Genomic DNA, 142,842 nt, shown 5'->3' with positions numbered 1-142,842 from the left:
AGCACACAGAGCCTCCCGGGCCGCTGGGACCTGGCGGCCGCTTCTGGCAGCAACACAGAGTGAGGGCAGGCAGGAAGCTTGCCTTAGCCCCAGGCTCCTGCTGCACCGTCGAACAGACTTAATTAGGGTTACCATTTTTCTACAAGCAAAAAAGAGGACACGGGGGGGGGGGAGCCCCACTCTAGCCCCGCCCCTGCCCCACCCACTCCCTCCCACTTCCCACCCCCTGATTGCCCCCCTCAGAACCCCCAACCCCCCCGCTCCTTGTCCCCTGACTGCCCCCTCCTGAGAATGCCCTACGACCCTACCTGTCCCCTGACTGCCACGACCCTTATCCACACTCCCACCCCATATTCACACCCCTGCCCTCAGACAGACCCCCGGGGACTCCCATGCCCTATCCAACTGCTCCCTGCCCCCGACAGGACCCCCAGAACTCCTGACCCATCCAACTCCCTCTGCTACCTGCCTGCCTCGACCCCTCTCCACACCCCTGCCCCCTGACAGCCCCCCCAGAACCTCAGACCTATCTAACCCCCCCCTGCTCCCTGTTCCTGACTGTCCCAACCCCTCTCCACACCCTTGCCCCCCTGACAGCCCCCTCCCCCAAACTCCCAACCTATCCCACCCTCCCTCCCTGTCCCCTGACCAGGGCCAGCTTTAAAGAGCCCAGGAATCGGGCTGTGCTCCGGCCGGGGTTGCGGGGTTTGGTGCCGGGCCGGAGGTGCTCGGCCGGCACTGCTGGGGCCTGAGCCGGGCCGGCGCTGTTGGGGCCCGAGCCGGGCCGGGTCTGGGCTGGGGGTGCTGGGGCCCGAGCCGGGCCTGGTCCGGGCTGGGGATGCTGGGGCCCGAGCCGCTGGGGCAGCCGGGCGCCGCTTGGCCAGGGCCGCGCCACCCCGGAGCTCTCCTCCTCGCGCCCCCCCCCCCCCCCCCGTCCCAGCTTACCTGCTGCTGCCTCCCGCTTGCCCCTGCTTCTTTTCACACTTCCTGCGAAGCTCTGATTCTCGGGAAGCAGGGGAAGGGGAGAAGCAGGGGGGCGGAGTGTTCAGGGGTGGGGGGGAGGGGGAAGACAGCTACAGGGCCGGGGGTGCTAAGGCTGCAGGGGATGCGGGGAGCTGGGAAGGGGATTTGGCTGCCCAGCGGGGCTTGGCCGCTGCTTTTCTATCTATAAATAGCTGACCGGGGGGAAATCCCGGACATTTTTAGATTTTTAAAAATCCCCCCCGGGCGGCGATTTATAGACCGAAAATCCGGACATATGGTAGCCCTATTTTAATGGCCCGGTTGGCAGTGCCAACCGGAGCCATCAGGGCAGACACCTAGAACCCTATGCAGATTGTCTGTTCAGTGATTCCAAGAGCGCTGATCTATTGAGGCAGAAATTTATCCTTTACATGAGTGGCCCCATAAAGGCTTTAGCCCTGGCTCAGGCAAACACTGGTGCATTCGAACAGGGCTCCACACACATGCAGCTGCAGTGTCTGGGCGATGCACTGGGCCCTGCCCGGAGTCTGCCAAACCAACAATAACCCCAAACCTGCAATTGGAAACCACCAGGTGCGGCAGGCTGGAGACCGCAATTCCCAGGGTATACCCAGACTGGGCTGGTAGCCAGTGACCGGCTGTCCTCACGTCACTCCTTGCTCATGCTTTCACCGTGACATCAGCAACTCTCAGCGTCCATGCATGTCTCCCACTCCCCCGACATTTGCTGGCTAGCGACCCCGACCCTTCAGGGCTACCTCTGCTTCCCCACCCACTGTCTCTCGTCGTGCAGAACAGGGCCACGATCAAATGCTGCCTGACAGGGAACAGGGGAAGGAAGTTATTTCTACTTTCTGCAATCGGGTCCGAGGCACAGTGACCGGAAGTTAAATTGCCCTGGTACGTCCTCTATTAGAGTCCAACGAGGAACAGTGAACGGAAATTGTCTCGGTTGTATAACTGGGGGAATTGAGGAACTAGTGGAACGGGAGGGCAGTGGGTGGGCACGGACTGCGACCATTGAGAATGGGGGCGCCTGACAGGCATGGGGGGGTCAGGGATGTGAGGTTCCCTGCTGCAAAGCAACAACCTGGAGCCTGTACCTCCTGCAGTGCCCTGTGGATGGTGCAGAGTGGCATGGAGACAAGGCAGGGAGACGACAACATCTCCCACAAGGGCGGGGCCCCTTCACAGCAAGCTTGGCACCCCTGCAGTAGTGTGGACCCCACCTGATCCTTCACCTGATGACCGCACTACATCACGGCAACTTCCGCTTCTAGCCTCACACGCCTTCGCCCTATAAATGGAAGTCAGGGCGGGCCCTGGCAGTGGCTGACGGCAGATGGAGGCAGCGGACACTACATCTCCCATGCTGCCCCAGGTCCCAGAGTGGCTGATGGGAGATGAAGGCCGAGTGAGACACTACATCTCCCATCATGCATTGCTTCACTCCTATCTCCCTGCCCTCACCTAGGGTTACCATATTTTGTGCCTCCAAATGGAGGACACTCCACGGGCCCCGGCCCCGCCCCCAGCCCCGCCCACTCCCCAAAGTCTCCGCCCCCTCCCCTGCTTCCCGCGAACATTTGATTCGCGGGAAGCCTGAAGCAGGTAAGGGGGGGGTGTGTGTGGGGGGAGGAGGCGCGGCCCAGGCTGGCCCCCCCGGCGGCTCCAGCCTGGGTCGGCTCGGGCCCTGAGGCCCAGCGCACCCCCCCAGCTATCCCGGACTGGCTCCCGGCCCCGCGGCCCAGCGCACCCCCCGGCGGCCCGGACCCACAACCCCGGACCGGCTCCCGGCTCCGCGACCCCGCGCACCCCCCCGCTACCCCGGACCGGCCCGCGGCCCCGCGCACCCCCGGCTCCCCGCCCGGCCCCGCGGCCCGGCGCACCCCCCCGCTACCCCGGACTGGCTCCCCGCCCGGCCCCGCGGCCCCGCGCACCCTCCCGCTACCCCGGACCGGCTCCCCGCCCGGCCCCGCGGCCCCGCGCACCCCCCCGCTACCCCGGACCGGCTCCCCGCCCGGCCCCGCGGCCCCGCGCACCCCCCCCGCTACCCCGGACCGGCTCCCCGCCCGGCCCCGCGGCCCCGTGCACCCCCCCGCTACCCCAGACCGGCCCGCAGCCCCGCGCACCCCCGGCTCCCCGCCCGGCCCCGCGCACCCCCCCCCCCCGCTACCCCGGACCGGCTCCCCGGCGCACCCCCCCCGCTACCCCGGACCGGCTCCCCGCCCGGCCCCACGGCCCCGCGCACCCCCCCGCTACCCCGGACCGGCCCGCGGCCCCGCGCACCCCCGGCTCCCCGCCCGGCCCCGCGGCCCCGCGCACCCTCCCGCTACCCCGGACCGGCTCCCCGCCCGGCCCCGCGGCCCCGTGCACCCCCCCGCTACCCCGGACCGGCCCGCAGCCCCGCGCACCCCCGGCTCCCCGCCCGGCCCCGCCCGGCCCCGCGCACCCCCCCCCCCGCTACCCCGGACCGGCTCCCCGCCCGGCCCCACGGCCCCGCGCACCCCCCCGCTACCCCGGACCGGCCCGCGGCCCCGCGCACCCCCGGCTCCCCGCCCGGCCCCGCAGCCCGGCGCACACCCCCCCCCCGCTACCCCGGACCGGCTCCCCGCCCGGCCCCGCAGTCCGGCGCACCCCCCGCTACCCCGGCCCGGCACCGCGCCCGGCCCGGCACCATGCCCCCGGCCCCGCACCGGCCCCGGCCGAGCCCTCCATCCCTCCCTCCCGATTTTCCCGGACATGCCCGGCTTTTGGGGATTTCCCCCCGGATGGGGATTTGAACCCCCAAAAGCCGGACATGTCCGGGAAAATCCGGACGTATGGTAACCCTACCCTCACCGCTTCTCATTGCAGTGGCAGCTTCAACCCAGTTACTGAGCTTGTGGCCTTGGCATTGACCCTCCCCTGCCTGAAGCGGTTCTCCCCCCACTCCCAGGCTCCGTCGGGTTTGTAGTTGGGATCAGGGGCAAATGGGAGGGTTGGAGGATTGCACTATCTTAGCTTGCCACCAGCAGTCTCTGCCACAATGGTAGTGGTGGGGGGGGAGTGGTGGATACAAATATGGCATTGCCACACCTCTCCCATGGTGGGGGTGTCACTGCTTCAATTGGTGGAGATACACAGGGCAGTGCCACAACTGGCCACCAGAGGTCACTGTCCGAATGGTGTGTGGGGGGGTATACACACAGGTCATCCCCTGCCCCCAATCTGTCTACCTGGGGTCGCTGCTGCAAGGTGGTGGTGGGAGAATGACACACAGGCACTTCCCTACATGGCCACCAGGGGTCACTGATCATGTGGGGACAGTACATACAGTGTGCTGCCCTAAGTGGCCATAAGGGAGCACCACTGTAATAGTTGTGGTGGGGAATACATGTAGGGCACTGCCTTGCCCGGCCACCGGGGTCACTGATGCAATGGTGGGAAGATACAAATAGGGCATTGCCACACACACATGCCTGAGGGCTGGATGTGTGTGTCACTGCGCTAATTGGTAGAGATACACACAGGGCAGTGCCCCAACTGGCCAGCAGGGGTCACTGCCTCAATGTGGGTTGGGGTTGGGGATAACAAAGAGGGCACTGCCTCACATAGCCACCAGGAGTCACTGCCCAAATAGGGGACACACACACACACAGAGGGCACTGCACATATGCACACACAAGCTGGGTGGAGTGGGCTGTGTACTATTTTACACTTTAAGAAACAAATCAAATGCCATTGTTTGTCACAGAGTAATTTTATTTAACATAGAGCAGTCTTCACCAAAAATTTACAACCCCCACCTTGCCAAGCACCTGCCCAAAGCCAGAGCAGTCTTCCTACAGCAAAAACCCCAGAACATAGAGACCCAAAGGGAAACACTTTAATGTGAATTAGTGAACCACCGCCTAGAGATTCTGGTGAGGGACTGTGGGGAAGCAGATAAAATGCAACTAGCTGAAATGGGTAAAATCATAATCCATCAGGGAGAAGAAGTGACTCCACTGGAAAATCAAACCAGCTCCAGACAACCTGGGATTCCCACCAATTTGGGGTTGGAGCAGGAATTCGCCCCCTCCCTGACCTGTTCATTGTCTGCAAATTACCATGGAAGGGCAAGGTTAGAGAGCCCTGCACAAACACCCCAGCCAGATGTGACCAAATGCACCCCCCTATTTATACCCTACACACTATTGTAATAATCTTTGGACAAACTATGCCTTGTGTGGTAGCATTTGAAAAGTAGTAACTCACTGATTAATACTATCATGGTGAAATGTATGAAGCAACATTATATGTCAAGTTATGAAACTCCTCTTGTCAAATGTTAAAGGTGCACATTCCAGCTCATATAGCCTAAATAGGTAGAACTGGTCAAGCAGGCCTGTCTTAAACTAAGGGACCTGTGTTTGCCTCAATTTGCATATCAGCTGTAAACTGAGTCCATGGAGGACAAGAGGGGGACGAAAGAAGACAGAAAATCTGCGTTTCAGCATACATAGGTGAAAAGAAACAGAACAATGCCTCCTTCCTCTACCAGATGCCATGTCTCCTTGCTCTCAGCAAGAATGTACACCTCTACCTTGATATAACGCTGTCCTCGGGAGCCAAAAAATCTTAACGCGTTATAGGTGAAACCGCGTTATATCGAACTTGCTTTGATCCACCGGAGTGTGCAGCCCCGCCACCCCTGAGCACTGCTTTACCGCATTATATCCAAATTCGTGTTATATCGGGTCACGTTATATCGGGGTAGAGGTGTAGTTTAACTAAGGGAAAGTGCTTTTCAAAGGGTGACTGAACTATAAAACTGAAGGTCAAAAACACCCCAAATTCTATCTCCCTAGCCATCTCTCTCTTTCACCTAAGATGATACAAGACACAGCCATTGGACTGAGGAAGCAGGTCCTGATCTGAGAGTTTGAGCAGCAATATTACTGGAAACTATGGGAAGGGACTTCACAAGCCTAGTTTGTTAAGTTTAGAAAACATTTTATCTTTATTTTTCTTGTAACTGTTTCTTACTGTCTCATTATTTTTACTCACTTAAATCCTCTCTTTGTAGTACAATAAACTTGTTTTATTCTTGAATCAAAACTAATCCAGTGTTGTGAACTATGTAGATAATTCCATTTACAGTGGCAAAATTTTGTATATTGCCCTTTTAGAGGTGTGACAGACCTAATATATCTGGCCTGTCTAGGAGATGGCTGGAAAGGACAGAACTTGTTTTTGGAGTAAAATCCAGGACAGGGTGTGTGTTGGGGTCACCCCGCATGTGGTAGCTCAGGCTGATGGAAGCCAAAGCATGACTGCTGTGTGCTGCCAGGCTGCCAGGGTCAGAACTGCTGAGCCAGGGCCATAGCTCTACAGACACTCAGAGGGGGACCTGCACACTGGTACGTGAGCAACCCAAGGCAGAGGCTACAACAGTAAAATATGGAAAGGCACCCAAGCTTGCAGGGCAGAGCTGACAGCACTTCACTGGTCTGGATTACACCCTGAAATGTCATACCTGGCCGCTCACAAGAGCCTCCCCCATCTGTTATAGGGTTATAAAATGTTCCCCATCAGAATTTGTTACTTTGCTGTTGAGTGTGCTGAACATATGAAGTAACGGGCAAAAGGTAGGCATGAGCTGCGGGGGTGAAAGGAGGGGGTGAGGAAGAGGCAATGTCTAGACAAGGCTGCTCTTTCCTCCCTGAAATGATGCAATGAGCTCCCCCAGACTCTCATTACACCCCCATCCTTAAATACTCACAGTCTTCATTCAGGTGTTTACATACAAGTGACATCTTCAGACACCAATTGGTCTTCTCTGCTGTGATTGCCTGAACTGGCCACCCTTTCTCATTATCTCCTGGAAATAGAGTTTCACACCTTTTAATTCTTTACTTTTCAAAAACCTTAGTCTTTTTACTCTTGTAATACTTCCTAGGATTTTATTGTGACATTGTCATTTACCATATTTAATACATTATTAAAAACAAAACATCATGAAATTCCTTATGATCCAATAACTTCATTGGTGCCTGAATTGCTGGTTGTCGCACATGGCTATCTCTGGGCTGGGGAGGGGCAGACAGCTGTTCCTCCTGTCACAATTTGCTATTCCTGGGAAATCTCTTTTTAAAATTTGGACACAAGTAAAATAGGGTTTTGCTAATTTAGAGCAAATATGTATTAAATTAGAAAAATCTCATTGTATGAGTGTCCCAATTTAAAATAGAGATTTCACAGAAGTCAAAACTCTGACAAGGTCCAACCCATTTGTCACAACTCCTTACCCCTAGACCGAGGAATGGGAAATTGTGGGTGTAGCAAATGGTGGCAGGACAGCAAAATAAATAAATAAATAAATAATCTAGGTGTCGGAGGTGTCAGTAACTCCTAGTAGTGGAAAATTGGGATATCAAACAGTTTGTGATGCTGCAGCCCACCCCATTGAGACTGTTTTGTGCCCTGCACGTAGTCACTATAGTGTAACAGGGCCACGGTGATACACAGAAGATGGTGGCATATTTCCCCCTCATCAGACACCAGGATCCCCTCCTGTTTGGGTCAGTGGCTGCCCGGCTCAGCTGGGCCCTGGGCTGTGGCTCCAGCTGGAGGTTGGGTGAGGGCAGGTGGGGTTGCTGGGCTCAGTCTCTGTGCTGAGTAGGCTGCTCTGTGTGCAGGATGTGAGGAGGGATGAGGGACCCACCCTGGCCAGGGTCTTGCTGCCCAAGCAGGGTGAGACCTGCAGCAGGCTTTGGAGCAGGTGGTTCAGCAGCCAAGAGATCACATGCTTGCCCATCCCTGAGCAGCTAAGGAGCAGGTTGTGCACTGGATGTAGAGCTGTGGAGTCAGACTCTGCTGGCTGCTGGCTGCTGGCTGCAAGAGACAGGGCAGAGTCAGAGATGGGGCAGGAAATGGGGGCCCAGAGGTGACGGGACCAGCAGCCATGAGCTGAACCCACCAAACTGCTGGCTGTGATATCACCATCCATCCCTTCAGCCCTTGGTCCAACCCTTCACCCATCCATGCATCCCACTGTCTCTCTGATTGTCTATGCAGTGCCCAGCACAATGAGATCTAAGTAAGGCTTTCGGGTGCTGCAGTAATGGAGCTGTGGGATGATAGTGTGGGTCCGGGCACCTTTAGTCACAGCCTCACTTCTTCTGAGCCCAAAATCTCTACAAAGATGGGGGCGTGGGAGGAGCTGTAGGCCAAAAGCCTAATGGTCGAGAAATTGTCTCGAGTAAATTGTACTCCATTTTGCTTATTTTGTTAGCCTTGAATTAGTAAGAAGAAATTGTTTTGGTTTTATTCTTTGCTTTACGTGTTATTGATTCTTTTTAGAAGGATAGAAGTGTTATGGCTGCTATTCTTGCTTTTGAAATTATTTATTGTTTTGTGTGTGAGTGAAGAATGTATGGCATGCTGACAGAGACCAGTACTAATGGGCTGGATGGTCGGGAGAGGAATCACCCGGATGGCAGATTGGTGACCCTAAAGCAGGGGTCGGCAACGTTTGGCACGCGGCTCGCCAGGGTAAGCACCCTGGTGGGCCGGGCCAGTTTTATTTACCTGCTGACGTGGCAGGTTCGGCCGATCGCGGCCCCCACTGGCCGCGGTTCACCGTCCCGGGCCAATGGGGGTGGCGAGAAGCGGCGCGGGCGAGCGATGTGCTGGCTGCAGCTTCTCGCCACCCCCATTGGCCCGGGACGGCGAACTGCAGCCAGTGGGGGCCGCGATCGGCCGAACCTGCCATGTCAGCAGGTAAATAAAACTGGCCCGGCCCGCCAGGGTGCTTACCCTGGTGAGCCGCGTGCCAAACGTTGCTGACCCCTGCCCTAAAGCAAAGGCATATACCCCAAGGACAAGATAAAGAGTGGAGCCAGAGGGACAAGATAAGAAATAGTTGTGGATACTCCCAGAGTAACAACCCAAATAATGCTGATTGGGAGCAATCTTGACCTCCTCGTGATTAACAGTTCTGGTGTGACACAGCAAGATAGACTTGTATGGGAACTCATTACTATAAAAGAAGGGTGAATTGCCATGGGACTTTGGGTTCATTCTGCATCAACTTTGGAGCTTTGAACACATTCAACAGAGGCTCAGCTCCCTCTCCCTTGTATACAGTTTCAGCTGGCCACTGGAACTGACCGAGCAACACTATGAATTGGTAACTATAAGATCCAGCTGCAGAAGTGTGTGGTGTGTGTGTGAATGGAAGCATATGCTGATTTTAATGCTTAAATTGTACTCTTAATAAATGTGGCGTATCGCCTTATCCCCTTTAAAAAGATTCCGTGTGCTTCTTATAAGCATAATAGAACAGCCCCCTGAGCCTGGCAGGCAGTACGCATACTTCCCAGTATCACAGAGACTATGCCAATAGGCAGATAGATCCTGCTTGGCTCATGGGAGACTAAGGGGAGAGGGCGGGGGAAGAAGATCCATGCCACTGAGCATGACAAGTGACTTAGACTCTCCCCCGAGTAGATGGATCCTGCCTGGAGCATGTGAGACCGTGGGGTAATTACCCAGCATATGGCTCTGTTATAAGATCTCCACATGATCTCCAGCTCGTCAGCTTTCTCTACCCTGGGTTGCTATGAGGAGTGGGGCAGGCATCGTTAATGAGTGTAGTAGAAAAGTGGCTCAGGTCTAAACTTTGTCAGGCCTAAACTTTGTCAGGCCTGAACTTTAGTTAAGTTAACCGTAAAAGGGGGGGTTATTGGAGACAGGGTAAAGGAAAAATACAAAAGCAGAACTATCTATAATCACTAGGCTTGCGAAACATAACTGCCCATTGCTAGCATTAGAGGAAGCTTGTAACCGCAAAGGGCATACTGTGAATAACAGGAAAGCTGGCTGGTGCTGTCTTCCTTTTATAGAAAGTGTATTCCAATTATGGCAAAAATGTTAACAAGGAAGTATGTATTACTATTTGTGGTTTTAAGCTATATAAGCTGTTGAAAATTTGTATTCGGGGGGACTGCCAGTTCACTGGTACCCCCCTTGCATGCTCATAATAAAGGGGCCTCAGGTGATTCTGATCCAAACACAACGCGTGGTCATTTTTATGAGGTGTTGGGGACACAAGGGACTTTGGGGAAGGATGCAGACACCTACAACCGGGCTGTAGGGGGGAGTTCCAGAGGGATTAGACAATAAACACACTCATATTGGGTCAGACCAATGGTCCATCTAGTCCAGTATCCTCTGTCTATGACAGTGGCCAGTGCCAGATGCTTCTGGCAGTTGAAGGTTTAGGGACACTCCAAAGCATGAGGTTGCATCTCTGACCAGCTTGCCAGAGAGCTGTTGATGGGCCTCCAGGAATTTAGCTAATTCTTTTTTTAATCCACTTATACTTTTGGCCTTCACAACACCCCCTGGCAATGAGTTCCGCAGGTTGACTGTGTGTTGTGTGAAGAAGTACTTCCTTTAGCTTCTTTTAAACCTGCTACCTATTAATTTCATTGGGTGGCCCCCGGATCTTGTGTTACATGAGGGATAAAGAACACTTCCTTATTCACTTTCTCCACACCATTCCTGATTGTATGGACCTCTATCATAAACCCTCCCCCCACCCCCTTAATCGTCTCTTTTCTAAGCTGAACAGTCCCAGTCTTTTTAATCTTTCCTCCCATGGAAGTTGTTCCAATCATTGTGGTTGAGGCCCTTCTCTGCACCTTTTCCAATTCTAATATATTTTTTGTTAGATGGGGTGACTAGAACTGCACGCAGAATTCAAGGTGTGGGCGTATCAGGGATTTACATAGTGGCATTGTGGTATTTTCTGTTATATTACTTATCCCTTTCCTAACAGTTCCTAACATTCTGTTAGCTTTTTTGTGCTGATGCACACTGAACAGATGTTGGCAAAGAACTATCCATGATGACTCCAAGATTTCTTTCTTTCATGATAACAGCTCATCAAGACCCCCAGATTTTGTATATATTGTTGGGATTATGTTTTCCAGTGGGCACTACTTTGCACTTATCAACATTGACCTTATCTGTCATTTTGTTGCCCATTCACCCAGTTTTCTGAGGCCCCTTTGTAACTCTTCAATGTCAACTTTTTCAAGATAGTTAAGTCTCTTTCCAGAAGTTTGATAAGTTGTGACTGAGCAAGAACTGCTATGATGGGACATAGTGGGAGAGTCCCTCTCTGTGATAATCATAGAATCATAGAAGATTAGGGTTGAAAGAGACCTCAGGAGGTCATCTAGTCCAACCCCCTGCTCAAAGCAGGACCAACCCCAACTAAATCATCCCAGCTAGGGCTTTGTCAAGATGGGCCTTAAAAACCTCTAAGGATGGAGATTCCACCACCTCCCTAGGTAACCCATTCCAGTGCTTCACCACCCTCCTAGTGAAATAGTGTTTCCTAATATCCAACCCAGAACTCCCCCACTGCAACTTGAGACCATTGCTCCTTGTTCTGTCATCTGCAACCACTGAGAACAGCCGAGCTCCATCCTCTTTGGAACCCCCCTTCAGGTAGTTGAAGGCTGCTATCAAAATCTCCCTCACTCTTCTGCAGATTAAATAAAACCAGTTCCATCAGCTTCTCCTTGTAAGTCATGTGCCTCAGCCCCCTTATAATTTTCATTGCCCTCTGCTGGACTCTGTCCAATTCGTTCACATCCTTTCTGTAGAGGGGAGGCCCAAAACTGGATGCAATACTCCAGATGTGGCCTCACTAGTGCCAAATAGAGGGGAATAATCACTTCGCTCGATCTGCTGGCAACGCTCCTACTAATGCAATCCAATATGCCATTAGCCTACCTGGCAACAAGGGCACTTTGTTGATTTATATCCGACTTCTCGTCCACAGTAATTCCTAGGTCCTTTTCTGGCTATAGAAAAGTAGAGTTATCTATCCAAAAAAGAATTTGAAGAGCAACTTGCAAAAGACAGAAAAACTAACGGCAAAAATTATTTTAAGAATCTCAGAAGCAGGAAGCCTGCCAAACAATCAGTGGGGCCACTGGATGGTAAAAGTGCTAACAGAGCACTCCAGGAAGACAAGGCCATTGTAGAGAAGCTAATTGAATTATTTGCATTGGTCTTCACTGCAGAGGATGTGATTCCCTCATCTGTGACAAATCTGAGGAACTGTCCCAGACTGAGGTGTCAAGAGAGGAGGTTTTGGAACAAATTGATTAAATAGTAATAAGTCACAAGGATCTGATGGGATTCACCCAAGAATTCTGAAGGAACTCATACATGAAATTATAAACTGCTAACTGTGGTATGTAACCTATCACCTAAATCAGCCTCTGTACCAAATGACTGGAAGATAGCTACAGTAATGCCGTTTTTTTAAAAAAAGGCTCCAGAGGCAATCCCGGCAGTTACAGGCCAGTAAGCCTAACTTCAATACCAGGCAAAGAGGTTGAGACTATAGTAAAGAACAGACTTATCAGTAAGGTTACGATTTGGTCATGGAGGTCGTGGTAGTCACGGAATCTGTGACTTCCGCAGACCTCCATGACTTCAACCCACAGCGTCTGGGAGCTGCAGAGTACTCCCACCTCCATAGTGGCTGGGAGCTGCGGGGTACCCTTGCTATCCAGAGTGCCAGGGGTCCCCCACAGCTCCCCAGGGTGGGGGGGAAATCCCCTGGAGCTCTGCAGTCCCCATGGGTGGTGGGCAATCCCCAGTAACTCTCCAACCACTGTGGGTGAGGGGGGATCTCCAACAGTTCCTCAGCTGCCGCAGGCAGTGGTGGGGGATCTCCTGGAGCTCCTCAGTACCTGCAGATGCGGAGGAACCCCCGCATCTCCCCTGCCTGGGGAGGAATCCCTCAGAGCTCTCCAGTCCTCAGGCGGTGGTGGTCCCTCCCAGCCACAGGGCAGGGGCCACAGCTCCCAGCCACAGCAGGGCAGGTTGCTTGACCCTTCTCCCTCCCCGTTTTGTCATGGACATTTTTAATAAAAGTCAGGGACAGGTCACGGCTTTTGTGAATTTTTGTTAATTGTCTGTGACCTGTCCGTGACTTTTATTAAAAATGTCCATGATAAAATCATAGCCTTAATTATCAGACACTTAGAAGAACAAGATATGTTGGAGAAGAGTCAACATGGCTTTTGAAAGAGAAATCATGCCTCATCATTCTATTAGAATTCGTTAAGGGTATCAACAAATGTGTGGACAAGGATGATCCAGTGGATATAGTGTACTTGGACTTTCAGAAAGCCTTTGACAAGGTCCCTCACCAAAAGCTCTGAAGCAAAGTAAATAGTCATGGGCTAAGAGAGAAGGCCCTTTTTTGACTGCCACTGCACAGTGATCTAACAGAATGCTAGGAACCATTAGTAAAGGGATAGACGAGACAGAAAATATCATAATGCCACTCTATGAATTCATGGTACACCCACACATTGACTATTCTGTGCTGTTCTGGTTGCCCTATCTCAAAACAGATGTATTAGAATTGGAAAAGGTGCATAGAAGGGCAACAGCAATGATTAGGGGTATGGAAAAGCTTCCATAAGAGGAGAGATTAAAAATACTGGCACTGTTCAGCTTCAAAAAGAGATGACTAAGGGGGGATATGATAGAGGTCTATAAAATCATTAATAGTGTGGAGAAAGTGAATAAGGAATAAAGAGTGGCCAGATTCCATAGTCCACCAATGCAAACTTTTTTTGTTTGTGTGGTTTTGTTTTCAGTTGTTTAACATGGAGATACCTACATCATTACTCCTTGAAGAAAGACTGCAGCTGTGATGTTCGTTTGTTTCCCCATCTGTAAAATGATGAGGATTATAGCCTGCTTCCTTTCAATCTCTGCATGAAAAGCCCTCCAGAGCAGCTAATGTAGCTTGACTACGCACATATAATGACCCCCATTGGGCAGGGCCGGCTCCAGTGTTTCTGCTGCCCCAAGTGGCTGGGGGGGGGGGGAAAGCTGCGATCGGTGGCACTTTGGTGGCAGCTCCACCGCGCCACTTCGTTCTTCTGCCGAATTGCCCTGAAGAGCCGGATGTGCAGCCCCTTTCCGTTGGCCGCTCCAAGCACCTGCTTGCTGCGCTGGTGCCTGGAGCCGGCCCTGCCACTGGGGCAGTGAATGTCACTCCTCACACTTTCAAGCCTACTGCTCTTGGTGCTCTTAAAAGCCTCACATACTAATTTAACAACATTTCACTAGAAAACTAGTTTATACTGCAAACTTTATAAACTGGAGTTTTTAAAAATGAACTTGAAGACAAAGTCTAACTCTGGAGCAAAGGTCTGTCCTATATGTAACTGGGACTGGCCCTAATCCTGCAGACACTTATGCATGTACGTAACATTAGATGCATATCCTTTGAATGTTTGCAGGCACAGGACCATCCTCAGCAATTACAGTAGAACCTCAGCATTACAAACACCTCAGGAATGGAGGTTGTTCATAACTCTGAACAAAACGTTATGGTTGCTCTTTCAAAAGTTTATAACTGAACATAGATTTAATACAACTTTGAAACTTTACTATGAAGAAGAAAAATGCTGCTTTTAACCTTTTTAATTTAAATGAAGCTGTTCTGTCATCTGCCCAATGTCATTAAGAACTGAGAGAACCTAGGCCAACACTGGTGTGTGGAGGACAGACACAGTGCAGTCAGGTCACCTGGCTTCTGCTTCCTGGAACCCCCCTCCTTAGTCTCCTCCAACCTAGCCAGTGTTTGAAGTGATCAACTCTGATGAGGGACTACAGCCCCCAGGTCTCTCCCTACCCCCATCCTATCCCACAAATCCCATGGCTGGCCAGGATGCTCAGGTGCTCGGAAGGAAGAGAAGATGTTTTTCCTTGTCTGTACTCGATGTTGTGTCCAGTGACTCACACCCAGTGATGTGGAAGGACAGACTGGGAATAACAGATCATTCCTAGTTGCAGGCAGGTTTCCTTCCTTCACATTCAGTCTTGGGGAGCAGAGTGATGCTCCCAGCCAGGGCCGGTGCAAGGAAGTTTCGCGCCCTAGGCAAAACTTCCACCTTGCGCCCCTCCTCAGCCCTGCGGCAGCTCCCCGTCCCCCCTGCCCTGAGGCGCCCCTCCCGCGGCAGCTCCCCCCTCCCCCCCGGGGAGCCGTGCAGCAGCTCCCTACCCCAGCTCATCTCTGCTCCGCCTCCTCCCCTGAGCATGCCTCCCCCGCTCTAATTCCCCTCCCCTCCCAGGCTTGCGGCGCCAAACAGCTGATTGGCGCTGCAAGCCTGGGAGGCGGGAGAAGTGGAGTGGCGACCACACGCTCGGGGAGGGGGGCGTAGCCGCAGGGCTCCCCACCCCAGCTCACCTCTGCTTCGCCCCCTCCCCAAGCACACCACCCCTACTGGCAATGGCAATAATTGCATGGAGTGGCCGCTGCGCTAGGAGAGAGAGTCTGTGTCAGCGCGCTGCCGGCAGCCCAGCCCAGGAATGCTGTAAAAAAATAATTGGGGGCACCACTTTTTGGCGCCCCCAAATCTTGGCACCCTAGGCAACTGCCTAGTTTGCCTTAATGGTAGCACCGGCCCTGCTCCCAGCCCATTAACAGACAAAGGCTCCAGCCTCCCCAGGACCCATCCCATGCAAACAAGAAGCATCTCTCTGCTCTCAGGGAGGCACCTTGCTTCTCAGAATCTGATAGAGAGACATCATTTCAGCAAAATACACAGCTGCTCCTCCTCCATCACCAGACAGAACTCTTGGGCTCCTCAGCTCCTTCCCAGTGGGATGTCCAGGCTGCTCAGGTCCTCTTCTTCCAGCTCCTCATCTGGCTGGGCTCTTCCACTGGCCTGGACAAGTCCTCTGCAAGCATAGCATATAACCCAAGAGCCATAGCTGCCCAAACCTGTGCTGGGGCGTGAGCTTCTGTCCTCTCCATCTCATCTGTGCTAGAGCAGACCCACTAGATTAAAAGATGCCGTCAACAACGATTAAGGCTAAGATTATGCACGGAGGTCACAGAAGTCTCAGAATTCGTGACTTCCAGAGACCTCAGTGACATTTTCCGCCTCAGCCCTGGGGCAGCGGGACTGGAGCTGTCAGATGGTGGGGGCCCCGTAGCTATCACCCTGAGTGGCAGGGGAGTGCCTACAGGTCCATGCCACCACGGATGGATCCACACCACCCAGCTGCTGTGAGCTGTGGGGGTCCCCCAGATCTCCCAGCTGCTGTGGGTGGACCCCACAGTTCAGCCACCACATCTGGTTGTGGACCCTGGAGCTTCCAGCTCCCACAGGCAGACCCTGTGTTCCCAGCCACCATGGGTGGCGGGAAGAACCCACAGCCCCATGCCATTGCAGATGGACCCACAGGCAGACCCCAGAGCTCCCATTTGCAACATGTGGCTCTCAGCCACTGGGCGGCAAAGCCCTTTGGAGCTCCCAGACGCTGTGGGTGGACCCTGGAGTTGCAGATAGATCCCATTGCAGATAGACCCCATAGCTCCCAGCCACCACAGGCCCATTCCACTGCGGAGGGACCCTGCAGCTCCCAGCTGCTGCAAGCAGACCCCAGAGCTCTCAGCCCCATGGGTGAACTCCAGAGCTCGAAGCCATCACATGTGATAGGGGACCCTAGAGAAGGCGTTCTTGCAACAAATTTTTGGTGGCCTCAGAGTGCGGCCACCAATTCTTGCTGGTGGCTGCTTTGACAATTTTTCCTAAAATAATTAACTTTAGAAAAATAAATACATATGCACATATACATGTCCAATCATAGTAATTTATTTATGTAAGGGTGTTTTTGCAGACTCAGTAATAATAACATACAGTTGTCTCTATTCTTTACTGGACCTAAACAGAATAGAAACACAAATAAGGTGCTTTGCAAGTTCTAGTCTTTTTTTGTCGTTTCTTTGGCATTTTTGGTTGTGGGTGTCTTTTAGACTTGCTAGCTAGTTAGTCTGCTTCTGTGAAAAGTGATGTTTGTTTGTGATGTTGCACTCCATAATGTTTTATGGAAATATGCTTATGAGTGTGAATATGATGTCACTGGAATATGCTTCATGTGTAACCCTTCTGCCCATCTAAGTTGGCAGCAACAAGGGCCGGGTTCTGTATCTAGGGGTTCCGCTTCAATAACGCAATGCAAAACCAGCTCGAGCCCCCACCCAGTGACCTGAGACAATTACATACCACCCCCTGGGTGCCTCTAAGGGTATGTCTACACTACGGGATTAATCCGAATTTAGATCATTCGGATTTGAGAAACAGGTTGTATAAAGTCGAAATGAGTGCGGCCACACTAGCACAGTAATTCGGTGGTGTGCGTCCAAGTACCGGGGCTAGCGTCGATTTCTGCACCGTTGCACTGTGGGTAGCAATTCCATAGCTATCCCATAGTTCCCGCAGTCTCCCGCGCCCATTGGGATTGTGGGTTAAGATCCCAGTGCCTGATGGGACAAAAAACATCGTCGCAGGTGGTTCTGGGTACAGCCTCACTTCCTCCCTCCCTCCCTCCCTGCATGAAAGCAACGGACGGCAGACAACCATTTTCGCGCCTTTTTTCCTGGGTGGGTGAACACTGCAGACTCCATACCACGGCAAGCATGGAGCCCGCTGAGGTCAAGACAGCACTCATGAATATTGCAAACACCTCGCGCGTTCTCATGGAGTTTATGCTCAGCCAGGACCAGAAAAACGAGGCGAGGAGGCAGTGGCGGCGGCAGCGCAGCGACAAGCATGATGAGGACATGGACACGGACACGGACACAGAATTCAGTGAAACCACAGGCCCCGGTGCTTTGGAGATCATGTTGTTAATGGGGCAGATTCTATCCATGGAACGCCGATTCTGGGCAAGGGAAACAAGCACAGACTGGTGGGACCGCATAGTGTTGCAGGTCTGGGACGATTCCCAGTGGCTGCGGAACTTTCGCATGCGTAAGGGCACTTTCATGGAACTTTGTGACTTGCTGTCTCCTGCCCTGAAACGCCAGAATACCAAGATGAGAGCAGCCCTCACAGTTGAGAAGCGTGTGGCGATAGCCCTGTGGAAGCTTGCAACGCCAGACAGCTACCGGTCAGTCGGGAATCAATTTGGAGTGGGCAAATCTACTGTGGGGGCTGCTGTGATGTAAGTAGCCAAAGCAATCACTCAGGTGCTGCTACGAAAGTTAGTGACTCTGGGAAATGTGCAGGCTATAGTGGATGGTTTTGCTGCAATGGGATTCCCTAACTGTGGTGGGGCAATAGACGGAACCCATATCCCTATCTTGGCACCGGAGCACCAAGCCACCGAGTACATAAACCGCAAGGGGTACTTTTCAATGGTGCTGCAAGCACTTGTGGATCACAAGGGACGTTTCACCAACATCAACGCGGGCTGGGCGGGAAGGGTTCATGACGCTCGCGTCTTCAGGAACACTACTCTGTTTAAAGGGCTGCAGCAAGGGACTTACTTTCCGGACCAGAAAATAACCGTTGGGGATGTTGAAATGCCCATAGTTATTCTTGGGGACCCAGCCTACCCCTTAATGCCATGGCTTATGAAGCCATACACAGGCAGCCTGGACAGGAGTCAGGAGCTGTTTAACTACAGGCTAAGCAAGTGCAGAATGGTGGTAGAATGTGCATTTGGCCGTTTAAAAGGTCGCTGGCGTTCATTATTGACTCGCTCTGACCTCAGCCAAAGAAATCTCCCCATTGTTATTTCTGCTTGCTGTGTGCTCCACAATCTCTGTGAAAGTAAGGGGGAGACCTTTATGGCGGGGTGGTAGGCTGAGGCAAATCGCCTGGCTGCTGATTACGCGCAGCCAGACACCAGGGCGATTAGAAGATCACACCATGAAGCGCTGTGCATCAGAGAAGCTTTGAAAACCAGTTTCATGGCTGGCCAGGCTACCGTGTGAAATATCTGTTTGTTTCTCCTTCATGAAAACCCTCCCCCTTTACTGACTGATTTTCTGTAAGGAACCCACCCTGCCCCTTCCCCCATCTTTCTTTCAAACCAAATAAAGTCACTATCATTTAAAAATCATTTATTCTTTATTAATAGATTAGAAAAAGAGGGAGGGAACCCGGGTGGTATTTGGGAGGAGGATTGCTGGGAAGGAAAAAGCCACAAAGAAAAGGTTAAAAAAATGACAGCCTTTTGCTTGGGCTGTCTACTGGGGTGGAATGGGAAGGTGTACGGAGCCTCCCCCCCCGCGTTCTTACACGTCTGGGTGAGGAGGATACGGAACATGGGGAGGGGGGAGGGTGGAACAGGGGCTGAAGCGGCAGTCTGTTTTCCAGCAGCCATTCCTGAACCTCCACCAGACGCCGGAGCAGCCCCAGCGTTGCATCCTTCATCCTCTGGTCTTCCTGCCACCATCTCTCATCTCGATCGTCTCTCCTCTCCTCACGTTGGTCCCTCCTCTCCTCACGTTGGTCCCTCCTCTCCTCACGTTCACTGACTTCTTTCCTATTCTTTGAAACTGTTTCCTTCCACTCATTCAGATGAACTCTGTCACTCCTGCTGGATTGCATAATTTCAGAAAACATGTCCTCCCGCGTCTTCTTCTTACGACGCCTTATCTGTGATAACCTTCGGGATGGAGGAGGGAGGCTTGAGGAATTTGCAGCCGCTGTAGGGAGGGGAAAAAAGAGAGAATTGTTTTAAAAGCTACATTTTGCAGAACAATGCTTATACTCTTTCACGGTGACCAACACTGTTCACATTACATAGCACATGTGATTTCTGTGCAAGGTCGCATTTTGCCTCTTAATGCTGAGTGCTTGTGGCTTTGCTGCTAGAGATCACAGGTCTGGGCAACAGAATTCGGCTTGCATGCGGCCATGGTAAGCCATTGTTTTACAGCTTCTGCACCCTCCTTTCCCACATACCAAGCATAGCCTGTAGAGTGCTGCAGAAGCCTGGCCAATCTCAGCCAGTTGGGGGGGGGCAGTGTGGGGGGGCTTGTCTGGGCCCCTTCAGGCAAGTAGAGTGCTGCGGTTTTTCTGTTAACATTCAGCAGCACCAGAAAACAAACTAACTCCCCCCCCCGCCATGAATTCTCTGGGATGATCACGGTACCCCTCCCCCCACCGTGTGGCTGGTATCAGGGAAGATCCCTGCAGGCACCAAACTACCCCCCCCCCCGCCGCCGACCCCCCCCCTCGCCATGAATTCTCTGGGATGATCACGGTACCCTCCCCCCACCGCGTGGCTGGTAACAGGGAAGATCCCTGCTAGCCAAACGCGGAAAACTTCAGGGCCAATTTCCCATCTGCGCTTGGCTAACTGCAGGGAAGGATTTATTTTCCGCCACAGGCAAACAGCCCAGTAGGAACGGCCACCTCTGTCCCCTTAATTAAGTTCCCGTATTTCAACCAGGTTACCAGGAGTGATATCACTCTCCTGAGGATTACACAACAAGATAAAGAACGGATGTTGCTTGAATGCCAGCAAACACCGGGACCATACGCTGCCAGGCTTTGTCAGGCAATGATACCAGATTACTTGCTGCAAGCATGGCGTGGTCAAGTGTCCTACCATGGAGGAGGGAATAAGGATGCACTGCCCAGAAACCTTCTGGCAAGGCTTTCGGAGTACCTCCAGGAGAGCTTCATGGAGATGTCCCTGGAGGATTTCCGCTCCATCCCCATACACGTTAACAGACTTTTCCAGTAGCTACAGACTTTTCCAGTAGCTGAACTGACCGCGAATGCAAAGTCAGGCAAAGTAATCATTAAAAACCGTTTGCTTTTAAAACAAGTTTTATATTTTAAAAGGTAAACTCACCTGAGGTCCCTTCCATGGGGTCAGAGTCTTGGGTACTGGCTTGGGAGGCTTGGGAGGGTACTTCAGTCAGGGTGATAAAAAGATCCTGGCTGTTGGGGAGAATGGAGTGCTGTGTGCTCTCTGCAAGCTCATCCTCCTCCTCCTCCTCCTCCTCTACCCCATCGGCAGAATCCTCAGGCGTCGAGACTATCCCCGACCCAGAATCCACGAACAAAGGTGGGGTAGTGGTGGCAGCCCCCCCTAGAATTGCATGCAGCTCGGCGTAGTAGCGGCATGTCCGCGGCTCTGACCCGGAGCGACCGTTTGCCTCCTTTGTTTTTTGATAGGCTTGTCTGAGCTCCTTGACCTTCACGGGGCACTGCTCAGAGTCCCTATTGTGGCCTCTCTCCATCATGCCCTTGGAAATTTTTTCAAAAGTTTTTGCATTTCGTCTTTTAGAACGAAGTTCTGCAAGCACTGAATCCTCTCCCCATACAGCGATCAGATCCAGTACCTCCCTCACGGTCCATGCTGGTGCTCTTTTTCGATTATCAGCCTGCATGGTTACCTGTGCTGATGAGGTATCTGTGGTCACCTGTGCTCTCCACGCTGGGCAAACAGGAAATGAAGTTCAAATGTTCGCGGGGCTTTTCCTGTCTACCTGGCCAGTGCATCCAAGTTCGGATTGCTGTCCAGAGCGGTCACAATGATGCACTGTGGGATAGCTCCCGGAGGCCAATACCATCGAATTGCGGCCACACTAACCCTAATTCGAATTGCTAAAATCGATTTTGGCGCTACTCCGCTCGTTGGGGTGGAGTACAGAAATCGATTTAAAGGGCCCTTTACATCGAATTAAATGGCGTCGTTGTGTGGACGGTTACAGGGTTAATTCGAATTAAAGCTGATAAATCCGAATTAAAGTCGTAGTGTAGACCAGGCCTAAGAGGCAATACTTCCCCTCTCGCAAGCACGGAGTCTGAGTGTAACAGAAAATGTTTAATAACATGAGGTAAACGACATCAGCATTAAATTGGAAAAACACCACAAACAGGATTCATAACACAACCCATGAGCAAAAAAAAACCCACCCCAGCAAGTTGGGCTGTGTCCTTTCCCTTGGGTTCTTGAAACCAGCAACCCAAGGATCACCAAAGTCCCAAAAGTCCAACAACCCCCCCAAAGTCTCTGTCCCTGGTCAGTGCAGCCCCAGAGTTCGGGGGGGGGGCACACAGGGCGTTAAGGGGCACCTTACGTGATCCGAGGCTGACAGGGTTCCGCCGCAGCCTTCACCACGAGCTGCTCCACTCCACCAGCTGTCCCGTGAGCTGCTCCCGCCGTCCCACAAACTGCTCCGGCAGCTGCTCCACTCCGCTCACCGACCTGTGAGTCGCTCAGCTCCACTCAAACTGTCCCGCAAGGCTCCACTCTGCTAGCTGCTCCGCCAGCCGCTTAGCATTATAGCTTCAGGCTCCCCCACTAGTTAACACAGCCTCAGTGATCTCAGCTCTTTTGTGATTTCAGCTCTTAGCAATTTCAGCTCATAGTAGGGGAGCCCCAGTGCTAGTGCACCATTGGCCCAAAGTGAATTCAGTTCAGCAGTCTGTAACTAGACTTCTAATGGAATCAAAGTTAGCTCTGATATTCAACAGTGGAGAGAGGAGGTAGTGCAATTGGTGTTTCAACCCCTCAGAGAGGGCCCATACAATCAGGTACAAATACCTGTCCCCATCCTCTCTCCATTCACTGGGTTTTGTAACCCATGCCCCTTGTCAAGCAAGTGCTACTTAGGTAATGGTGAAGGACTCACTCAGTCCTTCTGTCATACAACAGGTTCACTGCCCTTGATTCACAGAATCAGGGTAACAAAACTTTATTCTTCCTGCCCCAATAACAAAGAAACTGGGGATCCCACACCAGCCAAAGTAACCACTTTGAGTTGCTGTTGTTTCATGCCAGGCGAGTGGGTGTGCCTATGCAAACAAGATCAGCCCCTGGAGTTCTTTTCCACACTTGCCATAATTCACCACCAGATGTCAGGGTAGAGCTCATCCTGACTCTGCTTACACATGCAAAAGGTCTCTTGTAAGGTATCATTACAGAGCTTATAATCTACTGAGTGTGTTCAATCTTTTTACATACATGTATCATTCTTGTAGCTGATGCTAGAAATATGAATTATAACTCTGAGGTCCTATTGTAATTATGCAAAGTGAGGGCCACTAATGGTGGTTTAGAATCTTGATGGCTCCCATTGACTAGGACAATTGGTTGTAAATGGCTCTCTTTCCTTGCAAACCTTTCTGTACATGTGTGGGCCAGCTCAGGAAGAATGGAGGCTGGGGTCTCACAGGACATGTGAGCTTGTCACCTGATACTGGAATCCATCTTAAACCTGGTGTTTTTCCATTTAGAAGGAGGGGAGGGGTCCCAGAGAGACAAAAGATTTCCACCTTGTGCCAAAGTTATAAAAGGGGGTGGAACAGAACAAAGGGGGCTGCCAGTTATGAGAAAACCCCTAGTTTCCACCTAAGATGTCTGGTGAAACTAACAAGGAGTGTACCCGGGAAAGGATTGGACCCAGACTAGGAAGGAGTCTAGTCTGTGAAAGAAGCTTATTGGAACATCTCTGAGGGTGAGATTTTACCGGTAATCAGTTTCTTAATGTATTAGGCTTAGACTTGCATGTTTTTGCTTTATTTTGCTTGGCAACTTACTTTGTTCTGTCTGTTATTACTTGAAACCACTTAAATCCTACTTTTAATACTTAATAAAATCACTTTTGTTTATTAGTAAACCCAGAGTAAGTGATTAATGCCTGGGGGAGCAAACAGCTGCGCATCTCTCTCTATCAGTGTTATATAGTGTGGACAATTTATGAGTTTACCCTGTATAAGCTTTATACAGAGTAAAACAGATTTATTTGGGGAACTGAGTGTCTGTGTGGTGCAGATAGGTGACCTGCTGAGCAGTTTTTGGTTAAAGTCTGCAGCTTTGGGGGTGTGGACCAGACCTGGGTCTGTGTTGCAGCAGGCTAGCGTGTCTGGCTCAACAAGGCAGGGTTCTGGAGTCCCAAGCTGGCAGGGAAAACAGCCTCAGAGGCAATTCCAACACGTCAGGTGACAGTCCCAAGGGGGTCTCCGTGATCGAACTGTCACATTGTTAATATCACTTTTCACAGCAGAGACTTGTTAGCTAGCTGGGAGGCAATGAAAAGTGATATTAACTAACATGCAAATATCACTTTTCACAGCAGACTTACTCAGCCCTGGCAAGCTGGGGGACAAATTAAGCCTTGGATGGGGATGTGGGTAGGGAGGCAGTGGGGGCCTAGGGTGATGTGGGATAACTCACATGACAGCAGTACTGTCATGGGATGGATATAAACTATTTAGGCAGGGCAGAAAAGGTGGGGGAGTTGCATTGTATGTAAGAGAGCAATATGACTGCTTAGAGCTCCAGTACGAAACTGCAGAAAAACCTGAGAGTCTCTGGATTAAGTTTAGAAGTGTGAGCAACAAGGGTGATGTCATGGTGGGAGTCTGCTATAGACCACCAGACCAGGGGGATGAGGTGGAGGAAGCTTTCTTCAGGCAACTAACAGAAGTTACTAGATCACAGGCCCTGATTCTCATGGGGGACTTTAATCACCCTGATATCTGCTGGGAGAGCAATACAGCAGTGCACACACAATCCAGGAAGTTTTTGGAAAGTGTAGGGGGACAATTTCCTGGTACAAGTACTGGAGGAACCAACTAGGGGCAGAGCGCTTCTTGACTTGCTGCTCACAAACAGGGAAGAATTAGTAGGGAAAGCAAAAGTGGATGGGAACCTGGGAGGCAGTGACCATGAGATGGTCGAGCTCAGGATCCTGACAAAAGGATGAAAGGAGAACAGCAGAATACAGACCCTGGACTTCAGAAAAGCAGACTTTGACTCCCTCAGGGAGCTGATGGGCAGGATCCCCTGGGAGAATAACATGAGGGGGAAAGGAGTCCACGAGAGCTGGCTATATTTTAAAGAATCTTTATTGAGGTTGCAGGAGCAAACCATCCTGATGTGTAGAAAGAATAGTAAATGTGGCAGGCGACCAGCTTGGCTTAACAGTGAAATCCTTGCTGATCACACAAAAAAAAGCTTACAAGAAGTGGAAGCTTGGACAAATGACGAGGGAGGAGTATAAATATATTGCTCAGGCATGCAGGAGTGAAATCAGGAAGGCCAAACCACAATTGGAGTTGCAGCTAGCAAGGGATGTTAAGAGTAAAAAGAAGGGTTTCTTCAGGTATGTTAGCAACAAGAAGAAAAGGGAAAGTGTGGGCCCTTTACTGAATGGGCGAGGCAACCTAGTGACAGAGGATGTGGTGGAAAAAGCTAATGTACTCATGCAAGGATTTTTTAGAGATGTGATTTTAAAATCTTCACCAACTCACTAATGAAATATTTTTAAAGCAAATTTTAAACTAAGGTCCTGTAAACATGTTCTGAGTAAATATTACAGTAATGCACAATTGTTTTTGTCAGTCAATTCAGAAACTGACAGTATATACCTGGGGGTTGTCCAGTTATCTCCTCATAGAAGGCAATTAGGTTAGTCAGGCACGACTTCCCCTTCATGAATCCATGCTGACTGTTCCTGATCACTTTCCTCTCCTCTAAATGTTTCATAATTGATTCCTTTGAGGACCTGCTCCATGATTTTTCCAGGGACTGAGGTGAGGCTGACTGGCCTGTAGTTCCCCGGATCCTCCTTCTTCCCTTTTTTAAAGATGGGCACTACATTAGCCTTTTTCCAGTCATCTGGGACCTCCCCCGATCGCCATGAGTTTTCAAAAATAATGGCTAATGGCTCTGCAATCTCACCCGCCAACTCCTTTAGCACCCTCGGATGCAGCGCATCCGGCCCCGTGGACTTGTGCACGTCCAGTTTTTCTAAATAGTCCCGAACCACTTCTTTCTCCACAGAGGGCTGGTCACCTTCTCCCCATGCTGTACTGCCCAGTGCAGCAATCTGGGAGCTGACCTTGTTCGTGAAGACAGAGGCAAAAAAATCATTGAGTACATTAGCTTTTTCCACATCCTCGGTCACTAGGTTGCCTCCCTCATTCAGTAAGGGGCCCACACTTTCCTTGATTTTCTTCTTGTTGCTAACATACCTGAAGAAACCCTTCTTGTTACTCTTAACATCTCTTGCTAACTGCAACTCCAAGTATCTGCCAGTATCTCTTGGTTAGGTCTAAGGTGGATAAGTACCTCGCTCCCCCGATCCACTCCAACAATTCGTCCACCCGCGGCATTGGATATGCGTCGAAGCAGGAGATGGCATTGACTTTTTGGAAGTCAATACAAAAATGGGTAGTCCTGTCAGCCTTTGGGACTAAGACGATGGGGCTGCGCCACTCGCTCTTTGATTCCTCCACCACCCCCATCTCTAGCATTGTCTCCAGCTCCTTTCGGACTGTGTCCCACATCTTCCAGAGTAACGGCCGGTCGTGGTCTCTTACCTTCTGACCTGAAGTGGTTGCTATATGATGACTCGTCAGGGCAGTTCGTCCAGGGTGGGTGGATAAAACGTTGGGGAACTCCCCTGTCAATTGCTGTATTTGCTCCACCCCTAATGTCACCGGCCTCGGGTCCAGGGGGTCCCCTACTAGGGGTCCGAGTTCTAAAGAGCTTCCTGACAGATTTGAGGGGGGGTTTTTTGGAGAATGGGAAAATAAATTCATATAGATAACAATAATTCAGCATAAAAAGGCTGCTCCTAGCTGTACTCAAAAATGGGTCTGAAGAGCATATTAACAGCGCTTATGTTTATCTTGAGCCTTTCATTTGGCTTTTTTGCAGGAAAGGGGTGACTATGCCTCCAATCTATTAACTCTAAATTCTGATGTCAGCTGTTAAAATGTGACTAGTTTATTTTATAAAAGACAAAGATCTTTTTATAAAGTTCATAGATTGTTTTAATTTTGCTGTTTATGGAGGGCGAACATCTTTCTATGCAAGTCAAAGAAAAAAGTCATTTAAATTGTGCTGTATTTTCTGGAGCAGGGGGTTTCTATTGAAACAAAACTCAATTCTGTTTCCAATTTATATGATAAATTCTAGAGATAAATTGCTAGAGCTAATGCTTCAATACAGGCACTGCTAGTGCTTTGTGAACTCAGAGCAGTGATGTGTGAGGCTGGAGACTTTACAAGAACCTAAGGGAGTTTGCTACACAACACCTATTGAAATGGAGTGTGGCACCATGCAAGGCAGGAAGCAGCAACTCCAGACTTCCCCAGGACATGAAATGCAAGGTGCCAAATGCCCCTCTTGCTCTTGTTCCCTGAGGCATTCAGCACATAACATAGTGCTATCACTGGAGTTTTGAAAGGCCTTCACTGCACAACATGAATGGATTTGAGTATGTTTAATGTTGTTAAATCTTGAGAACTGTATGGAATAACTGGTTTTGTTAAAAATTCAGTAGGATACTGTTAAATGTGGAAGATTGATAAACAATGGAACTTGCTTGAAATGTTTTTTTAAATCTAACAAAATGTGTTAAATCAAAATCGATCAGTACCTTAGTCATTTTTGTCAACATATTAGCTCATTGCTGTCCTGGGGCCCCATCCAGCTCTCATTTAAGTCAATGGAATATTTGCCATAGACTTCAGCTGACTAGGATCAGGCCCTTGACAATCTGTGAATGGGACTATGTTCATTTAAATCGAAGTGTTTAAAAACCTCCCTCCAACAGGGGGTTGGCATGTACAAGGAGGAGTGTTACGATAGGCGCAGTTGGCATGTTTTTGTTTTGTTCGCCATAGTTGTTTATGAACATTCCTTATTATTAAATAAAAATAATTTTGTAAAAAGCTCTCTTCTCCCACATTACTTGATTGAGATAGAGGCCAGAATCTGGGAGAAATCAGCAGGAAAGTGCCTAAAGGGATGGGTTGTCTCCTTTGGAAGCACATGGCAGAAAGTTGGGGGAGCAGCTCCAAAGGGTCCTGTGCACTTTAAGAGGATGAATGGGAGGGGCAGGACCATGGCTAAGGCAATGGCTGCTCATCTCACATTTTCAAAAGGCTCCCACCTCTCCCTGCAGGTGCAGCTTCTCTAAGGGCTTGTCTATGTTTACAGCACTGCAGTAGCGCTACTGTAGCACTTAGGGAATGTCTATACTTAAAATACTGTTAATGAAGACACTCTAAACTGATGGGAGAGAGCTCTCCCATCAGCATAGTTAATCCATCTCCCCAAGACACAGAGGTGTTGCGCTGCCTACACAGGGGATTATTTTAGTATAATTACATCACTCAGGGGTAGGGATTTTTCACACCCCTGAACGACATAGTTATACCGATATAGGTCTGTAGTGAAGACGCTATCAATGCCGACAGGAGTGCTTCTCACATCAGCATAGGTACTTCATCTCTCCGAGAGGAAGTAGCTAAGTTGAGGAGAGAAGCCCTCCCATCGACATAGCACTGTCTACACTGTGTGTTAGCATTTTCCATGCCCCTGAGCAACGTAGTTTTATCAATATAAGTTTGTAGTATAGACCAGGGCACCCATTGCCTCTCATAGCTGCAGCACACACACCCATATGCTGACTGCGATGATAGTATGTGCTGGAGACAGAAAGACAGACAGAGTGACAGATCTACTTGCCCTGGCCAAGGAAGGAGAGACAGGAGGGAAACTAGGCATACCTCTGGGGGAGGCCAGAGGGAGGGGCTAATGTATATTTTTTGGTGGGATGAACCTTGTCAGGCTGGGGGGATGTTGCACAGTGCTACACCTGTCATACTGCTTCCAGCCATGATTCTGTTCTATATAAAGAGGCAAGAGGAGGAGGGCCAGGCTGGCACTGGCCCAGAGCTGGAAGAAGAGGAAGACACAATTCTACTCTGCTAATAGGATGTCTGAGAGTGTCAGGGTCTTCCTTGACCTCCCAGAAGCACAGGCCATGCAGTGGTAGAAACCCACCTCTGAACTCACCATGCAACTGTAGAATGAGCTCAGTGAGAACTTAGAGAGAGCCACAAAAGGTACACATGCTCTTTGTGCCTCCAGCACAGTCATTACCACCTGGGGCCTTCCAAAAGACCAGAGGGGAGACCACAGACATAGTACAGCCTTATGGAGTCTCTTCAGGCCCTCGTCAGAAGGGCACCAGCTCACATCAGCTTTTCATGGAAAGAGCCACTCAACTGTTAACCATGCTGGGGTTCCACCCACCAGCCCACATCCCCTTAGTACTGGGTTGTAGTGCCACAGGCTGAACAGTGCAGGCTTTCGTAATGGGTCTGTGCAAGGATTCCCAGTGACTGTCACACTTGTGTTTTGTCCTTAATAATTCAGACCTCCCAGCGTTGGATGGAAGTCGGGAGGCAGATGATGGATTCCTAGTGGGTGAGTACCAGACACTGCAGTGCACATTGTCATGCTGTCTGGAGTGGCTCAGCCTGTCAGAAAACAGGCAGACACCCCAAGCTTGCGGTATGTTCTGTAATTAGATTTCACCAAGCCAGTAACAAAAAAAGTGAACTCCTGGATCACTGTACCAGTCTTACCCTGGAGTCACAGGCAGTCCCCTCAGACTCTCCAGTCTATCTTGCCATCCAGACAAATTGGACCTTGTGATAAAAGATCACTTATGCCAAAAATACACCACATCAGGTTACTCCCAGTCCCAAGAGACCAGCCACTTACCCCAGATCAATTGGTACTCTGGATCTTATGCCAAAGACAACCCTGGCATCCAATTCTATAGTAAACTAACTAAAGGTTTATTAGTAGGGCCCTACCAAATTCACAGTAATGTATAACAGACCGTGAAATCTGGTCTCGCCCCGTGAAATCTGGTCTTTTGTGTGCTTTTACCCTATACTATACAGATTTCACAGGGGAGACCAGTATTTCTCAATTTGGGGGTCCTGACCCAAACGGGAGTTGCAAGGTTATTTTAGGGTGGTCGTGGTATCGCCACATTTACAACTGCACTGCCTTCAGAGGTGGGTGGCCGGAGAGCAGCGGCTGTTGGCCGGGCGCCCAGCTCTGAAGGCAGCACCCTGCTGGCAGCAGCACAGAAGTAAGGGTGGCTGTGGCGGGGCCAGGCTACCCTGCCTTATCCCGGAAGGAGTTAAGCCCCAGGGACTGGCAGCGGAAGTCCCGCCTCCCTGGGCGAACTGGGCATGCTCCAAGTGCTATAGGAGTATAAAGGGAGGGAGACCAGCTCATTCTGGGCTGGAGCCTGTAGGAGAAAGACCTGCTGGGGAAGCTCCTGTGGTGGACCAGCCACAGCCGTTGGCTGCACCGGGAAGTGACGCCGTCCATGGCCCGCTGGCACCCCAGTGGTTGGAGGAGACCCAGGGGACGACTGAATCCGCCGAGTACCAAGGACCCGACGACTCCTGGGAGACCCCAACGGAGAGCCTGGTAGGAAGGGACCCTGGGAAGGTGACAGAGTGGTACCCCTCCTCCCCCGGGGAAACTCAGCGTGTTTCGGTCGGATCCCCCTGCTGAGTTGGTGGAAAAGCACTATGCTACTGTTAGGGTCCTGGGTCGGGGCCCCCCTACTGGGGCAGTCACACCCCAATGACATGGACTCTGGCCGCTAGGCCACGCCACCCTCCACCCGAGGGTTGCTTCCGGGACTCTGGCCGCTAGGCCACGCCACCCTCCACCCGAGGGTTGCTTCCGGGACTCTGGCCGCTAGGCCACGCCACCCTCCACCCGAGGGTTGCTTCCGGGACTCTGGCCGCTAGGCCACGCCACCCTCCACCCGAGGGTTGCTTCCGGGACTCTGGCCGCTAGGCCACGCCACCCTCCACCCGAGGGTTGCTTCCGGGACTCTGGCCGCTAGGCCACGCCACCCTCCACCCGAGGGTTGCTTCCGGGACTCTGGCCGCTAGGCCACGCCACCCTCCACCCGAGGGTTGCTTCCGGGACTCTGGCCGCTAGGCCACGCCACCCTCCACCCGAGGGTTGCTTCCGGGACTCTGGCCGCTAGGCCCTACTGCCCTGTAGCTGAGGGCTGTGCTACAGACTCCTGCCGTCAGGCCACATCTCCTTGAGGTAAAGGGGACGTCATAGACTCTGGCTGCTAGGCCATACTGCCCTGGACTGAAGGGCTATTTGACGGACGGTGGCGGATAGTCCATGCCGCTCACAACTGTAGGGGCGTGGACCGTCACAGTGGCAATACTATACCATGCCATCCTTACTTCTGCACTGCTGCCTTCAGAACTGGGCAGCTGAAGAGTCCACGGCCCGCTGGCACCCCGGCGGTTGGAGGAGACCCAGGGGACGACCGAATCCACTGAGTACCAAGGACCCGACGACTCCTGGGAGACCCCAATGGAGAGCCTGGTAGGAAGGAACCCTGGGAGGGTGACAGAGTGGTACCTCCCTCCCCCCCCCCCCGGGGAAACACAGCATGTTTTGGTCAGATCCCCCCGCTGAGTTGGTGGAAAAGCACTACGCTACTGTTAGGGCCCTTATGGACACAGCTATGCCCATGACTCTGGCCGCTAGGCCACGCTACCCTCCACCCGAGGGTTGCTTCCGGGCCTCTGGCCGCTAGGCCACGCTACCCTTCACCCGAGGGTTGCTTCCGGGCCTCTGGCCGCTAGGCCACGCTACCCTTCACCCGAGGGTTGCTTCCGGGCCTCTGGCCGCTAGGCCACGCTACCCTTCACCCGAGGGTTGCTTCCGGGCCTCTGGCCGCTAGGCCACGCTACCCTCCACCCGAGGGTTGCTTCCGGGCCTCTGGCCGCTAGGCCACGCTACCCTCCACCCGAGGGCTGTGCTACAGACTCCTGCCGTCATGCCATGTCTCCTTGAGGTAAAGGGGACATCATAGACTCTGGCTGCTAAGCCATACTCCCCTGGACTGAAGGGCTATTTGACGGATGGTGGCGGATAGTCCACGCCGCTCACAATTGTAGGGGCGTGGACCGTCACACTTGGTACCAGAAGTGGGGACTGCCCAGGACCTGCTAAGAGGTCCAATACACGGAGTCTAGAAAACGGAACCCCTCCCGCCACCTAAGATGGATACCGAGAAACTTTTAAAGTGGTTGCTGGAGAACCAGCAAGAACAGGTGGCCCAACAGCGACAACAACAGGCACATCTGCTGCAACAGATGGCCAGCCAGCAGCAGCTACAGATGACCCAGCACCAGGAACAACAGCAGCAACTCCTTTGGGAGTTGGCCACCCAACATCAAGTACAACAAGAGCTCCTGGTCCAACAAGTGGCTACGGTAATGCGACCGCCAGGAGTTCCCGCCCCCACCACCACAGGCACAGAGCCTGTGGAGTGCCTGGGGGGACTGACGTTTCGCCTCACAAAGATGGGACCAGGCGACGACCCTGAGGCATTCCTGGTTACATTCGAGTGGGTCGCCACCACTGCTCGGTGGCCCCCAGAACACTGGGCCACGATGTTGGCCCCCTATTTAACGGGACCAGCGCAGATGGCCTACCGTAACCTGGATTCCCGAGAGGCCTTGGACTACCCCCGGGTGAAAGCGGCCATTTTAGACCAGACCAGCATTAGCCCCGAGACGTACCGCCTGCGCCTCTGTAAAGAAGAGTACCCTCCTGGGGCTCGGCCTCGGGCCGTGGCCCAACGGGTACGGGACCTCTGTTGGAGATGGTTGGAGCCCGAGGGCTTGACCGGGCCACAGGTAACGGAAAGGGTGGCACTCGAACAGTTCACCCAGATCCTCCCAGCAGGAGGGAAAGCATGGGTACAGCATCACCGACCGGCTACCCTGTCCATGGCTGTGGAACTGATGGAGGACTACTTATCGGCTGAGGAAGCCCAGACTCACCCCCGTAGGTCCGGAAACCTGAGCCAGAGAGAAGGACCAGATAGGAGAAGTCCCCAGAGTGCGGGGGCTTGGGAACCTGCCTCCAATATCCGACCCGCACCCACTAACCTTCACAGTCCCGGACTCAGGCGGGAAGTCACTCGGAAGCCAAGTCGAAGGGAATGGCAACCCCAAGGGGGACGGAGCCCAACAAGGGAAGGCAACGGACTCTCGAAGGGCCAGAATCGCTGCTGGGAGTGCGGACAAGAGGGACATTTTCAGCGGGAATGTCCTTTTATGGATTGCAACTATGGGCAAGTGTGGGTTGCCGGACATAGAGCCCGGAAAAGGGGCCCGGGGAAATTGGTGGTTCTGGTGCGGGTCGAGGGGATCCACACGAGGGCTCTCGTAGACTCAGGATGTAGTCAGACCCTTGTGCGGGAGGGGCTGGTCCCGAACCTTAGACTTGCAGGGGATAAGATACACTTACAGTGTGTACATGGGAACATCCGCCCTTATCCCACCGCCTGGGTGAGGATTGGGATAGGGCAGCGGGAGGAAGTCCTCCACGTGGGTGTAGCCTCCAGATTGGCCTACCCCGTAGTGTTGGGACGAGATTGGCCAGAGTTTAGGGAGGTCCTCCAACAGTATCAACCGTCAGCTCCACAAATCAAAGGAGCTACGTCTCCAGGGAAGGAACTCCTCTGACACACGCCAGAGAAAGACCCCGGGAAGGGGACGTCTACGGTGGGGCAGACGCCTGCTGAAGCCCAACATCAACCCATGGAAGAAACTCAGATGGAGCTGGAACGAGATATTGACTTTGTGAGGGAGCAGAAAGAGGACCCAACACTGAGTCAGGCTTGGGAGCAGGCCACTGTCCCCGGAACGGGAGAGGACGTACCTCCGAGACCTCCGCAGGGGCCCTGGTTCGAGGTCCAGCGGGACAGTCTATATCGGGTGGTGCAGGAGCCACATACGCCTGAGCCGCTCCGACAGCTATTAGTTCCCCAGAGGCTGCGATGAGGCCTACTACACTTGGCACATGCCAACCCATGGGCTGGACACCTGGGGCGGGAAAAGACCCTTCAGAGGGTGGCCCGCCGTTTCTTTTGGCCCGGCATTCATCAAGAAGTCCGAGAATATTGCGCGTCTTGCCCAGAATGCCAACGGTGGGGACCAAAATGTGTACCCCGAGCCCCGTTAATACCCATGCCGGTGGTCGGCATACCCTTTGAACGTATCGGAATGGATTTAGTGAGACCCTTAGCAAGAAGCAAGACAGGGAATTGATTTATTTTAGTAATCGTGGACTACGCAACCCGGTACCCTGAGGCTGTTCCCCTCCAAGCGGCCACGGCACCGGTGATTGCTGCCAAACTTGTGAAGGTCTTCGCTAGGGTTGGGATACCCGCGGAGATCCTGACAGATCAGGGTACTAACGTATCCTCAAAATTGATAGCAGAATTGTGCCACCTCCTGAATATACGGACGCTCCGAACATCAGTTTACCATCCACAGACAGACGGGCTGGTGGAACGTTTTAATGGCACCCTGAAGTCCATGCTGCGGAATTTCGTAGAGGAAGACCCCAGCCATTGGGATACACTATTGCCAGCCCCGCTGTTTGCCATAAGGGAAGTACCCCAAGCATCGACTGGGTTCTCACCTTTCGAACTTCTGTACAGCAGGCAGCCACGAGGGATCCTGGACCTCTTAAGGGAAGACTGGGAGACTCGGGAGACTCGCGTGCTCGGGACCACCCAGTATGTGCTACGTCTGCGAGAACGGCTCCAAACCTTGGGGATTTTTGCATGGGAGAATCTGCGGCAGGCCCAAGAGACGCAGGTTTGTTTGTATAATAGAGGGGCTAAGGCACGTAGTTTTAACCCCGGGGACCGGGTGTTTACTCTTGTTACCCTCGGCTGAATCAAAGCTCTTGGCCAAGTGGCAGGGACCATACGAGGTCATCCGACAGGTCGGGCCCCTAGATTATGAAGTCCGGTTGCTGGGACAACGGAGGGACACCCGGACTTACCATGTGAACCTCTTAAAAGCCTGGAAAGTTAGGGAATCCTTGTTCATCACCTTCTCGCCCCCAGACCCAGAACTAGGACCCCTAGCAGGGGAACCCCTAGACCATAAGCCAGCGACACTCGGGGCCGGCCTTACCCCGGCACAGCGAGAGCAAATATCGCAGCTTATAAAGGACTTCCCCGATGTGCTATCAACCCACCCAGGACAAACCAACCTGACGAGCCATCATATTGCGACGACGCCGGGCCAGAAGGTGAGAGATAACCATAGACCCATACCCCGGAAGATGTGCGCCACAGTGCGACAGGAGTTGGACACAATGCTTGAAATGGGTGGAGTCGGAGTCGAAGAGTGAATGGCGCAGCCCCATTGTTCTGGTCCCGAAACCCGACGGGACCACTTGATTCTGTATCGATTTCCGGAAGGTTAATGCCATTTCTAGGTTCGACGCGTACCCAATGCCCTGGGTGGAAGAACTCCTAGAACGACTCGGGGGAGCGAGGTATTTGTCGACCCTAGATTTAACCAAAGGATACTGGCAAATCCCCCTTACACCTAATTCCTGAGAAAAAACGGCCTTCCCAACACCCTTCGGCCTCTTCCACTTTGTAACCATGCCATTTGGGTTACACAGCGCCGCAGTGACATTTCAGCGGCTGATGAATAAGCTCTTGCTGCCTCACGATCAATACGCCGCGGCGTATATAGATGACATTGTGATCTACAGTCGCAGCTGGAAGGATCACCTTCGACACCTCAGGGGAGTCCTCCAGGCCCTCCGAGCAGCTGGGCTCACGGCCAATCCGGCGAAATGCCATCTCGGCCAGGAAAAGGTGACCTACCTTCGGTATATCGTAGGGGGAGGGAAGTTGCATCCCCAAATCAATAATGTACAAGCCCTTATGGACACAGCTACGCCCACGATGAAGAAACAAGTATTCCAGTTCTTGGGACTAGCCGGGTACTATCGTTGCTTTGTACCCGACTTCGCATCCATAGCTGCACCTATATCGGACCTGACAAAAAACTCCCAGCCACAACAGGTACAATGGTCCAACCTGTGTGACAAGGCCTTCAGGACGCTGAAAGATCGACTCGTGCATGAACCGGTCCTGCAACACCCGGATTTTTCAAAGGAGTTCATACTCCAAACAGATGCGTCAGAAGTAGGCTTAGGAGCGGTCCTCTCCCAGGAATGGGAGGGGGAGGAACACCCAGTACTGTATCTAAGCCAAAAACTACTCCCTAGAGAACAACTCTACGCAACAATAGAAAAAGAGGCCCTGGCGGCGAAATGGGCCATTGATGCCCTGCGCTATTATTTACTGGGGAATACCTTCAAATTGATCACCGACCATGCCCCCCTTAGATTGATACACAGCATGAAGGACGCAAACCCCCGAATCATGCGTTGGTACCTGTCCCTCCAACCATACGACTTCCGCGTTTTTCATCGTCCGGGTAAGGCGCATGCTAATGCGGATTTCTTTTCTACACAGGGAAAGGAGGATCGGGAGATGGACCGGCCCTGGGGACGGTCCTTCTTAAAGGGGAGGGTGTGTGGCGGGGCCAGGCTACCCCGCCTTAGCCCGGAAGGAGGTAATTCCCAGGGACTGGGTGGCGGGGCCAGGCTACCCCGCCTTATCCCGGAAGGAGTTAAGCCCCAGGGACTGGGTGGCGGGGTCCGACTACCCCGCCTTAACCCGGAAGGAGTTAAGCCCCAGGGACTGGCAGAGGAAGTCCCGCCTCCCTGGGCGGACTGGGCATGCTCCAAGTGCTATAGGAGTATAAAGGGAGGGAGACCAGCTCATTCTGGGCTGGAGCCTGTAGGAGAAAGACCTGCCGGGGAAGCTCCTGCGGCGGACCAGCCACAGCCGTTGGCTGCACCGGGAAGAGATGCCGTCCATGGCCCGCCGGCGCCCCGGCGGTTGGAGGAGACCCAGGGGACGACCGAATCCGCCAAGTACCAAGGACCCAATGACTCCTGGGAGACCCCAACGGAAAGCCTGGTAGGAAGGGACCCTGGGAAGGTGACAGAGTGGTACCCCTCCCCCCCCCCAGGGAAACTCAGCGTGTTTCGGTCGGATCCCCCTGCTGAGTTGGTGGAAAAGCACTATGCTACTGTTAGGGTCCCGGGTCGGGGCCCCCCTACTGGGGTAGTCACACCCCAATGACATGACTCTGGCCGCTAGGCCACGCTACCCTCCACCCGAGGGTTGCTTCCGGGACTCTGGCCACTAGGCCACGCTACCCTCCACCCGAGGGTTGCTTCTGGGACTCTGGCCGCTAGGCCCTACTGCCCTGTAGCCGAGGGCTGTGCTACAGACTCCTGCCATCAGGCCACATCTCCTTGAGGTAAAGGGGACGTCCTAGACTCTGGCCGCTAGGCCATACTGCCCTGGACTGAAGGGCTATTTGACGGACGGTGGCGGATAGTCCATGCCGCTCACAACCGTAGGGGTGTGGACCGTCACAGTGGCAATACTATACCATGCCACCCTTACTTCTGCATTGCTGCCTTCAGAACTGGGCAGCTGAAGAGTGGCAGCTGCTGACTGAGGGCCTAGCTCTGCAAGAAGCAGCGCAGACGTAAGGGTGGCAATATCATATCATACCATCCTTACGTCTGTGCTGCTGCTGGCGGCGGCTCTGCCTTCAAAGCTGGGGCTACTGGCCAGCAGCTGCTGCTCTCCAGCTGCCCAGCTCTGAAGGCAATGCCGCCTCCTGCAGCAGTGCAGAAGTAAGGGTAGCAGTCCTTCCCCTACAATAACCTTGTGACCCCCCCCCCCCCAACAACTCCTTTTTGGGTCAGGACCAATGTCCCCTCTAATTTTTTCCATCCATGTGCAGAATTAATTTTGTTATGTTTACCAAATTATCGAGGTAATGTGCAGATGTGTGCCACCAGTAGAAACAAAAAAACCTAGACATAATATATATTTTTAAAAAGTTACCATAGGGATAATTACTCCAGCCAGGACAGATTAGGCATTTTAGAAATCACTACTCAAAGAACTGAGTTTAAGCGTAAGAGAGAAATAAAAATTATGAAATGCATAGACCAGTCAAAAAACTCAAATAGCAGCACTTTGAAAGAATAGAATTACAGAGAATATATGTGCATTGCAGAAAGTAACAACAACCACAATAATACAAGTATGTATTGGGAGGTGAGTGTGAAAGACAGTATGTGTGTGTGACAGAGACACACTGTGTGTGTGTGTGTGTGTGTGTGTGTGTGATAGAGACATGTGTTTCCCCTTTAAGTATGTTCACAGCCTGGCAGGACTCCCCAGTGGACAGCAGCTGCTCTGGGGCATCCTTCAGGTAATCAGTATTGCTAACTCTCACGCTATATGGTACTTTTGCTTAAAGCACATGGGCATAGGAGGATGATATTGAGGAGGAAGTGTGTATATACAGCATCTGTATGCCCAGAGTGTGGAGTCCTGGCTGAGTGACAGCTCTGACATGGAGCCGCATGCCGATAGAGAAGTTGGGCCATTGCCCCAGTCCCGGGGCACTAACACCACATCACCAGTATCAAATGATCAGGCTGATCAGACATAACTTTCTGACTTTCCTGACTGTTTTTAAGGTTCTGTTGGACTAAATTAATCGTAACTTGTATAATCTCCTTAAAACAAGTGATGTACTCCCTTACTGGCTGTCCTGTTTCCTCAGTACGGCCGTCCCAAGAGCCTCAACTCAAATCTAGGAGTCCCCTCACCTGCCTCCTATGCAGGAGATCAACCAAGAAGGTCAGAGGATGTGCCTGGTGGGTTGTATGTGACACAGCATCACCATGGATGCCCTTGTCAGAGGAGAAGGACATGGGACGGCATCTAGCTAGTGTGGCAGAGGAAGACAAGGGGGATGAGGAATAATGAGGAAGCCCAGAATCAGAAACCCCAAAGATTTGCTAGGAAAAGATGACCCTGGAAGAGAGTGACCTGCTCCTGAGGCTCCTACCCATATAGTCATGGTTTCAGCTAAGAGCTGTGCCAGTAAAAAGCCTGCAAGAGCAGGATGTGTGCACTCCTGGGACTGCACCAGCCTACCAGATAGCACAGAACACTCACAAAGCCTCTGTTCCATAAACAATGTAGCCAGCCATATTTGGTGGCTGGGGTATGAGTCCCCTCAACTCTGTGTCTAGGCATGGTTGGCACTGATGAGCCTGAAGGTGCTTTGCCCTGGTCCACATTTACCATGGAGAGCATCATGGCAGCGAACTCCATTGTTGACAACCATGTTCAGACATAGCAATGTTTCATAACGACAACCAGACCTAGTGAGGTGACAGTGTATCTCCCAATCACAGTGTGGCAGATCACTAGGATGCCCAGAAAGCTCGGTTGCTTCTTTGACCTGAGTGGTTAGCTGGGGTTGATTCCTTTATGAGGAGAAATTGATAATATGAGTCAGGAATGTATTTATTTACAAGGAATGTACACAGGCCTTGTGACTGGAGTCTCAGGGGAGCCAACTGAGGTCACTCAATTAGGGTGAACTGCAAAGAATGGGGTAGGCAATCCCCAAAGCTGGTGGATATTTCAATACTTAGATTTACCAAGCAAGCACAAAATAGTTTCTATAATACTTCACTGGCTACCCAGAAGCCAGCAACACAGTTCCCTTGAAGTAACCCACCCTTAGGCCTCCACCCAGATACCCAAGTCAAATATGATGAGGATTACTGAAAATCTTATTCATCATATAAAAAAGTTCTACCAATCCCAAAGGATCGGACACATTACCTCCCAGGTTAATGAATATTCCAGATCTTACCCCCGGGGTGGTGAGTTGTATGGGCACGTGGTGTCCAGGCTCCAACAAATTCAGGGCCCGGGGGCCTGGCTCAACCAATGTTCAGGGCTGGGCCGCCCCGTGCGCCTCCCCCGGAGTGTCCCTGCCTGCCATAGGCAGCGGGCGGCTGCCCCCTGCAGCTCCGCACTGCACTCCCTCAACACACACTTGACACACTGCTTCGGTGCAGCTGCCCTGCTGTAGCACTTTAATGAAGATGCTCTAAACCAACGGGAGAGAGCGCTCCAGTCAGCATAGTTAATCTACCTCTCCAAGGGGCGGTAGTTTATGTTGGTGGGAGAAGCTCTTCCATTCATAAAATCATAGAATATCAGGGTTGGAAGGGACCTCAAGAAGTCATCTAGTCCAACCCCCTGCTCAAAGCAGGACCAATCCCCAACTAAATCATCACAGCCAGGGTTTTATCAAGCCGGGCCTTAAAAATCTCTAAGGAAGGAGATTCCACCACCTCCCTTGGTAACCCATTCCACCACCCTTCTAGTGAAAAAGTTTTTCCTAATATCCAATTTAATTAGACCTGAATTAATTACTGAACCTTGAAGGTGTGGCTTTGGCAGGGAGAGGGAATTAATTCACATAAATTATTGAGGTAAATGAAAATGACTCACTTGAACACTTGTAAGTTAGTGAACCAGCAATTCACAGCTCCTTCCTTTTAACAGATAATGCTAAAATGGGGTACAAGTTAATGTTTCCTACAGACCATCAAATCAAACTAGGGAACAGATGCAAGGTGGCTTAAGCACCTAACTATGATGTGTAGGGGGAAAAAACTGCATTATAATGGGGGGCTTCAATAACTGGATAGCTCATGCTGCCAGTACTAAAATGTCCTCATCATTTCTAAATATTATTGATGATAATTTCCTAACTCAAAATGTGTTGTACCCAACACAGAGGAATTATATATTAGACCTCATCTTGGCAGATTAAAAGGAACTGATCACAGAACTAAAAATTAGTGATTTCTTAGGTACATACGATCACAGTCCCACGTGACATTATCTGAAGCAAACTAGGGATATGGGCTAGAAGAAATTTGTATAAAGTGAGTGTGTACCTGGTTGAAAGACCATACACTTTGGTCCACTGTCAAACTGGGAGGACATATCTAATGGGGTCCCACAGGGATCTGTCCTGGGTCTGATACTATTCAACATTTTCATTAATGACTTGGATAATAAATAGATTAATAAATTCCAGAGTCAGAAGGGACCATTGTGATCGTCTGACCTCCTTTATAACACAGGCCAGAGAACTTCCCCAAAATAATTTCTAGAGCAGATCTTTTAGAAAAACATCCAATCTTGATTTTTAAATTGTTAGGGCTAGAGAATCCACCACCAGTCCATCCACACACTACCTTGGTAAACTGTTCCAATGGTTAATTACTCTCACCATTAAACTTTTACACCTTATTTCCAATCTGAATTTGTCTAGTTTCAACATCCAGCCATTGGATCCTGTTAGACCTTTCTCTGATAGCCTGAAGAGCAAATTATTAAATATTTGTTCCCCATGTAGATAGTTACAGACTGTGATCAAGTTACCTCTTAACCTTCTCTTTGTTAAGCTAAACAGATTGAGCTCTTTGAGTCTATCACTGCACAGCATGATTTCTAATACTTTAATCATATTCGTGGCTTTTCTTGGAACCCTCTGCAATCAACCTCCTTCTTGAATTGTGGGCACCAGAACTGGACAGAGGATTCCAGCAGTGGTCACACCAGTGCCAAACACAAAGGTAAAATAACCTCTTTAATCCTACTTGAGATTTCTGTTTATGCATCCCAGGATTGCGTTGGCTCTTTTGGCCACAGAATCACACTGGGAGCTCATGTTCAGCTGATTATCCACCATGACCACCAAATTTTTTTCAGAGTCACTGCTTCCGAGGATACAATCCTCCATTCTGTAAGTGTGGCCTGCATTCTTTGTTCCTAAGTGTATATATTTACATTTACCCATATTAAAATTCATATTGTTTGCTTGCACCCCATTTACCAAGAGGTCCAGATTACTTTGAATCAATTACCTATCTTCATTATTTACCACTCCTCCAATTTTTGTGTCATCGGCAAACTTTATTAGTGATGATTTTATGCTTGCTTTCAGGTCATTGATAAAAATATTAAATAGCTTAGAGCCAGGAACCAAGCCCTGTGGGACCCCACTGGAAACACACTGCTTAATGATGATTCCCCATTTACAATTACATATTGAAATCAGTTAACCACTTTTTAGTCCATTTAATGTGTGCCATGTTAATTTGATATCATTCTGTTTTTTAATCAAAATCTCATGTGGTACCAAGTGAAACACCTTACTAGTCTAAGTATGTTATAACAACACTATTATTTTTATCAACTAAACTTGTAATCTCATAAAAAATATGAAGTTAGTTTGACAGGATCTATTTTCCATAAACCCATGTTAATTTCCATTAATTACATTACCCTCTTTAAATTCTTTATTAATCTAGTTCTGGATCAGCTGCTCCATTATTTTGCATGGGATCAATGTGAGGCTGATAGGCCTATAATTTCCTGCCCGATCCAAATATGGCGATCAGCTAAACCCTAAGCATGTGGGCAAGACTCACAAGTCAGCATCCAGACAATTCTTTTAAAACTCTTGGATGTAAGTTATCCTGCTGATTTAAAAATGTCTAATTTTGGGGCTTCCATTTGGCATCCTCTAGAGATAATAGTGGAATTGAAAGAGTGTTATTGGCATCATATGATGAGACCACATCATCTGTCTTTTCCCCAAATACAGAACAGAAATATTTATTGAACACTTCTGCATTATTATTGATAAGTCTACCATTTCCAAGTAGTAATGGGTCAGTACCATTGTCAGGATTCTTTTTGTTCCTAAAATATTTTTAAAAACTCCTTCTCATAGATTTTTTTTCCTTGTATCCTTTTGTTTCTCTTATCAATTTTCTACATTTCCTAACTTCTGATTTATATACATTACTATCAACTTCCCATTTGTTATATATTATTTTTTATAGCTGCCTTTACCTCACCTCTAAATCAGGTCAGTTTTTTTGACCAGTACAACCATCTTTCTCAATTATGGAATTGTGGCTTTGGGCAACTCGTAAGGTCTTCATAAATGATTCCCACTTATCATTCCCATTTTTGATTAAATTCTTCCTCCCAGCTGGAGTGTAGCGTATGCTTAGAAAATCTGTGGATAACACCAAGGTGGGAGAGGTTGCAAGCATTTTGGAAGTGTAGCCCCCTTCTCCTGTTCACTGGCCCAGTATGAGGTTGTTCAAGATAGGGGAAGCCTGCCTTGTGACTTTTTACACAACTTTGGAAAACTGGGCCTGAGGCTCCTTTGTGTGCTCTGTGTTGTGTGTCAGTGTGTGTTCATGTTATATCCTTGGGGGCAGCAGTTTTAGGAAGAAATCACTTGAGACCCAGAGCTGTAAACCTTGAAAGCAGCCATTGTCACACACTGAACTAACCAAACCAGCCAAAACTGGCTGGGCTATCCCCTAATAATCTAACTCAGTTGCCATAGCAACAATAAGGTTCTATTACCACAACAACCAAATACACAACATATTCCTCCCTACTTAATAAGAACATCCCCTAAATAAAACCAACACTAAGCTAGAGTAGGGTAGACTGCCTCTGTTCCTGGCTAAACTCTGGGGATTATTCTGCCCCATAACCGTGGGTTTGCCCTAGCTAAAGATCCAGACACTGAGGAGGCCTTCTATCTCTAGGTGGATTACGGTGGACTTTTGGTGTTTCATCCAAAAGTGTCTTGGGCGCAGGCCTGACAATGGGCTCAGGGTTCATAGCGCGAATGAGTGAGGATGTGGTATCAGCTCGTTCCGGGCAGGGGTGTATCTCCATTGCTGGCAGTAATGGGGGGGAAGTCAGGAACAGGTGACTCTTGATTCGGTGTCTCGCCGGAAGCGGTGAAGTCAGGCAACTCAACTGAAGATGTGTCCTGAGGACTGGTATGACCTGGCAACAGCTGATCTACATGTCGCCGCCAGGTGAGATCCTTTGCAGTCCAGACTGTGTAGAAAACAGGTCCTGTTTGAGCGATGACAGTGGCAGGGACCCATTTATCTCCAGAAGTATAGTTCCGAGCCAAAACCGACTGTCCCAGGCTAAAGTTTCGGTCTTTTGCTCTGGGTACGCCTGATGACTTGATCTTGCTGCTGACGTTGCACAATTTGTCGGGGTTCAGAAGGTTTCAGCAGATCAAAGCAAGTGCGCAGCTGTCGTCCCATCATTAGAAAGGCTGGGGATGCCTTGGTCATAGCATGAGGTGTGTTTCTGTAGGATAGTAAGAAGGTGTCCAGGTGCTTTGGAATGGATAATTGTCCCCTTGCCGATTTCAAAGTTTGTTTCATTGTCTGCACAAATCTGTCAGCTAATCCATTGGTGGATGGATTGTATGGTGCTGAAGTGATGTGGTGTGTCCCATTTGCCTTCATAAAATTTTGAAACTCTTGAGAGACGAACTGCGGTCTGTTGTCATTCACAAGTTGTTCTGGCAGACCGAAACGACTAAAGAGTCCCCATAGTTTCTGGATAGTACTCTCTGCAGTAGTGGACTGCATTATAGAGACTCTGGCCATTTAGAATGGGCATCTATCACCACCAAGAACATGCTTCCTTCAAGGGGGCCAGCAAAGTCAATGTGAATACGTTACCATGGGTTTTCAGGCCAGTCCCATGGGTGTAGGCGTGCCCATTGGGGTGTATTCCTCACACCCTGACATGACATACAAGCTCTTGTGTTCTCTTCAATAGCACTGTCCAATCCAGGCCACCAAAAATAGCTTCATGCAATTTCCTTCATGTGCACTATTCCACAGTGACCGAATGTAGCTGTTCTAACATCTATGATCTCAGTGGTGGTAGGATAATGACACGTGTCCCCCACAACAAACAACCAGATTGGATCAATAATGCCGTCCTCCTGGACATGTAGGTAACAAGGTAGGCTGAGACCGGAGAGGTTTGTTGAGATGTTCCATGCATCACCAGGTCCATAACTTGGGACAATATTGGGTCAACGCAAGTTGCCTTCTTTACCTGAGTAGAGGTGATGGGTGTATTCTCTACCTGTTCAAAGTAAAAGATTTCCTTCTGGGCAATATCTTGATGTTTGACTGGCAAAGGCAACCTTGAGAGGCCATCCGCATTGCCATGCAGAGTGGATTTCTGATATTTGATTTCATATGTGTGCACTGAAAGCAACAATGCTCAACGTTGCATACGACTAGCAGCTAATGGGGAATGCCTGTGTGGGGTCCAAAAATTGAAGTCAGAGGTCAATGGTCTGTGAGAAGAGTAAACTTCCACCCGTACCTAAACAGGTACTGATGAAACTTCCAAATTCTGAAAACGATTCCCAATGCCTCACATTCGATTTGGGCATAGTTAGTTTCTGCTCTGCTTAGAGTGCGTGAAGCAAAAGCAATAGATGTCTCTTCTTCCAAAGGCATAATTTGTGACACGACCACTCCCACTCCATAAGGGGAGGCATCACAGGTCAACTGTAGGGGTAAGGATGGATCAAAGTATGTCAGAACTTCAGAATTTAGCAGTGCACCCTTAGCTTTGTTAAATGCACCCTCACAGGCTTCAGTTCACTTTCAGGCCTTGTTCTGCCCAAGGAGTTCGTGAAGTGGTTTTAGCAGCGTGGCTAACTGTGAGATGAACTTTCCATAATAGTTCAATAGTCCTAGAAACGAGTGAAACTGGCTAACATTTCGAGGAGGAGGAGCCTCCACAATAGCCTTAACTTTTGCAGGGGCCTTACGAAGACCCGTAGCATCAACGATGTGTCCCAAATATTCAACAGAGGGCTGGAAGAATTCACACTTGTGTTTGCAGACTCGTAGGCCATACTCTTCCAGTCTTTGTAGGGTAGCCTCTAAATTCTTAGGTGATCTTCCTCATGCCTTCCAGTAACCTGGATGTCGTCCAGATAGCACTGGACTCCTGGCAAGACACACAAGATCTGGTCCATAGCCCTCTGGGACAGGGCAAGAGCAGACGTTGTTCTGAAGGGTAGGCGACAGCATCGATAAAGCCCTTTATGCGTCACAATAGTCAACAGCTCTTGGGACTTTTCATCGATGTGCATCTGTAAATACACTTGACTCCGATCAGTCTTACTAAACTTTTGTCCCCCAGCCAGGCCTGCAAAGAGGTCATCGATGCGGGGAAGCTGGTATTGCTCTGCACAGAACCCTGGGTTGACAGTGACTTTAAAATCACTGCAAATCTAGAGGGAGCCATCTTTCTTCACTATTGGAATGATAGGAGTTGCCCATGGGCTATGGGTAACTGGTATTAGGACTCCATTTATGACCAGGCACTCCAGGTCTGCTTCAACTTTCGGCTGATGGCATATGGCACAGTTCTGGCCTTCAGATATTTTGGTTGACTCTTAGGTTTAATGTTCAATGTCACAGTGATTCCCTTCATACTTCCCAGATCCGCTCAAAAACAGCAGCATGTTTCCAGACTGGTTTCTTCTCTAGTCGTTCAGTGCACTTCTGCCCAGTTCAGCTGAATCTTCCTAAGCCAAGACCTACCCATTAAGGCTGGGTAATTACCTCTCATCACAAACAGTGGCAATTTAGCAGCCTGTCAATTGATCTCCACCTTAACATCGATAGTGCCCAACATGGGCACAGCTTCTCCCGTATACATCTTCAGAACAGTTTTTGTTGCCTTAAGCGGAAGATGCTGTAGCTTTTCTCGGAGACCAGCGAGATGGCTGCACCGGTGTCCAGTTCCATGTGTATAGGTTTGCCGTCCAACAACGGGGTTACCCAGTATTCATGTGAGCCCACTGCCGAAGACAAAACGTGGAGTGGCACTTCTTCTTGCAATGAGGTGTCTCCTTGGTCATCCTGGGTCTGCTCTAGGGTATGCAGGTTTCCCTTTTTGGTCAGCCAGACCACAGGCCTCTTTTCCTTTTGTTTAGAGGCACACTCAATATTTCCCTTTTTGCCACAGTGTCGACACACCGGGTCCTTACATCAGCATTCTGATGCATGGTGACCTGGCTTACCACAGCGGTAACATTCCTGACTCCCCACAGTTTTGTGGGTAGGTTCTTGTGACACCTTATGCACCCTAGGGGAGGCACCAATGTATTGCGCCTCCTTTGTAACCAGTTCCTTGGAGACTGCAATATCAATAGCCTTCTGTAAGGTAAGCCGAGCCTCTGTCAATAGGCGCTTCCATATAGCTTCACTGTGCAGGCCACACACTAACCTGTCACATAGGGCGTCATTTAATAGCTCCTTAAATTCACAGTGTTCCACAAGCCTTTTTAAAGTTGCTACAAATTGTACAACTGTTTCATCTTCTTCTTTTTGGTCTCTTTTGTGGAACCTATATCTTTCAGCAACCACCAGTGGTTTTGGAGAAAAATGGGACCCCAGGATTTCCACAATGTCACTGTAAGATTTAGCTCAGGCTTAACAGGGAGTAGGTCTTAGCCCCTACAACACTTAAGAATATTGGCACCTTCTTCTCTTCTGTAATGTAATTTGCAATAACAAAAAGCTCAAAACGCTCAGTATATATGTGCCATTGCACTATAGTATCCTCAAAAGGTTCCAGTGGCCCTGTAAGTGCAGACATGGTTTTAGTTTCAGGTTGCACAGTCAGTGCAAACAAGCCAATTCTCACCCCCTTCCAATAGCAAAAGGGTTTTGTTTTGGGGTTTTTTTTGTACCTTTACTTCTACTTCCTTCTGTTTCTGGGGCAGCGCAGGAATCCCACCCTTGTCGCCACTTTGTTGTATCCTTGGGGGCAGCAGTTTTAGGAAGAAATCACTTGAGACACAGAGCTGTAAACATTGAAAGCACCCATTTATTGCCACATACTGAACTAACCAAACCGCCCAAAACTGGCTGGGCTATCCCCTAATAATCTAACTCAGTTGCCATAGCAACAACAAGGTTCTTTTACCATGATAACCAAATACATAACAGTTCACATCAGACAAGACCCACTCAGAAAAACCTCCAGGAACAAGGCTTTATTCTGTAAAGAACATAGAACAGGATTACAGTCCAGCAGCCTCCTCTTGGTTTGCCTGTTACGTGCTGCCAGCTCAGTCAGTACTGAGACCTCCTGCTGTGGGGGGAGGGGGGCAGAGGGTACATCCTGGCAGGAATCAGGAAGTTCTCCCAACATGCCGCAGTTTGTAGTCCACAACTTGTAGTTCCCAGGGCTGCTGTTGAAGCACATTGGACTTTGGACTACACCCTTCCCCCACTTATTGAAAGGGCGACCTTGTCTCTTCCTTAGTCAAAAGCCTCTCAGCTTGATTATCGCATGCCACCCACTTTTTCAATGTTTCCAAGTGCTTCCTGCTGCACGTCGCCCCACAGCAGCACTGGCCAAACCTCTGGTCTTTGCTCCTCTTTCATCAGGCAGCCTACTGTTCCAAATTGAGCTGGACAGGTGCCCTTCACTATCTTGTTGAGCGCTGAGGAGCTGGTGAACTATCTCTGGGCAGCTCTCCAATATGGTCCCACTCTGTCTGCCCTTCTCCAATCCAACTAAGTTCATTCACACTCTCCTCAGTTTGGTTGGTCTCCTCCTGTGGTTCCCATGGTCTGGTCAGGCTCTTCCAGGTCAGATTACTAAGGGTCTGAGTCAAAATGGTCTGAGTCAGGGTCTTGTGACTCAGTACAGTGTAACCCTGGCTCCCCTTCCTTGCACTGCTCATCCCCCATGTCCTAGGTATCCCCTGTGTACGTCACCCCCCTAGTAGTTTTCTTTCGCCTATAGCAATCTGGTTTATCTACAGAGCCCCCACTAAGTTCCTTCTTTGCCCCTGCCTCCAATGGGAAGTTTCCCTTGAGTCCCAGCTTGACTCCCTCCATTTGTACCTTCCTGCCTACTGGTTGATTGATTCCATCGACAGGTAGAAATATGCATGGTGTAATTCAGGGTTCCCCAATGCGGTGCCTGCGGTCGCCATGGCGCCTGCTGGGGCGTCTAAGTGCGCCCGCGTACTGGCCGGCGGACGAGCATCCACTGAAATGCCACTGAGAAGCAGCGTCATCCAGAGGTGTCGCCACTGAAATGACAGCGATTTTCAGCGGCATTTTGGCGGTGATGCTTCTGGATGACGCTGCTTGTCGGCGGCATTTTGGCGGCGATGCCTATTGATGTTGCCGCTTGTCGGCGGCATTTCGGCAGATGCTCTTCCGCCACCACGGTCCTCTGTGGCTCGTCGTCTGGTGCCTGCCAGACGAAAAAGGTTGGCGACCATTGGTGTAATTTGAGTATGACGTTCCCCTCCTGCTGATTCCAGCTGTACAGCATAGACAGGCAAGTCCCCTTGTTTTCTGATCATGATATAAGGAATTGGTTCCCATCTGTCTCCTTTTCTTCTCCCTGGCTACTAGCACCCTGTCTCCAGGAGTCAGTGGGGCTTCTCGCATTTGGTGGTCATAGTACTGTTTCTGGTGATATTTGGCGGCTTCAGATGCCTGTGCAGCCTGATGATATGCTCTCTCTAGGCATTCCCTTAGCTGGGAGATGTACTTCTCCACCTCCACCCTCTCATCTCCCCAGTGGGGGAAACCCAAGGCCAGATCTACCTTCAGCCTTGGGTGCTGGCCAAACATTAAGAAGAATGGGGAAAACCCAGTGGACTCATGCCGGGTGAAGTTATAGGCATGAATCATGGGCTCAATATAGTCCTTCCAGTTCACCTTTTGGCCCGGACGCAGGGTTCCCAGCATATTCATGAGTGTTTGGTTGAACCGCTCAGTAGTCCCATTCCCTTGAGGGTGATAGGGCGTGGTTCTGCTCTTTGAAGTCCCCAACAGTTTCCAAAACTGGATTACTTTCAAAAATTCTCACCTGATCTCTTTATAGCCTTTCAGGGATGCCATAGTGGCAGATGAACTGTTTCCACATCACCTTGGCTACAGTAGATGCCCACTGGTCACGAGCAGGATATGCCTGAGCATCGTGAGTAAAGTGGTCAGTGACTACAAGGACATTCTCGATGCACCCACCCCGCCCGGGATGATTCCAGGGTGAGAAAATCGAGGCAAACTAGCTCCAGGGGCCTACTGGTATGGATTGAGGTAAGTGATAGGATCAGAAAATTAAAAGGAAGATGCAGACATAAACCCTATAAATTTACTATTCGTTTCCCATTCTCAGAATCTGTCACTTGTAGGTTCTGTAAATAATGAGTCATAGTATCTTGATGAAAACAGGAACAAGTGTATTGTGGGGATTGGTATACAGAATAAGGGAAAATGGGGTGAGAGAAAAACAATTCAAATACAGCGATTACAATAGATGGCATGAAGCTGGCCCCTTACAGACCTTTAGGCCAAATCATAGACAGCAAGGTAAGTAATCGAATAAGAGTCCAATTATAGCAACCATCTTCACAGTGCCATCAGTTTATGGGGGAGGTGTCGGTTGCTTAGGACCTACAATCCCTTGGCTAATGTAAAGCCGCAGGAGAGGATTAGAATCATAGAATATCAGGGTTGGGAGGGACCTCAGGAGGTCATCTAGTCCAACCCCCTGCTCAAAGCAGGACCAATTCCCAACTAAATCATCCCAGCTAGGGCTTTGTCAAGCCTGACCTTAAAAATCTCTAAGGAAGGACATTGCACCACCTCCCTAGATAACCCATTCCAGTCCTTTACCACCCTCCTAGTGAAAAAGTTTTTCCTAATATCCAACCTAAACCTCCCCCACTGCAACTTGAGACCGTTACTCTTTTTTCTGTCATCTGCTACCACTGAGAACAGTCTAAATCCATCCTCTTTGGAACCCCCTTTCAGGTAGTTGAAAGCAGCTATCAAATCCCCCCTCACTCTTCTCTTCTCCTGACTAAATAATCCCAGTTCTCTCAGCCTCTCCTCATAAATCATGTGCTCCAGCCCCCTAATCATTTTTGTTGCCCTCCGCTGGACTCTTTGCAATTTTTCCACATCCTTCTTGTAGCGTGGGGCCCAAATCTGGACACAGTACTCCAGATGAGCCCTCACCAATGTTGAATTGAGGGGAATGATCACATCCCTCGATCTGCTAGCAATGCCCCTACTTATACAGCCCAAAATGCCATTAGCCTTCTTGGCAACAAGGGCACACTGTTGACTCATATCCAGCTTCTCATCCACTGTGACCCCTAGGTCCTTTTCTGCAGAACTGCTGCCTAGCCATTCGGTCCCTAGTCTATAGCAGTGCATGGGATTCTTCCGTCCTAAGTGCAGGACTCTGCACTTGTCCTTGTTGAACCTCATCAAGTTTCTTTTGGCCCAATCCTCTAATTTCTCTAGATCCCTCTGTATCCTACCCCTACCCTCCAGCATATCTACCACTCCTCCCAGTTTAGTGTCATCTGCAAACTTGCTGAGAGTGCAGTCCACACCATCCTCCAGATCATTAATGAAGATATTGAACAAAACCAGCCCCAGGACCGACCCTTGGGGCACTCTGCTTGATACCAGCTGCCAACTAGACATGGAGCCATTGATCACTACCCATTGAGCCCGATGATCTAGCCAGCTTTCTATCCATCTTATAGTCCATTCATCCAGCCCATACTTCTTTAACTTGCTGTCAAGAATACTGTGGGAGACCGTATCAAGAGCTCTGAGCAGTCATATTGGTCTCTTACATACAATGCAACTTCCCCAACTTTTCTGTCCTGCCTGTCCTTCCTGAACAGTTTATAACCATCCATGACAGTACTCCCATTTCCCCACTTACCTCAGGGCTTTGGTCTCCTTCCCCCGGTGAACCTAGTTTAAAGCCCTGCTCACTAGGTTAGCCAGCCTGCTTGCGAAGATCTCTTCCCTCTCTTCGTTAGGTGGAGCCCGTCTCTGCCTAGCACGCCTCCTTCTTGGAACATCATCCCATGGTCAAAGAATCCAAAGCCATCTATTGACTTCCACAATTCGACGGTCTCTACCCAGGCCCTTTCCCTGCACAGGGAGGATGGACGAGAACACCACTTGCGCCTCAAACTCCTTTATCCTTCTTCCCAGAGCCACGTAGTCTGCAGTGATCCGCTCAAGGTCATCCACCATCCACCTCTGACTCGCATTAGATTCTAAGATGTCCCTTAAGATTCTAAGGTGTCCCTTGAGGAGGAGATCTTAATGTGATATTGATGTTACTAGTCCTGATTTAGTCGACCTGAAAAGGAAAATGTGTGCACTTCTGCCACTAAAATGGGCAGCCTGATTGTGAGGGCTGATCAGCCTTATATATTTTCCTTGGGCAGCACCTTTCACAAGAGAGGTATCACCCCTGCATGGTGACCTGGCCAATAGCAGCGAGTGTGGATGAGATCCATCAATGCCCATGTGTTCCATGTCTGTGTCTCTGGAGTTTCTCTGGCAGGACCACCTGTTGGATCTGTCCCTCTCCCAGGATTGTTGTCCTCCTATAAAGGATCCCCTCTACCAGCTGCAATTGCTTCCATTGACTCAGTAATGTCCATACTGGTGTTTCTTCCTTCTGCCTCTCCCGGGCACTGGGTGCCCATTGCCTGGGCAGATAGGTCCTTACTTGGGAGATTACTGTATCCTTTTCCTGTAACCTTTTCAATTCTTCCTTAGGCATGCCTGGGATTAATTCTATGCCTGGCCTGTAGAGTGGCTCAGCCCTCTCCATTGCATTCCTTTTGGCATTCATCCTGGGTTGCTATGGAGGACACATTGCATCCAGCATTCAAAACTGTTGCCACCTCCTCTCGGGGTAACCAAGACAGGCTATCAGCATTTGCATTTCTTTTCCCAGGCTGGTACTTTATGTCGAAGTTGAACTCTGCCGGCTTTGCCATCCACCTTTGACTGGGTCCAATTTAGCAGTAACATAGTTCAGTGGATTGTTGTCAGTCAGCACTGTAAATTGGTGTCCTAGTTGATAGTCTCTAAATTGATCTGCAGCTGCCCATTTTAATGCCAAGAACTCCAGTTTATGGGCAGGATATTTTTTTGCAGAGGAATTTAAGCCCCTGCTGGCATAAGCTATGACCCTCTCCTTCCCTGACTGAATTTGAGCCAGTACAGCTCCTAGCCCCTCTGTGGATGCGTCTATCTGGAGTATGAATGGCAAACGGTAATCAGCATATCCCAGTATTCGTGCAGTAGTCAGCTTTGTCTTCAGCTCTGTGAAAGCCTGGTCACAGTCATCTGTCCAAACAAAACTGGGTATCTTAGTGGGACCCCTCTGATTTCTCCTTCTGGTCTGGGCTTCATCTGCAGTTAATCTGAATATTGGGGCTGCTAGTTTGGAGTAGACTTTGATGTATGTACTGTAATAGCCAGTGAATCCAAGAAATTGTAACACTTCCTTCCTGTTAGAAGGGGTCTTCCAATCCCTCACCTGCTGTATTTTATTTGGATCTGTTGCAATGCCTTGGGCAGACACTATGTGCCCAAGGTATCCTACCTCTTCTTGTAGCAAGTGACACTTCCTGGGCTTCAGCTTGAGACCGTGTTGACGGAGTCTATCAAAAACCATCTCCAGGGTCTGTAGATGCTCCTCAAAAGTATGGGAGAACACTATGACATTATCAAGGTAAATCAGTACTGCTGAGAATTTTAAATCCCCCAAGACATGCATCATCAGCCTCTGGAAGGTAGCCGGGGCATTCTGTAGACCGAAAGGCATCCAATTACATTCAAACAGTCCCATAGCATTTATCCTCCTCTGCCATTTCCACCTGCCAATACCCTGAGGTAAGATCCAGTGTGGAGTAATATTTGGCTCCTCCTAGGGCATCCAGGGCTTCTTCGATACGGGGCAGAGGAAATGCATCTTGAGTGGTTCAATACACACTCACATAGAACCATCTTTCTTCCTTACCACTACCATTGGTGAAACATACCTTCAACTACCTGGAGGGGGGTTCCAAAGAGGATGGAGCTAGGCTGTTCTCAGTAGTGGAAGATGACAGAACAAAGAGCAATGGTCTCAAGTTGCAGTGGGGGAGGACTAGGTTGGATATTAGGAAAAACTATTTCTCTAGGAGGATGGTGAAGCACTGGAATGGATTACCTCAGGAGGTGGTGGAATCTCCATCCTTAGAGGTTTTTAAGGCCCGGCTTGACAAAGCCCTGTCTGGGATGATTTAGTTGGTGTTGGTCCTGGTTTGAGCAGGGGGTTGGACTAGATGATCTCCTGAGGTCTCTTCCAACCCTAATTTTGTACGATTCTATGATTCTAAGGGCTTTGACTCAGTCTGATTGTTCCCGTCTCTGCCATCCCCCGCAAGTGTTTATGGACCTCCTGGTATCGTGCCGGAGGTATTCTCCTATAGGGTTGTCTCACAGAAATAGTATCAATCGGGGGTATCTCATGCTTGACTGTGGAAGTGCAGCCCAAGTAGAGATCATTTTTAGAGAATATGCTTGCATTCTGCCTCAGCAATTCTTCCAGTATCTTCAGTTGAGCTGGGTCCTGCACAGCTACCTGACTCAGGTCCACTTCTTGCACAGCTGCTTCGGCCTGTGCCACTTCCCTCAGTGCTTGTCCTGGAGAATATTTTAAGTTGCCGCTCACACTAGCCATGCTATAGACTACTGAAGCTGTAGCTAAATGCTGGTTCCTCTTTCTTACAGCTGTTGTTTGTCCTACATTCTGCAGATAAATATAAACCTTCCAGTGTTCAATATCTGTTATGCCTTCCTCCACCCTCAGGTCTTCTGGCAGTGAGTCTTAGGCCTGGTCTACACTACGGGTTTAGGTCGACTTTAGCAGCGTTAAACCGAATTAAGCCTGGACACGTCCACACAACGAAGCCCTTTCTTTCGACTTAAAGGGTCCTTTAAACCGGTTTATTTACAACACCTCCAACGAGGGGATTACCGATAAAACCGGCCTTTGCGGGTTGGAATTGGGGTAGTGTGGACGGAAGTCGACGTTATTGGCCTCCAGGAGCTATCCCACAGTGCTTCATTGTGACCGCTCTGGACAGCACTCTCAACTCAGATGCACTGACCAGGTAGACAGGAAAAGACCCGCGAATGTTTGAATTTCATTTCCTGTTTGCTCAGCGTGGAGAGCACAGGTGACCATGCAGAGCTCATCAGCACAGTTAACCGTGATGGAGTCCCAGGATCGCAAAAGAGCTCCAGCATGGACCGAACGGGAGGTACGGGATCTGCTCGCCATATGGGGAGATGAAGCAGTGATAGCTGAACTCCGTAGCAGTAAAAGAAATGGAAAAGTATTAGAAAAGGTCTCCAAGGCCATGAAGGACCGAGGCCATAACAGGGACACACAGCAGTGCCGCATGAAAATTAAGGAGCTACGGCAAGCTTACCACAAAGCCAGAGAAGCAAACGGAAGGTCCAGGGCAGAGCCACAAACTTGCCGCTACTACGCGGACCTGCATGCGATCCTAGGGGGTGCAGCCACCACTACCCCAACCGTGTGCTATGACTCTCTCACTGGAGAAACACACAGGGAAGATGGTTCGGGGAACAAGGAAGATGAGGATGGAGGTACTGTAGGTAGCTCACAGCAGCAAGGAAGCGGAGAAACCGGTTTCCCCAACAGCCAGGATATGTTTGTGACCCTGGACCTGGAACCAGTAACCCCCGAACTCCCCCAAGACCCTCAGGGCACACAGGAGACCTCTGGTGAGTGTACCTTTGTAAATATTTGTAAACATTACACATGGTTTAAAAGCAAGCGTGTTTAATGATTAATTTGCCCTGGCAATCGCGGCCAGTACATCTACTGGAAAAGTCTGTTAACGTGTATGGGGATGGAGCGGAAATCCTCCAGGGACATCTCCAGAAAGCTCTCCTTTATGTACTCCCAAAGCGTTTGCAAAAGGTTTCTGGGGAGGGCTGCCTTATCCCGTCCACCACGATAGGACACTTTACCACGCCAGGCCAGTAGCACGTAGTCTGGAATCATTGCATAACAAAGCATGGCAGCGTATGGTCCCGGTGTTTGCTGGCATGCAGACAACATCCATTCCTTATCTCTCTTTGTTATCCTCAGGAGAGTGATATCATTCACGGTCACCTGGTTGAAATGGGGTGATTTTATTAAGGGGACATTGAGAGGCGCCCGTTCCTGCTCTTCTGAACAGAAATGTTCCCCGCTGTTAACCACGCGGTGGGGGGTGGGGTGAAGTGATCATCCCAGAGAATCGTGTGTGTGTGTGTGGGGGGGGGGGGTTTACTTGTGTTTGTGCCGCATGTTAACCAGGAAACCGCAGCCCCTCCTTTTACATTGAAAACCCATTTAAATGGACAACCCAATTCATCCTTGATATGGGAAATGCGCTGCTGTTTGCAACCTTTCCCGCATGTTAAGAAGGTTAAAAAAGCCAAAACACTGTGGCCTACCATGGCTGCCTGCAAGCCGAAATATGCGACCTTGTAATGAAAGAGTGTACCCATTGTTCTCTAAAATGTGTCTTTTTTAACCACCTCTCCCTTCTCCTCCACCAGCTGCAAATGTTTCTCCTTCGCAGAGGCTAGTGAACATTAGAAAGAGAAAACGTAGGACGAGGGACGATATGTTCACGGAGCTGCAGATGTCCTCCCACGCTGATAGAGCACAGCAGAATGCGTGGAGGCAGTCAATGTCAGACATGAGAAAAGCACAATATGAACGAGAGGAGAGGTGGCGGGCTGAATGGCGGGATGAAAAGAGCAAGTGGCGGGCTGAAGACGATAGGTGGCATCAGCTTGCAGACAGACAGCAAGAGGCAATGCTCTGTCTGCTGGAGCATCAAACTGATATGCTCGAGCGTATGGTTGAGCTGCAGGAAAGGCAGCAGGAGCAGAGACCGCCGCTACAGCCCCTGTGTAACCAACAGCCCTCCTCCCCAAGTTCCATAGCCTCCTCACCCAGACTCCCAAGAACACGGTGGGGGGGCCTCCGGCCACCCAGTCACTCCACCCCAGATGATCGCCCAAGCATCAGAAGGCTGGCCTTCAATAAGAGTTAAAGTTTTAAAATGCAGTGTGTCCTTTTCCATCCCTCCTCCCCCACCCATCCCAGGCTACCTTGGCAATTATCCCCCTACTTCTGTGAGGAACTAATAAAGAATGCATGAATGTGTAAAAACAATGACTTTATTGCCTCTGCAAGCGGGAGGGGAGGGTGGGGTGGGGTGGTTGGTTTACAGGGAAGTAGAGTGAACCAGGTCGGGGGGGGGGGTTTGGAGGGTTCATCAAGGAGAAACAAACAGAAGTCTCACACCGTAGCCTGGCCAGTCACAAAACTCGTTTTCAAAGCTTCTCTGATGCGCACCACGCCCTGCTGTGCTCTTCTAACCACCCTGGTGTCTGGCTGTGCGTAATCAGCGGCCAGGCAATGTGCCTCAACCTCCCACCCCACCATAAATGTCTCCCCCTTACTCTCACAGATATTGTGGAGCGCACAGCAAGCAGCAATAACAATGGGGATATTCTTTTCGCTGAGGTCTGAGCGAGTCAGTAAGCTGCGCCAGCGCACTTTTAAACGTCCAAATGCACATTCCACCACCATTCGGCACTTGCTCAGCCTGTAGTTGAACAGGTCCTGACTCCTGTCCAGGCTGCCTGTGTACGGCTTCATGAGCCATGGCATTAAGGGGTAGGCTGGGTCCCCAAGGATCACGATAGGCATTTCAACATCCCCAACGGTTACTTTCTGGTCCGGGAAGAAAGTCCCTTCCCCCAGCTTTCGAAACAGAGCAGAGTTCCTGAAGACACGAGCATCATGTACCTTTCCTGGCCATCCCACGTTGATGTTGGTGAAACGTCCCTTGTGATCCACCAGGGCTTGCAGCAGCATTGAAAAGTACCCCTTGCGGTTTACGTAGTCGGTGGCTTGGTGCTCCAGTGACAAGATAGGGATATGGGTTCCATCTATGGCCCCGCCACAGTTTGGGAATCCCATTTCAGCAAAACCATCCACTATTGACTGCACGTTGCCCAGAGTCACTACCCTTGATATCACCAGGTCTTTCATTGCCCTGGCAAATTGGATCACAGCAGCCCCCACCGTAGCTTTGCCCACTCCAAATTGATTCCCGATTGACCGGTAGCTGTCTGGCGTTGCAAGCTTCCACAGGGCTATCGCCACTCGCTTCTCAACTGTGAGGGCTGCTCTCATCTTGGTATCCTGGCGTTTCAGGGCAGGGGAAAGCAAGTCACAAAGTTCCATGAAAGTGCCCTTACGCATGCGAAAGTTTCGCAGCCACTGGGAATCGTCCCATACCTGCAGCACAATGCGGTCCCACCAGTCTGTGCTTGTTTCCCGGGCCCAGAATCGGCGTTCCACGGCATAAACCTGCCCCAGTGACACCATGATTTCCACATTGCTGGGGCCTGTGCCTTGTGAGAGGTCTATGTCCATGTCAATTTCCTCATCACTCTCGTCGCCACGCTGCAATCGCCTCCTCGGGTGGTCCGGGTTTCGCCTTGGCATGTCCTGGCTCTGCATATACTCCAGGACAATGCGCGTGGTGTTCATAGTGCTCATAATTGCCGCGGTGATCTGAGCGGGCTCCATGATCCCAGTGCTAGCTATGGCGTCTGGTCAGAAAAAAGGCGCGAAAGTAGTATCTGATGGACCAGGAGAAGGTGGGAGGGCGGGCGGGAGGGAGGGAGGGCCGAGTGATGACATGGCGTACAGGAACAGGGAATTAAAATCAAGAAAGGTGGCTGTGCATCAGGGAGAAACACAAACAACTGTCACACAGAATGGTCCCTCCCAAAGATTAAACTGAAAACCCTGGGCTTAGCAGGCCGTTGATTTCACGGAGGAAGGGGAAGCAAATGAATACACAACAAATCTATTTTTTACATCTTAAGCTGGCAGCTGACGGTGCAGCATGAGTGATAGCCTCTCCAGTATGATGACAACGGTTACCAGTCATAATATACCATCGTCTGCCAAAAGGCAAGGGGCTGCTGCTGTGTAGCAATGCAGCCCCATGTCTGCCAGCCCCACGTCCGCCAGCACCCAGCATTGCCCTCGGCCTCTTCTGGGTGCTTAGCAGACAATACTGGGCAATTGGCAGAAAATAGTATATTACGATTGGTAGCCATCATCATCGAAACATGTCTGCCCAGGTGGCCATGATTGACAGCCACTCCAGTACGACAACGATGGGTACCAATCATAATATACCATCGCCTACCAACGGGCAAGGGGCTGGTGCAATGCAGCCCTACGGCTGCCAGCCCCACGGCTATCACTCATGCTACACTGTCTACAGCCAAAAGGCAGTTAGCAGCTGCTGCTGTGTAGCAATGCAGTCCCACGTCTGCCGACACCCAGAAGACATATGGTGACGGTGAGCTCAGCTGAGCTGAGCGGGCTCCATGCTTGCCGTGGTATGTTGTCTGCACAGGTAACCCAGGTAAAAAGGCGCGAATCTATTGTCTGCCGTTGCTGTGACAAGGGGGGAGGGGCCTGACGACATGTACCCAGAACCGCCCGCGACACTGTTTTGCATCATCCGGGCATTGGGATCTCAACCCAGAATTCAAAGAAAAGGCGCGAAAGTAGTATCTGACGGACTAGGGGAAGGAGGGAGGGCGGGCCGAGTGACGACATGGCGTACAGGTACAGGGAATTAAAATCAAGAACGGTGGCTGTGCATCAGGGAGAAACACAAACAACTGTCACACAGAATGGTCCCCCCAAAGATTAAACTGAAAACCCTGGGTTTAGCAGGCCGTTGATTTGACGGAGGGAGGGGGAAGCAAATGAATACAGAGCAAATCTATTTTTTACATCTTAAGACGACGGTGCAGCGTGACTGATAGCCCTCGGCATCTTTCTGGGTGCTTGGCAGCAAATACTGGGCGCTTGGCAGTTAGTGTATGACGATGGTCTTCAGGCCTATTGCACGATCGGGTGCTCGGGGAAGACTCTGCTAATGTGCGATGACCCGACTTGTAATAGGACAGCTAACAGTCGTAATACACCATCTACTGCCAAAAGGCAAGCCCCACGGCTGCCAGCACCCAGATCGCCGATGAAGGCTATCAGTCTACTGCACCGTCTACCGCCAAAAGGCAGTTAGCAGCTGCTGCTGTGTAGCAATGCAGTCCCACGTCTGCCGGCACCCAGAGGACATATGGTGACGGTGAGCTCAGCTGAGCTGAGCGGGCTCCATGCTTGCCGTGGTATGTTGTCTGCACAGGTAACCCAGGTAAAAAGGCGCGAATCTATTGTCTGCCGTTGCTGTGACGGGGGGGGAGGGGCCTGACGACATGTACCCAGAACCGCCCGCAACACTGTTTTTGCATCATCCGGGCATTGGGATCTCAACCCAGAATTCCAAGGGGCGGCGGAGACTGCGGGAACTGTGGGATAGCTGTGGGATAGCTACCCATAGTGCAATGCTCCGGAAGTCAACACTAGCCTCGTACTGTGGACGCGGTCCGCCGACTTGAGCACCTAGAGCATTTTATGTGGGGACACACACAATCGGCTGTATACAACCGGTTTCAATAAAACCGGTTTCTATAAATTTGAACTAATTTTGTAGTGTAGACATACCCTGGATATCAGGTTCTACCAGAATAGTGTATGGTCCCCATCCTGTATCCCAGGGGGCCTTCACAGGTATACTTTTTCATTCTCCAGCTCTTAACAAGATGGGCCGCTTGCCAGTGTATATCAAGGATGGCCTCTCTTGACCAGAGACCACTTGCTTGTAGGCTACATATGAGACTGGTGATTTCCCTTTCAGGTAGGCTGGGTATTGGTTCCCCCACTGGTTAGCTAAATCTTGCCAATTGGAACAGATTACAGATTACATTAGTTGAAACAATTGTAAAGAATAAAATTGTCAGACACATAGAAGAACATAAATTGTTGGGCAAAAGTCAACATGGCTTCTGTAAAGAGAAATCATGTCTTACTAATCTATTAGAGTTCTTTGAAGGAGTCAACAAACGTGGACAAGGGGGATCCAGTGGATATAGTGTACTTAGATTTCCAGAAAGCCTTTGACAAGGTCCCTCACCAAAGGCCCTTACGTAAACTAAGTTGTCATGGGATAAGAGGGAAGATCCTTTAATGGATTGAGAACTGGTTAAAAGACAGGGAACAAAGGGTAGGAATAAATGGTAAATTTTCAGAATGGAGAGGGGTAGCTAGTGGTGTTCCCCAAGGATCAATCCTAGGACCAATCCTATTCAATTTATTCATAAATGATCTGGAGAAAGGGGTAAAAAGTGAGGTGGCAAAGTTTGCAGATGATACTAAACTGCTCAAGATAGTTAAGACCAAAGCAGACTGTGAAGAACTTCAAAAAGATCTCACAAAACTAAATGATTGGGCAACAAAATGGCAAATGTCAAGTATCAGAGGGGTAGCTGTGTTAGTCTGGATCTGTAAAAAGCAAGAGAGAGTCCTGTGGCACCTTTAAGACTAACAGATGTGAATACCCACTTACATGCATCTGACAAAGTGGGTATTCACCCACGAAAGTTTATACTCCAATACATCTGATAGTCTTAAAGGTGCCACAGGACAAAATGGCAACTGAAATTTAATGTGGATAAATGTAAAGTAATGCACATTGGGAAAAATAACCCAAACTATACATACAATATGATGGGGGTTAATTTAGCTACAACTAATCAGGAAAAAGTTCTTGGAGTCATCGTGGATAGTTCTCTGAAGATGTCCACGCAGTGTGCAGCGACAGTCAAAAAAGCAAACAGGATGTTAGGAATCATTAAAAAGGGGATAGAGAATAAGATGGAGAATATCTTATTGCATTTATATAAATTCATGGTACACCCACATCTTGAATACTGTGTACAGATGTGGTCTCCTCATCTCAGGAAAGATATACTGGCATTAGTAAAGGTTCAGAGAAGGGCAACTAAAATGATTAGGGGTTTGGAACGGGTCCCATATGAGGAGAGATTAAAGAGGCTAGGACTTTTCACCTTGGAAAAGAGGAGACTAAGGGGGAATATGATAGAGGTATATACAATCATGAGTGATGTGGAGAAAGTGAATAAGGAAAAGTTATTTACTTGTTCCCATAACATTGGTCTACAATTTTTGAGAAGTCGTCTGCTTCAGAGATAAAATGTGCTATTTATTATGTATTTTGATGTGCTGAATTCAAATATGACAATTAAAACAACTGATTGGCTACTGTTTCTAAGATACTTAAGTTTTTACATTTTATGTCTATGTATATTGTGTAGATAGTAGAGTTTTAATCATAAATTGTAAACCTAGGTCTTTTCATGTGTTTATGGTTGCTTTACATGATAATATTTCACCTGTCCTGTTTATGTAACACTTTAAAAATCAGCAAAAGGGTTATATAAATAAAATTGATTATGAAACAAAAGGCAAAAAACTATTATGTACATAGTTTAGTCCTATTCAGTGTCTACTCGGCGCTTCTTGGCTTGTCTCTTGTATTCATTAAATGGAGCATCTCTTGTCACTGTCCAGCAATAGTCTGCAAGCATTGATGGGCTCCATTTGCCCTGATAGCATTTCTCCATTGTTGCAATGTCCTGGTGAAATCGCTCGCCGTGCTCGTCGCTCACTGCTCCGCAGTTCAGTGGAAAAAAGTCTAGATGAGAGTGCAAAAAATGTATCTTTAGTGACATGTTGCAACCACGGCTTTTGTATGCCTTGAGGAGGTTTTCCACCAACAACCTGTAGTTGTCTGCCTTGTTGTTTTCAAGACAATTTATTGCCACTAACTGGAAGGCTTTCCATGCCGTCTTTTCCTTGCCACACAGTGCATGGTCAAATGCATCATCTCAAAGAAGTTCACAAATCTGAGGACCAACAAAGACACCTTCCTTTATCTTAGCTTCACTTAACCTTGGAAATTTTCCACGGAGGTACTTGAAAGCTGCTTGTGTTTTGTCAATGGCCTTGACAAAGTTCTTCATCGGACCCAGCTTGATGTGTAAGGGTGGTAACAAAATCTTCCTTGATTCAACAAGTGGTGGATGCTGAACACTTTTCCTCCCAGGCTCCAATGACTGTCGGAGTGGCCAATCTTTCTTGATGTAGTGGGAATCTCTTGCACGACAATCCCATTCGCAGAGAAAACAGCAGTACTTTGTGTAACCAGTCTGCAGACCAAGCAAGAGAGCAACAACCTTCAAATCGCCACAAAGCTGCCACTGATGTTGGTCATAGTTTATGCACCTCAAAAGTTGTTTCATGTTGTCATAGGTTTCCTTCATATGGACTGCATGACCAACTGGAATTGATGGCAAAACATTGCCATTATGCAGTAAAACAGCTTTAAGACTCGTCTTCGAAGAATCAATGAACAGTCTCCACTCATCTGGATCGTGAACGATGTTGAGGGCTGCCATCACACCATCGATGTTGTTGCAGGCTACAAGATCACCTTCCATGAAGAAGAATGGGACAAGATCCTTTTGACGGTCACAGAACATGGAAACCCTAACATCACCTGCCAGGAGATCCCACTGCTGTAGTCTGGAGCCCAACAGCTCTGCCTTACTCTTGGGTAGTTCCAAATCCCTGACAAGGTCATTCAGTTCACCTTGTGTTATGAGGTGTGATTCAGAGGAGGATGATCTGTGGGTCCTGTGACATTGATGGTTCAGGACCAGAAGTTTCATCCTCTTCCTCGTCTGACTCAAGTGAGAATGATTCTGGTGCATCAGGAACCGGCAGTCCTTCTCTGTGGGGTACTGGGCGTATAGCTGATGGAATGTTTGGATAATGCACAGTCCACTTTTTCTTCTTTGACACACCTTTCCCAACTGGAGGCACCATGCAGAAGTAACAATTGCTGGTATGATCTGTTGGCTCTCTCCAAATCATTGGCACTGCAAAAGGCATAGATTTCCTTTTCCTGTACAACCACTGGCGAAGATTTGTTGCACAAGTGTTGCAGCATATGTGTGGGGCCCACCTCTTGTCCTGATCTCCAATTTTGCAGCCAAAATAAAGGTGATAGGCTTTCTTAACCATAGTGGTTATACTGCACTTTTGTGATGCAAAAGTCACTTCACCACAAACATAGCAGAAGTTATCTGCACTGTTCACACAAGTACAAGGCATCTCTGCTCACTTTGGCTAAACAGAAATGTGTCCCTTTGCAAAATCAAACACTGACAAATAAGAGAGCACGACACTGTATGATTTCTGGAGCTGATATAGGGCAATTTGTTCAGCAGAGTGAGGTAAGCTTCGTTATGATTACATCATCCATGACTTCTAGGAATAACATGATGCAATTCATATCCTGTATGATGCAATACCAGTTTCAGATTGCATCATTCATTGTTTTGCCTAAAAAGCAAGTACTGTCCAAACCCAGTCATAGATTTATTCATAGATCCAGTCAAAGATGTATTTTAGTCATTTCTGGTTTAAATTGAGATCCCTTCCCTTTATAACTCACTTATCCTCCGCCATTCCCAAGTTAAGGGTCGTATATACCGACCCAATAGCATATTGTGAAAACTAGAGCCAATCAACAATTTTAAGCATCATTTTCGTTCTCAGTGACCCAGAATTAGTAAAGTTTGACTACATTTATTTCAGAAGCATTTTGGTTGTAGAGCAGTGATAATATAAGAACTAGGGGCCACCAAATGAAATTAATGGGCAGCAGGTTTAAAACAAATAAAAGGAAGTTCTTCTTCACACCGCGCACAGTTAACTTGTGGAACTCCTTGCCTGAGGAGGTTGTGAAGGCTAGGACTATAACAGGGTTTAAAAGAGAACTGGATAAATTCATGGAGGTTAAGTCCATTAATGGCTATTAGCCAGGATGGGTAAGGAATGGTGTCCCTAGCTTCTGTTTGGCAGAGGGTAGTGATGGACGACAGGAGAGAGATCACTGTTAGGTTCACTCCCTCTGGGGCACCTGGCATTGGCCACTGTTGGTAGTCAGGATATTGGGCTGGATGGACCTTTGGTCTGACCAGTACGGCCATTCTTATGGTCTTATGTTCTTACGTCCCTAACAACATGGGGACTCCCTGGTGGTACTTCCTCCCAGGCACCACAAGGGTAGGGACTCCCATGTAGATTCAGCCAAGAAAAGATAATTCTAACTTGATTGTTCCTTGATGGGAGACTCCTTGGCCACCAGCTCCCTCTATTAGGATATCTACAGGCATGGGATGCAACTTGCCCAGGGCTCGGTGGTTTCTCAAGAAATCCTCTGTGATGGTTGTGATCTGAGACCGTGAATCAATTAGAGCCTTGCACAGGATACCATTCACTTGCACAATTTCATCGTTCAAGGGCCCCACCAGGCCAGTATGCCAGGTTGCAGCTGGTAGAGTACGCTGGAAAGTTGTGCACACTCATGCTACTGGAGGACTTCTCACCAGCTCTAAGGCCTTCACCTGCCCGTTGGTGTCAGGCTTTAGCAGTTTAAAGAAGAGGGAGCCTCGACTTGCCCTGGCCCCACGGGGTGGGGCTGAGGGGGTAGACTGTAACCCCGGGCTATGTGGCCTTCTTGTCCACAATGGTGGCATATGAAATGGCCTCTGGTGCCACAGACACTAACATCATGGTTACCTTGCTCACTTCTCCATCTAGAATGTTGGGATGTCATCCTCTCTACTGCACCCTGCTGCAGCATTTGTGCCTCCAGTTGTCCCATTCTCTCATGGCTCTGTCTCTGGAGGACCGTCAGTTCTTGGATTAGCCCAGTTAGGCCCTTCACTGCCACCAGCATCACATGATCTGGGGTTCTGCTGAGTGGAGGCACCTTGGGAGCAGCCTGCACAGAGTCCTCTGACAGGGCAGGCTCCATGCTGTTTATTCTCTGGGCTGGCATATCCATTCTACCCTGTACGTTTCTCTTCCGGGCCAGCTGACAAAGTTCTCCTTGCAGCTGTCGGAATGTCATGTAGCGAGGCTGCATAGGTGCCAGCCTCTCCCACACTTCTCGCTCCCAGATGCCTCACATGAACTGCTGTGTCAACTTATAGTCCTGATCAGGGAAAGGATGGCCCTCTCGGAGCTTCTCCTCTGCTACTCGCAGTAGGGCCTCTAACTCGATGGCATAGGATGAGGCTGTCTCCCTAGGGCGTTGGTGTCTCTCATAAAAATCTGCCATTGGGTCCAGTGATAAATGGCATTCACTGTACTCTGCACTAAGTTCTACAATAGCTCGGGCTAGCTCCTGGGACGGCAGGTTAAAGACTAATTTATGCCCCTCCCCCCCAGGTATCTGACGAGGGTGGGGAACTTCAAAGGCTCACGATTTGCCAATGGCTGCTAGCAGGTACTGTATATCTTTTATCCAGTCCTCTATGTCTACCCTGCAATCAGCCCCACCACTGAACACAGGAACCCCAAGGATTTCATGCTCTGCAGGGAGATATGGCATTACCGTGTTCCTTCCCAAGATTCCGCTCCCCCACCCCATACCTTCACTCTGAGTAGTAGGAGTCTCCTGGCTACAACACCCATTGGGGGTCTCTATTCTCACTGACACCAAATCAGGGTCAGGCCAACCCTCCTAGGCTCCAAACTGTGAATCCATGCTGTCCTGGTTCTCTTCTGTGGCAGCTTCCCTACTGTATGCAAAAAATTAAACTTCCTCTATCAGAGTCATGGCACCAATATCTAAAAAATGTAGCCCTCTCTCCTGTTCACTGGCCCAGGATGAGGTTGTCCAAGACAGGGGAAGCCTGCCTTGTGACTTTTTACACAACTTTGGGAAACTGGGCCTTTGTGTGCTCTGCGTTGTGTGTCAGTGTGTGTTCACCTCAGACCAGACCCACTCAGAAAAACCTCCAGGAACAAGACTTTATTCTGTAAAGAACAAAGAACAGGATTACAGTCCAGAAGCCTTCTCTCTGCTTTTCTACTACGTGCTCCCAGCTCAGTCAGTGCTGAGACCTCCTGCTGTAGGGGGCAGAGGGTACATCCCGGCAGGAACCAGGAAGTACTTCCAACATGTCGCAGTTTGTAGTCCACAACTTGTAGTTCCCAGGGCTGCTGTTGAAGCACACCGGACCTTGGGCTACAGAAAAAAGGATTAGAATTAAAAATGACCTTGACAAATTAGAGAATTGGTCTAAAATCAACATGATGAAATTCAATAACGATAAGCAGACTTCACTTAGGAAGGAAAAATCAAATGCACAACTACAAAATGGGGAATAACTCACTAGATGGTAGAACTGCGGAAAAGGACCTGGGGACTAGAGTGGATCACAGATTGAATATGAGCCAACAATGTGATGCACTTGCAAAAAAGGCTAATATGACTCTGGGTGTATTAACAGGAGTGTCATATGTAAAAAACAGGAGGTAACTATCCCACTCTACTTGGCACTGGTCAAAGTCACCCAGTGAGTTTGTGAAACAGTTAGCAATAGAACCCAAGTGTCCTGGTACCCAAGTAGCATTTGAAATTATGTGCCAGCAGCAAAGGTGAAGGAAAGCAGGTTAATTATTAGTAGTATTGTATACCTGGGATGCCCATGAAACACTTTAAAAAGTATTTAAAGCCAGAGTTCCTGCTCTGAAGAGTTTGCAGTCGAAGTTAACATGACAACAGGAAGAGATAACTCAGGGTTGGATAATGGGGCAGTACTAGGCTGAAGCTGAGGGTGACAGGGGCAAAATCAGCGTTCAGAAGTGAGTCCTGGTGTGCAGGGCAACAATGGGACAGGCGTAGTGATGGGCCAAGCATGAGAGAAGGCAGCAGTGGCAATGATGCCTAGGAAGGCTGTAAGGGCAGAAGCAGAGGAGGGACAGGGAAGAGTGGGCATTACAGTGGTGCAGACAGAGAAGTCAACGAGGTAGAAACACCTGGGGTTGTGCTAGGGAAACTGCTTGGCAAGGTGGGCTTAAGGGGCCAGGGCGAATATGGCAGCAATGGGGCATGGTGAGATGCCTGTCTCAGACTTTGTGCACCACCCAGATTTTTCCATGTGTTCATGCCAAAGCATACATTTTTAACAGTGGTGGGAATTGACTATTGGAACAACTTATCTAGTGACACAGCAATTTTCCATCATTTCCAGTCTTTAAGTCAAGGCTGGATGTCTTTTTAAAAGATCTGCTGTAGTTCATACAGAACTTATGGGCTTGATGCAGGAATTACTGGCTGAGGTTCTCTGGCCTGTGTTCTGCAAGAGATCAGACAAGATTATCATAACTATTGCATCTGGCCTTAAACTCTATGAATATCCAAACTTTTCCCAGAGCCACATAGCAGCTAACCCCACAAAGCTCACCACTCCTGGGAAGGCATTGTACTGGCACTCTTGCTCCTCCCTTTTCCTGTAGGTGGGGTTTCCCTAGGAAACAGCAGCTGTTCTGCTTCCCAGTGCTGGCAGGCAGCCGACTGGAGTCTGCATTGCCAGAGTCAGCCTGTACTTGCAAAGACTCCTCTCTCTTCCCCCCACACTGAGGTTTTTCAGCCTGGACAACATCTGGATCTCCTACCTGTTCTTCTAGGCACTGGTGGAGAAGGTGGGGATTTTCTCTCAATGTAGCTGGACTTGCCTGGGATTTCTGTTCCTCCTTCAGCTGGTAACATACACTTATGGTATCTGGAAATGGGACTGTCCTTGGGTGAAAACAGAAATGATTTGCAGGTTCTTTAAGCTTGGTCCGGGTGTGCAAAGTTTTGAGGAAAAAAACATCTGTCTTGGGGCTGAGCAACAGTGTGGTTGGCTTTCTCAGAAGCATGCTTTTGCTGTCACACTTTCTGCTTCAATTCTTGGTGTTGTGCTGGCACTTTTTCCTTTGTGTGGATTGCCAGGAGGTGTCCCCCTTTGCTATGCAATACAAAGTGTTAGAAGAAGTGCCAAATGGAACTGTGATAGGGAAATTATCTGAGGATTTTGGCTGGGAACAGAGAAGTGAACCAGTAGAGACCTTCCAGCAGCTGCATTTCCCCAAGGAGCTCCCTGTCCGTGTTGGGTCTGGAGATGGTTTGCTTAGCACGGCAGGGCGGTTGGACAGAGAGCGGTTATGCAGGCACACCGATCCATGCTTGTTCTCTTTTGATGTTCTGGCTGCCATACACTTGGCTTTAATCCACGTGGAGATTCAGGTCTTGGACATCAATGATCATGCACCCCAATTTCCAAAACCTGAGCTGGAACTAGAAATATCAGAGAGTGCATCTTTACGAACACGGATACCACTGGACCGAGCCCTTGACCCAGACACTGGCTCCAATGCACTCTGCTCTTACTCATTATCACCCAGTGACTACTTTGCTTTGGATGTAATTTCTGGATCCGATGGAACTAAACATGCAGAACTTGTAGTTGTTAAAGAAGTGGACAGAGAGCTCCACTCTTGTTTTGATCTAGTATTGACTGCCTTTGATCATGGAGAATCACCAAAATCAGGCACAACCTTACTTAGGGTAATTGTTTTAGACTCCAATGATAACAGCCCTATGTTTGCAGAGAGTTCTTTGACAGTGGAAATCTGGGAAGATGCTTTGCCTGGGACAATTCTTATAAACCTTACAGCCACTGACCCTGATCAGGGTCCCAATGGGGAGATAGAATACTCACTCAGTAAACATGCTTCACTGGAAGTGTTGAACATGTTCAGCATTGAAGCCAAGACAGGCAGTATAGTTCTGAGACGCCCACTGGATTATGAAGAAAACCATACCTATGAAGTGGATGTGCAAGCCAGGGATCTTGGAGCCAACCCTATTCCAGCACACTGCAAGATCCTCATCAAGGTCCTAGATGTCAATGACAATGCCCCAGATGTGCACATCACTTGGGCTGCCCAGGTGCCAGTGCTATCTGAAGCTCTTCCTAAGGACAGCTTTGTTGCTCTGGTGACAGTAAGTGATCCTGATTCTGGAAACAATGGACAGGTGCATTGTTACCTTAGTCAAGGACTTGAGCATTTCAAATTGAAAAGAACCAACAGATACACTTATATGCTGTTGACCAATGCCATCTTGGACAGGGAGAGGTGGGCAGAATATAACCTGATATTAGTGGTCCAGGACAATGGGAATCGCTCCTTAGCTGGGAGGAAACACCTCACTATATGCATCAGTGATGTCAATGACAACCCACCATTGTTTGAAAGAATTACATATGATGTCACCATTGCTGAGAACAATGTGCCTCCATCCTACCTGATTACTGTCAAGGCTCATGATGCTGACTTAGATTTTAATGGAAAAGTCAGCTATAGCATCCAGGATTTCCTTGTTTCAGACTTGGTCTCTATTGATTCAAAAACTGGCGAAATCTTTGCGCTCAGAGCTTTTGATTATGAACAAATGACAAGTCTGGAATTCCTGGTGACAGCAGAAGATGGGGGTCACCCCAAACTTGTGTCGAATGTTTCTGTTAGGGTTAGTCTGCTTGATAGGAATGATAATTCCCCTGTGATCATGCAGCCAGTGCTGGTGGGAGGCAAAGCAAGGATCATTGTTCTAGTCAATGCACAGACCGGATGCTTGTGGCTATCCCTAGGGAACGACAGCCCCCAAGGTACAGCAGTAACCACCATGACACCAACACTCAATTCAAACGTTTCCCTGCTATTCACCATAGCTGCCAGTGATGCAGATTCTGGCATGAATGGGGCCCTTCACTATGACATTCTGAGTGGGAATGATACCAATTTGTTTCTCATTGATCCACTGTCAGGGCAGGTGTTTATCAACAGCAGCAATGCCAGCAGCCTCATTGGCAGTGAATGGGAATTGGAGGTGTTGGTAAAGGATCAAGGGAACTCACCGCTGCAGGCAAAAGCCCTTGTGCAGTTAAGTTTCAGAAATCATCTTGACCAGCTGACAAACTCAGCCCAGGAGGCTCAGATGCTGAGCTCATCCATGGTGACTGTTATCTGCCTACCTGTGCTATTAGGCATTTTTCTTCTTATTTTGGCTTTAATCGTGTCTATATGCAAAAGAGAGAAGAAAGATAACATGGCCTACAACTGCAGGGAAGCAGAAGATGCCCACAGACATCAGCAGCTCAAGAAGCCCCACAAACACATTCAGAAAACAGACATATATTTAGTCCCTGTACTAAGAAACAGGCAAGCTTCGCAAAGTGAGGCTGAGCAAGTTCGGTCCTGTGAAGAAGCTTTGCTGAAGGAAAGTGCCTGGGATGACCCACTGCAGACTTCATTTCATTTAACCCCAACACTGTACAGGACCCTTAGAAACCAGAAAGGTCCAGCTGAACAGAAAGATGCCTTCAATCTCCCTGCAATACAGTGTAGACCTTTCCACCCACACAGGCCAAGAAATGCATCAAAAGAGAGCTCAAGCCTTCAAGATGCACAAACCCATTCCAAAAGCTTAGAGAACCCACAGCTGAAGCCTTTGGGAGATGAGAATTGCGACCTCTCACTGCCAACTACTCATCCCTCAGACATGACTCTGAAGAGACAGAGAATTGCTGAGCCAGATGTGGGGCCCAGGGAAGCCCATCGCCACCAGCACCTCCTGAGAAGCCTAGTGAGGCTGTCCATGGTGGCACTTGCAGAGCAGGACCCCACGGGAGAACTTGCTATGGAGTCGCCTCCTGTTCAGGTAGGAGCTGCCTCTCAGCTGTATCAGATTGAAGGGCCACATTATCCCTCACAGTCTCCTGTGAGTCTCTCGGCATGTAGAGGGCACACTGAGGGAAGAATTTGACCTGTCCTTTCTGGGTAAATGTTCCCAAGTTACAACCTGGAGCCAGTCTCTCCTCACCCTGCACAGAGGGTGGGCCAATTTGGGAGAGTGCTGGGACATGTCAGGGGATCAGTGGGGCAGTCAGGGCACCAAAATCCCCTCCCCCCTGACTGAGTTCAGCACTGCAGGGACAGGCCAGGAGAGCTGGGTCAGAGGGGGGGAAGGGGGGATGGACTATCACACAGAGAGGGTGTGATGCCAGTTTGTTTTCCCCAAGTGTAAGAGTGCTCAGATATAGTTTGTGCTGCGAAGGGAGTGAAAGGGATGTGCAGAGCCAGCAGGCACTGGGGCTTGAGGCTGGGGGCTGCTTGCTTACTCTTCAGTTTCAGTCTCCAAGTGGGAATGCCAAACCATCTGCAAGAGAAGGAAACACTATAAAGAGCCAGCACAGTGAGAAGAGGACATCCTGACAGGAAGCATCCTGAGTGGTGACTGCATGCAATCAACAGACTCTTCCTGTCTTACAGCAAATCTCTCAGCTGCTGTCTCTGCTGCACCAGGGCCAGTTCCAGCCCAAACCAAATCACAGGGGAAACAAATACACAGCCAAGAATGGCAGCAGGTAAGACTCACACACAGCTAGTCCCACTGCCTTACTGCCCCGGCTGCTTCTCCCCAGCCCCTGCCAGGAGAAGTCAGCTCCAAATGCCTCCAAAGAGAAGATCTTCATGCTAAGAGGACTCCTTGGAGCCTCAGGCTGCCTGCTCGGCCACAGGCCTGTGTACTGCCTCCCTGCTCTGCGTACCTGAATTTGGAGATGAGAGGGATGAGGCGACAGGGCTGGACTTACTCTGACTTCCCCAGGGACCCAGGCCACAGCCCCATGCATGCTGGCTTGTCCCTCAGGCCCCGCTCCCATGTGGTCCTCCCTGTAGCCTTGACCTGGGCACCAACACTGCTGCACTTCCACCTTCTCCCCACACGAGCTGCTGTGGGTCAGCACCCACTGGCATGGCTAGGACTAAGACAGTGGCTGGATGGGAGAGAGAGAACATGGCCATGGGGGTATAGGAGAGCGCACTGAGAGGAAAGGAGGACCCAAAGGGGAACTGGGAGAAGACAACCCAAATCCTGCAGCAGCATCCACACCCAGGGGAGGGGCCTTAGTGAGAAGAGCAGCTGGCAGAGGGAAGTGAAGGGGGGGAGCAGAGCAGGAAACTCTGGGCCAGTGAGGGAGAAAGGGAAGTCCCAAAGGAGGAGGTGAGGAGAACAGAGACGAGAGGGATGGGGGGAAAGAGAGAGAGACCCTGAGAAGTATTTGGGAAGGGAAAAGAGACTATCAGAGGTATGCAGGAGAGGGGAGAGAGAATGTGAGAGGGATTGGGGGAGGGGGATTTTTAGAGGGCTTGGGGGAAGCGGAGAGACTATGAGAGAAATTGGGAGAGGGAGACTGTGAGAGGGCTTGGGGGAAGGGGACAGACTATGAGAGAGCTTGAGGGGCAATTCTAAGTAGGGTTGCCAGCTGTCTCATCACAAAAACCCAAACACCCTTGGCCCGCCCCCTTTCCCGCCCCTTCTCTGAGGCCCTGCCCCTGCTCACTCCATTCCCTCTCCCTCCGTTGCTTGCTCTCCCCCACCTTCATTCACTAGCTCATTTTCACCAGGCTGGGGCAGGGGGTTGGAGTGCAGGAGGGGGTGAGGGCTCTGGGAGGGAGTTTGGGTGCCGGAGGGGATGAAGGATGTGGTCTCCGGGAGGGAGTTGGAGTGTGGGGTGCAGGCTCTGGGCTGGGGCAGGAGGTTGGGGTGTGGGAGGGGGTGAGCAGTGTGGGCTCCGGCCGGACGGTGCTTACCTCGGGCAGCTCCCGAAAGCAACTGGCACATCCCTTTGGCAGCGGCTCCTAGGCAGAGGGGTCGGGGGGTCTCCGCACACTGCCACTGCCCACAGTCACCACCCCCGCAGGTCCCATTGGCCACAGTTCCTGGCCAATGGGAACTGCAGAGTTGGTGCTCGGGGCAGGGGCAGCGCATGGAGACCCCCTGACCCTCCACCCCCCGCTTGAGCCACAGGGATGTACTGGCTGCTTCCGGGAGTGGTGCAGAGCTAGGGCAGGCAGGGAGCCTGCCTTAGCCCCACTGCGCCACCGGACTTTTAGTGCCTAAAATCTCCTGGTTTGGCTTCAGTAGCCTCTGGACATAAAGCCTGATTCTGGGAGACTCCCAGTAAAACTGGGAGGGTTGGCAACCCTAATACTGAGAGGGATGGGGGAAGGAGTGTGAGAAGGTAATGAAGTCACCTCTCAATCGTCTTTTAGACAAACTAAGACAATTGAGCTCTGTCAGTCTCTCACTGTCTGGCATTTTCTCCAGCCCTCAAATAATTTTTGTGGCTCTTTTCTGCAACCTCTCCAATTTTTCAACATTGTTTTTACAATGTGGCCACCATAACGGCAGACAGTCCAGTGCTGGTCCACCAGTGCCATATACAGGCATCAAATCTTTGAGGGGACTGGGTGGGAGGGAGCCCTCTCTGCTATGCCTTCTGGGTCATCTGCCTTCACTTCTGCAGCTCCTTGGCCCATGCCTGCACACTGCCATCTCCACTGCCTTCCACTTGCCTTTCTTTAGCAAGTTCTTCACCTTAAACCCAAACCCAGCTCTGCCCCACCACATCCGCTCCCCTTCCCTTACCTACTTCCCCAGTGAATCCAGTTACCTCTCCCATGCTCTTCCCCACTCTTTCAGCCCCTCACCTCCTTCCTATCAAATCCCACCTCTCCCACAAAGTCTGAAATCCAACACCTTGGGTTAATCTATACTAGGGATCGACACTGCATTAGAACATGAGTGAAGAGTTGGTAGCATTGCCGGCAGCATAAGCAAGGCCAAGTGAGGTCAGCACTGTCACTTGTACCTAGGTACAACATCAAGGTGTGCCATGGCCTGTTAACATGATGCTGAGAGCGCTTGCCCCGCCTATGCTGCCTGCACGGCTGGGGAAGGGGGTTGAGGTGCGGGGTGTGTGAGGGCTATGGCTGGTGGTGCAGGCTCTGGGGTGGGGCTGGGGATGAGGAGTTTAGGGTGCAGGAGGAGGCTCCATGCTGGGACCAAGGGGTTTGGAAGGTGAGAGGGGGATCAGGGCTGGGGCAAGGGATTGGGGCATGGGGGGGGCAGGGTGTAGGGTCCGGGCAGTGCTTACCTCAAGCAGCTCCCAGAAGCAGTGTCATGTTCCCTCTCCGGCTCCTACGCAGTGCAGCCAGGTGGCTCTGCGCGCTGCCCTGTCTGCAGGCGCCGCCCCTGCAGCTCCCATTGGCCAAGGTTCCTGGCCAAGGGAGCTGAAGTTCCAGTGCTTGGTGTGGGGGCAGCGTGTGGAGTCCCCTGGCTGCTCCTACGCGTAGGAGCCGAGGAGGGACATTCCATTGCTTCCGGGAGCCGCGTGGAGCCAAGGCAGGCAGGGAACCTACCTTAGCTCTGCTGCGCTGTCAACACGACTTTTAACGGCCCGGTCAGCAGTGCTGTCTGGAGCTGCCAGGGTCCCTTTTCAACCGGGCGTTCCGGTCCAAAACTGGACACTTGGCAATCCTACCTGCCCTAGGGTTGCCAATTTTCTACTCACACAAAACCGAACACCCATGCCCCACCCCCTTCCCCACCTCTCCTCTGAGGCCCCACCCAGGCCCTGCCCCTTCTCCAAGGCCCACCCACGCTCACTCCATCCCTCCTCCCTCTGTCGCTTGCTCTCCCCACCCTCACTCACTCACTCACTCATTTTCACCGGGCTGGTTCAGGAGGCTGGGGTGCTGGAGGGGGTGAGGGCTCTGGCTGGGGATGCAGGCTCTGGGGTGGGGTCAGAAATGAGGATTTCAGAGTGCGGGAGGGGGCTCCAGGCTGAGGCAGTGGGTTGGGGTGCGAGAGCGGGTGAGGGCTCCGGCTGAGGGTGTGGGCTATATGGAGTGGGGTCAGGTATGAGGAGTTTGGGGTGTAGGAGGGTCCTCTGAGCTGGGGTTGAGGGTTTCGGAGGGCAGAAGGTGGATCAGAGCTGGGACAGGGGCTTGGAGCATGGGGGGGGGGGTGGCTAAGGGGTGCAGGCTTCAGGCGGTGCTTAACTCAAGCAGGTCCTGGAAGCAGCAGCATGTCCCCTCTCCGGCTTCTACATTTCTACATGGAGGCGTGACCAGGCAGCGCTGCACGCTGCCCTGTCTGCAGGCACTGCCTCTGAAGCTCCCATTGGCCTGGGTTCCCAAACAATTGGAGCTGCGGGGTGGTGCTTGGGGCGGGGGCAGTGTGTGTAGCCCTCTGGTTCCCCCAATGTGTAGGAGCAGGAGCGGGGACTTCCCGGGAACCATGCAGTCCAGAAACATGCAGGGAGTCTGCCAGCCCTTCTGCATGGCGCCGCCGACTGGACAGTCAACAGCCTGGTCAGAAGTGCTGATTGGAGCTGCCAGGATCCCTTTTAGACTGGATGTTCTGGTCGCTAACTGGACACCTGGTAACCCTAACCTGCCCGCCAGTGCACAGGGGACCTAGAATCAGCCCCTTACTGCATACAATCCAACATACTGTGGCTCCAGGGAGTGCTGCGAGTGGCCAGACCACCACGCTGACCCTGCCAGGTCCCCATTATGAGCTGAGTGTACAGAGACAAGGGAGCTTAAAGGAACACAAAGGAGCTGGGTCTGCAGACACAGGCTGGAAAGTACATGAGCAAAGAGCAGTGAAGGGCAGCTAGGGGCTAATCATTGTGTCACCCCCAGCTCTACCCTTTCCTTAAGCATGCCCTAGATCCTCATCTGCCAGGGACAAAGTGGGTGGGCAAAGTGGAGGAAGGAGGGTGCCTGGCTGAGGAGTACACAGAGGGAAGAGTAGGCATTGTTTTCTCTCTGCTTTCCCAATGCTAGCACCTGTACCTCCTCCCTGTCCACCACCAAACTGCACCCTGTGCCACCCACACTCTGCTGTGTCACTGAGGCTCCAACTTTCCTTCCCTTCTCATGGGATGGCAGGGAAAGGAGAAATAAAGGGACCAAAGGGAGACCAGGTTTGGGGGAGCCCTGCTGGAAAAGCCTTTTTGAAATAGGATCTAAGGGTGTGTCTACACTATAAAATTAGGTCGATTTAATAGAAGTCGATTTTTTAGAAATCGATTTGATACAGCCAATTGTGTGTGTCCCCACTAAGCGCATTAAGTCGGTGGAATGCATCCACAGTACCAAGGCTGGTGTCGACTTTTGGAGTGTTGCACTGTGGTAGCTATCCCACAGTTCCTGCAGTCTCCACCGCCCATTGGAATTCTAGGTTGAGCTCCCAATGCCTGATGGGGGCAAAAATATTGTCATGGGTGGTTCTGGGTACATGTCGTCAGGCCCCCTCCCTCCCTCCCTCCATGAAAGCAACGGCAAAAAATCGTTTCTCGCCTTTTTTCCTGGGTTACCCATGCAGACGGCATACCACAGCAAGCATGGAGCCTGCTCAGCTCACTGTCACCGTAGGTCTCCTGGGTGCTGCTGACAGATGCAGTACTGCATTGCTACACAGCAGCAGTTCCTTCCCTTTGCAAGTTAGCAAAGATGGTTAGCAGCCATATTGCACCGTCTGCTGCTGTCTCCTGGTTGCTCCTGGCCAACCTTGATGAGGTCCGTCGGGGGTGCCTGGGCAGACATGGGAGCTCCTGGCCTGCCTCGGTGAGGTCGGTCAGGGGTTCCTGGTCATAAATGGGAGTGACTCCAGGTCATTCTCTTCTTTAAGTTTCGTCTAATGGAGATTCAGTCCTGCCTGGAATATCATGCGAGCTGGAGGCTTTTGCCTCAGGCTGTTCTCCCAGCTGGCAGCACCACGTGGTCGCACCTACCCCAGCCTACCCCTTGCTCCCATGGCTCATGAAGCCTGGACAGTAGTAAGGAGCAGTTGAACTATAGGCTGAGCAAGTGCAGAATGGTGGTAGAATGTGCCTTTGGATGTTTAAAAGCTCTCTGGAACTGTTTGCTGACGAGGCTGTTTGCGATTAGAAGAGCATAATAAGGCGCGTTGCACATCACAGAGGCTTTGAAAACCAGTTTCATGACTGGCCAGGCTTCGGTGTGACATTTGGGTGTGTTTCTCCTTGATGCAAACCCGCCCCTTTTGTTGATTTTAATTCCCTGTAAGCCAACCCTGTAAGCCATGTCGTCAGTCGCCCCTCCCTCCATGAGAGCAACGTCAGACAATCGGTTCGCGCCTTTTTTCCGCGCAGACGCCCTGCCACGGCAAGCATGGAGCCCGTTCAGATCACCGCGGCAATTATGAACACTGTAAACACGATGCACATTATCCTGAAGTATATGCAGCACCAGAAACTTCAAAAGCAGGTGAGGAGGCGATGGCAGCGTGGTGATGAGAGTGATGAGGACATGGACACAGACTTCTCTCAAAGCACGGGCCCTGGCAATTTGGATATCATGGTGGTAATGGGGCAGGTTCATGCCGTGGAATGCTGATTCTGGGCCAGGGGAAACAAGCACAGACTGGTGGGACTGCATAGTGTTGCAGGTCTGGGATGATTCTCAGTGGCTGCAAAACTTTCGCATGCGTAAGGGCACTTTCATGGAACTTTGTGACTTGCTTTCCCCTGCCCTGAATTGCAAGAATACCAAGATAAGAGCAGCCCTCACAGTTCACAAGTGAGTGGCAATAGCCCTCTGGAAGCTTGCAACACCAGACAGCTACCGGTCAGTTGGGAATCAATTTGGAGTGGGCAAAGCTACTGTGGGGGCTGCTGTGATCCAAGTAGCCAATGCAATCACTGAGCTGCTGCTATCAAGGGTAGTGACTCTGGGAAATGTGCAGGTCATAGTGGATGGCTTTGCTGCAATGGGATTCCCTAACTGTGGTGGGGTGATAGACAGAACACATATCCCTATCTTGGCACTGGACCACCAAGGCAGCCAGTACATAAACTGAAAGGGGTACTTTTCAATGGTACTGCAAGCACTGGTGGATCACAAGGGACGTTTCACCAACATCAACGTGGGATGGCCGGGAAAGGTACATGACACTCGCATCTTCAGGAACTCTGGTCTGTTTGAACAGCTGGAGAAAGGGACTTACTTTCCGGACCAGAAAATAACTGTTAGGGATGTTGAAATGCCTATAGTTATCCTTGGGAACCCAGCCTATCCCTTAATGCCATGGCTCATGAAGCCATATACAGGCACCCTGGACAGTAGTCAGGACCTGTTCAACTATAGGCTGAGCAAGTGCAGAATGGTGGTAGAATGTGCATTTGGACATTTAAAAGCACGCGGACGCAGTTTACTGACTCGGTTAGACCTCAGCGAAACCAATATTTCAATCGTTATTACTGCTTGCTGTGTGCTCCACAATATCTGTGAGAGTAAGGGGGAAACGTTTATGGTGGGGTGTGAGGTTAAGGCAAATCACCTGGCTGCTGATTACGCGCAGCCAGACACCAGCGTGGTTAGAAGAGCATAGCAGGGCACGCTGCGCATCAGAGAAGCTTTGAAAACCAGTTTCATGACTGGTCAGGCTACGGTGTGAAAGTTCTGTTTGTTTCTCCTTGATGAAAACCCGCCCCCTTGGTTCACTGTACTTCCTTGTAAGCCTAAGCCAACTGCCCTCCCCTCCTCCCTTTGATCACCGCTTGCAGAGGCAATAAAGTCATTGTTGTTTCAAATTCATGCATTCTTTATTAATTCGTCACACAAATTGGGGGATAACTGCAAAGGTAGCCTGGGAGGGGTTGGGGAGGAGGGAAGGACAAAGCCACACTGCACTTCAAAACTTATTTATTGAATGCCAGCTTTCTGTTGCTTGGGCAGTCCTCTGGAGTGGAGTGGTTGGGTGCCCGGAGGCCCCCCCACTGCATTCTTGGGCGTCTGGGTGAGGAGGTAATGGAACTTGGGGAGGAGGGCGGTTCTTTACACAGGGGCTGCAGCGGCGCTCTGTGTTCCTGCACCTCAACAATACGCTGGAGAATATCAGTTTGATCTTCTAGTAGCCTCAGCATTGCATCCTGCCTCCTCTCATCACACTGACACCACCTATCATCTTGATCCTGCCACATGTCCTCACGTTCATGTAGTGCTTTCCTGCACTCTGACAGTGTCTGCCTCCATGCATTCTGCTGGGCTCTTTCAGTGAGGGAGGACTGCATGACCTCAGAGAACATTTCATTGCAAGTGCGTTTTTTTTTGCCTTCTAATCTTCGCTAGCCTCTGGGACAGAGATGATACGGGGAGCATTGAAACATTTGCAGCTGCAGGAGGAAAAAAACGGGAAAGTAGTCTTTAAAAAGACATATTTTAGAGAACAATGGGTAGACTCTTTCACAGTGTACCAAGCTGTTAACATTACATAGCATGTGTGCTTTCTTTACAAGTTTGCATTTTGCCTCTTATATTGAGGGCCTGTCGGTTTGTTGTGAGAGATCACACACGCAGGGCTGGCGGGCAACAGAATTCGGTTTCCAGGCAGCCATGGTAAGCCACAGTCTTTTGGCTTCTTTAACCTTCATGACGTGGGAATGGTTTCAAACAGCAGCGCCCTCATTTCACATACCAAGCACTTGTGGGGTTGGCCATTTAAAATGGGTTGGGGCTGCGGTTTTCAGGTTAACGTGCAGCACAAACCCAGCTAAATACCCCCCCCCCCATTCTCTGGGATGATCGCTTCACCCCTCCCCCCACCGCGTGGCTAACAGGCTTTGGGAATACATCCAGGAGAGCTTCACTGAGATGTCCCTGGAGGATTTCTGCTCCATCCCCATACACGTTAACAGACTTTTCCAGTAGCTGTACTGGCCGCGAATGCATCCTAAGTCTTCAGGACAAATGAATCATTAAACACGCTTGCTTTTAAACCATGTATTATATTTACAAAGGTACGCTCACCAGAGGTCCCTTCTCTGCCTTCGGTGGGTTGGGAGGGTACTGGCTCCAGGGTGATAAACAGTTTCTGGCTGTTGGGGAAAATGGTTTCTCCGCTTGCTTGCCGTGCGCTATCTTCAACCTCCTTCTCCTCCTCATCTTCCTCATCCCCAAATCTGCATCCCTGTTGCGTGAGAATCCATTGACGGAGTCCACGCACAGGACTGGGGTAGTTGTAGGGGCACCCCCTAGAATGGCATGCAGTTCATCATAGAAGAGGCATGTCTGGGGCTCAGACCTGGAGCGGCTGTTTGCCTCTCTGGCTCTTTGGTAGGCTTGCCTGAGCTCCTTACGTTTTACACGTCACTGCTGCGGGTCCCTATTATAGCCTCTGTCCTTCATGCCCTTGGAGATTTTTTCAAATGCTTTGGCATTTCGTCTTTTGGAACGGAGTTCTGATAGCATGGATTTCTCTCCCCATACAGCGATCAGATCCAGTACCTCCCGTTCGGTCCATGCTAGAACTCTTTTGCGATTCTGGGACTCCATGGACACCTGTGCTGATGAGAGCTGCACGGTCACTTCTGAGCTCGCCATGCTGGTCAAACAGGAAATGAAATTCAAAAGTTCTTGGGGCTTTTCCTGTCTACCTGGCCAGTGCATCTGAGTTGAAAGTGCTGTCCAGAGTGGTCACAATGGAGCACTCTGGGATAGCTCCCGGAGGCCAATACCATCGAATTGCATCCACACTACCCCAAATTCGACCCAGCAAGGTCGATTTCAGTGCTAATCCCCTCGTCGGGGAGGAGTACAGAAATCAATTTTAAGAGCCCTTTAATTCAACAAAAATGGCTTCGTCATGTGGACAGGTGCAGGGTTAAATCGATCTAACGCTGCTAAATTCGACCTAAACCCTTAGTGTAGACCAGGGCTTAGAGTCTCCCAGATCCTCAGTGGTGTTTAGCACCTAACTCCCATTGATTTCAGTGAGGATCAGAGGGGTCCTCTGTAATAAATACCAAGCTTTGCCTTCCTGCATGCAGCATCTGAGCTGGGGAAGCCCCACGGCACAGGCAGCTGACACTGGAGTAGTATTCCCTTTCGTAGATCTCTGGTCAGAGGGTCAGGGACCTGTCCTGCACCACCCAGAAAGTGAGTGACAGAGTCCAGGGCCTCCTGGCTGCCCACCCTCCGGCCAACACTTTGAAGGTACTAGGAGGGGATTGGAGAGGCTGCTTTCAGTCACTCAGGTTTCTCTGAAATGGTCACCTTTCAGGAGGACACTTCCCAGACTCAGTCTCTTTCTACAGTTTAAGCAAAACACTTCCAAGAGTTTAAAAAGAGCTGATCAATTAATGTTGATTTTCAGTATGTCTTGAAACATTGGGAAAGTTTCAGAAGACTGGAAGAAAGCTAATGCTGTGCCAATGTTTAAAAAGCATAAAAAGGAGGACCCTGGTCATTACAGGCTTGCCAGCCTGACATCAATCCCAGGCAAGATAATGGAATGGCTAGTACAGGTCTTGATTAACAATGAATTGAAGGAGAATAATATAATTAATGCCAATCTGTGACGGGCTGGATCACAGAACCCCTTTTGGGAGCTGCCACCTGATGTGCCAAGACTTCTTCTACCCCTGCTTTCCCTGCCAGCTTGGGACCCCAGCACCCTGTCTTGCTGAGTCAGACACTCCTGTCTGCTCCAACACAGACCCAAGGTCTGAATTACTTGCCCCAAAGCTGCAGGTTTACCTGAAAGCAGCTAACAGAAGTGTTCCTGTTTTTAACACTCAGATGCCCAACTCCCAGTGGGGTCTAAACCCAAATAAATCCATTTTACCCTGTATAAAGCTTATGCAGGGCAAACTCATAAATTGTTTGCCCTCTATAACACTGATAGAGAGATATGCATAGTTGTTTGCTCCCCCAGGTATTAATACATACTCTGAGTTAATTAATAAGTTAAAAGTGATTTTATTAAATACAGAAAGTAGGATTTTAGTGGTTCCAAATAGTAACATACAGAACAAAGTAAGCCACCAAGCAAAATAAAATAAAATGCGCAAATCTATGTCTAATCAAACTGAATACAGATAATCTCACCCTCAGAGATGCTTCAGTAAGTTTTTTCCTCAGACTGGACACCTTCCCAGGACTGCAGGGCCAGCTCTACCTTTTTTGCTGCCCCAAGCAGCAAAAAAAAGCGCCGCCCCCGAGCCCCCCCGCCGAGCGCCGGAGCCCGCCCCCCCCTGCGCCGAACGCCGCCGGAAACCCCCCCCCCGAGCGCCGAGCCCCGCGCCGCACCCCCACCGAGCGCTGTGCGCTGGAACCCCCCGAGCGCTGAGCCCCCCGCTGCCCCCCCCCACTGAGCGCTGTGCTGCCGGAGCCCGCCCCCGCCCCCCGCCGCCGGAACCCCCCTCCAGCGCCGCACCCGTGCCCCCCCCTCGCCGAGCCCCGCGCATCTGGAGCCCGCCCCCCCAGCGCCGCGCCACCGGAGCGCCCCCCCCCCCCCGCGGAATGCCGCGCCGCGCTCCCCCCGCCGCCCCTTACCAGGTGCCGCCCCAAGCATGTGCTTGGGTGCCTGGTGCCTGGAGCCGGCCCTGCAGGCCTGGGCACAATTCTTTCCCCGGTACAGCTCTTGCTCCAGCTCAGGTCGTAGCTAGGTGATTCTTCATGATGGCTCCGTCCTCTTTGCTATGTTCCACCCCTTTATATATCTTTTGCATAAGGCGGGAATCCTTTGTCCCTCTCTGGGTTCCCACCCCCTCCTTCTCAATGGAAAGACACCATGTTAAAGATGGATTCCAGTTCAGGTGACATGATCATATGTCACTGCAAGACTTCATTGCCCACTTGCCAGCACAGACGTATACAGGAAGACTTACAGGTAAACACAGCCATCTGCAGACAATTGTCCTTGTTAATGGGAGTCATTAAGATTCCAAACCACCATTAATGGCCCACACTTTGCATAATTACAATAGGCCCTCAGGGTTATATTTCATATTTCTAATTTCAGATACAAGAGTGGTACATTTATACAAATAGAATGATCACACTCACTAGATTATAAGCTTTGTAATGATACCTTACAAGAGACCTTTTGCATGAAGCATATTCCAGTTACATTATATTCACTCATTAGCATATTTTTATAAAACCATATAGACTGCAACGTCACACAATCAATACAAGTTTATGGAAAATAGGTGCTGTCAAACAAACTTGATGAGATTACAAATTTGGTTGATAAAGGTAATAGTTTTCAGAGTAGCAGCCATGTTAGTCTGTATCCGCAAAAAGAACAGGAGGTAATAGTGTGGATGTAATATACTTAGACTTCTGTAAGGCATTTGACTTGGTACCCCATGACTAGGGCCCTACCAAGTTCATGGCCATGAAATCTGGTCTTCCCCCGTGAAATATAGTCTTGTGCTTGTCCAGCTAGAAATATATTGTTAAGTTGGAAATCAATAGCAAAAAGTGCAAACTCTGTACTCCAGTTCTGTACATGTCACAAGTATGCAGAGCTGCAGAAGTGTACAAAATTCTATTGTATTATTTAAGAAAAAGCTTGTGACCATGTAATTCCAGCTGATAGAGATGAGGGAGAAGACGTGTGCTGAGAGGAAGAGGGGTGAGAGGAACTAATAGAAACAGGAAGCACCAATACTGGGCTTCAAAACAATCAAGATGTGACAGTAGCACAGCAGCCTCTGCTCCCCCAGGGCCTGTTTTTCTGGGAAGAGCCGAAACATAAAGAGATGAGGTGGGGGGACATGGAGATTGGTCCCTGGAAGAGGTCAGTATCAATGCTCTGGATTTGGTTTCCTTTGCAGGAATGCAGGGCTGGATGCTGATTGCCTCACTATAAAGGACAGAGGCCAAGGAGAGAATGAGGCAGATGACCGAGATTCAGAAAATGGACTCAATCTTTCCATAGACCAGCTGGTGGGAGAAGAACTTGAGAGCCTTCTAGAGCCCCATACAGGTGAGATCACTATGCTCTGTATGGCACCAGAGAGAGCCTGCTGCATCCTCACAGAAGACCTTCTTTGCACCAGTGTGGGGCTGCCTGGGAGGGGGACTCTGATTGTCTGAAACCACAATCTAATTAGCTGGTTGAGCTTTTTTGATGATGACACTGCTGAGATCAGAAAACCGAGAGCTCTGGCTGCCCAGGGAGTTGGTTGCCCAGGGAGTTGGGAAGCTCTGGCAGCTGAGGGAGCAAACTGAAAATTTCCATTTTGTTTTTCCCAGAATGGAATTTTCACACTTTTTTCTTCTGTGAAAAATGGTGAATTTTCAACCTTTTGTTCCAGTGTGGGACAATTTCCCCCCTCCCCTAAAATTCCATTTTTTTTCATAGGAGGGAAAGTCTTTTTCCTGCTCGTTCTAGTGGTGCTCTTCCAAGCTCCTCCCACAAAATAACCTTCACACACATGAATCACCACATTGGGATACATCTCATATTAAATTGTGCAGATATTCAGAATAGGATTGTGCTGCTCCCAGGCTCTGTTGGCTCTTCTTGGTGGGGCTTGAACATGGCCATATGCTCGACTGTGCTGGGCTCCTTGAGTGGGGGGCAGGGCCGGCTCTATGCACCTGCTTACCAAGCAGGTGCTTGAGGCGGCCACTTCGGAGAGGGGCAGCACGTCCAGCTGTTCGGCAGCATTTCGGCGTACGGTCCCTCACTCCTGCTCAGGGCGAAGGACCTCCCACCGAATTGCTGCCGCAGATTGCGATCATGGCTTCTTTTGTTTGTTTGCCTGCTTGGGGTGGCCAAAACCCTGGAACCGGCCCTGGTGGGGGGAGAAAGTGATGAGCAGTAAATTGTGTAATGCTGTGATTTTCCCTCTTCCTCCTTACACGAGAAAGGGTTAATGATGTTATCTTGTAAATTATCATTATGGGACATCTTCTTTAACCCCTTATTGAGCCCCCCCCAGAACTATTGTTCCAGGCTGTCTGCAGATTCAAGCATACACCCTGTCTCCCATTTCTTTTTGCAATGCCCTTTCCCCTGCAGTCTCTGCCTAGCAGGGTCTGTGTGAAACACGCTGCTTCTTCTTTACTGTGGACCTTGCCCTGCCTTTCTCTTCCTGTCCCCTTTGACTCTGACTGCCTCTCCAGGCTGCAGCTCAGGGTGGGGCCTTGCTGAACTGTGCTTGTCAGAATAATCTTCCTATTCCTCAGGCAGGTTCATCATCTTACAGAATCTGGTAAGGCTCTGTCCATGTAGAAACAAATCTCACTCCATTCTGGGAGCTGCTGCTATTTGCCTACCAGCATCAGTGAGGCTGAGTTAAGCTGATGCACTCAGAGTTGCTCTGTAAGTGGATGAAGCTAAGAATGGATTTTCCTCAGCTGTTGGCACAGTCACTTGCTTGAGGATGGGATGGCTGGAAACCATATCTTTGCATGGAAGCATGGCAGTCTGGTTGGGTCAGGCATACGTTTCTCTGTTTCCTTTCCCACGGTAGGAATGTTGCCCCAGGCCTGGTCACCAGGCTTATAAGTGTATCTGAGCACTGCGCCATCTCAATAGCACTCTGCTGTGGATCTCATCTTCCCAGATAAATTCTGAGTACAGTGCTCTCTGGAATGTTTTAAAAGAGCTCCTGGTTCCTGACCCCCAAGTCACAGCCCCCTGCTAACTTATATAGGCTTCTAACAAACAGATTGGCTGATACTGCAGGTGTCTGAGCTAGTGACAATAAGCCCTCCAGGAGGATAGTATGTCTAGGAAATAACCAGCTGGGGCCTCAGAAGGCTCCAAGGGAGTTTGGCATCCAACTGCCCAGGGCTCCTGTGGGATTCCCAACCCACATTTCTCAAGGACAGTCTGTCTCACAGGCATTCACTCCTACTTGCTCCTCTCTCACTAAAGCTCTGTAAACATATCTAGCTTCCCTCCCTCTGGCATGCACACCAAGTGCACACCATGGCCTAATCTTCCTCCCTCTGAGCTCAGTGCTGATGCTTTCACTCCACCCAGGTTGTGGGCTGATAAAAGTTGAACCACTCAGGAGCAGCAAACAGGGTTGTAATGAGGAGCTATCAACCTCTCCTAGAGTTCCTCTGACACTACATCATGATAGATGGAGCAATGGTCCATGCTACATAGGAAGGGTGTATCAAAGAAAATGACTATGATGACAGGCCTACAGAGGCTTTGCCACAGCATGAGTCCTGGCTTTGTCTCCCTTAGTTACCCTATTTGGAACTTCATGCAGACAGAAATATCTAGTGGTCAAATATACTGCAAGTAGCCATCATTCCATGCGGGAGGAGAAAGTCTAAATAATCCTAGGAACCATTTGGAAAAGTCTTACAAAACTGATGGGGTTCTATAAAAATGGGAAAGGGACCAAGAGAAGTTACTGCATGGAGAATAGCATATTTTCTATAGGGATTTGGGCTCAGTCTATAGAATTTTATAGCAAGAATTCTCCATTCAATTCCATAGGGTGTTTAAACATACTGTAGAAAGGCTACAATTTTTATTACATTCTACAGCACTTTTCCCAAAATGGGAGGTGAGGCGGGGGGAGAAAAAAAAATAACAAAACTAAATCTATTCCAAGTCCTTGCCCATCTCCCCTCCTCCACACCCCCAGCAACATAGGGGGCCATAAGGCAGCAGCTAAGCCCCTGGCTAACACTCCTAGCATAGGCATTTCCCCAATGGTGTAGAACTGGAACAGCTGTCTTGATGCCCTCCCCCCAGCAGAGGGGTTACTCCAGGGGCAGAAGGAGCATGGCAAAGCACCACTGCACTAAGATTATTCTGATGAAGCAGCCTCTAGGGCTTTTCCATTCAGTATAAATGCCCGCAGCCCTGAGGTTGCTCTAATTCACTCCAGGAGCTGGGCAGGGCTCTAGAAAATTCCAGGACATAGCGTGACATTAAGGCACTTATTGCTCCTCACTCCATTCCTGTACTGAACGGAGGTGAGTAGGGTTGAGAATTGTTTCTGCTAGTCTCTCTTCTCTGTTCATGGGAGCTGCTCCCCACAATGGCAGATGCTGTATAAATCTCCACAACATTGTTTCTTTAAAGAAGTTTTGAATAAATTGAATGAACTCAGAACAACAAGGGAAACCTATAGGAACTATAGACTATAGGAACTGCGTTAGGGCAAAAGGCAGAAAGGCACCAGAGAAGCACTAAATAGCTGGTTGTTCTCACCTTAGCAGGGTTTATTGTTACAAGAGCAAATTGACTTTATAGAGCCACAGAGAAGGTTGCCATGGTGGGCAGGTGTCTTTACAAAGGCTGTTTGGAAAATAAGAAGGAAAGACAGTTTACACTGAATTGCTCTTACTCTACCCAGATAGAGACGCACAGGAAACAATTTTCACTGATCCAGAGTTTTTCAAGGCCCGAAGGGACCATTCTGCTCATCCAGTCTGAACTCTTGCAGAGACAGGCAGAGAATGTCACCCAGTGTCTCCTGCACTGAGACATCCGACCTTGATTTACAGACCCCAAGTCAGAGAAAATCCACCACAACCCTTGGTGAGTTATTGAACATAAGAACATAAGAACGGCCATACTGGGTCAAACCAAAGGTCCATCTAGCCCAGTATCCTGTCTTCTGACAGTGGCCAGTGCCAATTTCCAGAGGGAATGAACAGAACAGGTAATCATCAAGTGAACCATCCCCAGTCGCCCATTCCCAGCTTCTGGCAAACAGAAGCTAGGGACACCATCCCTGTCCATTCTGGCTAATAGCCATTGATGGACCTATTCTCCATGAACTTACCTAGTTCTCTTTTGAACCCCGTTATATCTTGGCCTTCACAACATCCTCTGGCAAAGAGTTCCACAGGTTGACTGTGCGTTGTGTGAAGAAATACTTCCTTTTGTTTGTTTTAAACCTGCTGCCTATTAATTTCATTTGGTGACCCCTAGTTCTTGTGTTATGAGAAGGAGTAAATAACACTTCCATATTTACTTTCTCCACACCAGTCATGATTTTATAGACCTCTATTATATCCCCACTTAGTCGACTTTTTCCAAGCTGAAAAGTCCCAGTCTTATTAATCTCTCCTCATATGGCAACTGCACCATACCCCTAAATCATTTTTGTTGCTCTTTTCTGAACCTTTTCCAATTCCAATATATCTTTTTTGAGATGGGGCGACCACATCTGCACACAGTATTCAAGATGTGGGCGTACCATGGATTTATATAGAGGCAATATGATATTTTCTGTCTTATTATCTATCCCTAGCCTAACGATTCCCAAGTTTCTGTTAGCTTTTTTGACTGCCGCTGCATATTGAGTGGATGTTTTCAGAGAAATATCCACAATGACTCCAAGATCTCTTTCTTGAGTGGTAACAGCCAATTTAGACTCCATCATTTTATATGTATAGCTGGGATTATGTTTTCCAATGTACATTACTTTGCATTTATCAACATTGAATTTAAACTTTTGTTTTGTTGCCCAGTCACCCAGTTTTGAGAGATCCTTTTGTAGCGCTTTGCAGTCTGCCCGGGACTTAACTATCTTGAGCAATTGTGTATCATCTGCAAATTTTGTCACCTCACTGTTTACCCCTTTTTTCAGATCATTTATAAATATATTGAATAGGACTGGTCCCCATACAGAACCGGGGGGACACCACTATTTACCTCTCTTCATTTGGAAAACTGACCATTTATTCCTACCCTTTGTTTCCTATCTTTTAACCAGTTACCAATCCATGAGAGGACTTTCCCTTTTATCTCATGACTGCTTAGGAGCCTTTGGTGAGGGACATTGTCAAAGGCTTTCTGAAAATCTAAGTACACTATATCCACTGGATCCCTCTTGTCCACGTTTGTTGACCCCCTCCAAGAATTATAGTAGATTGAGGAGGCATGATTTCCCTTTACAGAAACCATGTTGACTCTTCCCCCAACAAATTATGTTCATCTATGTGTCAGACAATTTTGTTCTTTACTATAGTTTCAACCAGTTTGCCTGGTACTGAAGTCAGGCTTATCGGCTTGTAATTGCTGGGGTCACCTCTGGAGTACTTTTTTAAAAATTGGCATCACATTAGCTATCCTCTAGTCATTTGGTATAGAAGCTGATTTAAATGATAGGTTACATACCACAGTTAGTAGTTCTGCAATTTCATATTTGAGTTCCTTCAGCACTCTTGGGTGAATGCCATCTGGTCCTGGTGACTTATTACTGTTTAGTTTATCAATTTGTTCCAAAACCTCCTCTAATGACGCCTCAATCTGGGACAGTACCTCAGATTTGTCCCCTGAAAAGAATGGCTCAGGTTTGGGAATCTCCCTGACACCCTCAGCCATGAAGACCGATGCAAAGAATTCATTTAATTTCTCCGGGCTTATCGTCCTTGAGTGCTCCCCTCACTGTGAAAAATTTGCACTTTATTTCCAGTCTCATTTTGTCTAGCTTCAATTCCCAGCCACTGGATCTTGTTATACTGGTTTGCTGGATTAAAGAACCCTCTTCTAGCAGAAATCTCCCCATGTAGGTGCTTATGGGCCGTGATCAATTCACCTCTTAACTTTCTCATCAATAAACTGTATAGACTGAGCTTCTTTAGTCCCTCTCTGTGAGGCAGATTTTCCAGCCCCTGAATCATTCTTGCTGCTCCTCCCTCCCTAATTTTTCAACATATTTTTAAAAATATCAGATACGAGGCTCAGGAGTTGGCTGTTCATTGTGGATGGTATCTTGGGGATGGCTCCTAGTCCATATTCTACCCGTCTCTGAAATGGGCACACATGGTGTCTGTCACTGTGATCTTTGTGTGATTGTTTTGAGTTGCATGGCAAAATACACCAGCTTGACTTAGGGTTGCCAACTTTCTAATCAAACAAAACTGAACACCCCTGCCCTGCCCTGCCCCGCCTCCACCCCGCTCCTTCCCAGGGGCCCCGCCCCTGCCCCACCCCTTCTATGAGTACCTGCCCCTGCTCACTCCATCCCCCCTCCCTCCATCGCTCTCCCCCACGCTCACTCACTTTCATCACTGGACTGGGGCAGGAGGGGGGTGAGGGCTCTGGCTGGGGGTGCAGGTTCTGGGGTGGGGCCGGAGATGAGGGGTTTGGGGTGCATGAGAGGGCTCCATGCTGGAGCAGGGAGTTGGGGTACAAGGGGGTGTGGGCTCTGGGCTGGGGGTGTGGGTGCCAGGTGGGGCTAGACATGAGGGGTTCAGGATGCAGGAGAGGGGTTGGGTTGTATGGGGGCGGTGAGGATTCCGGCTGGACATGCAGGCTCTGGGGTGGGGCCGGAGATGAGGGGTTTGGGGTGTAGGAGGGGGCTCTGGGCTGAGGCTGAGGGTTTCAGAGTGTGGGATGGGGTGTGGACTCTGGCTGGGGTGCAGGCTCTGGGGTGGGGCCATGGATGAGGGATTTGAGGTGCAGGAGGGGGCTCTGGGTTGAGACAGGGGGTTGGGGAGTTGGGGGTCTAGGGCTTTGGCTGGGGGTGTGGGCTCTGGGGATGAGGAGTTTGGGGTGCTGGAGCTGGTTTAGGCCTGGGGCAGAGGGTTGGGGTGTGTGGGGGGGGGTTGCAGGGTGCAGGTTCCAGGATGGGGTTGGGTTTCATGAGGGAGTTTGGGGTGTGAGGTCCCGGCAGCACTTACCACGGCTCCTGGGAAGCGGCCTCCAGATTCCTGCAGCCCCTAGATGCATGGGTGGCCAGGGAGGCTCCATGCACTGTCCTTGTGCCCACAGCTCCCATTGGTCACGATTCCTGGCCAATGGGAGCTGGAGAGGCAGGGTCAGCATGCGGAGCTTCCCTCCATCTAGGGACTGCAGGGACTTGGCAGCCACGTCCGGGAGCCATGAGGTTCCTAGTGTAGACAGTACAGTGTGGCGAAGCTAACTCCACAACCAAACAGCTACTTCTTTAGACTGTATAACTGCTGAGCGCCTAGGCTAGATCCCAAAAGGGGGATCCACCTGTGGTGATGGTGTGTTAACTTTTTAGCACCCTGCAACCCAGTGCAATCCTGAAACCTGAGTGCAGTACCCAGGCTCCCCATACACTGCGTGGGGAGAGTTGGGTGCCTAACAATGGGATTCACAGAAGCCAGCACACTCACCTAAGCAAGCCAGTGGGAAATGTTGAGGAGAGGTGTGGGGCTTATGCCCTGCCCCCCAAAGAGAGTTAGGGTCTGATCCATAAAGGTATTTAGGTAGCTAAGTCTCCATTTTAGCCTCCACTGTGAGCCACAAAACCCCCACTCAGTTGCACCAAACCCAGAAGGTGCCTACATTTTTAAGGTAAAAGTCCCCTAGATGCCTAAGTTTTGGCTGCATCACTCCAGGCCTCTAGACATCTGTCTCCTGCTTATGTACCAAGGTGATGCACAACCTGGGGGAAGATAAAGGCAGGAGTTTCTATGTCACCTATGGGGTCAAATCCAACAGGTGTGCTCAGAGGCCTACCAGATTGGGACCCATTCAAAATCCAGTGAGGGAGAGAGACAGGTCCCGCTTTATGACGAATTCTTCCATCAACCTAGTTACTGCCTCTCAGGGAGGTGAATTAACTACATTGATGGGAGAACTCTTCCCATCACTGTAGTGAGTGTCTGCACTGAAACACTAAAATGTTGCATCTGCAGTTCTGCTGCTATGCCACTGAAGCATTTTAAGTGTAGACATACCCAGTGTCTCATATCTGTTTGCATAGCTGATTCCACCTTACTTTCACTTTGTGGGTGCGCTGGGGAGGAATTGTGGTGGTCAAACTCCAATTGCATGCAAATTCCTTACAGTGATGACTCAAGGAGACCAATCTATTAACAAAGAGAAGGTGAAGGCGTGACTTGATTACAGTCTATATGTACATACATGGGAAACAAATGTTTAATAATTGGCTTCTCAATTTACCAATGAAACCTATAACACAATCCAACAGCTGGAAGTTGAAGCTAGACAAATTTAGACTGGATATAAGGTGTAAATTTTTAACAGTGAGAGTAATTAACCACTTGAACAATTGACCAACGGTTGTGGTGGATTCTCCATCACTGACAATTTTAAAATCAAGGTTGGATGATTTTCTAAAAGATCTGCCCTAGGAATGATATGGGGGCAGTTATCTGGCCTGTATTATACAGGTCAGACTAGATGATCACAATGGTCCTTTCCTGGCCTTAGAATCTATGAATTCTTCTGAGGCAAACTGTGGTCTGGATGGGGAATACAGTGTCCGGAATGCCATATCTCAGAAAGTTGGCTCAGTTTGCCTATCACTGACTTGCTTCTTGAATGAGGCAGGACACTGACTTCCCAAAAATGTAAGTGTAAGTCCATTGTAATCAAGTATTGCTTTTCCTTGAAGGTAAATAAGTGCGCGCCCACCTTTTCCCATGGTTGGATGTGTTAACAGCCTCTTTCTGCTGGCAGTTATCACATGATTGACAGGTGCCCCACCTTTCTGTCAAGGAGCAGAGTTGTGTATTTATTCTCAGACAGTAAATATATTCTTTAGCCTATCTAAGACAGCTGTCAATGCCCAGGTGTGAGGCACGTATTTTGTGCATGAAATACATGAAATGTAATGAGGTGGAAACAAGAGGTGTCTGTCCTTGTGGCTCTGCTCCTACTAGTACTTGGCTTTTGCCTTCTGGTCACCCTACTGGGAGTGCTTGTAGTTGGATGTGCTTTCCATAGCCTCTTTGATTTCCATCAGCTTCACTTTTGAAACTCGGAGATAGTGCAGCATGTTAATGAAGTCAATGTCCTTATCTACCTCCCCCAGTTTGCTGATTCTGGTTGTACATGCTCTGTTCAGGGTGTCAGCCAACACCAGTTCATGCTGGACAGCTACTGATCTCTACCTGATAGTGCCAGAGATGCATAAACATGTGCTGCAATCTCTTTAGAGCACTAAGAGCTTGTCTGCACTTAAAAAGCTGCAGCTGCACCACTGTAGCGCTTCAGTGAGGGCTTTTCCCATCAATGTAGGCGGTAGCAATGTCAATGGAAGAAGCCCTCCCATTGACATAGTGCCGTCTACACTGGGAGTTAGGTTGGTGTAACTGCCTTGCTTGGGGGAGAGGGGGGATTTCCCACACCCTGAGTGATGTACTTATACTGATGTAAGCTGCTAGTGTGGACCAGGCCTGAGAAGGGGCTTTACCAGAATTGTCACTAGGAGGCTGTGGTCAGATTGGATGTCCTGATGGAATTGCTTCACTCCAAATACCCCAGCCAAAAGCTATTTTTCTATTTAAATGCATCCCTGTTCTGCCTCTAACAGGGATTTGCTGGCATAAGCAACCAGCTGCTCCTGCAAAAGAGCTACACCCAGTCCTTTCTCTGATGTATGACACTGGGGGTCACAGTACTTCATGACAGGGGCAGCCATTATCAGGTATTACAGCATGTCAAATATTTGCTGTTAGGGACTTGCCCAGTCCCAGTCAATCTCCTGCCTTATGAGCTGATGTATGGGTTCTGCTACTGCAGGTGTGAACAGCACTTGGAAAGAAAAGGTATCATTCCTGTGAAGCTCTGTACCCCTTTCACATCCACTGGGAGCTGGCGTGTCTCTACCTCAGTCTTGTTGGGATCTGATTTCTGTCTCTCTGCCTGAGAGCAGATGTGCAATGTATTTCACTTCATGTATTTTCTGGGTTGAGTTTTATGTGCTTGTTTCTGCATCAGTGCTGAAAAGCTTGTTTTCTGTCAGTCTTGTTCAGCTTCTGCATCCCCTCCCCTTCAGATTGGTCTTTAGTGAAAAACCTGTGTCATTCCACAGTTTCATTCTGCTTTCTGGAGCAATTGCTCCCCAAGACTCCTAGGCTTGAGGCAGTGGGGAGCTGTTCCCTATTAATAATAGTTTTACTTTCCTGCTGTTGTCGTCGTCCTGGATGGCCAGGTCTGCATACAGCTTGAACTCCTCCTTCCACCGGGTCCATTACTGGGCTAGGAATGCAAAACCTAGGACTCCAGAGGGACCCCAGACCAAGCTCCATGGCTCACACTGCCAGCTGCTGCACAGATTCCGTGACTTTCGAAGTGGCTGGTGCTGGCGGAGCCAGGCAGCCCCTGGGCCAGCAGCAGCAGCAGTTTGGGTATGTGGGAGGGGGCTCAGGGCTGGGGCAGGTGGTTGGGCTTGGGGTGCTTACCCTTGGGGGAGGGACTTCCTGGCTCCCACCAGCATGTCCCTGCAGCTCCTAGACAGAGAGACCAGGGGGCTCCACGTGCTGCTTGCACCCACAGGCGCTGCCCCCGCAGCTCCCATTGGCTGTGGTTCCTGGCCAATGGGAGCTGCGCAGCCGGCGCTTGTGGGAGGAGCAGGTGGGGGGCCCCCCTGGCCGCCCCTCCCCTAGGAGCTGCAGGGACACACCAGTCAGAGCCATGTAGGGATCCTGCCAGCCCCCCACCCACAGGCACCCTGGCCCAAGTTTTAGTTAAGGGTATATAGTAAAAGTCATGGACAGGTCCTGGGCTGTGAATTTTTGTTTACTGCCTGTGACCTGTCCATGACTTTTACTAAAAATACTTGTGACTAAAACATAGTCTTATTCATGATATATGCCTCACTTATTCTTGGAAAGAACAACATAGGTGGGTTAGCTGTCTGACTCCAGGAGAAGATTCCACCTGCAGCCAGGATTCAGGCACATAATTCTGTGAGGGGGCAGGGGCTTAGGCCAACCCCCCTTGGCACTTCCCACTGGCTAGCTTAGGTGACTTCCCACTTAGCATGCTGACTGTTGTGGATTGCATTGCACAGGGAGCCTGGACTCCTAACTCAGGCTGTGTGGATCCCACTGTTGTTCCAGTGATTTTCTAGGTGCCTGAAAGTTATTCATTGTGACACTCAGCACCACAACACCCATGGGTGGCAGGTATGAACAGCAGGGGAAGGCTCAGCCTATCCAAATTGCCAGTGTGGCCCTGCCTGGCCCATCCCACAGGCCTTGCCCATCCACTTTTTGCCCAGATGGACCCCTCCTTCGTTCCCCTCCTCTTCCCCCTTAGGCCCCACCACCAGCCAGGAGCTGTGGAGCTCGGGCAGCTGTGGCAGCAGCCCCCAGCCCGTATCTCCGCCCCCCATGCTCTCTAGCCGCCTGGGGCAGGAGGAGGAGCCGTGAATCTATGGGGAGAGTCAAAGAGAGATTTGAAGTATCTATAAGTAATGAGGTATAAAAGCCAGAAATGATTACAAGAAAAATAGAGACAAAACACTTACTAATATCTACTTAAGAAATTATCTTAGTTGCAAAGCACACTTTCTCAGCACATGCTCCAGCAGATTACTGGTCAAACTCTCAGGGCACGACCCCGCCCCCAGAGTCCAACAGCTGTTTCCCTCTTCTCAGGTGCAGAGAATGTAATGGGCAGGAAGAGAGAGGGGGGAGGTGTATTGGGCTGTCTCTCCTTTTCATAATGTCAGTTGCCCTCTTGAAAAAAACATTTCTGGATGAAACCAAGGAGACAAAGAGTCTATGTGGCAGGATATTCCCTGCTGTCCTCCCCCCTCCCGCCACCTGTTGAAACTTCATTTTTCTCTCCCTGCTTGATGACTTTGTTTATTGCTTAAATTAAAATTAAGGCAAGCACACATTACTTCCTTTGTTTAGGACAGACCTCACTTCTGCCTGGGCAGGGCTGTGGGATTTGGATCACGTTAGTAACATCATACAGGAGAATCTTATAACATCACATACAGTGTTGCCACACATGTTTTACAACCATAATTACTGACCAGCAAATTATAAATTTTCAAATGATACTTTACAGGGCATACTTTGTACAAAAAGATTACTACGATAGTGTGTAGGGTGTGAAGGACAATCAGTGGATTCTTTCCTGGTCCCATTAGGATTCTCTGCAGCCTCAGGTCCACATCCCATATCTTAGCTCCCAGCATACACCACACACTTCAGTTCCCTAGATCAGCTCTGGTGACAGACCTGTCTTTCTTAGTAGGTAGTCCCCAATCACATAGACCTGCCTCTTCCTGGTGTTAGTGCAATTCCTTGGCCTTCCTCCTCCAGTTTTTTCTGGCTGCAAGTCCTCTCAGCCTTTGCTCTTATTTGCAGTCTTCTGTCAATCATCCTCTATCCTCCTGTGATTCCAAACTCTGGCTTTCTTATAGGACTAGCTGCTCTTCTCTTCTTCATTGCCCTCCCACCTTCTTTTACTGCCTGCTGTGCCCGTTCTTCATTTTGCAACTCAGCAAACCTGTTCTTCAGCTCTATTTTCCCTTTCTCACTCACCCTAGTGGTGTAAATCAGGAGCAAACCCACTGGAGACTGGAGTGATACTGGAGTAAAACCAGTGAGAGGAGAATCAGACTGACAGTACCCAAACGACCCTAGTTCTGCCCCAGTATGGAACTAGCTTATCTGCTCTGTTTTTGCACTGGAACATCAAAAGATGAACACTATTGTACTACCATTTTCTGAATCCATGGGCTTCCCTCCCCAGGATCCTGTGTATTGCACTAGGAACTCAACTGCAGAGAGAGTTTGCAGAATTGGAGGTAGTAGGAGGAGGGCAATAAGAATGATTAGGAGCTTGGAGAGATCGCCATGGGGGAGAGTGAAACGGTCAGAAATGATTAGTTTAGAGAGCAGACAAGCGGTGATATGACAGACAGAATAATGAATGATCTGAAGCAAGCACATTGGAAATTGGGTACCCCATTTACCCTCTTACAAGAGCAAAGGGATGGTCAAAATTCTGCCATATCCTAATGTGCAAATGCTTGATTTTGCAACTCTAATATAATTCACTTAACAGGGTTTCATAAGCCATTTGCTGGGTATTACGTTTTTTTTTTTAAACAAAACAAAACAATCATATCATTTTATGTGCCACTCTTAACTCTGTGCTGTGCCTCTAGATCTCCATGCTCCACCTTTAACAACTTTGCTGGCAGCAAGAGTAGGTTGCTATCCTGTGTGGACCATTCACTGGTTGGAGGCACATCACACAGTGGATTGCATGAGAACATAGCCAAACACAGAGATTTGGCTGTTTCTTTTTGACAGGCAGCCTGGCTAAGTGGATGAAACTGAGCCACCATTTTAGAAAGAACTTTTCTAGGGGACTGCTGACTGTAAAAGGGCTGTGTGGGGCACACAATTATTACAGTGATGCCACCTCCTGCCATTTTAGAGTGACTCTCATGCTATTTGGTATTTTCCTTAAAGCTCCCAAATGCTGGAGCCATGTAATGACACCAGAATCTCACCTCTGATTGAATAAATGTTCCTAGGCCCTTGTGGTTGTGAAATAAAGTCTGAAATGTGATCACTAAAAACTACCAAGGCAAAGAAGCCCCACATTAATTTTATTTTAAAATCTCATTACTTTTAAGCCACTTTCATGATTTTTGGGCTGGCTGACGCACAAGGTTAGAAAGCTTGGAGCCAGGAATGCACCCTCTCACCCCTATCGCCTTCTCCCAGCTGGTCCAGGGCACTTTCCTGTCTTTTCTTTCTTCTCCCATGGACTGCTCAGCCCCAGCTCTCACCATCTCTGTTTCTTTTTGGTATGTTGCTCCTTGCAGGGCTGGCCCTGGAGAGGCTGACGGCAGACCCTGCATGGATGGCTCGGCTCTCCCTGTCCCTCACCAGCAGCTACAAGGACAATGTTTTCTCCCCTGCTTCTCTGCACTCTTCTCAGCACCAGGAAGATGAAGGGTGGGATAAACCAAGAACCTTTGAGACATTTGGCAAAGTTACTGGATCTGACCCAAACGCAGGCAGGACGAGACTGGCCAGCACTTTCCTCTCCGAGATGAGCACCCTATTTGAAATGATCTTATCCCAGAAAGCACAGGCCCATGCAACAACGGCCTCAGGGCTCCTGCAGCAGCTCTCTGCGCATAGCAAGCCCTTTGGGGTGGATGGCGATGCTTCTGCTGTGTAGGTCATGTGGGAAGGCTGACGGCTGCAGCAGACACATGAGCAGAACCAATGCTCTTTGCAAATGGAAATAGCGACTGATGCTGGTGAACAGTTCCTGCGTGAACCACACCTCAGTAGAGATTGTCATAGATGCATCTGCCCTCCTGCTTCCCTTATCTGACTCCACCTCCCCCAAATCCCCTTCCATCTCTTGGTCCCCCCCAAAGGAGTTCCTATTCTCCTCCCCCTATATCCCAGCTCTGCTTCCCTGCCCTTGGCCTGGCACCAGGCCCATCTCTCTGCACATGAATAGCCTAGCACTCAGCCTCTCCTTCCCACCCACAGCCTGGCACAAGCCCCACCTCTAAGCCCATAGCCCAACATCCAGCCACTCCTCCATGCCCACAGTCCAGTCTCTCTGCACACACCTCCCCATTCACAGCCCGGTACCTGGTCCCTCTTCCTCATCCATGCCCAGCCCTGCATCTCTGCCCCCAGCTCATCTCCCTGCCCCAACACCCCAGCCCAGTGTCTGGTCCCACCTCCCACTTGACAGCCTGGCATCTGGACCCACCTGCCCTGCCCATATCTCCCTCTCCACCCATGGCCCAGCCCCCGGTCCTTCCTCTCCATCTATGGCCGAGCTATAGGTCCCACTTACCCATCCACCACCTGCCTCCCCAGCCCCATCTCTCCACCCATTACTTGGGCACCTCCTCCCTGCTCACGGCTGCCCCCACCTCCCATCCAATTGCCTCAGGCCCAGCATTCCTCTTTCAAGTTCTTCCCTTGCTGACATGGGAAGGTAACTTAGGAGAGCATTTACCAAACTGCAATCTGCCCTACATCCCAGCTGGTCCTGGGCTTTCACTTCTGGTAGCAGGAGGACATGAAAATTATGCAACAAACCCTATGGCAAGTGCAGTAGACACTGCAGTTACTGAAGCCACCTGGGTGTCTGACAGGCAGTGACACTCTTGCAGGGGTCATAAGTCAGCGAGGCCCTTTCCTCCCAGTCTAGGTAGGGCAGAATGGATTGTGCTAGAGAAACAATGAACAGAACTCACCCAATCACATGCAAACTTCATTCTGAGACCCAAATTCAGCAATCCTGAGCACACAGACAAGACCCCAGCTGCAGAATTCACCACATTGCTGCAGAATCAGGCTCCAGAACCTTCAATTTTATTTAAAATTAAAATATTTTTAGCCTTTATGGTTGTGACAAAAGCCTCATGAATGTGATCGAGTGTAACCAATACAGTAATGCCTGCCTGAGTCTTCAGAGAGACTGAAAGTACAGCTTGGAGAGGTGAGACCTGTCCTGTTCCTCTCAATCAGAGTTCATGGGCTTTATGATTCCACAGCTGTGGACTAATACATTTTGCCAAGATGCCTCAGAATTCAGCATTTTCCTCCCACATCCCCCATGGTGCTGCACCAGATGACTGACACTGTGGTTTCTGCATCCCTGGCTGGGAACTGCCCACAGCTGCCTCATGTTCTCCAGCTTTCCCACAGGGGCAGGAGCCAGGCTGAGGTGTATCAGGGTCCAGCGTGCAGCCCAGGGGGTGGGGGAGCAAGAAGCCCAGCTAGATAGAAGCCTGGCCTGGAAATCAGCTGACCAGTAAGGAGGAAGGGAGCAGAGCAGAGGACCCTGGAAAGCACAATGGAAACCCAGCTGTAAAAATACTCACAAGCCTCACCCCAGTGACCATTTTCAATTCGGCACTAAGGGGTGGGTGTATGTAGAAGGGGTGAGCCATAGGGGTATGGGAGGGCAGATGAGCCATAGGGTGTAAGGGAGGGTCAGTCATGGTGGATGGTGAGCTTTAGAAGTGTGCATGTGCATTTGTGAGAAGAGAGGGAGCTAAGTCTTGGGGGCATGTATTTATGGTGTAGGGTGAGCCATATGCCATAGGGCTGTGGGGAGAGTGGATGAGCCCTGGGTAGGAGTGGCTTCCTTGCAGATCAAGCACCACCAAAACTGATCTTTGGTCTGGCTGGATGTTCACAGTTTGTCCATCACTGGCACTTATACCACTGAAGCTTTTGGCACCCATGTGATCGCCAGCCAGTTCATGGCATTCATTGGTACACATGCTTCAGAATTCATTGATCTTCCATCTTGACATGACCATGCCAAGATAACTGTCAAAACCAACCCCCTGCCCATTTCTGATCCTGTTCTGCCTTAAATAAGCAGTTGATGATGATGGACAAGAATTGAAAACGTCAGTCCATGCTCTTCAGTCTTCCTCAGCGTCCATGTTTCACTTCCATAGAATAAAATTGGTATAACCATAATTCTATAGACCTACAGCTTTGTGGTAAACTTATGTCCAAACATCTCCAGAGGCCACGTGAAGGGCCCAAAACATGGCAGTAGCTTCTGCTGTATGAGTGTCCATGTCTTTTGAGCATCCTCCAGCACTGACACTACCCAAATATTTGACAGTTGTCACCTGCTCAATGTTCCACCAGACAGGTTAATACTGAGGTGGTTGTAATCTGGAGCTGGAGGCAGCTTGTTAGCAATGGCCGGGGCCTAGTTAAGGCCACTGGTGAGCTGGAGCCGGTTCCCATTGGTTGTTAAATTTAGAAGTGCTTTCAGAACTGGTTGTTCCAGGACAACCGGTTCTAAAAGGACTTTTAAATTTAACAAAAGCTTCGGCAACAGTCCACCCCACCCCTGGCCCCAGCTCAATTCCCCCTCCTCCCCTGAACGCTTCGCCCCCCTTCTCCTCCCCCTCCCCTGCTTCCCGCGAATCAGATATTTGTGAGAAGCCTGAAACAAGCAGCAGGCAGGTAAACTGGGGTGGGGACGCACGAGGAGGGCCCCAGCCTGGTTCTGACTGAGCGCCCCCAGCTCTGGCTCCAGCCCGGCCTGGGCCCCGCGGTGCTGGTCTCGATCCCGACCGAGCGTCTGTGGCCCGGCCCGGCTCGGGCCCCGCGGCGCTGGTCCCAGCTCCGACCGAGCGGCTCCCTCCAGCCTGGCCCCCCGGCCCCGGCCTGGCCCCGTCGAGTGCCCCAGCCTGTCCCAGCCCTGGCCGAGCACCCCCGGCTCTGGCCCCAGCAGCGCCAGCTCCAGCCCAGCCCGGGCCCCGTGGCGCCAGTCCTGGCCTGGTCCGGCTCGGCTTGGGCCCTGTGGTGCCAGCCCCGGCCGAGCGGCTCCGGCCCCATGGCGCCGGTCCTGGCCCTGGCCGAGTGGCTCCGGCCTGGGCCCGGACCCAGCCGAGCGGCTCTAGGCTGGGAGGGGGGTGTTGGAAGAGGGCAGGGGAGTTTGGGAGGTTGTGGGGGGGTGGATAGGGGTCACGCCAGTCAGAGGGCAGGGAACAGGGGGACTGAATGGGGTCCCAGGGGGGCAGTCAGGAAGGAGCAGGGATTGGATGGGGCAGTGAGGGGCAGTCAGGGGCAGGGGTTCCGGGGGCAGTCAGGGACAGAGAGAAGGGGTGGTTGGATGGGGCAGGGATCCCGGGGGCCCATCAGGAATGAGAGGAGGGGTTGGATGGGGCGGCAGGGGGCAGTCAGGGGACAGGGAAGGGGGGTGGATGGGGCAGGGGTCCTGGGGGGGGGTGTGCGCCAAGGAACATGGGGGGTTGGATAGGGCAGGATTCCTGGGGGGGGGGGTTGGATAGGGCAGGATTCCTGGGGGGGGGTATGACCCCCTCATGGGGTGAGGAGGAGGGAACCTGTTGTTAATATTTTGGCAGCTCATCACTGGTTAAGGCTAAGCAGCACTTTCCGTTTAGATGTACTGATAGCTCCACTTTAGTGTCTCTCTTGTTACAAATTTTGAGGTGGGCTCTCCAAATCAACGGCATTTCCCCAGAGCTGGCAAAGATCTAGTAGTATCAGTACAGGGCCAAAATTGTCTAGTGAATGCCCACACCTGCCCTGCCCTCTCACTACCTTTCCCACGTGCACAGCAGTTACAAAGCTTTGCTTTGTGTGTCTGAGCACAGCAACCCACAGCAGGAATAGACACTGGGGGGAGGAAGAGTCCATTTAAAGGAGTGAAAATGAAAAGTCATTTTGGGGAGTGGAACTTGCTCCCAACTGTCCATCCCCTTGAGAGTGCCTTCTACATGGTGTGGCTGGCACAGGTGATAGAGCAATGCAACCAAAAAGTCTCTAGCACTTGGAGTTCTGTAACTTTTAAAAAATCAAATGCTTCTAACACTGGACTCTCTAAAATACTTTAAGAAAAGTTCAAAGATCCTTGGAAGCAAAAAACAGTGACCTGAAGGATGGGGCTCATTCTTTGCTGCTTGCACCATCTTATTATTAGTTACACCACTAATTCTTCATTACTTGCTGACTGCTGAAAACAAAATTGTTTTTCCTCAGCAACCAAATGACTGTGAGGCAAATTCTGGCCTAGCCACAGGCCTGAACTCCTTTGCAAGCTACAGGGGAGGTGCTTGTGGCTGTGGGGGAGCTCAGCACTGGAGGGCTTGCTCTCATCTCAGACTGAAGGCGTCCCACAAACACAGCGAACCACCTCCCAACTTTTTCACCCTGCACTATTTGCATGTAGCCACTGGATTTATTTGTAGATGACAATAAATTAGTGAATTAAAGAGGAGATTAATTCCATTCCCCTAGCTTAGCCTTGCTATGCTTCATTTTCCCCCCAGTAAGTCCTATAACAAAGGAAGGGGGTGGGTGCAGCTCCCCCTTCCCCCGCCCTCCCTCCCCCCGGCAGCAGGGAGATGATGCTCAGGAGCAGTCCTGGTTATTATGAGAGTAGGGAAATCCGTCGGAGGGATTTCCTGCCAGTTGCATCCTGCCTCACAAAGGAAGAGCAAGTAAACTGAGTGGCCTTGAATGCAAGGCCACAGGCTCTGGGAACAAAGGGGGAGCCTGTACCCTGCAGTTGCAGAATGGAGGCTGGAATTGAGAGCAGGTGCCAGGGGACAGCTGCTGTTGTGAGGCCAGGCCTACACGCAGAGATGCACCAGTTTGACTACAGGGAGAATTTGCTACTGAATTAAAACAGTCCAATTTGTGTGTAGATACTCTTAACACAGATTAAACCCTGCTTGTATAGGCTTAGCTTGTGTGGGTACATGTACAGGCGCAGGCAGAGATTAGCATCTGTTTGACTTAATCGGCTTTTAACTGATTTAATTAAACTGCTGCAACTTATGTGTGTAGTGCCACTATGTGACCTGCAGCCCTGGTGGCAAGTCATGACATGGTGCCAGACACTGCCAGACAGTACAGGTTGGGGATGGACCAGCGAGCCAAGTGCAGCTCCAGCGTGGAGCAGAGCATTGGTGTTCAGAAGAGGAGCCTCCAGCAAGGCCTTCAGGCCAACAGAGACAGTGAGGTGCTGGCCCAGTTCACAAAGCATGGGGGCTGAGCTGGGTTGGGCTGTGTGAATGCATGTAGTTAGGCCCCTGGGCCATGTCAGAGTGGAGGAGCTGGGGCCCGGGGTTGGCTGGGGCAGTGTGAAATTAGGCCAGGTAGTGCAGAGTAGTAGGGCACAGGGAGACTGCTCTGGAAGCACCTGTATCATTCCTGTTCCATTAGAGAACTTGCCCTGCCCCCTCCTCTCCATACACCATAGCCCACCCCCTTCCGCCATCACCCCGCCCCCTCCACACTGCTGCCTCTCCCCAAGGGCAGGTGGAGTTACGGGAGAACGGTACTGCACCTCTTGGGCATGATTTCCACAGGAAGGGATTGTTTCCATTTGTACCTACTAGCCAAGTGCTATCCCCTGAGAATAGAGCACTGGCTGTGGCTCCAGGCGGGAAGAATCCAATAGACTTGCCGAGTGTTCTGGGGCTGGATTCCATCTCAGTCAGCTGACGTCAGCCCCTGCCAGACTGCCTGTGCTCCAGGAATAGGGCAGGGGTAAAGCACGACATCCCATCGGAGAGGCCTGGCGCTGCTCTGCTAGTTGCTCCAGGACCCAGAGGCAGGGGCTGGAGGAGAACGCTCTCATTCCAGAAGGTGCTGGATGGCTGCTCTCTGCAGCTGTCAAGCCCACAAAGAGGAGACGTTACTGAAACCCTCGGGTTGCAGGTGAGCAATCCCATCATTCAGCATCCTCAACAACCAACCAGTGAGCACAAGGCAGGGTGGAGAACAAGAGGAGAGACCCTTACTGCAGCAACATCGACAGCTGTGGTGTCTCCCCTCACGGCAACATTGTCAGGGCCTCTGGTGACAGGGGCTTCCCACTAATGGGGTCCCAGCCTCTGGTGACAGGAGCTTCCCCCTACATGGGAATGCTACCTGAGCCTTTGGCATGTCCCTTTTGCCCTGAACCTCTGATGCTGTAGTACCTGCCATCTCCTGCTCAACAACTTGCACTCTCTCCTGAGCATGTCTGTTTCCTGCAGCAGCCGAGTGCTGGTAATGCTCCATTGCTTCTGCGAAGTTCTGTTGTACTCCAAGGCCCTTCTCATAGCAAACACCAACAAGGTATCTGCTATGGGAATCCTAGATGTAATATATACACAGCAGTCAGGGAGGAGGGGGGTCAGACTATTCAATTCAATTGATATGACATACATCCTTGGCAAATACAAAAAGAAAAACATTCACAATCTAAAAACAACACCAACATCCATATAATACAATAACATGTCAATCAGAACTTTAAAAACCTCTCTTCTTCAAGACAATGCTAAAAGGGCAAAAATTGCCACCGATTTCATTACTACCAGGGATTGAGAAAATACTAAAAACATTATCTTCTGAGATGATGATAAAAATTATTTATTATCGAAAAGAGTAAAATTCAGCATGCTTTCAAAAGCTGGAAAATTCTACAGTCCAAAAGATAATGAGGTAAATCTTCCAACACTCCAGATTTACATGGGCAAAAACACAGACATAAAGGGACTTTTCTGTATTTACCTTTAAGGACAGTAGTTTCCATGGTGTGAGATCTTTACTGAGTATATACTTTATATACCTTACGTAAATGAGGATTTGATAATTCATTCAAATATGGTTAAAAAGCATGGACTGTCTTCAAAATAGAAAACCAAAAGGCAAACTAAGACTCATGACTCATACTAGATCATCTTGTTGGGTAATATCTGTCACTCTCTTGTTGAGCATATACTCTCCTGCATCCATATATGATCATGGATGCAGGAGATATCAATAATAACTGAGTGTGACAGGGTGGACTAGGTCCAGAGGCCCCCTGCTAGAGGCCTCAGGGTCCTGCCACATCTGTCCCAGGAAAGGAGCAGTAGAGAGACCCTCCAAACGGGCTAGAGGGACAGTGCAGGAAGCAGCCAATGAGAGAGGCTGCAGGAAGCAGCCAATCAGGGCCCAGGAAGGCCATATAAAAGGAGCTGCAGAGCACTTTCTTGCTGGAGCTAGATGAGTGCAGATGGCACTCCTGGCTGGCTAAAGGGAACTGTAGCAACACAGACAGCTCAGTGCTGGCAGGGACCTGGGGAGCAAGGAAGAGTATTGGCTGGCTGCTGGGCCTGAATGTAAAAGAGCCCTGAGCTAAGGGTGAACCTTTGGTAAAGGCTGGGGCCATGGGGAAGTGGCCCAGGGAACTGAAAGCAACATAGTTAAAGGGACACGGCAATGTATGGCTGCTATTCTTAGGGTCCTGGGGCTGGGACCCAGAGAAATGGGTGGGCCCAGGTCCCCCCGCCCCTGATCACTGGGAAATTGGCCTACAACCAGACAATGAGAAACCCTCAGAAGGGGAAAAGAACTACTTAGTGACCTGGCTAGAGAGCTGGGGCCAGAGTAGATCAAGAGAGTGAAACCATTGCCTTCAGGGAGGAAGCCCTGGGGGTACGGCCCAATACCAGGGCTGGGACTGGTTTAAAAACTGCAGGCACACCCAACCAGAAGGGGTGCTCATGAGAGGTGGGTGCCACGCTATTACTGTGAGTAACAGAAAACCCCAACCTAGCTATAATAAATTGGAAGGTCTTATACCATGGAAATATGGAGTATACAAATTATCTTTGTTCCTCCAGGAAATGGAGGAACAAAGATAGGGCAATCTATAATCTGGAAGAGTACAGACCTTTGGCCAAAATTTAAGAAAAGCAATATAAGATCTACTACAGGATCAGACTACATGAAAGTGGAACTGACAAGCTTTAATAAACACAGGGGAGCCCAAGTCTTGAGGCTTCTTTTTGCTCCTCTATCATTCACCTTGGCTCTCCTAGGCTGCTACTTACTCCTCTGAGCATCTCTTGAGAAAGAATTTGTCAGACACCTCCAGTCTGTTCCTTTTACCATCCCTTGCTAAACAATTTGATTGCTCCCCCCAACTTCTAGGCCTATGCTGAAGGAACAAACCAAACCCCACCAACTATCCCCACTTTGCCTCAGTCTTGCTACTGTCAGGGCCGGCTCCAGGCACCAGCGTAGCAAGCAGGTGCCTGGGGTGGCCAATGAAGAGGGGGGCAGCACCTCCGGCCGTTCGGCAGCAATTCTGCGGCAGGGCTGTCACTCCGTCTCAGAGCAAAGGACCTGCCGCCGTAGAATGAAGCGGCTTTTTTTTTTTTTTTTTTTTTTTTGCTGCTTGGGGTGGCAAAAACGCTAGAGCCGGCCCTGGCTACTGCCCAGTCTCCATCTAGCCCCCGTTCATTGGGGCAGACTGCAGTATAAGCCACTCATCACAGGCAAAGGGGTTTGGACCTACTGCCTCTGGCTACCCAAGGGCTGCCCCCTGCAATCCAGTACCTAATAGGCCTTACCAGGCCTGCAGCCTGGGGCTTTCCTAGGCTGGAGCTCCCCAGCTCCCTTGGCCTTTCCCCAGCCCTGCTCCACTCCAGGTACCTGGTTAAGCTCCCTGCAGTCAGGCCCTTGTCTCCCTGAACACAGAGAGAGACTGAGTGGGCTTCTGGCTCACTGCCTCTTATAGGGGCCAGCTGAGCCCACTTTCCCCAATCAGCCAAGGCTTCTTGCCCCAGCCACAGCCCTCTTCTGGGCTGTTTCAAGCCCTTCAGGGCAGGAGCGGGGGACCACCCCACTACACTCACCCATCTCACCCTGGGGGTGACAGCCCCTTCCTCATCACGGAGTCCCAAGCCTAGGCTCCAGCCTGAGCCCGAACATCTATACTGCAATTAAACAGCCCCATAGCCTGAGCCCTGCGAGCCCAAGTCAGCTGACCCAGGCCAGCCGTGGGTGTTCAATTGCAGCATAGATGTACCCAGTAAATATCCCTTTGTTCTTCCATTAAGAGAGGATAAATAGAGCCCAAGGGATCATCTCTAGCGCACTGGTTCTTCTGTATGTCTCTGTCATGTCCCTTCTTACACAACTATCGGTACTAAGCAGTGCTACTTTTTCCAACCCCTCTCTGCAGGGCCCATCTCTAGGCCCCCTCTCTTCCTTCTAGATCTCTGGGATGGGCTGCCCAGACCTGCATATCTATCCAGAATAGTGGTAATTTAGGTGTTGTTTTAGTGAGCTGTTTACAGTGACACCCCCAGGTCTTTTACTAGGGTTACCATACGTCCTCTTTTTCCTGGACATGTCCGGCTTTTCGGCAGTCAAACCCCCGTCCGGGGGGAATTGCCAAAAAGCCGAACATGTCCGGGAAAATGGCGGCTCTGCTCCTGCCCTGACTCTTCGGCTCTGTTTAAGAGCTGAGCTGCCCGAGCGCTATGGGCTTCAGGTAGCCCCCTTGCCTCCGGACCCCAGCTGCCGGCCGGGCACGTCCCCTCCCGGGCTCCGGTGGCGCAGGGTCCGGAGGCAAGGGGGCTGCCTGAAGCCCGGTAGCGCTCGGGCAGCCCGGCTCTTAAACAGAGCCAAAGAGGAGCAGAGCCTCCAGCCGCGGCGGCTCTGCTCCTCTTCGGCTCTGTTTAAGAGCCGAACTGCCCGAGCACTACCGGCTTCGGGCAGCCCCCGTGCCTCCAGACCCTGCGCCCCCAGCCGGGCACTTCCCCTCCCGGGCTCCGGCGGCGCAGGGTCCGGAGGCACGGGGGCTGCCCGAAGCCGGTAGCGCTCGGGCAGCCCGGCTCTTAAACAGAGCCGAAGAGTCGGGGAGGAGCAGAGCCGCTGCGGCTGGAGGGGAAGTGCCTGGCTGAGGGCGCAGGGTCCGGAGGCATAGGGGCTGCCCAAAGCCCGAGCGCTACCGGCTTCACGGTTTGCCGGGCAGCCTCCAGACCCTGCGCCCCCGGCTGGGCGCTTCCCCTCCCAGGCTCCAGCTGCGCTGGGGAAGCGCCGGCCGGGGGTGCAGGGTCTGGGGGCTGCCTGGCAAACCCTGAAGCCGGTAGCGCTGGGGCAGCCCTTTCCTTGTGGCTGGGAGTGGGAGGGAGGAGGGGGTGGAGTTAGGGCGGGGAAGGGGCGGAGTTGGGGTGGGGCTAGGGGTGGGGAAATGGGCGGGGCCAGGGCCCGTGGAGGGTCCTCTTTTTTTATTTATTAGATATGGTAACCCTACTTTTACTCAAGAGACAGTCAGTAAATCTGGGATCTGGGTAATCCAGATTGTCCCTATGTGTTACTTATTTGCTTAGCTTTATTTGATCTCCTGAAGTTCCTCGCAATCCTCTTTTAGGCTTGACTGAGCAGTAGTGTGGTTGTCCACTGTGTGGCAGGCAGGCAAGCTATAGTGTTTAGGTTGCCAATGGGGAGCTGTGGCTGCTGAGTCAGAGCTGTGGGCTGCTTGTGAGTTGCCACTCACTACAGCTTTACAGGACTTTGTAAATCCTCACAATTCAGTGTGTCCTCTTTGCAGGAGGCAAGGTGTCCTGTGGGACAAGCACCCTTTGTGTGTGACCGTGCATTAATGATTGCTCTGCTCATGGACAAGGGGACATACATAGGGCTGCACATGCCCCCTTAGCTCTGGTATCCCAATTTCTGGGTGCTTCCCTGTGCAATCTGAGAAAGGGACACCGGGGTCCTGGGAGAGACACAGGCCCAGCGGTAGCAGATCACCAGCCAACAGAGGGCGCTCCAGAGGGCTGGAGAGCATTCCCACGGACGACCAGCAGGAGGCACCGCTGGGTGAGTCTGCGCCTGCTTACAGGGAGGCTCCAGCTGTGAGCTTGGGCTGTCAGCCCCAGGGTGAGGGGGCTCCAGCTGTGTGTGCCCCATACTGCCCCACTTTAGTGGGCGAAAGTGCTCCGGGTGAGGACACACACCACCGACAGAAGGAGCACGTGTGGGCACGAACCACCACTTGAATTACTGTGGTGGCTGTATTTCGACTTAATTTTGTAGTGTAGACATGCCCAGAGACACTGTTTTTATGGTTCATTACAACAATTGGTAACTCTTAATTGTCCACTTAATTTTAAGTGGTCTACTATAGCATGTATGAACCACTTACACTTAACAATCTGTCCCATCTTGTATTTAGCTTAGACACTCTGGTTACCTTCTCCTTATCTGAAGAAGAGCTCTGTGATGCTCAAAAGCTGGTCCCTTCTACCAACAGAAGCTAGTCCAATAAAAGATATTACCTCACCCACCTCGTCTCTAATATCCTGGGACCAACACAGCTACAAAAACACTGCAAATTTTTAGAGAGAATCTCACTTCCAGCAATCCTGGCTCCTGGCCTTTGAGCTCAATTGAGAAGACCCAGCGAGGCCAAATCCAGAGCAACTATCACCTTCCACAGGCAGAGAAAGCACTTACCCCATTCTTGGCCGCCAGCCACAGGTATTTCAGAGCCCTCTGCTTTGCAGACTGCAGCCCCTTCATGTAGAGCACCCCAAGGTAGGCCTGTGCCTGCAGCAAAACCACACAGCACAAATCACTAGGGATTATCTGACTTTATTATAGATCATGCCCATCACCATGGTATCTGTGTGCCTAGTGACTCACTCCCTGTGGGGTGTCAAACCATGGTCTCCAGTGCCACAGGCAAGATGTTCACCAGTAGACTGGAGGGGAGAACATCCTCCCTGCTGCACAGCCCATGGAAGGGGAAGAGGTTGTCCCGAGAGGATAAACCTGGGCCTCTGTCATGGAAAAAATGAGGAAGCCACAAGTGTATAAAAATGAGGAAGGCACAACTGTATAAAAAAAAAGGCAAAAGGCTCCGAAGCAGGGTGCTTGGAGGTAAATACCCTTTACTTTGCAATAAAACCACTGCACTAACACCCAGGTTACGCTCTCATACTCCACTGCCCTGGGCAAACAGAGCCACATGTGTGCATGACCATGGAGGAGTCCTGACCATGAGCTGTTACCCCAAACCCTACAGACTGTCACTTATACAGTAGCTATGCGTGTTTGAACACCGCCAGCATGGAGTGCTCCACACAACGCAGATGCTCTGAACTTTCTGGGAAGCAGTGTCCCTGGAGCTGGCATATACCGTTCCTATATACTGCCATGTCCTCCCCCATCTGAAGATACATATGAGGGAGCAGAGCCCCAAATACAACTCAGTGCCTGCCACAGAATCACCACTTTGATAAAACCCCAAACTAATAGAAAAGGAGGGAAGGGAGCATAGATTCATGCAGGTGAGTCATGTCAGAGAACTACAATTACTGGGTAAGTAACTGTTCTTCCTTCAAGCATAGCCTGCAGGAATCCCTCCTTGTGGGGATTTGCAAGGCTTCAATGAAGCGAGGTTTAGGAGTCTCAGTTGAGAGTTAAGATTGCAGGTTGGTTTAGGTCCTAGAGGCTAAATCTGGTGAACTTGGCCAGGGGCATGTGTGGCTGGAACTCCAGATAATAACCTTGCATGTTCTAATAACTCAGAAGTGAAGGCATTTCGAAAGCATGCAGTCTGGTGGCATGTGCTCTTTTTCTAGTACCGGGATCCTAGCTACTTCATAGCAAGAAAGTGCAAATGTAATCTCCTTGGAAGGAGTCTGTGTGGAACTTTACTGACCCCTTGTACTATCCCCAGGCGCTACAATCTAAGTTATTTATGAAACTCCTTCATCCTGTTCAGACAGTTGGTATGTCTGCACTTGGTTATGCCATAACCCTATTGTCCACACCTAAACCTCACAATCACGTCTGAAGGCGAGTAAAAGGCACGTATAAGGCTAGCACCATTGATTGCAGTGGGTAAGTACACACTGCAGGCTGTGGCATAGCTCCATATGACTGCCAGTTTGCAGTATGGACAGGGGTAAAAGTCCTCCACCCCCATTCCCACAATGTACTGAACTCTTTTCTTCCTGACTCTTACCCAATCTATAAAGGTCCCGGGTCCCCCTGTTTTCACCAGTGGTCGTGAGCCGCACTAACCACATAAGAACAGCTTCCTGGTGCACAGATCAATCCAGGTGAAAATGGATCCTGCTCCAAGAGCACTCACTTGGTCCAACAACCACACCTGGGTGTCAATCAACATGTGGTTGGAGTACACCATCTTCCACAATGTCACCTGCAGTGGCAGGAACATGCACCTGTACCAGGAAACGTCATGGAAGTAGGACCAGGCAGGCATTCAGCAGACTCTGGCCTAGTGCCTGGAATGTATCAAGCTCTTGAGTTCAAATGCAAGAGGGCTAAAGATTTGAACAATCACTCCAGGAGGGTTCGCTGTACATGCCCCTTAATATATGGAGATATACCTATTTCATAGAACTGGAAGGGACCCCGAAAGGTCATTGAGTCCAGCCTCCTGCCTTCACTAGCAGGACCAAGTACCAATTTTTCCCCAGATCCCTAAGTGGCCCCCTTAAGGATTGAACTCACAACCCTGGGTTTAGCAGGCCAATGCTCAAATCACTGAGCTATCCCTTCTACAAGAAGCTTGTCTGGATGCTGTCATGGGCTCCCAGTACAGAGTCTGGAGTGGCTCACAATCCTCTCCTCAATCTCCCCAGCCTCCTGTGTCTCTGTGTTTCTCAGCCAGTGGTCAGGTTGCAATGGTCCCAGCGCTGAGCAGACTGAGGGATGGGAGTGGATGGGTTACACAGCTCCTGACTGGGGAAGGGAAAGTTGTAGAAAACTTATAGTTGGTTGTCTAAAGTTAGTCACAGCAGTCTTTTGTCCCCTGGAAGATTACACAGTTTCAGTGCTTCTCCTACCCCACTGATCTTACTGCCCCTTTACAAGTAGGAGACAAGCAGAACAGGGCCAGGGAGTTAGGTTTGAGAAAGAAGGGGACAGAACACAGTTGTAGAAAACTTTTGTTGTCTGTAGAAAAATTAGTCACAGCAGTCCTTTCTTCTTTGGCAGATTACCATTTTTTTACCATCCCTGAAGTCTGGGTTCTCCCTGCACTAAGCCATGCTGCACAAGCGGGGAAAAAGGGAACAGGAGAAGGATATCATCTGGTGGTTGGATAAACACAATGAAGGGTCCCTTTGCAGTGGAGAGGTGAGGGGCTTGCAGTGCTTGTCAAGCTGTCCTGCAGTGACTCAAGACCATAAGTACCAACCTCAGGGAAGACTGTTAAGAAAAAGGGCACAAACCCCAAATTGGTTATGAGTTCTATACTTAGATTTCACCACTCAAGTGTGAACTCCTCAAGCACTATAACCTAAACTATAGCCTTAACATGGAGATACAGACAGTCCCCTTGGGTACTCTGATCTATCTTGCTACCCAGAGCCTGCCTTTGTGACACATGGTCCCTTACACCAAAGATCACAGCAATATTCAGGTTATATCCAGTCCTAAAGAACCAGTCACTTACCCTGGTGCACATTCAATTTCACACTGAAGACAAAGCTTGTAGCCAGTCCTATAATAAACTAGCTAAAGATTTATTAACTATGAAAAGGAAATAAGAGTGTTATTCAAAAGGTTAAACATATATACATAAAAATCAGTTCGAATCTTAAATTTCAAAAAGTAATAGAAGCTTCTATAATAAGCAAGCTCTATGTGTCCTTTTGGGCTAACCCAGGCCAAACACTGGGGATCTTTTGTTTATGCTTAGTAATCCTTGCCCCTCAGAAACCAAGCAGCATAAAAGATACTTGATAGTGCTTTTATTCCTTCCCCCTTCTGCTTTAAGTTGCAAATTTGGCTGTTGGGAGGAATTCACTTGTTTGTCTCCCCTTGGAGGGGGAGAAGGCGGGGGGGGGGGGAAGGGCAATCAACAAAGTCTTTTGTCCTCTGATGTTCCACAGTAGTTCATCAGGCATTGATGGGCCTCCTTTGCTGGGCAACAGATAACACCTCTTGTTGGAAACTAGTATTTCACACTCAGTGTCTCTTTCCTCTCTGGTGATTTACATACAGAACAAACTACCTGAAGGAGGGTTCCAAAGAGGATGGAGCTCGGCTGTTCTCAATGGGGGCAGATGACAGAACAAGGAGCAATGGTCTCAAATTGCAGTGGGAGAGGTCTACGTTGGATACTAGGAAAAACTAATTCCAGTAGTGAAGCACTGGAATGGGTTACCTAGGGAGGTAGTGGAATCTCCTTCCTTAGAGTTTTTAAGGCCCGGATTGACAAAGCCCCTGAGTGGGATGATTTAGTTGGGGTTGGTCCTGCTTTGAGCAGGGGGTTGGGACTAGATGACCTCCTGAGGTCTCTTCCAACCCTAATCTTCTATGAGTCTATGAAACACTTAAACATTACCTTAGAACAGGGGTTACAGGTATTATAAGTGAGATTAATGCAGGCAGCAACTTAAAAGCATTTCATAAAGTCTGAACACTAAACACATTCTTATAATTCTAATACCTATTTTAACAATATCAACACACAGGTGGAGCCAAACTGGTTCCAGCTATATATTGATCAGTATTCAGTTGAGACCTAGGGGCCTTGGCTCAAGCTGGTGCCTGGCCCGCCAGCATCACAGTGCTGATTTGAAACTGCAGGGAACCAAAGTGACTGGGGCTTTAGGAAAAATACAGGTAGATTGATGGACTGATTGGTTGGTAGAAACTGGAGGACATCTTTGATGGATTTTAGGGTGTGGGCATAGGTACCACCTTGTCTTTAGAGGGCACCGCATAGGCTGGGTGAACCAGTAGTGCCTGTATCTCAGACTTTCCAGGCCAATGTGATTCCCAGAAGGAATTCAGTCTTCAGTGAGAGAAATGATGATACCCCGACAATGACTGGGGCGGTGTCACATTGATGTTCCAGTATGGAGGTGGTTCCTGAAGAAGTCAGAATGTTATAACTGTAGGTGAGAGGACATGGTAAAGTCCTGTCTGGTGGGTGGAAGGCTGAAATCTCAGTGGGTCAAGCAGCATCCGGCTCAGACTCAGGGCAGGATGCAGAATCTGGCTCTACCCATGAGACAGCAGATCCAGGTTGGACCAAAGAATCCAGTGGCAGGTCCAGCAGGTTGGAAAAGTCCATATTGGGAAGAGAGCAGCACCTTGGCCCGGTCCACTGCTGGTAACGAGGACTGGGGGCTGCCTGGTTTCAGTCCAGGAGGAGTGGGTCTGCTAGAGACCCAGGGCTGTTTCTGCCCCAGGAGCAGAGATGGCTGCAGGTGGCATTCTGTGCTATTGCACCAGAGTGGCTCCCCATTCCAAGATCTGAGCACTGGTTAGTGAGTGTCTGAGCACTCCCTGCTGTGGCAACATCCCAAGCAGCTCTCTGCCCAGAAAAGATGAGAAGTGGTGAGTCTGATGTGATGATGGACACACCATCATGTGAGCTGAGCCAGTTGAGACAGACAGTGATAGTGAGACCTATCCTTTGCCTTCTGGTTGCCTTTGTGCAGATCGCTGTCGTGGGTCTCTGCTTGGCAGCTGAAAGGGGGATGTGTCCCTATTGGCAAGCGTCTTCTGGGCATGGAATATAAAAGGCTGCTGGTGTGAGAATCCACAGTGCAGGACCAAGACCTTGACACCGACTCCTGGATGCTCGGCATTGGGGAGGAGCCCTCTTTGAGGGCCTATCGACAGCTGGCTCCTCCGGTCTCTCTCCTTGTTTGAGCTTAGTAAAGGCCTAATCCAAGGGGAATCAATGCTGACAGAAAAGGCACTGAGTGTGCATGTCCACCACAGGCCTAGCACCATAGTGGAAGCAGGGGGCTTGGACTTACCTGAACAAAGAGCTGCACACTGGAGTGGGGAAAGCTCACCACAACTTTGACACACAGGAGCCAAAACAACCTAGCATAGTGCCAAACCCCAAGGCTTCTACACGCCTAAAAATACAAGGGCAGGAACAAACCTTGCTTAGGAGGTGATGCTAATGCGTCACTGCAGCTAGCTGACTCTGGCATGCCCCGTATATTGGAGGGGGGGAGCAAGGACACAGGCAGGGTTTCCCGCAACCCCATGGACACTGCCCTACAGAGGACCCAGTGCTGTGCAGAGGGGGTTCCCTGGTGGCTCCATGCTACTCAAACACTCAGCCTTAGCAATAACTCATGTGCTACAGACACTCACCTCCACTAGCCCTGCTGCTGCTGCCTGCTCCAGCAGAGTCACAGCCTTCTGCATGTCAGCCCCTTCAGCGTTGAGCCCATGGCGTAAGAGGAACCTGGCATAGCGGTACTGGGCCGTGGGGTGCCCATTGCTGGCTGCACGATGGTAATAGAGAGCTGCCTGGAAACAGAGAAACACCATCATGAGCGCCCGGAGGTATGCATGCCAGGCCGCGTTGTCCCAGGCATCTTTGTGAGGAGGCTGCCACTCTCCAATACTTACCCAGCCTGGCAAGGACACCATAGCATGCATCTGCATCCAAACCCCCTTGCCGGTTCTCATCACAAGCTATGCATACTCCCCCAGGCAGCCATTAGCAGAAATACCCTCCCTAACTGTGCAGCCTCCTTCATACTCAGTGCCCTGCAGATCCCAGACATGCACCAGATTTAGTTGGGGATTGGTCCTGCTTTGAGCAGGGAGTTGGACTAGATGACCTCCTGAGGTCCCTTCCAACCCTGATATTCTATGCTTCTATGAAACATAAGACTATTCGGGTGAGATCCTGCTTCTCGGGTATGATCATCAGGGAGAGAACTGACTATGGGAGACATGCAGCCTCTCTCCCCCCAAGTGTGCACCATCCCTCAGGAACAACCCAACCCCAAGCACACACAGCACATGCCTGCACCACTGCCCCATACACAATCATACCCATCCTACCATCCAAATGCCATCACATTACAGCCCTGTGCTAGCTGCAGCAACTGCTCACATAGGAGAGTGAAAGTAGGGAAGTGGGATGATTGGCAGCTGGGGACTGCACCCATTCCCTCTTTTCCTAGCCACAACCCCTATTCCATAGCGGGTGGCATAGGGCCAGCTACACCAGATTCTTCTATGCCTTGGGACTGGCACAATGCCCAACTAAGCTGGTTTTGCAGTTCCTTTGCACCAGCTGAGTGGCACAAAATAGCCACAGCAGGGGCACTCCTACAAACAATACTCCCTAGGTTCAAGATGTGCATCTCAGTGCACCACACAAAGCTGCTGGGAGGTGGTCCAGGCAGGACATGGCTCCTGCACATGTGGTGGTGTTTTACATATGTACCGTATGGTAACAGGATTCCCCAGTACTCTCCCAGCCACTACTAATGCTGCATATATAAGTGTATGGAACAGGGCCTGGGAAGGTATATTTGAAAAGGACAGGGCTGCAAAGGAGCCAAGTCTCCTCCCATGAGGGGCAGTCTTCCCTAGGCACCCATGCAATTAAAGCCTACACTGGCACACGTGCAGCCTTAGCTTTAGCATCTCCTGATGGGAAGGTGTTTGACTCTGCAGCCCTAACCTTCCCTCCTAGGAGTTTCCTGGCTGGAATAATTAATAGTTTGCATTTATGTCTACAATACCTCCCGCTAGAGCCCAGCAACGGGACTGGAATCCTGCGGGTCCTACAGGACCCGCTGCCATAATAGCTGGAGTGGGATAAAAATTCAAGGAACAATGCGGGAGCAGGTGGGAGTGGGTACTGCGGGGCGGGATGGGAGCAGGATTAAAAAAAACAGTCCTCCATCACCACAAACATAAACACCCCAGCCAGCAGTGGCTGCACTCTGGCCCCCAGCTCTGAAGGCAGTGCTGCTGCCAGCAGCAGTGCAGAAGTAAAGGAGAGCCCCCATTGCCAAACTATCTATGTCTGAAGATGGCAGGGCATGGAGGCCTTCCATCCCCTTAGCATGATAATGCAGTGGCTCTTCAGCCATTTGCATGGAGGGATGGGGGTTTCTAATCCCTTTGCGTGGGGAAGGGAAGACACAGGGGCTGCTCATCCCCTCATAGGAGGGCATGAGGACTCTGACCCCACTGTATGGGTGATTTGGGCTGGTTGGGCGGTCCCCATCCCATTGCATGGGGATGTAGGGAGTGTGCTGAGAGCAGCACATCCAGCCATTGCTGGGACAATTTTAGAGTCCTGCAGTGGGACTGGAATCCCGCGGGTCCCACAGGATCCACTGCCATAATAGCAGGAGCGGAATAAAAATTCAAGAAACAATGTGATAGTGGGTACTGTGGATCTGAACAGTGGGATTAAAAAAATAGTCCCGCACAGGGCTCTACTTCCTACCCAGGACTTCTGAGGGCCCCCACACACACCCAAGGGTTGCGGGGTGCCCCTGCACTGACAGGCATTCACCAATGCACATAAGGGTATAGATGGGAACAGCGCCTTGCTCCCTGCGGCAAGGGACTTTGGAGTGAAGTGTCTCACAGGCACTCCTTCCCCATCACTGCTCCTACTCATGCTGCTGTGAAACAGGGCTAATAGCGCTCCCCCAGCCTCCTGGTAGGTTTCTATGTGTGTCTCTCTCTCTGCATGCCACCAGGTACCTTTGCCAGGTCTTTCTCCGTGCCTCTGCCATGCTCATAACACAGGCCCACGTTGAACTGGGCTTTGCTGTAGCCCCGATCTGCTGCCAGCTTGAAGCAGGAATAGGCTGCCCTGTAGTGGCCATCACTCACACTCTCAATCCCTGGGGAGGGAACAGTGCATGTTCAGCAAAGCAGCATAAAGGCAGCAGGCAGGACAGGATCATGGAACTCATCGTGCCCCACCCATGGCAGCTGGCCTCACTGCATCCTGCCAAGTTTGCCAACTCTTGGCCCTGCCCCACCTCAAGCCATGGAGTTTAGGAGGTGGCAGGGACCAATGACCCGACCCTATGTTGAGGGAGGGGTTCTCTGGCCTCATCACCAGCCTCTCCAATGCTCCAGGTTTCCTGTCATTTCATTTCCCAGAGTTCATTGCAAAGCAGGGTGAATGCCAGTAAGAGGTGGCACAGAAGAATCTGAAAAGCCTGACAATGGTTGCAGGAACTCCACCCTCTGGACAGGTAATGGGACCGTGACAACAGCCAACTCACACAAAGAACACCTGGGAACCATTACTAGTGCTGCAGATTCCATAGACTACAATAGCAAGAGGCTTCCCAACATATTTGAGGTCCTCCAAAAAGGAGAGGGTGTGTTGGTGTCCCTGTCTCTATTCCTGATATCTGCAGTATAGGACACAATGAAGCCCGGTCCACGTTACCACGGATATTGAGCGCAGTGGAAACGCTGACCCGGAACACCTCCTGCAGCTGGGTAGCTGCTTCCTCCAGGCGTTCCTGCTGTGCTGGCTTCCCCTGCAGAGTGGAAAATGACAGCCCCTAGGAGGGAAGGGAATTAGAGGAGTGTTAGCAAACCCCCTCAAGTCTCAGGACAGCTCCTGTCATGGCTGCCAGAGCACCTCCCCACATTAGGGCCACATTATACCAAACTAGGGTGTAGTGGCGTTTGTGCTCTAAACCTCCCCACGAGCCCCATCAGGCCACGGAGCTCCCCACCAGTCTCAACAGCCCCCCAACGCCACCCTGCTCAGCATCCTCAGGCTGGGGAGCTGCATCGAAGCACCTCCAACCCCAAATAGCTCCTCAGGCCAGGTAAGCCACCTCAACGCTCCCCTAGCCCACCCAAACAGCCCTTGCAAGCCAGAGGTTCCAGCTCAACATTCCCTGGGTCCCATACAGGCTCCTCAGACCGGGGTAGCCGCATCGACATTCCCCCAGCACAGTGCCATCTAGACCCTTCTCCAGCCCGGGGCAGACCCCTCAGGCCAGGGGAGCGCTGTGCCACCTCTTACTCAGCAGCAGGTCAGTAGAATCCAGGAGAACCTTGAAAAGGCAGTCAGTAACTCTCCCACACAGAAATACCACCCGCTCCTCCCCTTCCTAGGTCAGGTTCAGCAGCATAGGCAGCATCTCCCTACAGCGAACGTGGAGCAGCCCATTTCCTGGCACTCTACATCATTCAAACTTAAATAGCCTGTCAGCTAAATAAATCCTTCCCCATTGTCCTTGTTTTATGGCTTTTTCCTAATTTCCCTGCTAATTAGCAGCATCCCCTAATTTGCCTAGTCAGGAGTGGGAGGGAATCAGGCTTGGAGTAATTGTTTCCTAGTATCTAGGATACAGTTTGGTGCCACCAAGTGGCAGCAGTGCACACTTCAGCTAATTTCAGATTAGCTCCACACTACTATTTACAATGCAGTTCTAATCAGGAGAGGAAGGATGGATTCCAGCAGGTTTGCTTCCCACCTGTCAGTCAGAGCAACCCTCAGTAAACAGAAATATAGGGATTTTTTCACTCCTGCAAGCCCTGCAGAGCCAGCCCAGCCATGGAACAGGGAGCTGGGTCCATCCCTCAGGGCCCTGCAGAGCCAGCTCAGCCACAGGGGAGGGAAAAAATAGTGCAGAAGTATGTAATTAAAGACAGTACAATAATACAGATACAGGAAGAGGTCTTGAACTAAGGCAGTCTTGATTCTGATATTTCCTAATTTTTTGTGCTTGAGTTCGCAACTTTAATGTTATTTGAGTGCACTTTGTGTGATATGTACGTACAATGGGGTCCTGATCAATGTTCCCTCTAATTTTTTACATCCATGTGCGGAATGAATTTTGTTATGTGCACCAATATGGAGGTGATGTGTGGCAGAGGTGGGGCTGAGGGGTTCAGTGTGGGAGGGGCTCAGGGCTGGGGCAAAGGATTGGGGTGCAGGCTCTGGAGTGGGACCGGGGATTAGGGATTTGAGGTGCGGGAGGGGGCTCAGGGCTGGATCAGAGGGTTCGGGTGCGGGGGGGGGGGGTGAGCTCTGGTTGGGGGCTCTGAGGTGGGGCTAGGGATGAGGGGTTTAGGGGTGCAGGCTGCTGTGGGGGAGAAGTGCCTCTCCCCACTGTGGCAGCTCTGGGGCTGGGGCTGTGGGAGAGGCGCCTCTCCCCGCCGCATTCCTGCACGCCCCCTACCTCACTCCTCTCCAGTCCAGGCCCCTGTGGCTGCGCACCTGCACCTTGATAGTTTGCTGTGCGGTTTAGGTCCTGATCCCGATCCCGACTGGGCCCTATCGGTAGCGCGTTCCCACAGCACTAGTGTGTGTGCTGTGCAGACTCCTAGGGCAGGATGCCACTACACACAATCTGTGGAAAGGGGGTGGAAGTGCCATAGCTATGACTCCTGCTCTGTGACCATGACTCTCCCGGGATATGGTGCATCAGTCAGGCTGTACTGGAAAGAGCACTGACTATGTGCTTTGGGACAAGCTCCTTCTAAAGCCAAAGATCCACAGAGAAACAAAGAGACTGTACCTGTGCACTGCAGTGGGCTGGTCCCAGGCTGGTGCTGCAGCTCTCAGGGAATGGACGCTCCCCTGCAATGAGAGATCAGGGTGAGACATGGGCCTGAGACAGACCAGTAATCCTACAACCCTTCTGCCTCCCTCCTTCCACTCCACCCCGCTCTGGAGAATTGAATCCTATCCCTATTCTGCAATAGAGTTCCTATAGGATGCCAGGCAAATCACTGCAACCAAACTTTCACACTCATTGTGTGTTCCTCATTTCCTGGGTGCCCAACCTGAGCCCTTTGGGTCTGATTTGCAGAAGCTCTGAACACCCCCAGCTGTAACTGAACTCAACAGGAGCTGTGCTTTGAACACAAAAAGTGCTATGTAATGCTGTGTACTCTAAAAATCAGGCATCCAAAATTAATGAACACTTTTGACTTTAATCTTCCTGTGCCTCATCTGTAAAGCAGAGATAATAACCCCTGACCGCCTTACAGGCATTGTGAATACAAACTGGACTGTGAAGTGCTCAAACACTGGAGTGACAAGTGCCAGGAAGCAATGAATTCTGCTGTGTTCAGTGTGGGGTTTGGATGGTAGCAGCAAATAAGGCAGAGACCGCAGTGAGAATATATACTGAACAGGTAGCTAGCCATTCAGTGAACACCTTTCTGTAGCAGTATTCTGGATTATGTCACCAGCGTCCCTCCTTGATGCACCACTGCTCCAGGGCACTCACAGACACAGCCTCACACTCATTGACATCAGGAACTGGAACATATGCCCTAGTTCCAACTGGAATTGTTTTGGGGAAGTCTCTGGCCTGTGTTATATAGGGGGTTAGACTAGATCAGTAGTGGGCGATCTGCGGCCCGTCAGAGTAATCCGCTGGTTGGCCGTGAGACAGTTTGTTTACATTGACCGTCCACAGGCATGGCCGCACGCAGCTGCGGTTCACTGTTCCTGGCCAATGGGAGCTGCAGGAAGTGGCGCGGGCCGCAGGGACGTGCTGGCTGCCGCTTCCCGCAGCTCCCATTGACCAGGAACGGTGAACTGTGGCCACTGGGAGCTGTGGGCAGCCGTGCCTGCGGATGGTCAATGTAAACAAACTGTCTTGCGGCCTGCCAGCGGATTGCCCTGATGGGACGCATGCGGCCTCTGGGCCGCAGGTTGCCCACCACTAGACTAGATGATCACAATGGTCCCTTCTGGCTTTGGAATCTATGAATCCTCCTCTTCTTAGTGACATCAGCTCTCCACATGGAGAAACTGCCATGATGGGTTATCTGGATGTATGGCTCATTACAACAATTTGTAACCCATTAATATCCTCTTTTTGTCTTATGAGTACAGGGGGGTTAACGGGCCACTTCACCTTGAATGGTTTAATACAAAGTGTGTTAACGACTTATGCTAATCATAGAATCTTAGGGTTGGAAGAGACCTCAGGAGGTCATCTAGTCCAATCCCCTGCTCAGAGTAGGACCAACCCCAACTAAATCATCCCAGTCAGGGCTTTGTCAAGCCGGGCCTTAAAAACCTCTAAGGATGGAGATTCCACCACCTCCCTAGGTAACCCATTCCAGTGCTTCACCACTTTCCTAGTGAAATAGTGTTTCCTAATATCCAGCCTAGACCTCCCACACTGCAACTTGTTCTTGTTCTGTCATCTGCCACCACTGAGAACAGTCTAGATCCATCCTCTTTGGAATCCCCCTTCAGGTAGTTGAAGGCTGCTATCAAATCCCCCCCTCACTGTTTTCTTGTGCGGACTAAATAACCCCAGTTCCCTCAGCCTCTCCTCGTAAATTATGTGCCTCAGCCCCCTAATAATTTTCATTGCCTTCCGCTGGACTCTCTCCCATTTGTCCACATCCCTTCTGTAGTGGGGGGACCAAATCTGGACGCAATACTCCAGGTGTGGCCTCACCAGTGCCGAATAGAAGGGAATATTCACTTCCCTCAATCTGCTGGCAATGCTCCTACTAATACAGCCCAATATGCTGTTGGCCTTCTTGGCAACAAGGGGACACTGCTAACTCATATCCAGCTTCTCGTCCACTGTAATCCCCAGATCCTTTTCTGCAGAACTGCTGCTTAGCCAGTTGGTCCCCAGCCTGTAGCGGTACATGGGATTCTTTCTTCCTAAGTGCAGGACTCTGCACTTGTCCTTGTTGAACCTCATCAGATTTCTTTCTTTCTAAATAATCTGTTGACATTCCATTTTGCTGTGACACTGGGAGTTCCTTTCAAAGACCTGAAAAAGAGCTCTGTGGCTCAAAAACTTGTCTCTCTCACCAGCAGAAGTGGGTACAGTAAAATATATTATCTCACCCATCTTGTCTCTCTAATATCCTGGGACTGACATGGCTACAACAGCAAGACCCAATGATGGCTCACTGGCAGGTAACCCTCCAACACACACCACTTTCACTGCCCCCTACAGCAAACCGTTAGGGGATGCAGCTCTTCTGCAGGCCCACCCCTCCCACAGCAAACTGACAGGAGCCCGCAGCGCTTCCTCTCCCACCAGCCCCACAATGAACTGAGAGGGGCCTGCAGCACTTCCTCACTCTCCCCACCACTGCCCAGCCTTGTTGGGAAAACACAGCTGTTTCCTTACAGCCCCTTGCCATGACCCTCACAGAGGGAGGGATTTGGCTGTGAGGATGAGGCCGTTCTGCTGCTAGCACCCTTCTTCCCAGGTCCTTCTTGGCAGATGCCTTCCCCCTCCGCTGGCACCCATACATCCTCTCCTGAACAGCAGGAGCGCTTGGGAATGGGCAGAAGGTGGCATGGGGAGGTTGCAATGATGATTTCATTGTGTACAGGATTACTAGGAATCATAGTGGCACTATAAAGCCGGGTGAGATCCCATGCTCCCACAGCTGGCTCAGAGAATGCAAAATCCATCACAGCCTGAGAGCAATTTTCCCAATGGTCAATTCCCTCACTGTTAAAAACATGCGATCTATTTCCACTATAGATTTGTCTGTTTTACGCTCCCAGCCAGTGGATCCTGCTGCTTTTGACTGCTGCATAGGAGTCCTCCCTCTCCAAAATCTCCTTGTGCACAACAAGCTGCTCATGATCAAAGTTATCTCCTAACCTGGGATAAGCTAAAGCAGTGAGTCTCAAACGTTTTTACTGGCGACTCCTTTCACATAACAGGCCTCTGAGTGCGACCCCCCTAATAAATTAAACACCCTTTTTAATATATTTAATATCATTATAAATGCTGGAGGCAAGCGGGGTTTGGGGTGGAAGTTGACAGCTCGCGACCCCCCTTGTAATGATGTTGTGACCCCTGAGGGGTCCTGATCCCCAGTTTGAGAACCCCTGAGCTAAAAAGATGGGACTCCCTACAATTCTGACTGTGAGGCAGGTTTCTAATTGCTCTTGAGGCTCTTTCCTGGACCCTTTCCAAGTCAACACCCCTTCTGAAGCAAGGACACCAAACTGGACGCAGAATCCCAGGTGCCAAGGCCAATCAAACCCACCCTCAGTTGCACCATAGGCTCCTTCCCCACCTCCAGGAGACACCCTGCACTCTGGGCTCCTTGAGACTCCCAAAAAATCCCTCTGCCTTGGGTACCCTACCCCATACACCCTGGGCTGGTACCTGTTTCTGGGCAGAGCTGAGGCTTTCCTTGCCCTGAGGGGATGCCAGGGGATGGATTCTCTGGTGCAGCGTCTGGAATTCCTCCCAGCAGGAAGCAGGGCACCTTTTGGTTACTGTGGCAACTGGATGAGCCTGCAGCTGGCACTGAAACACAGAAGACAAGCCCCAACACCTGAAAGCCATGCAGGATGTCACCTGTGGGACATGCCTGGGGTCGCCCCTCCATGTTTGCAGTGCCTGGGGCCCCCTGAGCATTTGCTCAGAGCTCTCCCATCTCTGAGCATGGGGCCAAAGGGCAGAAGAAGAGAGAACTCCAGAGTCATGGGCAGGGAACACAAGGAACCTGCTTTGTGTGTCTCAACCCAGAAGGTGCCCAAGCCAGTGTGAAGGGATAGGGTATTTCCCAGCGACATGACCCCCAGGCTCACAGGACTTCACACCCTGCTGGCTCCCAATTTCAGACTGACAGGTGCCTTTTGCACAGGGGCAGCACAGCCCTCCCTGTACCCTCACAGCGCTCCCACAGCAGAGACTCTCAACCGACAGTCACCCTGGGCCCCCGTCCTCCTGCAGGAGGCAGAACTGACCTGAGTGCTGATGGGGCAGCAGAGAAGAGAGGAGCCCACCCACATGGGGATGCCCATCCTCTCTTCCTGCCCCTGGCACGGGGCTCAGCCATGGGATCTGCCTGGCCAACTGCAGAACAAGCACAGCTAGTGCGCCCTAAAGGAAGGAAAAGACAAGTCAGAGAAAACAACCACCCCTTCCTCTCTCCCCTCCCTGCAGCACACAGCTCTCCCTTTCCATTGGGTGCCCAGACACAGCAGAGCATCCTGCCCACAGCTCCCCACCTACACAACATCCCAGCTGCAACTTCCCTTCACACTGCCATACGCATCCCGTCCACAGCTCCCCAGACATCCCTGACTCCCCACCCCATTCCCACAAGGCATCCTAGGCTCAGCTCCCCACCTCACTCCCAGAGAGCATTCCATCTGCTGCTCCCCATCCAACTCAGCTGCCCACCCCATTCCCACAGGGTGTCCATCCCACACACCTCTGCAGGGCTTCTGGGTCACAGTTCCACAGCATCCCATCTAGCCACAGCTTCTTCCCTCCAACTACCCACATCCCTGCAGGAGACATCTTGATCACAGTTCCCTCCAACCCCTCAGCTACAGCTCCGCCAACTCCCTCCTCACAGGTGCCTTGGCCACAGTCCCTTTATAGAGGCATGTTTTGGTTGCAGCTCCCTCCCCCCACACCAGAAGAGACTGTCCCTCACCCAGGTGAAGGCATCCAGGACTGTGTAGTGAGGCTGCAAGTTCAAGAAGGGTCGCTGCGCATTCCCTTGCTCCCAATCATCTCGACCCCGTCCGCTCTGCCAGCTAGGTGAGAGAAAATAACTGGAAAACAAACAATAATGTAAAACTCCTTTCCCTGCAAAACTGGGTGAGATAATGAGCTCTCTAGACTACAGGGGCCCAACCCACACCACAGTTAAGTCAACCAGAGTTTTCTATTTAGATCTGAATTTTCAAAGGGCTCTACAATGCAAGGCAGACAAAAAAGTCTGATTGGAGACCTGAGGCTGGGTTTGCAGTGCAAATCTGAGGTCCATTGATGCAGGGGTTCAGGAAATACAGGACTCCACCCTTCCCAACCTGCTTTTAAAATTTTCAGGTTATGAGGCTTTTGGCAAAGACCTGGGGAAAAAACTATGGCCATGAGCCACATAAAACTAGCATTGTAGGACTTCTTGATCCAAACTAGTGTCCAGCACCAAGAACCAGTCTGGTAAACCAATATTTCAAGTTACTGGACTTTCATTCTGGTTCTCCCAGCACTAAACTGAGCTACTATAATCCCGAGTCAGCTGACATAGGCCAGACCTGGGTGGTTTACTGTAGTGTAGAGATGTCCCCATTCTGGTTCTCCCAGTGGTGTACTGAGCTACTGCATGCAACAATCCGGAGTGGAGACAGGAAGCCACTGCACATGTTCGTTAGCGCGCTCAGTTCTACAGATCAGCCGGAAACTCACTTCAGACCAGGGGTTATGGCACAAACACAGGGTCATTAGGTCAGATGGTTCCCAGGATAAGGCACTCCCATCTATACACACCCAACAATGACCTGGCTCTGTTTATCAGCCTGTTTTAAAATGTACATGCAGAGTTAGATTGACTTGAAAATGTGAATGTCAGGTAGGGACCAGCAATAGACTAAAGAGAACAAATCTGGGGGCATTTCCACAGAGGTTCCTGAGATGCAGCCCCCTCAAAATGACCTATCTGCAAGAGCAGGGTCGCATGAAAATTGACCTGCCAGTTGAATGCCTGTATAATGTGCTATGTGGGAAACTTGGCATCATTTAAGGGGACTCCCAAGCTATTAGGCCCCAAAGTATAAGCATGAAAAGGAGTGAACATGGAGCTGGTGCTAAAGCTGTGTCAGGAGAGCAGCTACCAGCTCAGTTTCTCTGGAGGCTTGCTACTGGAGGTACAGGGACAGAGCTGGCAGCTGTGGGGTCTCGACTCCCCTTAACCCTGCTCCCAGGGAGCCAGCAGTAGGCCATGGGAATGAAACATAACCTCACCCCTTCCTAACCCTGTCATTTTCTCTGTGCCCAGCACAGCTCCAACCCACCATTCCCATCCATGTCTCCTGATGCCCATGTCACAGGATGCATCAGGGAACATCGTTAATTTCTAAACATTACAATTTTCTAACCCAAAAGGACAACACTGGCTAACCCATCCTGGTTCAGTGGCAAAATCAAGGCAGCAATTAGATATAAAAAAGCAACATATAACAAATGGGAAAAGGGGAAATAGACAATCATTATGAATCAAAAGTTATGATGTGCAGAAATATAAGGGAAGCTAAAGATGGAAAAAATCCATGGTTGACGGGACTTCATATGGACAGTATGAAAGAATTTTTTAAAGTATATTAGGTACAAAAGTATCCAAGCAATGGCGTAGGCCTGTCACTATATGGAGATGGTAAAATTGTTAATGATGATGCAGATAAGGCAGAAGCGTTAAATAAATGTTTCTGTTCTGTGTTTGGAAAGAAGCAGAATGACACACTCACATAACATTAGGATGAGGAAGTACTTTCCAGTACATTAGTAACTAAAAAGGATATTAAACTACATCTACTAAGGACAGATATTTTTAAATCATCTGGCCCAGATAACTTGCAACCAACATTCCTAAAAGGGTTGGCTGAAGATATCTGTGGCCTGCTGATTTTATTTTTTAACAAATCTTAGAATACTGGGGAAACTCCAGAAGACTGGAAGAGTGCTAATGTTGTGCCAATATTGAAAATGGACAAGGGGGTTGATCTGGGTAACTATAGGCCAGTTAGTCAGACATCAGTCCCATACAAAATAATGGAAATGCTGAGCTGGGATTCAATGACTAAAGAATTAAAGGAGGTTAACACAATTAAGGCCAGTCAAAGTGGTTTATGGAGAATGGGTCTTGTCAAGCAAACCTGATTTCATTCTTTGATGAGATGACAAGTTTGGTTGATACAGGTAACTGCACAGATGTAACATACTGGTTTTTGTTCAGAAAGAGTTTGACTTAGTACCACTATGATATAATACACTCCTATGTTCACATCCAATACACTATTGTAATAATCTTTGTACAAAGTATGCCTTGTAAGGTATCATTTGAAAACTCAATTTGCCGGTCAGTATTGTCCTGATAAAATGTGTGGCAACATTATATATGAAGTTCTAAGATTCCCTCGTATGATGTTATTAAGGCTATGTCTATACTAGCACTTTTGTTGGAAAAACTTTTATCGGTCGGGGTGCAAAAAAAACACCTCCCCTGACCGACAAATTTCACTGACAGAAGCGCTGATGTGGACAGCACTATGTCAGTGGGAGACGCTCTCCTGCTGACACAGCTATTGCCGCTCATTGGTGGTGATTTAATTATGCCGATGACAGAACTCTCTCCTGTTGGCATAGAGCAGTTATACGGGAGACCTTACAGTGGCACAGCTGCAGCATTACTGTGTCGCTGTAAGGTCTGTAGTGCAGACATAGCCTAAATGTTCCAAATCACACAGCTCTGCCCAGATAGAAGTCAGGTCTGTCCTAAATAAAGGAAGGAATGTCTACTTGGCTTAATTTCGATTTAAGTAGTAAATCAAGCAAGGAGAGAAAACAAAGAAGTTCAAACATGTGGAAAAAAGCCCAGCAGGGAATATCCTTCCACACAGACTCTTTGTCTTCTGGGTCTCAGCTAGAAATGTTTTTCAAGAGGGGACTGAAACTATAAAAAGTTAGGACAAACATCCTAGGCACCCCTCTCTCTCTCCCTGCCTATTGCTTTCTCTGCACCTGAAGAGACAAAGGAGGCAGCTGTTGGATTCTGGGGGAGGGTCCCGACCTATGAGTTTGGTTAGTAAGAGTGCTGAAAGCATGTGGTGAGAAAACAAACTACACCTCTACCCCGATATAACGCTGTCCTCGGGAGCCAAAAAATCTTACCGCGTTATAGTTGAAACTGCTTTATATCGAACTTGCTTTGATCCATCGGAGTGCGCCCCCCCCCCCCCGGAGCGCTGCTTTACTGCATTGTATCCGAATTCATGTTATATCGGGTCGTGTTATATCGCGGTAGAGGTGTATATTAGATTCAAAGCAAAGTTAGGTTGGGCACCCAGATAGCATTCTACCTTTATTTTTCTTGTAAGCAATTCTGACTTTTACACTTCATAACTTGTACTCACTTACAATCTTTTTCTCTGTAGTTAATAAACTTGTTTTAATGTGTTCGCTGGAATGTCCGGGAACACCATTTGGGGTAACAAGTTGTGTGCATATTATTTTTTCAAAAGAAGAACAGACTCAATATATTTGCACTGTCCAGGAGATGGCTGGACAGCACAGATATATGTTTCTGGGGAAAGATCTGGGACTGGGAATGTGCTGGGCTCACCCTGTGGACTCTTTAAGGCTGGTAAGAGCCAAGAGGTGGCTGGCTGACTGCAGCACACACAGACATAGCTGGGAGTGACTTACATACTGCAGGCTGTTTGTGAGCAGTCCAGGTTGGCGGCTCCAGCAGAAAGCAGTGCAAAGGGCACCCCAGGTTACAGGGCAGGGGTGACAGATACTCATTGGTCTGGATTGTACCTTGGTATGTCACAACATTCTGGTTTTAAAATGAGCACTATACAATATCAAGCCACACTAAAAGGATTAAGAACTGGCTAACTGACAGATCATCCTGGAAGGGGGTATTTCTAGTGAAGTTCTGCAGGGATAGATATTAGGCCCAACACCATTCAATATCTTTATAAAGACCAGGAAGAAAATATAAAAAACCCACTGATCAGATTTGAAGATTACAAAGAGACTGACAAAGTGGCATATAATGATGAGGACAAGGTAGCCATACAGAACAACCTGGATCACTTAGTAAGCTAGGACCATTCAAATAGAATGCTTTTTAATACAGCCAAATAGAAAGTTATACGTGTAGGAAGGAGGAATACAGGTCAGACCTACAGACTAAGGGAGGCCAGGGATTTGGAGCAATCAAATTTTTGAATTGCTCTGCTCCAGCTCCGCTCCGGCACCAATAGTGACTGCTACAGCTCTGCTCCAGCTTTGCTCCTGCTCTGGGCAAAAACCTGCAGCTCCACTGCTCCGCGCTCCAGCTCCGGGCTCCGTCCAAAGCCCTGGGGAGCATATCCTGGAAAGCAGGGACTCTGACAAGGATTTAGGGGTCATAGTTGACAAGTAACTCAACATGAGCTCCCAGTGTGATGCTGTGGCAAAAGGGCCAATACAGTCCTTGGAGATATAAACATGAGTGTAGAGAGCAGGAAGATGATTTTATCTTTGTATAGGACATTGGTGAGACCGATATGGAATACTACATCCATTTTCAGTGTCTGCATTTTAAAAGTGTTGAAAAATTGGAAAGGATGCAGAAGAGAGCCATAAAATGATGTAAGGGCTGAACAAAATGCCTTACAGTGCCAGACTCAAAGAGATCAGTCTGTTTAAAGTTATCACAAAGAAGACTAAGACACTGGGTACTAAAGCACTCTTTAATCTAGCAGAGAAAGGCAAAACAAGAACCAATGGCTGGAAGATAAGGCCAGACGTTTAAAATAGAAATAAAGCGCAGATTTTTAAGACAGTGAGGTTATAAACCATTGAAACAAACTAGAGAGGAAAAGAAATTGTGAATTCTTCATCACTTGATGGCTTCAAATCCAGGCTGGCTGTCTTTCTGAAAGATGCTTTAGCTAAATACAAGTTGCTGGACTCAATATAGAAGTAACTGGGTGGAATTCAAGGGCCTGTGTTATACAGGTCAGACTACATGCTCTAATGGCCTTAAAATTTTTACTCTATGAAACCCAGGGCCATCAGCGACAGAACTGGTGGGGAGGGGTGGTGGCAGGGGGATACAGACAGAAACAAGCGTGTGCCAGGGGGAGAAACGGATGGAAACTCCTGCAACGTTTTAGCAACTTGAGGCTTTGCTTGAGCTGCGTGAACCTTTCTCACCCTGATTTCTCTGGGATCATTTCAGTTTCAAAATTCAATCTTAAGCACTACTGAATTTTGAACCCCTCACCCTCTGTTCCCCCTGGGTTGGAAGAGCAGCCACTCAAAACCCTTCCCTAGCCCTGTCCTATTTCCCTGGGACACCTATTTCTTCCCCAATAAGAATAATTGGTTTTCCAATAAGACTGGGCCATAAGGACCCCATCACCTAATCCTGCATCAAGGCCAGTGAGAAGGGTCCTGGCCCCACAGCATTGGATCCTTGCCCTCATCAGCTATGAGCACCTGGGCATCCAATCGCCAGCAGCAAACACAAGTTGTATGTAAATTCTAATCCTGCTGGTAGTTTGCCAGACTATACTGGCTGGTGTGCTGATGACATGCCCATTGCACCGAGCCACTAGGCTCAGTCTTCAGGCCAGCAGTGCTCAGTAATGTTTTCCAGGCATGTATACAGCCTTAAATGGGTCATGCATGGGGGGGTTGAGTTGGGAGAGCCACTGTGGAACATTTACATTGTTTCCAGGCACTCAGACAGCAGCTTCATATCAGTAAATCACCATCCTCAGGAAGATGGGGCAAAGGGCAACGCAGGACTGGAGGGGAGAGGAGAGGAGTGGAGAAGAGAGTGTGTGAGGCATAAAGCAGCTGCACTAGCACTGGGTGCCATTCACTGCTGCTGGGGGAGCAGCAGCAGGCAAGCACTACCCTGGTGTCTAGTTCTACTCTGAGTAGGCAAAGTTGCATGATAAGATGGCAGAGCTCCAACTTCACTGCAGCTTTGGAGCAGCACCTACTGCAAATGGTGGTGATGAGGTTCCTGTGTAGACATGGCCAGAGTGCAGCACAGGGAGAGAGGCTGTGGCACACTGTCAGACCCATGCTGCAGCACCAGTATGACTCACCAGTGGGAGTGCTCGGGAAGAGAGCAGGCATGCACCCAGACCTTGGGCCTGCACAGGCTGGCCAAAGGGGTTCCAGAGCACCATGGACACCTCACTCAGTCAAATGCATGCCACCCATACTGAACTCCGGAGGGTATGCAAAGGGTTTAGCTAGAACACTCTCCCTAGTGTGGGCATCTGAGGCAGGAGGGGAAGAGACACAGGGAGAGGGGACTACACTGGAACTCTGCCTGTGGCAGGAGGGAGAAAGACATGGGGTAGGAGCCTGGGACCAGAGGTGAAGCTGAGTTAGGTTATAAGAAGGGAAAACCAGAGAGAAAACCAGGACCTGGATTAAAATACGATGACTTCAGCAATTCCTTAGATCACCATCAGGAAAAGGGATTTCATGTTGCAGTTCCTGAGAACAGGATGGCCTTTGGGGCATGTTTGCTGCTGTCTCCAACACTGGCTGAGGTGAAGGGATGGTATGACCAGGCCAAACCCAAATGGGAAGCATTCCCCAGGACTCCCCTTTACAGTTCTTGCCTTTGGCTAAGAAGTCCAGTCCATGCAGACCCCCAAAAGCTGCTTCCCTGCTGCCTACAGGCATAGTGGGCACTGAGGACTATGGGAGAGCCCTCAATTGCCTCTCGCCCAACACAGAATGGGACATGTGGGCTCTGCAGGGCTCTCCCTGGGTTCCCTGACCCTCATTCTGCATTCTAGCCACTGTATTCTGCATTCTAGCCACTGTAGGGGCTGCCCAGGTCTCCTCCCTGCTTCCCCCATTGGAAGGCTACCCATTCTCACCTCTGTTCAGATGGAGTCTGTCCAGCACTGAGTGCTGAGGTGGCGTTCCAGAGCTCCTCATTGCTGGGAAGGGTTGGGATCCCATGGATAGAGCTTGAAGCATTCAGCGCATGGAGGCGGTGAAGGGCTGCATGTGGAGTTAGAAGGAGAGGGGACCAATGCATTGGGATTCTGCTGGGAGGAGATTCCAGACACTCCAGCATGTAGCTTGAGGACAGAGCAGCCTCCCCAGCATTAGGACATGCTCTGTCCCCTCGGGAACACTGGGTCTGGCTACATAAGGATGTCTGTGCTGCCTCACTGGCATGCATTCTGCTCCACAGGGAGCCAGAGACCCCATTCTCCATTCCCTTCAGGAGTGAACTGGTGCTGGCACAAGGAAAGTCAAGCCCCCATCTTTAGTTATTTGGGGATCAAGCAGCCTGAAGTGGAAGCTGTCGGAGCATTTCCAGTCTAATCCCCACTTGGTGTGGAACTTCCAGGAACTATCTTGTTTGGGACAGAAGTTCCCAGCCTCAGCGTCCATCTAAAGAGGAAGGACGGATTGCAACCAAACTGGCTCAAGCAATGTGGGCAGCAGTGGCTCTGTTATGCTTCTGCCGTGGCGGTCATAAAGTAGGGTTACCATTTGTCCGGATTCTCCCAGACATGTCCAGCTTTTTTGAGTTAAAAATAGCCTCCGGGGGGAATTTGTAAATGTCCAGATTTCCCCCCCATGCAGAGCCACGCGCGGCTGACAGGGCAGCCGGCCGGATTGTGCCACTCGCATCGGGCCTCCAGCAGTCTGGAGCTCCTCCCCCTGCTCCCCCTCCCCTGCTGCCCAGCGCCGCTCCGCAGCACTCTGTTCTGAGCAGCACGGTAAGGGAGCCAGGGGGTCGGAGAAGAGGCAGGGAGGTTCTGGAGGGAGCAGTCAAGAGACGGAGCAGGGTTGGATGGGTCGGGAGTTCGGGGGGTGGTGCTATCTGGGGGTTGGGGGTGTGGATAAGGTTTTGGGCAGTCAGGGTACAGGTAGGGTCCTAGGGGGGCAGTTAAGGTGGGGGGGGTCTCAGGAGGGGGCAGTTAGGGGACAAGGAACAGGGAGGCTTAGGTAGGGGGTGGGGTTCTGGAGGACAGTTAGGAGCAGGGGTCCCAGGAGGGGGCAGTCAGGGGACAAGGAGCAGGGGGGGGGGTTGGGAGTTCTGGGGGTGGGGCTGTCAGGGGGCAGGGGTAGGGAGAGGGATCGGAGCAGTCAGGGGACAGGGAGCAGAGGGGTTTAGATGGGTCGGGAGTTCGGGGGGGGCTGTCAGGGGGTGGGGAGTGGTTGGATGGGGCATGGAAGTCCCTGGTGTCTGTCTGGGGGTGGGGGTGTGGATAAGGGTTGGGGCAGTCAGGGGACAGGTAGGGGGTAGGGTCCTAGGGGCCACTTAGGATGAGGGGAGGGTCTCAGGAGGGGGCAGTCAGGGGACAAGGAGCAGGGAGGCTTAGGTAAGGGGTGGAGTCCTGGGGGGCAGTTAGGGGAGGGGTCCCAGGAGGAGGCAGTCAGGGGACAAGGAGTGGGGGAGGAGGGTTGGGGGTTCTGAGGGGGGTGGGAAGTGGGAGGGAGTGGAAGGGGCAGGGGCGGAGCTAAGGCAGGACAGGGGCGGGGCTCCTCCCATCCTCTTTTTTGATCGTTGAAATATGGTAACCCTACATAAAGTTCCCTAAAAATGGGGTATTTTGAATTGAGGGTTAATTGAAATGGAAATTTAGCAAGTACTTGAATTTACTAGAGAACTGCCACAGCGTAGTGAGCATGTAATAAATAAAAGGGGGTGGGGGTGGGAAGCTCCCTTCCAGGTAAAGGAAAAGGAGTGGGCACCTGACCAAAACAGCCAATGGGAAGCTAGAACTTTTTTAAATGGGGGGAAAAAACCTTCCTTTTTGTCTGTTGTTCTCTGGAGGAGGAGACACAGAGCATCAATGCTACAAGCAGTAATGCGATGCAAGGCTTGAACCAGATATAAAAATTCATCTTCCATACCTAGAAGAAATCATTGGACAAGGTATGTTTAAGTAGACACAATTAGGTTTATTTCTTTATTTTGACTTGTGGCTCAAGGGTTTTTTTTACCCCCATTAAAAAAGTTCTAGCCTCCCATTGGCTCTTTTGGTCAGATGCTCATTCCTTTTCCTTTACTTGGGGAACTTTGTTAACCCTTTACAGGTAAAGTAAGCAGAAAACAGCCACTAAGAGGGACTTTATAGCTAACCGGCTGGGTGCTCATGAAAGAGAGCTCTCTTCCCCCCCGCCCCCTTTTCATTTATTACACTAACCAACACTGCACGTGTGATTGAGCCACTGAGGCCTGAGCACCGCTTTACCGAGCCAGCGACAGGCAGGGGAGGAAGCTCAGGCCGGGGCTGGGGAGGCTGATTGCTAGGACCGGATTACAGGGCTGGACGGCCCGGATGGGCTCTGGGAACGTTAAGGGTTCAGGATAGGAGTTGAGGCAGCCAGCGCGGGGGAGTCTATGGAGACTTGCTAAGAAGAAAATGCGACCTTGCGGTGGGAAGTTGGCCAGGCCGGGCCGCGCCGCGCCGGGCCAGCCCTTCCAGCCCCGCCCCGCCCCAGCGGCAGCTCCGCGCAGCCTGTCCCATCCCCGCCGCGCTGGGGGCAGGAGCTGCCCGGCCGGGCTGCTAGCGCCCCAGGAGTGCGAGGCAGGGCTCGCCGGGCTGTGCCTGCGCCCAGGCTGCCCCCCGCTGCGGGCGTCGGGACATCGCCTAGACCCGCCCTAGCAGCGCTGCCGAGCACCGGCCCGGCCCTGTCGCGACTCTCGCGATACACAGCGGGTGTGAGAGCCCCGCTCCAGAGCCCTGACCTCGGCTCAGCAGTCCCGGCAGCCGCCACATCTCGGTCCCGGGTCTCAGACGCCACCACGCGAGAGACTACAGAGAGGAGACGTCAGGGCTAGAGGGCCCCGCAGAAACCATGGAGAAGGAAAGTGAGGACTAGAGGGAGCCAAATGAGCCCATAGAGAGGCAGTGTGAAGGCTAGATGGGACACACCAGAGAGGGTGTGTGAAGAATAGAACGCCTCCGAAACCATAAATAAGGTGTGTAGACCAGAGAAACCATAGAGAGGCAGTATCTAGAATAGACTAAGCCAGAACCATAAGGGAGGCACATAGGCTAGAGGAGCCATATGCCATAGAGAGGAAATCCCGGGCCCTGGAGAGACAGACTGCTGAGAGAACCTGAGGTTGCAGGCCAATCGGCCCCACTCGCACGGAGACTGGCAACGTGCGGGCTGTGGGGCCCTGTAGGACCGGTGGGTGGCTGGAGCAGGAGCCCATTCACCCAGGTGATGGTGGCTGATAGGGTTCCTAACTTTCTAATGGCACAAAACTAAACACCTTTGCCCCATCCTTTCTCTGAGGCCCTGACCCCAGTTTATTACATTTCCCCCTCCCTGGGGTGCAGGAGGGGGTGAGGTTCTAGGGTTGGGATAAGGGTTTGGGGTACAGGAGGGGGCTCCATACTTCAGGGAGGGGTTGAGGGATTTGGAGGGGGTTGTGGGTTGAGGCAGGGGGTTGAGGTGTGGCGGGGGTATGGGTTCTGGGCTGGGGGTGCAGGCTCTGGGATGGGGCTGGGGATGAGGGGTTCAGATGTGTGAGGGGGCTCTTGGTTGGGGTGGGGGGGGTTGAGGGCTCTGGCTGGGGGTGCAGGCTCTGGGATTGGGCTGGGGGTGAGGGATTTGGAGTGCAGGAGGGGGCTCTGGGTTTGGGGGGGGTCAAGTCTGGGCATGGGCTTACCTCATGCATTCCTGGTCACTGGGGCTAAGGGAGGCTCTGTGCCTGTCCCAGCTCCGCGCTGCACTATAGCAACAGCCAGGCCCGATCCCGGCGGGCAACACTTTACGTGAAGTCCCGCCCCTAGATGAGACACAGGCCCAGGGACGCAGCTGCCCAGTGCCCTCTGAGTGTGCATCAGCACTGGAAGCCTGACCCCCTCCGTCCTCAGCATGGCCAGCCAGGCTCCAGAGCGAGCATGGCCTGGTTGCAGTGGGCGGGCTCGCAGGGCTGCTGCAGTGACTCAGCCCCTGCTGCTGGCATCGCACACCTGGCTGAGTATAGTGCAAGAAATTGCTATCTGTAGGAATTTGCTACCTGTAGCGGTTACTCATGTAAGGGATTGTAAAAAAAATCTGCTGTTGTAAAAAACTGTTATCTGATGTACCAAATTCCTACAGATGGCAATTTCTCACACTACACCAGCAGGGTCTGAGGGTAACATCTGCACCACAGTGGCTGAACTGGACTGAGGCTGGTATGGGTGCTGCAGAGAAGGTGTGTTCTCTTGCCCCCAGCCAGTGGCTGGCTCTGCCCCAAAGCAGGAAGGGTGTGTTATGTGGTTCAGTGAGGCCATGGATGTTCTCATCCTTGTGAATGTCTGAGTCCCTGAATCCGGCCAACGCAACTCCAGCAGCCTCGTCAGCTCGTGCTGGGAGTAGGGCCTTAGCCCTCAGTGGTAGTCTGCAAAGAGAGGCTATCCTCCCTCTGCACAAGGAGGTGGGTGCAACAGGAGAGGCCTCCTGATTCATACTGAGAAAGGGCAATTGGCTAGTTATCTTCAGTGCCTGTACACAAATGCAAGAAGCCTGGGAAATAAGCAGTAAGAGGTAGAAGTCCTGGCACAGTCAAGGAACTATAATCTGAGTGGAATAACAGAGACTTGGTGGGGTAACTCACATGACTAGAGCACTGTCATGGATGGGTATGAACAGTTCAGGAAGGACAGGCTGGGGAGAAAAGGTGGAGAAGTTGTACTGTATGAAAGAGCGCAATATGATTGCTCAGAGCTCCAGTATGAAACTGGAGAAAAGCTTGTTGACAGTTTTTGGGTTAAGTTTAGAGGTGAGAGCAACAAAGATGATGTCCTGGTGGGCATCTGCAGTAGACCACCAGACCAGGAGGATGAGGTAGACGAGGCTTTCTTCGGACACTAACAGAAGTTTCTAGATCACAGGTCCTGGTTCTCATGGAGGACTTCAGTCATCCCAATATCTGCTGGGAGAGCAATACAGCAGTGCACAGACAATCCAGGAAGTATAGGGGACAATTTTCTGGTGCAAGTGCTGGAGGAACCAACTAGGGGCAGAGCTCTTCTTGACTTGCTGCTCACAAACAGGGAAGAATTAGTAGGGGAAGCAAAAGTGGATGGGAAGCTGGGAGGCAGTGACCATGAGATGGTTGAGTTCAGGATCCTGACAAAAGGAAGAAAGGAGAGCAGCAGAATACAGACTCTGGACTTCAGAAAAGCAGACTTTGACTCCCTCAGGGAACTGATGGGCAGGATCCCCTGGGAGAATAACATGGGGGGAAAGGAGTCCAGGAGAGCTGGCTGTATTTTAAAGAAGCCTTATTGAGGGCGCAGGAGCAAACCATCCTGATGCGCAGAAAGAATAGTAAATATGGCAGGCGACCAGCTTGGCTTAACAGAGAAATCTTCAGTGAGCTTAAATACAAAAAGGAAGCTTACAAGAAATGGAAACTTGGACAGATGACTAGGGAGGAGTATAAAAATATTGCTTGAGCAATCAGGAATGCCAGTGCACAGTTGCAGTTGCAGCTAGCAAGGTATGTGTAGGGTAACAAGAGGGTTTCTGCAGGTATGTTAGCAACAAGAAGGTGGTCAGGGAAAGTTTGGGACCCTTACTGAATGGGGGAGGCAACCTTGTGACAGATGATGTGGAAAAAGCTGAAGTACACAATGATTTTTTTGCCTTGGTCTTCACAGACAAGGTCAGCTCCCAAACTGCTGCACTGGGCAGTATAGTATGGGGAGGAGGTGAACAGCTCTCAGTGGTGAAAGAACAGGACTATTTAGAAAAGCTGGACATGCACAAGTCTATGGGGCCAGATGCAATGCATCTTAGGGTGTTGAGAGAGTTGGCTGATGTGATTGCAGAGCCATTGGCCAAGGGCAAGTCATGCCTGACCAATCTGATTGCCTTCTATGATGAGATAAGTGGCTCTGTAGATATGGGGAAAGTGGTGGTTGTGATATACCTTGACTTTAGCAAAACTTTTCATACGGTCTCCCACAGTATTCTTGCCAGCAAGTTAAAGATGTATGGATTCGACCACCTTGCAGGCCCCATTGGCCTGGAGTGGCAAACCGCAGCCAGTGGGAGCTGCGATCGACTGAACCTGCAGAGATGGCAGGTAAACAAACTGGCCCGCCTGGGTGCTTACCCTGGCAGGCCGCGGCCAAAGGTTGCCGATCCCTGGACTATAAGGTGGATAGAAAGCTGGCTAGATCGTTGTGCTCAATGGATAGTGATTAATAGCACGATGTCTAGTTGGCAGCCGGTATCAAGCGGAGTTCCCCAGAGGTCGGTCCAAGGGCTGGTTTTGTTCAACATCTTCATTAATGATCTGGATGATGGGATAGATTGCACCCTCAGCAAGTTCACGGATGACACTAAGCTGGGGGGAGAGGTAGATAGGCTGGAGGGATAGAGTCCAGAGTGACCTAGACAAATTGGAGGATTGGGCCAAAAGAAATCTGATGAGGTTCCACAAGGACAAGCGCAGAGTCCTGCACTTAGGACAGAAGAATCCCAGGCACTGCTACAGGCTGGGGACCGACTGGCTAAGCGGCAGTTCTGCAGAAAAGGATCTGGGAATTACAGTGGACGAGAAGCTGGATGAGAGTCAGTGTGCCCTTGTTGCACGTTGGGCTGTATTAGTAGGAGTATTGCCAGCAGATCGAGGGAAGTGATTATTCCCCTCTATTCGGCACTGGTGAAGCCACATCTGGAGTATTGCGTCTCTTCAGAAGAGAAGAGTGACAGGGATCAGAAGGGAGGTTCCAGAGAGGATGGAGCTTGGCTGTTCTCAGTGATAACAGATGACAGAACAAGGAGCAATGGTCTCAAGTTGCAGTGGGGGAGGTCTAGGTTGACTATTAGGAAACATTATTTCACTGGGAGAATGGTAAAGCACTGGAAGTGGTTACCTAGGGAGGTGGTGGAATCTCCATCCTTAGAGGTTCATAGAATATCAGAGTTGGAAGGGACCTCAAGAGGCCATCTAGTCCAACCCCCTGCTCAAAGCAGGACCAATTCCCAGCTAAATCATCCCAGCCAGGGCTTTGTCAAGCCAGGCCTTAAAAACCTCCAAGGAAGGAGACTCCACCACCTCCCTAGGTAACGCATTCCAGTGTTTCACCACCCTCCTAGTGAAATAGTTTTTCCTGATATCCAACCTGGACCTCCCCCACTGCAACTTGAGACCATTGCTCCTTGTTCTCTCATCTGCCACCACTGAGAACAACCGAGCTCCATCCTCTTTGGAACCCCCCTTCAGGTAGTTGAAGGCTGCTATCAAATCCCCCCTCATTCTTCTCTTCTGGAGACTAAACAGTCCCAGTTCCCTCAGCCTCTCCTCATAAGTCATGTGCTCCAGACCCCTAATCATTTTTGTTGCCCGCCGCTGGACTCTTTCCAATTTTTCCACATCCTTCTTGTAGTGTGGGGCCCAAAACTGGACACAGTATTCCAGATGAGGCCTCACCAATGTCAAATAAAGGGGAACGATCAGGTTTTTAAGGCCCAGCTTGACAAAGTCCTGGCTGGGATGATTTAGTTGGGGTTGGTCCTGCTTTGAGCAGGGGGTTGGACTAAATGACCTCCTAAGGTCTCTTCCAACCCTAATCTTCTATGATTCAGTTAACATTAACAACAAGAGGGAAGGAATGAAAGCCAAAATAGGGAAAAAACAGGTTAAAGAAATATTTAGATAAGTTACATGTATTCAAGTCAGCAGGGCCTGATTAAATTTTTCTTAGATTACTCAAGGAACTAGCTGAAGCAATTTTGGAACTGTTAGTTATTATCTTCAAGAACTCACGGAAGACAGATGAGGCCCCAGAGGACTGGAGAAGGTCAAACATAGTACCTGTCTTTAAAGGGGGAACAAATAAGACCCAGGGAATTATAAACCAGTCAGCCTAACTTTTATATCTGGGAAGATACTGGAACAAATTATTAAATAATCAATTTGTAACCACCTGCACAATGATAGTTATAGTAAAGTTATAAGGAATAGCCAGCATGAATTTGTCAAGAATAAATCATGCCAACCAACCTAATTTCCTCCTTTGACAGGGTTACTGGCCTAGTGGAGCGGGGAAATCTGTAGACATTCTATATCTTGATTTTAGTAAGGCTTTTGCACAATCCCACATGAAATTCTCTTAAGCAAACTTGGGAAATGTGGTTTAGTTGAAATTACTGTAAAATGAGTGCACAACTGGTTGAAAGGTCATACTCAAAAAGTAGTTATCAATGGTTTGCTGCCCAACTGGGAGGACATATCTAGTGAGGTTCCTCAGGGGGTCAGTTCTGGGGCCATTACTAATCAATATTTTCATTAGTGACTTTGATATGGAGGGGAGAGTAGGCATATACAATTTGTGGAAGACACCAATTCGTGGGAGAGGTTACTAGAACTTTTGAGGATAGTGTCCAGGGAGATTTTGGCAAACCAGTAAAATGCCGGAAACCACTAGGAGAGGGTTTGGGGTGCCACAGAAAGGGCAGCTTGACCCCATGTCCTTCCTGATAAGAATTGTGTTGAAGTTGCTGATACATGCATTTTAAAAGAGCAGGATGTGCCCCAGGAATTGGGGTCTCAAGACTGCAAACTCTGGAAAAACCCACACCTGGTTAATAAATAATCAGAAGGAAACTCTTGCTTGACCATTGAAACTGCTTACTTAACAAGTTTTCTTTAAGGGACATGTCATTCTATTACTAATGTATAAATAAGGGGGAAAAGTTTGAGATAGTTGGACTCATTTGGGGACTCTTTTGGACTCTTTTTGGACTCTCCCTCTGGATACATCTTGCGGTCCCCACCGGCAGACGGAAGATTTGGCCACCGGAAGCCTGCCGCTGTGTCACTCGAGAGCCACACTCAGCTTTGGTAATTATCAAGGTTTGGGGGTGTTTTACTAACTTGTTGCGGATGTGTGTAAGTGCTTGAGACTAAGTAAAGTTTAGCTTTAAGTGAAAGCACTCTTGTGTTGTCCTGTTTGTGCCAGCCATCTATCGGTTGGACGGCCATGTCTCCCCTGATTTATTTCCTGACACCACCTCTCACAGAGTAAAAGTTACCAAGAGTTTTGGGTTGAAAGAACCCCGGGTAACAAAAGGATTTGAATTCCAAAGCACCGTGACAAATTAGAGAATTGGTCTGAAATCAACAAGATGAAATTAATAAAGACAAATGCAAAGTACTACACTTAGGAAGAACAAAAATCAAATGCACAACTTCAAAACGTGGAATAACTGGCTGGTCAGTAGTACTGCTGAAAAGAATCTGGGGTGGATATTGCGGATCACAAATTGAGTATGAGTCAACAGTGTGATGCACTTGCGAAAAAGGCTAATATCACTCTAGGTTGTACTAATAGGAACGTTGTATATAAGACCTGGGAGGTAATTGTTCCACTCTATTCAGCACCAATGAGGCCTCAACTAGTATTGTGTCAAATTCTGGGTGCCATACTTTAGGAAAGATTTGACCAAATTCTAGAGTCCAGAGGGGAGAAACAAAAATGATAAAAGGTTTAGAAAACTTGACTTATGAGGAAAAGTTAAAAAACTGGGCATTTTTAGTCTTGGAAAAGACGACTGAGAGGAACCTGATAACAATCTTCAAATAGGTTAAGGACTATTATAAACATGATGGTAATCAGTTGTTCTCCTTGTCCATTTTGTTGCCCAGAGACCTAGTTTTGTGAGATCCCTTTGTAATTCTTTGAAGTCTGCTTTGAACTTAACTATCTTGAGTAACTTTGTATCATCTGCAAAGTTTGTCATCTCACTGTTTATCTCTTTTTCCATATCATTTATGAATATGTTGAACAGCACTAGTTCCAGTACAGATCCCTGGGGGACACTGCTATTTACCTCTCTCCATTCTGAAAACTGACCATTTATTCCTACCTTTTGTTTCTTGTCTTTTAACCAGTTACTGATCCAGGAGAGGGCCTTCCCTCTTATCCCCTGACTGTTTACTTTGCTCAAGAGACTTTGAGAGAGCTTATAAAGGCTTTCTGAAAGCCCATGTACACTATATCACCCTTGTCCACATGTTTGTTGACCTCCTCAAAGAATTCTAATAGATTGGTGAGGCATGATTTCCCTTTACAAAAGCCATGTTGACTCTTTCTCAACAAAACATGTTCATCGATGTGTTTGATAATTCTGCAGCAATGAAATTTAGGCTAGCTGTTAGGAAAATCTTTCTAATTGTAAGGGTAGTTAAGCTTGGGAATTAGGCTTCCACGAGAGCTTGTGGAATCCCTGTCTTTGGAGGTTTTTAAGAACAGGGTGGACATACACCTGTCAAGGATGGTCTGCCTCGTTTACTTGGTTGTGCCTCATTGCAGAGGTCTCGACTTGATGACCTTTCAAGGTCTCTTCCAGGTCTATAATTCTATGACATCTAAAGCAGGCAAGTGAATAGTTGGCTGCAGATTGCATATCAGTGTTTGCCTGCCCCCATACAACTGGATTACAATTGTTGATGTTTAGTTTCCTTCACTCAGAAGATGCTGCTACGCCCAGCATTCCCTCTAATTTTTCCAACGCATGTGTGGAATGAATTTTGTTGTATGCACCAATATGGAAGTGTCTGGTGGGCATTCCCCAAGTGTAAACACAGTTGTAATTGTTACACAGTCAATATTCCTAACTTCTGATACAGAAATGATACATGCATACAAATAGGATAATTATATTTAGTAAATCATGACCTTTCCACTAATACCTCACGTGACCCATCTTGCATAAAACATATCTTAGTTATGCTTATGATATGAATATGGCATATCTCTATGAAGATTATGGGGTGTAGGGTCACACTGTTGTCTCTAGTAGAATTGCAGTGAGTTAGAGAATGTGAGCTAAGGTGTG

The 142,842-nt window shown here is 50.2% G+C and overlaps 2 protein-coding genes and 1 long non-coding RNA gene across 11 annotated transcripts in view; 1 reads left to right on the top strand and 2 right to left on the bottom strand.

Moving 5' to 3' along the window:
- LOC128842138 (uncharacterized) overlaps positions 1 to 1,861 on the bottom strand; it is an 11,535-nt gene extending 9,674 nt beyond the window's left edge. The window contains exon 1 of one of the 2 annotated variants that reach the window (XR_008445944.1): positions 1,743 to 1,861. This is a non-coding gene — a long non-coding RNA (uncharacterized LOC128842138). The other variant, XR_008445945.1, reaches the window with a different exon arrangement.
- Positions 1,862 to 67,681: 65,820 nt separating this feature from the next.
- PCDH12 (protocadherin 12) lies at positions 67,682 to 98,694 on the top strand. Of its 4 annotated transcripts, none has more exons than XM_054037794.1 (4): positions 67,682 to 70,829; positions 71,441 to 71,535; positions 83,611 to 83,762; positions 97,291 to 98,694. In XM_054037794.1, the coding sequence occupies exons 1-4, from the start codon at positions 67,986 to 67,988 to the stop codon at positions 97,650 to 97,652; spliced, it is 3,453 nt and encodes a 1,150-aa protein (XP_053893769.1). In that variant the 5' UTR covers positions 67,682 to 67,985; the 3' UTR covers positions 97,653 to 98,694. The 4 variants fall into 4 exon arrangements, with proteins under 4 accessions (XP_053893769.1, XP_053893771.1, XP_053893770.1 ...); XM_054037796.1 differs by lacking the exon at positions 97,291 to 98,694 and adding an exon at positions 87,112 to 87,370; XM_054037795.1 differs by lacking the exons at positions 83,611 to 83,762; positions 97,291 to 98,694 and adding an exon at positions 77,140 to 78,530.
- Positions 98,695 to 98,793: 99 nt separating this feature from the next.
- On the bottom strand, positions 98,794 to 138,387 carry DELE1 (DAP3 binding cell death enhancer 1). 5 transcript variants are annotated; one of them, XR_008445936.1, is made up of 13 exons: positions 134,735 to 134,916; positions 131,898 to 132,024; positions 124,928 to 125,048; positions 124,230 to 124,365; positions 123,643 to 123,786; positions 120,043 to 120,104; positions 117,951 to 118,068; positions 117,248 to 117,390; positions 114,878 to 115,036; positions 109,232 to 109,324; positions 103,930 to 104,086; positions 103,293 to 103,618; positions 98,794 to 99,287 (listed from the first exon to the last, which is right to left on the bottom strand). XR_008445936.1 is itself a non-coding variant. In XM_054037802.1 (13 exons), exons 3-13 carry the CDS (start codon positions 125,567 to 125,569, stop codon positions 103,443 to 103,445), a joined length of 1,344 nt encoding a protein of 447 aa, XP_053893777.1. In that variant the 5' UTR covers positions 125,570 to 125,684; positions 131,898 to 132,024; positions 135,668 to 138,387; the 3' UTR covers positions 103,224 to 103,442. The 5 variants fall into 5 exon arrangements, 3 of the variants coding, with proteins under 3 accessions (XP_053893777.1, XP_053893776.1, XP_053893773.1); XR_008445937.1 differs by having other exon boundaries at positions 103,338 to 103,618; XM_054037802.1 differs by lacking the exons at positions 98,794 to 99,287; positions 134,735 to 134,916 and adding exons at positions 125,535 to 125,684; positions 135,668 to 138,387 and having other exon boundaries at positions 103,224 to 103,618.
- Between the last annotated feature and the right edge of the window lie 4,455 nt (positions 138,388 to 142,842).

This window comes from Malaclemys terrapin, chromosome 8 (genome assembly GCF_027887155.1).
Source record: "Malaclemys terrapin pileata isolate rMalTer1 chromosome 8, rMalTer1.hap1, whole genome shotgun sequence".
Classification (NCBI taxonomy): Eukaryota; Metazoa; Chordata; order Testudines; family Emydidae; genus Malaclemys; species Malaclemys terrapin.
The sequence above is the reverse complement of the archived record's forward strand: the minus strand, read 5'-3'. Positions and strand labels throughout refer to the sequence as shown.

Excerpts from the sequence above, each read along its gene's own strand:
- PCDH12 (XM_054037794.1), top strand. The coding sequence starts at position 67,986 with ATGCTTTTGCTGTCACACTTTCTGCTTCAATTCTTGGTGTTGTGCTGG. Across the intron at positions 70,830-71,440 it reads TGGAGTCGCCTCCTGTTCAG|CAAATCTCTCAGCTGCTGTC; the intron begins GTAGGAGCTGCC and ends CCTGTCTTACAG. Across the intron at positions 71,536-83,610 it reads ACAGCCAAGAATGGCAGCAG|GAATGCAGGGCTGGATGCTG; the intron begins GTAAGACTCACA and ends TTTCCTTTGCAG.
- DELE1 (XM_054037798.1), bottom strand. The coding sequence starts at position 134,765 with ATGTGGCGGCTGCCGGGACTGCTGAGCCGAG. Across the intron at positions 125,049-131,897 it reads CAGACTCCATCTGAACAGAG|TTATTTTCTCTCACCTAGCT; the intron begins GTGAGAATGGGT and ends TTTGTTTTCCAG. Across the intron at positions 115,037-117,247 it reads CGGAGAAAGACCTGGCAAAG|GCAGCTCTCTATTACCATCG; the intron begins GTACCTGGTGGC and ends CTCTGTTTCCAG.